This window comes from Diceros bicornis, chromosome 19 (assembly GCF_020826845.1).
Source record: "Diceros bicornis minor isolate mBicDic1 chromosome 19, mDicBic1.mat.cur, whole genome shotgun sequence".
In the NCBI taxonomy this organism is placed as follows: domain Eukaryota; kingdom Metazoa; phylum Chordata; class Mammalia; order Perissodactyla; family Rhinocerotidae; genus Diceros; species Diceros bicornis.
The window spans coordinates 805,720-915,749 of NC_080758.1; the positions used below are offsets into that span (position 1 = coordinate 805,720).

Genomic DNA, 110,030 nt, shown 5'->3' on the forward strand with positions numbered 1-110,030 from the left:
CTCCCGTCCTCTTAAGGCCAGGGGGGTCTCCACTCTCTGGTTCATTCATCTTTCCTTCCAACGGCCCCACCCACTCTGTCCAGCACACGGCCCCCAGAACAAGGGGGCGGACCTGGACAGCCGTGAACAGCTAGGGGTGCTGGAACCCCATCTTAGAGTTCAAGTGGAGGAGTCAGGAGCCACGACCTGGCAATGTGTCAGAGTCCTGCGGTGACCACAGCGCCAAACTGCCCCTGGGCTCCACACCTGGAGCCCCTCCCCCTGGGGTGCCGCAAACACCCCCATGACCCCCTGCGCCTGGCGCTGCGGGGCCGCTGCTCTCCCAACTCTGCGGGGCTGGGGATCGGCCAGGGCAGGGTCTCCCGCCAGCAGCCTGGGATGTATCCTCGGGGCTCCGCGGCCGTTATCCGGGTCTGCAGTTGCCTTTTTCCAGGGAGGAAGCCCAGTGGGTCGTGGGAAAAGCTAACTTCCTCCTCAACTTGAAACTGACTTCTGCCTCAGTGGTGTCCAATCTGAGCCAAATCAGTGCTGAGGAAGGAGAGGACAGGGCGTCCTGGGGTCTCAGTGGAGAGCCGGCCTCCCCCCATGGGGCGCTTTCCAGGTCAGCCCTCCTCTTGTGGATCCCCCTCCACACTCTCCTGCGCCAGGGAAGCCCCATCCAAGTTTCTGGTGCCCATTGCCCCCAGGCCCTGGGCTGACCCTTTGCCGACATTTGCTCCCCTGCACCTCTCAGCCTCTGCCACGCCCCAGGTGCTTCCCCAGTAGACGCGGGGTACTGACGGTTTTGCAGTGAGAGAGGATCTCCAGCCAGGCAGGAACTCAGCTGCTCCAGAGATGTCACGGCACGGGGACCGCCCAGCTGGAGGTGAGAAGCTGTCCCCTCTCCCATTTGTGGTCAGCCTTCCCCAGGCTCAGAGCAGCGGGAGGGAGCAGATAACACACCTGCTTCCCTGCCTTGAGACCAGGGGACCTCTGGGGGAGAGGGGCTGGGCAAGTGACCACCCAGTGCCCCCACTGGAGGTTGAGCAGCTGGCTTTCATCTCCCAGGGACCGGTCCCGAAGGGACGCTTCGCATTGGCGACTCCTCTCCTGTGGGGTGTCCTAGAAGGGGGCGTGGTTGTCACTAATGGGAAGATTCCTCGCTCTGGGCCACTGTTTCCCCATCTTCCAGACGTACTCCGGAATGAACGAGATCATGGACTCGAAGCACGGGCTTACAGCAGGCACAGCTCTGCCCCTGCGCTCACCCTCCTTGCCCCGCGGGAGGCTGGGCTTGGTGTCAGCGAGCACCCCTCCTCCCCTCTCTCCTGAGCGATCCAGGTCAGGGGCAGCCTTCAAAGGGCTCACATCTCTTGGATGTGACCGACAGTGCACCCCAGGCAGGTTGCTATGGAAACACGCACAGGCTGTGGGCTGTGGGCTGGGCCCCGAGGGTCTCGGGTGAGGTGTTGAAAGATGAATGAGTTTCCCAGCAGAGCAGGGCGGGGAGGCGGGGTGGAGAAGGTGTCCTTCTGGGCCAGTGTGAGCTTCTGGGACACCGTGGATTAACCCAGCCGGTCACACTGGGCCTCAGGCAACTGCTCATTTAAAAACCTCTCAGCAAAACCAAGGGCAGGGCTCAGATCACTCTGCTCTATCCCCGGTGTGTGGGTGTGCACGGGCAGAGCCGTGGGCGATTATTTGAATCTATAAACATATTTCTCCCCCGACAGGTAGCTCTAAGGGGACACCCGGGCAAAGACCCTTGCCAGCTCATCCCAGATCATGGGAGATCAGTGTGGTGGGCTCCTTCCCGGGCACAGCTCCGTGGTATGTCCTGAAGCGTCCTGGTCCAGCGTGGCCCTTGGCAAGATGCCCGGGGAGCAGGTGGCCATCCTGTGTGGGCTGTGGCACCAATATAGCCTGTCCTTTGGCACAAGGAGACCCCGGAGAAGAGGATTCTCAGAAGGCCTCAGCCCACAGGATCACAAGCAGGAAACTCGCCTCCCCAGGACCAGCCTGGACTAGTCTGGCAGGATTGCAGGGGGTAAATGGGAGTGGAGCTGGTTTACATGGCCCCACCTGCCACCACCCCGGCCGCCCCAGCCCGTCCCCACCTGCCCTCGGCCCATCCTGTTTCAATGGCAGCGTCCTTTGCTCTCCTCGGCTGTGAGGGGGTAGCCTCCCGCAAACACCTGTTCCGGGGGATCCTGACTTCAGGGATGTCGTGGTCTGAGGGGAGAAGCAGGGAGAGGCCCCTTTGAGCTCGGGCAGAGGGTTTGTAAGCTCTGTGGGCTGAGACCCCACGAAGACACCCCGGCTAAGCTGACGGGGCACAGTGCAGGGCCAGACGCCCTCTCGGCCAGAACCCCAGCTTTCTCTGCCTTCCCTTCCCTGGAAGCCCCTCTCCCATGCGCCTCCAGCCACTTGGGGTCCCTGACCTGACGTCTGTCCAGCCCAGGACCGCCCTGTCTCCTCTGCCTGGCGGGATTTACTCGCCCTTCACCAAGACTGAATGTTTGTGATTCTGCGCTCCCGCCAGTGCTGCCGCTCACCCTCATGAGTTCTTTCTCCGCCCTGTGTTGTTGTCTTCTAAATTGTAACCAGTGTGTGTGCAGGCGAGGTCACCCAGGGTAGCCATTCACCGCCAGGCTCAGGGGAGGTCAGGGCCCCGGTGGTAGAAGCCAGGCTGAGATGGGGCCTGGCTGGGACCCCCGTCTGCACTGCATCCTTGGCCCGCTGCCAGCTCCTGGCTCTCACCTGCCCTTTGCGACACCCGGACACACGGGGAAGCTGGTCGAGGTAACACAGTCTTCCTACTCACACTTGGGGTGGCTTTTAAGGGGAGAAAGGAGGACACGGGGAGGGGTGTCTGAGAGGGCAGTACAGGGGCCTCACCTCCGCCAGGACGGTGGTCGGGGCCGTGGACCCCAGAGGAGTCTAGGGCCTCTGGCCTCCAGGACTCCTGAGCCTACAGCACATTTCCTGGGTCCCGGAACAGAGCCAGACCCCACTGCCCGTCACCACCCCGGAGTCCAGCCTTTCCCAAGGGGTGTTCCGCGGAACCCCAGTGCCCTGAGAGGCTTCCAGAGAGCTCTGCGTTCCAGTCAGCGTGGGCGGTGAGGGCCCTGGCCGGGAACCACAGGAACGCCAGCACCCTGGGCCCCTGAGACGTCCAGCCACACAAAAGGGCTGATTCCTTCTGCTTCACCAAGATCCACTCATGTATCTGACTGCAGGTCACTTGTCCAGTGTGGTCCCCACTAACTGCCCACGTGTCCCTGGCTCACAGTGTCTTGCACTGCGCTGGTCCTGTTGCTGTCCCATCACGGGTGACACTGAGTGACAGTGAGGGGCCTCATCTCTGAGAAAGTGCAGACGGTGGGACCCTGCACCGGGCACCAGGCTGCAGGCACCAGACACGTGCAGTCTGCATGGTGACTCCAGAGGGGAGCACGACTTTCAGCCCTAGCTGATGAGGAGACGGAGGCTCAGGCTGGGTCGCCGTCCACTGAGGACTGTACTTGAACCCAGGCCCCTGGGACAGCAGTCTCCCCTGTGGTACTGGCGTTTCTCCCTTAGCGATGGCCTGGGCGACTCCTATAAATCCGGATCTCTGGGCCTCTGCCTCTGGCCTGTGAATGGTCTGCAGGGTGAGGCCCAGGGGGCGGCCTTCCCCCCTGAGGCTGGGAGCACAGGAGCCTGCAGGGGCCACCGCTGTCTCTCCGAGCCTGGCCAGGGGCACGGGGGCCCAGAGGAAAGGCAGGCGGGAGAGAGGCAGGCTGTGCCAGGTCAATGGACTCCCGAGAAGCTGAGAAGGAGGAGGCTGCAGCTGGGGTGGCCTGGAGTGGACACCAGGTTTGTCTAGGCCCCGTGAGGAGCACGCCCTGCCTAGCCTCTGGATGTGTCCCGGGGCAGGGTCAGCTGTGACCTCATGCCCTTGTCATGCGTTGCTGAGGATTCAGCTCTGATGAGACCGTGGGCCAGCAGGAAGGGGGGGTGGCAGGGAGGGGGGCGAGGCCTTGCCCTGGGGATGCCCCCCCACCCCTGCCGCCTCCCTACAGGCCACATCCAGCAAGGGTGGCCGTGGGCACAGAAACCCCACGAGAGTCACTCGTCTCTGAGTTAGCAGTCTCTCCCAGGGAACCCCACATCACATTGCTGGGAGCAGAGTGCCCCCCATATCCGAAGGCAGAGATAAAGGACCCACACAGTCTAACTCGCGAGGCTGGGCCTCCCGGGATCTCTGGAGGAGACAGAAGAGCTCACCACGGGCAGAGGGGATGTGGTAGCTAATCAGCCGGAAGGTCAGGAGCGGGATCCTCCACCATCTGTGCGCCATGGGCCTTCTGGAGTTTTGCGGAGGCGCTTCATTGGCGGGAGTTTGATTGGGAGTCAGGAGACGAGGGGGCAGCCATGGGCACACACCTCGAGGGGAGAGGCGGTGTGAGCCACCCGGCTCAGAGACCCCCACAGCCCTCCCCCGCCCCCTAACCCCCTGGCCCGCCGGCTCTGAGACAGTTCACTTCCCTTCAGGCGTGCAGCCCACGGATTTAACGACCCTAATTCCAAGGAACGCAGGAGAATGGATGCTTGGAGGACCCCTCCCTCAGGACCTAGATTTAAAAGGCTTCTGACTTTAACAGGCAAGACTCTGGATTTGCCCAATACTCGGGGTTCTAAACTTGGGGTTTTCTAGAACCTGGAGAGCCCTTCCCCTGCTGTGGTCACCACACAATGACCAGCCTGAGCTAAAGCCCTCGCTGGGAGCTAAAAGTATCTAGGCCAAGGCTACCGCAAGGCCCTGGGCCTCGGGGGGACAGACGCCCTTGAGCACTAGCGCCTCTTGCACCGCGAGCAGCAGGTTTGCTGCAGAAAGACGCTGCTGAGGGGGCCTGTGCACTGGGGGTCCGGAACCTGTGCCGAATCTGAGAAGACAGAGCTCACTGGGAGCCTGGAGGAGGGCCGTGGCCAGCACGTGGCCGTGGCCTGCTCGTCTGTGTCCTGCAAGGCAGATGCACCCCCTCAGCCCCAGCAGGGTCTGCTGAAATGGGGTGCGGGAGACAGTGAGGCAGCAGAGAGGAGGAAGGAGGGGTGTGGGGACTGCTGGCGGAGAGGCCGTCTGCCCAGTGGGTCAGAGCGCTCCCAGCTCACCGTGAGTTCTGCACTCCTGGCCACTTTGTGAAGCTGGCCATCGAGAAAGATAACAAACATATTAGATGGAGAAAGTGAAGGGTTGCCGGGTGAGGCCCCTTGATTCTGGGGCCAAGCTGGTGGAGGCAGACCCCGGTTCCTGTTTGACAACTGTGTCTGACCAGCCCTGCTGGGAAGGAAGAGCTCAGCACGGAGGTGAGAGGCCGTGACCCTGGCTCGAGGGGCTCATGCCTTGCAGCCCACGGCACAGGCCACCCCCTGGCCTGAACCACAGAGCAACCGCCCACCAAGGCACTGCTGCATCTCCGGCCCCTCCATCCATGTGCCCCACCTGGAGCCCTCTAAAATGGGCATCAGGCGGGACCCAGAGGTTGGCTGCCTTGCCTTGGGCCACCTGGGCTCGCTGGTCAGCTGCCAGGCTCACCCCTGGGATTCCCCGCCTCCCGCCTCCCCCGCTGACTGGGCCCATCTGCAGTTTTACCCTAAACCTCACTTTCTTGGAAGCCTTCTCGGAGCTCGCCGTCCGGGGCAGCCCCCTCTCACCTGCTCCTGTCATTCCCTCTAGTTCTTCCCAGGATTTTGTGAATTTTGCGCGTCTGATCATTTAACTAACCGTTTCCAACAGAATTGAAACCCCTGTTTCCCCACTTTGATGGCCGCTGGGGCCTCAGCGCCAGTCCCATGTACTCAGAAGGGGCTTGAAGACCCGCGGCCCGGGGGTGAGCGAGGGCCCAGGGAGGGGCACGGAAGGGGCGCCAAGACGGGGTTCCTCACTGGAGGTTCCGACCGTGGTGCCCCATCCTGATGCCCACTGGGCCCTTCTGAGGGGCTTTGCTGCAAAGGGCCTGTTTCTACTTGAGCTCCAGGCACATGGGAAAGGGATTAACCACCATGTGGGAGAAACAGCCCCCACTCCACAGACCGGCCAGCCAGGGGCCAGAAGGTGACCCACAGCCTGGGGCCTTTGGCCTTGGCTCAGCTGGGCGGAGCTGAGAGGCAGGGTAGACTGAGACCCAGGAGCAAGCTTGGCGTTAGTGGGGGACCTCTCAGAGCCACTTAATTCTTGGAGAAGATTGGGGTCAGGCCCGAGCGGACAGGTGGGCGCTGGCCTCCCCTGGGGTGTCAGCACTGATTTCTTGGCACAGGATTGTCGATGCAAACAGTCAATCCTGTGCCCTTCATGTAAACCTTCTCAACCAAAGCTGAGTTCTTCCATGGGGCCTGCGGGCAGCTCACTGTTCCCTGATCTGCACCCTGTAAACCGTACCAGAGCCCCCCGAGCAGAAACACTTCACCGCCCTCATCCTCGTCCCCATCCACCTGCCCTCAACCACGTACCAGCCCTGTCCTGGCCAGTGGGTCAGGGCTGACTGAGGTGGACACAGGCCCTGTCCTGGGCAGTGGGTTGGCAATGACCCAGATGGATGCAGGTCCTGTCCTGGGCGGTGAGTCAGGGCTGACCAAGGTGGACACAGGCCCTGTCCTGGGCGGTGGGTCAGGGCTGACCAAGGTGGACACAGGCCCTGTCCTGGGCGGTGGGTTGGCAATGACCCAGATGGATGCAGGTCCTGTCCTGGGTGGCGGGTCAGGGCTGACCAAGGTGGACACAGGCCCTGTCCTGGGCAGTGGGTTGGCAATGACCCAGATGGATGCAGGTCCTGTCCTGGGCGGTGGGTCAGGGTTGACCAAGGTGGACACAGCCCTGTCCTGGGCGGTGGGTCAGGGCTGACCCAGATGGATGCAGGCCCTGTCCTGGGTGGTGGGTTGGCAGTGACGGAGGTGGACACAGGCCCTGCCCTGGGTGGTGGGTCAGGGCTGACCCAGATGGATGCAGGCCCTGTCCTGGAGCTGCTCACATCTCACCAGGGTCAAGAACAGCAGGGACACTGTCCTCTGAGAGGGACGCTGGCAGGCCTATTTGGGGAGGTGGCTTTTCATCCAAGACCTGAATGATGAGAAGGAGCTGGGCAGTGGGTGGGGGCCAGCCTGCAAGGGCCCAGCGAGAACCTTCTAGAACCTCGCACTGTAGCATGCAGAGGCAAGAGGAAGGTGGGGTGGATCACTCGGGTCCTCTTGGCTCGGGATGGGGTTGAACTGTACCCAGGAGCCCCTCCCTCCGCTGTCAAGGTCATCCTGGATTTAAGCTCTGGAGTGTGGGGTGGGGGACTGACCTCGTCTCAGGTTTCCTGGGCTGGACCCATGCCAGGAGACGTCTGCTGGGCCGAATCAGGTGTTTGCAGGGCAATGGTCCCACCTTGGCTCCTGCCGGCAGCAGCCGGCTCTGAGGGTGCTGCAGATCTGTCACGTGGCTAGGTCCTGGCCTGGTTTGCTCACCGCAGCACAGGGGTCTCTGAACTCCTGCTGCTCCAGCGTCTGGAGTTCTGCTCTCACAGAAAGCAGTGCCCTGCTCCGGGAGCCGCTGCTGGTCTCACCGTCCCCACTGTGCCCCCGTGGTCAGGCCTCTGCCCTCTTCTTGGCTCAGAGCTGCTCTGAGTGAGACCCTCAAAGATGGCGGCTTCCGAACCTGCCTACCGTCCTACAGCGCCACCTACGGTGCGGAGCGTCAGGGCTGCGATGGAGCCTGGCCTATCCACCTGGCCTCCTGTCTGCGTGGTCCAGCGCCCCATGCCCCGCAGCAGGGCAGCCAGCCCCAGGCTCCGGGGGCAAGTGCAAAGACAGCCCCCTTCTCGGGCCAGCACAGGGCACGCGGGGACGTCCAGTCCTGGGCGGGGGCGACGTTCCCCAATCAGCAGGTTCTGGGAATGAGGTGCCGCCACACGTGGTGACCACACGGAGCTCCATGCTGGTTGCTTGATGAGAAGGAGCCACCAGGCCCCTCGAAGGTGGAAACGGCCGTCTCCGATGGGGCTGCCAGAGGAGGGACACGTGCTGCCCCCCAGCTCGCCACAGCCCACTCTGTGTTTCCAACACTGTGGAAACGCATTTAAATGCTGCGAACGGACGTCGGGGTAATTATCTCCACTCAGGACTGGGACAAGGTCCAGGGCCTCCCTGAGAACAGGCCAGGGATATGTCAAGCGCTTCGGAGAGAGAGAATGAACTGGAAGGGGTGCTGGCACGGGGACAGCCCAGACAGACACAGCCCGCCCCGGCAGAGATGGGGGTCAAGGTCACCCCACCACCTGCCCAGCTGGGAGGAAGAAAGACAGGAGGGGAGCTGGAGGCTGAGGGATTGGAGCCTGCCCTGTTGGGGAAGCTTGGTTGGCTTAACTCGCGATAATTAGGAAGACACCCTGAGTATTCAGGAGGCTGCAGCCTTGCCCAGGTAACCGAGGCCGCGCTGGCACGCGCTTTTTGGCCCCCGTCTCCTGGTTGTCGGAGCCGTGATGAGCTATTTGCAGACGTGTCTTTGTCAACAGGAAGCAGAGCTGAGTTCACCGAGCTCTCCTGAGCGGACAGCTCTGGGCACCGCTGGGGAGCACGGAGGCGGTGAGGGCAGCACGAGGCTCAGCTGACCCCGACGTCGGGGGCCTCTGGTCTAAATCGGAGGCTTCGAGGGGCCGGCCCCCTGGCTTAGCAGTTAAGTGCACGCTCCGCTGCTGGCGGCCCAGGTTCGGATCCCGGGCGCGCACCAACGCACCTCTTCTCCGGCCATGCTGAGGCCGGGTCCCACGTACAGCAACTAGAAGGATGTGCAGCTGTGACATACAACTATCTATCGGGGCTTTGGGGAGAAAAAGGGGAAAAAAAGGAGGAGGATTGGCAATAGATGTTAGCTTAGGGGCGGTCTTCCTCAGCAAAAAGAGGAGGATTAGCATGGATGTGAGGTCAGGGCTGATCTTCCTCACAAAAAAAAATAAAAAAATAAATAAATAAAAATTAAAAATAAAAAATAAATCGGAGGCGTCGAGGAGCTGTGCTGCTGGAGGTGGGGCGAGAACCTGGACAGGCTTTCCCCTGTGACCTCGGCTTTGTCATCATGGGAGTAACAGAATAATACTGCTGCCCCAGGTGCTTGTGACCGTCCATCTGGTGTGACAAACAGTCGACATGTCAGAAATCGAAGAGTGGTCCACGTTGCAAATGAGTACCCTCCCTTCTCCCCTCTCCCCTCCCTAAGACGAGGCCAAGGATGGGCTCGGAAACCCAAAGGCAGGTACTTAGGGCCCCTCGCCTCCTGGAGGACGGCATTTCCACGCTAGCTACAGGCACCATGCTGGGTTCAGGGATGTGTCCAGCTGGGTCTGAATCAACATGCTAATCACCAGGACCTAGTCAACAAGCTGCTCCTCCTCACCCGGTCCTGGCTCCCGGCTCCCTGTACAGAGGCTGAATGCCCAGCATCTCCTTCCAGGAAGGGACTGAGGCCAAGATCCTGAGGGCCCAGCTGGACTTCACTGTGTCCATGAACCTAGGACAGAATGAGCAGCAGTGACAAGGGGAACAGATGGTGATGGGGTTCCATGGGAAGGGGTGTGGCCCTTGGGGGTCCAGCGGAGCCCTTGGGACCTGGTTTGGGGGCATCTCAACCACTCAGAGCCCTCTTCTTGCTCCCTGGGGCTCCCCTATCTCCTCTTCCTCTCAGCCCCTGCTCCCCGGGGCCTCTGGTCCCAGGCCGCCCTCAGCACCCCTGCCCAGCTGGGCCTGAACCCGGGAGCCTAGGGGTCGGCTTCCTCACCAAAGTACCTGGGTACCCAGAGGTGCCACGTGCAGCTTCGTCCCACCTGTCCCTGCAGCAGGACCCCTGTGAGAGGTGCGTCTGCCCAGGGTGACGCCACTGTGGGGCGCCAAGTGGCCTCAGGAACCTCGGGCACTGGGTGATTGTTGGAGCACACCTGAGGACGAGAGCCCTGCCCCCGTGCCCCCCCCTTCCAGTGGAAAGTGCTGATCTGAAAATCCAGTTGCCTGGCGAAGGGAGCCTGTGCTCTCTGGAATCAGCCGCTGGGCCTGGGGCCCTGAGCTCCCACCATCGCAGGCTGGAAATGGCAGTGGTGGGGGTGCCCCCACAGGCTGTGGATATTGGGGGCCTGCCTTCCCTGTGGGGGCCCCTCCTGGGCAGGAGCTGGGTATGGAAGTGAGCAGGGTAGGCCGGGCTGCAGGAACGAGGCCCCCGTCCGGGCACACGGGCACGTGGCTTTCACACGCGCTCCTGTGCAAACTCACGCAGGAAGTGGCCTCTGGGCCTGCAGCTGAGCCTCTGGCTCTGGAGGGAGACGCAGCGGCCTCCTCTCCTGCCTCCTCTGCTGGGCCTCAGCCAGCTCAAGCCCCAGAGAGACCACCCCCCCATAGGAGCCACGCGGCCATCCCAGGTCCCTCTGTCGACAGTGTTTGCCGATATTGCAGGGGGCGAGGGCCCCACACCGCCGCTGCGTCTAGCCTGTGTTTGTGGGAACTTGGGCCGCCAGGAAACTGGCCCAGAAGGTTCTGCAGGAAGGGTCCAGCCCGGCCTGAGTGGCCTCAACTGTGCTGCTCCCCAAGCAGCCTGAGATGGCCACAGAGTGCAGGTGGTCTCTGCAGCGGGAGGGAAGCCCGCCTCAGGGCCACCATCCCAGGGCAGCCACGCTGACACCACTGCAGGAGCTTCCCACGTCTGCAGTTGGGAACTTGGTTGGGAACATTCCTGCTCTCAAGGCCTGGGAAGTGAGAGGCAGCACCCCCATTTTAGGGGTGGGCATGCAGAGCTGAGGGGGGCTGGACTGGCCCAAGGTCCTGTGGCCCAGGTCTCCTGATTCAGGGTCCTGTGGCTCACACAGGCCTCCGAGAAAGTGGAGGTCCCAGGACACGCCCCAAGGGTGGAAGTGACAAGCTGGAGAGGGGCCTCAGCTCTGCCCCAGGTCTGCAGGGAACAGAGCCCTCCTTGCACAGCCGCCTGGTGGGGCTCAGGGGTTAGCAGGGGTGAACTTGCCCACTCCCCCTCCTCTGGGCTGGTGAGGCCAGTTTCTGAGGATAGAGTCCTGATTTCCAGCCCTAGGAGGGGCTCCTCCCTCCCTTGGAGGTCCCCGGTGGGGCTTTGCGGGCAGCAGCCAGGTCTGGTCTGGGCAGGACGTGCCTGTGGCCTGCCCAGTGCCTCCTCCAGGATGTCCTGGCAGCCGCCTGCCTCAAGGGGCTCAGGGTCTGGTGGGTGAGTTGGACACTCACAACCAGCGATTCTGGGCCCCTCCTGGGTCGGCAGAGTCGGGCAGCCCCAGAACACGCACACTCCCATGCTCATGGAAGGAAGTCCCGCGGGTGGCCCGGGGATGCCAGGGTGTGGGGTCAAAGGACAGATGAGCTGTGTCCACTGGCCCAGCAGGGGCTCGTGGCCCCGGGCCGAGCTCCATCGGGAACTTCAGGGGTCTCTTCTCTACCTGGTGCCAGGTTTGGGGGCCCGAGAGGGGGCAAAGTGACCGGAGGTGAATGAGAAAGAGAATTTGGCAGGACGGTTTCGCATTCTCCTTGGGGAGTCACTAAATCCCCTTCTGGGTCTGCCCTCGGCCACAGAGGCTGTCTCTGCTCCGCTCAGATGCTTTCCGTCCACACACAGAGCAATTCAGACCATGGCCCTCCCTCCTCTCCCTCCCTGGCCCCCTCCCTCCCTGGCACCCTCCTCCAAGGGAAGCTGTGACCCTCGGCCCTCCCAGGCAAGGGCTGTGTCCACCGATCCTCCTGGATGTCTGTGGGGCTCAGGCTGGGAAGCGTTAGCAGGGGGCCAGGTGGCTGGACAAAGGGCTTTTCTGAGCCGGATGCCTGTCAGGAGGTGATTCTTCACAAGGAGCCGGACTTACTCCCTCTTCTAACATCTGCCTCAGGGGCGGCTGCCCGAGGGCTCAGCTGTGTCTGTTGGCTTGAGGGACGGGCAGGCCTTCGGAGACCTGCTGTTCCGGTCCTGGGTTAGGCCGTGAGGGACGGAGCTTCGTGGGGGGGTCCTCTGCCCCTAACTTGGGCATGACGTGGCTGGAATGCTCTGCAGCCCCCGGGGCAGGTGGCGAGGCGCAGTCCCTGTGTCTGTGCCACACGTGGCCTGGCCTGTGGCCTCCATGCTGGGATTCTGAAGGCACCTGAGTTTGACCCTGCACTCAGCCCCTCAGCCGTTGGCGCAAGACCTGCCCCCGAGACAGCAGAAGAGTAACTGCCAGGAGGCTCCTGTTTAATGGTAATTTCAGCAGCAGCAGCAGCGGCACCGCCGATTCAGCGACTGCCAGACGCTGAGCCAGGTCCCAAGCACCTGCTGGCCCGGCCTCCCTATATCCTCACATCGGCCCCTGAGCTGGGCACTGTCACTGCCCCCAGGTGACAGCTGAGGAAACCGAGGCTCAGAGGGGTGTCCAGCTGCCGGGTCTCAGCGCCTGCTGTGCTCTGAGCCAACAGTAAGACTTGGAGTCGGAGCAAGTGCATCACACTTGCCCCTTACGATGGAGTCTTCACGCAGCAGTGAGTTTCCCTTGGAGGCCAGAACCCCTCTGGCTGTGTTTATAGACAGTTAACCACTCAGCAGAAAGGCAGGCAGGGGTGTGGAGGCCGAGACGCTTAGAGCTGTGAACCTGGAGCCCGGCCAGTGGCAGATCAATACCTGCCTACAAGATCCTGCAGGGTTCGGAGGACAAGATCCAGCTCCCAGGAGACTGTGGCAGGGGTACTCTTGAAGGTTGGGGAGCAGGGCTGAGCCCCGCTCACATGGGCTCAGGGGGACAAGGGGGTCTGCGGGAACCTCAGCTGTGGACCAGAGCCCTGGGAGGACGGGCACCTGCAGCAGCTGCTGGCTCTGGGCGGTGCATTCCTCCAGGCCGGGACTGTGGGACATCAAGGATGCCGGTGCCAGGAGGAAATTTGCTGGGGCAGCAGGCCCTGATCTCAGCACAGCACAGTTCTCTTTCATGGCTTAAATCCAGAACCTGGGGGATAAATTGCCGGTGTCCCAGGGAGAGGCCGGGTCTCTGCTTCCTCTGTGCTGCTGTCCACTCCTCCGTTGCAAGGACATTTGGTGTTTTTTAAACTGCGATGCTTAGAAGGAGTCGGGCCGCTCAGCCGCCCTCTCCCATCTCTCCCACCCATCATCCCAGCATCTGTGTGCTCTCCAGCAGAGCAGCAAAGGTATCTTTGTAAGGGGTCTGGTTGAAGCATCTGCAATTGGGGGCAGAGGAGGGCATTGCCTCTAGGTGATATCGACCCCAATTCTCATATTTCTCTTGCACTTTATGGCTTTCAGAACTTTTGTTGAAAGAAATGGGCAAAGACAGGGGCTCATAGCTCTCCTTTCTCCCATCAGCCCCAGGGGTCACTGACAGGAGGGGCTGGAGCAGGGCGGTGGGAGGAGCTGTCCATGGTGCTGAGAGCAGTGAGGCTGAAGGGGCCTGGGAGACGCCCGGTCTCCTCTGCCCAGGGGGATACTTAATTCTACATAGTGGTCAGGGTGGCCTGGAAGCTGGACACAGCATCGTTCCCTCAAGGCCTCACTGGTAGTGTGTGCTGGACCAGGGCTCCTGCTGAGAGATTTGACCAAGGTCAGGCCAAGGTCCTCCTAATAGCCCCAGAGAGAATGCAGCCAGCACCAGCTGGTGCTCTGGGGGGGCCGCATCCACTGTGCATCGGGGGAGGGTCCCATGGAGAGGGCTGGCTGAGAGGAGTGCTTCAGGGGCAGCCAGGCGGTGGGTATGACCCCCGACTGGAGAGAGGGCAGGATGGCCTTCTCAGGCCCAGTGAGGTGAGAAGCATTCAAGTCACTCCTGATCCATTCTCGACAGATGACAGGGAAATCGATGAGGTGGAAATGGACAGCTCTGAACCCTCCCCAGTTCCCAGCATCCCTGCTCCCACTTGACCCAACATGGTCATTATTCCTCCCTCCTGGGGTATTGCTTGCCCGTAAGCCCAGGACCAGCCCCAAATACCTGGATCCTCTCAGCCTGAATGTGTGGGGTCCAGGCCCGGGTAGGGGGTTGATGTGTAGCACAATAGGGGCCCACTCTGGACCCGGCCTCCCTTACGCTCTCTTAGCAGGCATCCATTCCCCCACTCATCCATCCATCCATCCATCAATCCATCCATCCATCCACTCATCCATCCATCCATCCATCCACTCAGCCATCCATCCATCCATCCACAATCCACTCATCCATCCATTCATCCATCCATCCACTCATCCATCCATCCACCCACCCACCATCCATCCTTCCATCCATCCGTCCATCCATCCACCAATCCATCCATCCACCAATCCATCCATGCATTCACTCCTCCATCCATCCATCCATTCATCCATCCATCTATGCATTCAACATGTTTACCCAGCCCCTACTAAGGGTCAGGCATTGTGTCTAAAGCATGGAGCCTCCCCTCATGAACTTACATTATTGGCAGGGGTGGGGGTGGAGGAGAGACCAACAGACAACATGCAATATTACATTTGGTGGTGAAGAGTACAGGAAGAGAAACAGAGCATGTTATGGGGCAGAAGTGGGGGTGGTGAGAGAAAACACATCTGGAAAGTTCATTTACAAGAGAGCACAGCGCTTTTCACGTGTCCCCTCTCTCAGGGGTATTTGGGTTGTAAAGGGCCTGCTGCGGCTGACCTTAGGAAGAAATGGAGGGACATCAGGTGCAGTGTCACCTGGGTGGGAGGGAGGTTAGGGCAGGGCAGGGATGGACATCCCCCTCCCCTACGGGTGAGGCCTGGCTGAAAAGGTGGAGGAGGAAGTCCCCCAGGGGTTGGGAGTACAGGCAGGACTCCTGTGTCCCCGCTGAGCTCACCAGCACTGCCCATGGCTCCCGCGGGTCACTAAAGCCCCACTGGGTCCTGGTGCTGATGGGCCCCCTCCTGTTCCCTCCGTGGCCGGTCCCTGCTGCCTGCCTCCCTTGGCCCCCACGTGGAGTCCTTGCTCCTGGTGTAGTTCAGACTTGGCACTCAGCTGAAGCTCCCACCTTTAATTCAAATCACTGTTTATCCAACAACTGGTTACCATGGAAATGTCCTTGGGACAGGATGGAGGGTGGAGGGCAAGCACAGGAGGGAGAGGGAGGGGCCCCTCCCGCAGAGGTGACTTTCCACGGCAGCCAGTGACCAGCTTTGGAATTGGCGTGACATTGGCTGGGGGGGTGCGTGTGGGGAGGGTCTTCGAGGACCCTGCTCCACATCCTTCCCTGCCTCGGCCCCCACCCTCAGAGGACACGGCTCCTGCCACAAAGGCCCCCGTGCCCCAAAGCGGGACTCGTTTGTGGATTGGAGGTTCTCCTTTCCTCTGAAAGAGCAGTTTCAGGCGCAGCCGGAGGGAGGGGCCCAGAGGCCTGGAGTAAGAATCTAATTCAGTGGCTGTCATGATTACTAGGTTGCCGTGACAAGTGCTTTCCAGCCAGCGCACGTGGGGAGGGAGGGCTGTGCAAATTAATGCGTTAGACACGATTAATCTTGCAAAGCCGCGGGGGAAGCCAGGCGAGGTTGCACAGATGTGTGTGAGGGTGTGCACACTGGCCTCAGGGCGGTGTCTGCCAGAGCCCCCAGGATCTGCACTAACCCCAGCCCAGCCTCAGGAGCCAGGAGACACAGGCCTGCCGGACTTGGCTGGGATCTCTGCCTGCATTCACTTGTGGGGATGGCCATCGAGAGCCACCATCTCGAAGGCTTGAGCCCCAGTGAAGGGAAACGGGACAGAGTGCTGACTCAGCCTGTCAGCTGCTGTGGCTCCTGCTGAGAGCCCAGGGCCTCTCCCCATGCAGATGTGGCCCCAGGGAAAGCCCAGCACCCAGCCAGGGGTCATGGGTGGGGGCCAGCCTGATCCTCTGCAGGGGTCCTTGGGCCAAATCAGCTCTGAGTCTGAAGCCTCCTCATCAGAGTTGCCTGGAGATGGCCAGATGGGGCTGAATAGTCGTCTCTGAGGGTAGGATGCCAGAATCTGGAGCTTACGCAAACTCCCTAGGTGATTCCCTGTGCACGGCACTGGGTGGACGTCCACAGTCCCCGGGGCTACCTTCTCGTGTGCCCCTTCCTCCAGGAAGCCTTCACAGATTGGCCTAGCTCACCATACACCCCCCTCTCCTCTGGCTCCAGCCTAACATTTGCAGGAGTGCTCAACTTTAACAAGTCCCGAGGGATGAGCCTAAAAGCAGAGGCCTGTGGGAGCATCTTCATTTCCAACAGGCATCAGTGTGCCCCAGGATGACGGGCAGATATCACTTCATCAGCCAGCAGCAAACCCCCACCTTCCTAGATTGCCAAGCGAGTGTAACGGTGCCCTCTCTTCCTAGGGATGCTGAGATCATGGGAAGAGGCTTCCAGAAGGGACCTGGAGCACAGCTGGCCTCTATTACTCATAAAAGAGCGTGGAATCAGCTCTGCAAGGCACTCTCCCGATTGTGCTGGGTTGGCGTGGAAGAGGGACTTTCCCATGCAGACAGGACGTGAACACGAGGAGGCTGCGAGCACACTCCCACCTGGAGACACGGGCGCTTGTCACCCTCCCTGGGTCCCCTTCCTGAGAGGGAGGCTCCGGGTGACTCGAGGAGGTCGGCCGGGTTTGCCCTCCTCCCTCCCTGCACCCAGGTAGCAGCAGGCAGGGCCTGTCCTCCAGCTCCTGGTTCAGGCCGACTCTCCAACCAGCTTGGAGAACCTTCTGGTTCCTAGCACTGGGCTGGCTTGTGGAAGGGTCATAATAGATGCTGAGGAACCCAGGGTCTGACACTGTGGGGGCGGGGGGGGTCTTGGCTGAGAAGGAGGAACGGGGACAGGGGTCCTGCCTGGAGAGACTTTGGCCTGCCTGCGGAAATAGGACACAAGCCAGACCAGGCTCCAGGCCTGTGGGGTGGCCTGAGGCAGGGCGATGCACTGGGGCTGGCAGTCCAGGAGGTTTCCTAGAGGACAAGCTTCCCTTGGCTCCAGGAAAGGACAGACCATGGGGTCCATGGGGGAGATCCTCTGAGTAGGGGCACAGGCCAGCCCTGGGACATGCTATGCCTGAGGCCAGGAGGAAGCCAGGGTGCAGATCCTGAAGCCAGGTGGCCTGGGTTGGAATCCCACTACTGGCTGCGTGATGTGGGCATGTGGCTTAACCTTGCTGTGCCTCCATTCCTCATCGGGACACAAGAACCCACCTCATAGGGGTGTTGTGGGAGCTCAAGGAGTCCACGTGTCTCAACAGCTTGGGCCAGCGTCTGGGAAGCCCACAGACTGGGAACGAACATCACTGCTGGGACTGGCTGTTTCTCAGGGCCCAGCATTTTGAAAGCTGTGTGCTTGGGAGCCGAGAGCCCTTGTGAGAAGAGCCCCTGGAGGCCTCAGAGCAGGTGTGAGAGCCAGAGTGCTGCGGGCTGGGGGCAGGGGACATGGGGGGAAAGGGGAAGATGGAGAAGAGGGGATAGGGGAGGGAAAATGAGGAGGGGGCGGGGGAGATGGGGACGGCGGAGATGAGGAGGCGGCAGGAGGAGATGAGAGGGCAGGGGAGATGGGGGAGGGGAGATCGGGAGGTGGCAGAGGGAGATGAGGAGGAGGGGGCAGGAGAGGAGATGAGTAGAGTGCAGGGGGAGATGGGGGAGGGGAGATGGGAAGTGGGTAGGGGGAGACGAGGAGGGGCAGGGGCCATCGCTGGCGGAAGCTGCCGCCTTGACCCACGCCTCTTACTCTCATAGCGTAGCCTGTGTCGGGTCCCGGAGACCGAGGGGGCTCGTGACCGGCATTCTGCTCCCTCAGGGGCGGGGTGCGGACGCCAGGGGAGCGCAGAGACAGCTCCAGCCCCTCCTCCTCCGCCCGCAGCCGGGACCCCAATTCTCCGTTTGGGGCGCGGGGGGTCGCGGCGCGCAGGGGTGGCCGCGGGTCCCGGTTTCTGCCGAGCGGCGCCCTCTCCTCGCCGTAGCTCAAGTTCCACAGTGCGGAGCGGCCCCTCCCGTCCCCTCCTCCGAGCACCTGCTGCTCGGCGGCGGCCACCTCGGCCCACCTGAGGCGGAGCCCCCGCCAGGGCCCCCGGCGCAGATGCTGTTCAAGACCAGTCCCGGGCGCTGCGGTCTGTTCTCCTAGCACCCGGACCCAGACCCTCCGCGGCCGCCTCCCAGCCTCTGCCCACGGCGAGTGGGATGGGGGGCGGCCCTCACGCCCGCGCAGTCCCCCGGCTCGCAGGGCTGCGGACCCCGGCCCCAGGCCGGACCTGGAGGCGGCTTCGCCCGGGGAGGGGGCGTCAGGGTCCTTCCCTCTCCCCAGAGAGGCGGGCCGCGGGGCCTGGGCTCCCAGTGGACGCTTCCCGGTTCGCCGGGGACAGGCTGATGCGGGGTGGGCTCTTTCCTGAACGCCTCGCCGGGGAAGACGACCAGGGACTTGTGATTTCCAACGGCAAAGCGGCGCGGGGGTGATGGAGTTAACCAGACGTGTGCGGGGTCCCCTGCTCGCACCGGGAGACCTGGGTGCGCGCCCCGCCTCCAGGGTGGAGGTCAGTGTCTCGTGGTCCGCAAACCAGACCGGTGCCGGGATCCCTCAGTCCCATGCAGTGACCACGGGGCTCCCACCCGTGACGTCCCCAGCCCCGAGAGGACGAGGGAAACTTCGCCCCCACGCCGGCCGAGCACAGCCCCCTCCAGCCGCGTGGTCTGCCTCCCCTTCCTCCTCCACTAGAGTCCTCGCCCTCCCTCCTGCTTCCTCCTCTTTCCCCCCTCCCCCTCCTCCTCGCCGGCTGGAGGCGGGCAGGTCCGGGCGGGGCCGCGCCGCTGAGCCCACAGCCCCGTGCTCCGGGCCCGGTCTCCACCGCCGCGTCCCGCGGGAGGAGCGGCCGAGCCAGGCCCGGCGGACGGAGCAGCCCGAGCGGCGCGGGGGGGCATGAAGTTGGGTGCGCGCGGGCCTCGGAGCGGGGGCGAGGCGGAGCCGGGAGCTGCCCGCGTCTAGAGCCCGCTCGGTGCGCCATGGAGCTCGGCGGCTCGGGGGCGTCAACGCCGCTGCTGCTGCCGCCGCCGCTGCTGCTGCTTCTGGGGGTCAGCCTCCTGCCTGGTAAGTTTCGAGGCGCTGGACGGGCCCTCTTTCGCTCAGTTCAGGCGGCCCCGGACCTCCGGAGCCAGAGGAGGAGAGGCTCCTGGCTGAGGTGCCAAGCCGCGGGTGCGCGCAATGGGACAGCCGCGGAGGCTCCTCCACCCCCGAGACGCAAAGGCTGTCATGCGGTGCGGGCTGAGCCCGGTACGGAAGGAGTTAACCCGCCCGCGAATGGGAGGAGAGGGTTTGGGTGGGGTGGGGGCTGCTGTTTCAGGAGCTGGACCCAGACGCTCCAACTTGGGTGGAGAGAGGCGGGGCCCATCTCCCCCCAACCCCCCTCATCCAGCCGGCCAAATTTCCCTACAGACATCCCGGTGCCTGCTCCTGGTTTGAGGGATCAGAGGGGTGGCCTCTGCCCTTAGTGGCACCTCATAGGCACCTTTTCTACTCCCCCCCCATCGGTTCCCTGGGACAGGGGAAGTTCCAGCCCCCTCCACCCCCCTCCCCTCCCACCCCCTGGGCAGCCCTGAGGATCTAGGACTGACCCCAGGGGAGCTTGTGAACCCCTCCTAAGGTCATGTTTGTGGCTCGAAGATGAGCAGGACCTCGCTGAGAGGAGGAGGGAGCAGGGGTCTCCTGTCCCCTCGCCAACCGCCTCAGGATGCCATGGCACCAGTGCAGTACCCGGGAGAGGCAGGGAGGCCTCAGACCACAGACTGGCCGATGGGGCTGGGCCCAATGAGAGGGCCTCTCCCCAGGCAGCAGAGTGGGGGCTCACCCCAGACTCATTCATGGAGGGCAGTCTGTGTGTCCATCCAAGACCAGATAGGCACTTAAATGCCCCTTAAGCGTCAGGGGATTTCTTCTGGGGAGTGAGTCGAGTTGCTGCAGCAGCCACAGGAAGCAGGCTCTCAGCCACCAGCCCTCATTCCCCTTTCTCCGTCCCCACCGGGGCCTGCCCCCAATGCCCTCTGCCCCCTGGCATCCTGTCCTGCCGTTACCCCTGCCAGTGCTTGGAGGCAAGGTTCTCAGGACTCCGTCAGTAGCTGGAGATACAGCCTCTCCCCGTGAAGAGGAGAGACTGAGGCCAGGAGTCAGGCAGCACGTGCAAAGGTCCTGAGGTGGGAGGAATGTGCAGTGAGGTACCGGAAGGAAGCCAGGGTGGCTGAGCATGGTCTGGCATGAGGCTGGAGGGGGCAGCCTGGAGGCCACCGTTCCCCACCCCTGAGCTGCATGCCTGCCTGCCCCCACAGTGAGCAGCCATGTGGAGACCCGGGCCCACGCGGAGGAACGGCTGCTGAAGAAACTCTTCTCTGGCTACAACAAGTGGTCCCGGCCCGTGGCCAACATCTCAGATGTGGTCCTTGTCCACTTCGGCCTGTCCATCGCCCAGCTCATTGACGTGGTAGGTGCCAGGGGTGGGGAGCGGGGAGCTCTGGGCCTTGGCTGTCACATGTGGCCTAGAGGGTCACTCTGAAGGGAGCACCCTGTCTGCGAGGAGGCTGGTCCTGGAGGAGGCCCCGGGGTCGGGGGAGGCTGGGTGAGCTGGGAGGACCGCCATCGGCGCTCCACGTGGCTGTGTGTGTCGCGCCCGACCCCCACAGATACGCCCTTGTCGGGAGTCCGGGAGTAACGTGGTTCTGTGCGACTGTGCCCCAGGCCCTGTGTGTCCCCCCCAGACAGAAACCCCAAAGGCCAGGGTTCAGCAGCGGGTCGGGGCTGTCACCTTCAGAAGCAGAGAGCAGCAAATGCCTCTGTGGGGTAGGGGCAGGCTCTGCAGTGCCCGGGCAGCACCTGACCCCACCTGGTCCGGGAGACCCCATTGCCCAGCGGCCTGCAATGCAGGGTTCCGGCGAGTCTCGGACAGGTGTGGGGTGTCTACCTTCCTGGTTAGGGACTGAGGAGCTGCTGGGAAGACATTGGGGGTCCAGCCTCCAAGTGGCCACAGCTCTGGAGGGGCGGGGGCCCATCCTCGGGTGTGATCTGACTGGGTGGTGGGTGCACGGCCAGGAGCCTTGCAGTGTGGGCTCCGGCCTGGTGGGGAGGGGCCTCTGGAAGCCTGGTTCGCTGTCTGTAAGGAGGCCCAGGGCCCACTGAGTTTCCACACTAAGATCCAGCCGGCTCTGGTTCCAGGGAGGGAGCTGGAATGCGTCCAGCTGCACGGAGCCGTAGATGTCCCCAAATGCCCACCCCACTCCCCTGCCAGGACCCCAACCTTGAGTCGGCTTGGTGAGGGGAGGAACCACTCAGTTTTGGGGTCTGGAGGCCCTGGCTCCAGGCTGGTGCCATGCACGTAGGGTGACCTTGGCTGCTCCATCTTCTCCCCTGTGAGATGGGATGGGCACAGCTGCAGTGTCTCAGGCTGGGCAACCACATCTGAGGGGCTTCGGGAGGTAGGAGGGCCTGTGGCCACGTTCAGATGGACAGAAAGAGCTGAGCCTGGGCCCGGTTAGCAGGGAGACCCGGTCAGTCTGTCCTGTCCTCAGTCGTGTCCAGGCTTGTGCCCTCAGGCATCCTGGAACTGATCCTTGAAGGCTTCCTGTAAAGTGCCCCCAGCTGGGGTGTAGCCAGAAGGCAACGCGAGATACGCAGAGTTCACGAACCCGCTGAGGTTTGCAAACACGGTCCAGGGTGGTGGCTGGCAGAGGCGGCCCTTGGCTGCCGCTCACGGTTCCAGGTCGGCTGCATCACGACCGGCCTCCTACCTGAGCTCCCTGGGGCTCGCTCATCGCTCCCCACACCACCACCTCTCCCCAGTCTGCCCAGGAGAGACTGAGGCCTGGAGCACACCAAGCCTGTGAGGAACCTGCCCGAGGCCCCAGGCAGCACCAGGCAGGCTCTGCTGTCGGCACCAGACCTGGCTGAGGCCATGCCCGCACACGCGTGTGTGCTGGTGAGCTGTCCTCGCCTGAGCCCTGGTTGCTGGCTCGAGGCCTGTGGCCACGTTTGTGGAAGGGGCTGCCCCGTGTCTGGGCCACTCTCCGCCCGTCCCCTTGCGGGGCTCCTGTATCTGCTGCAGGCCTGTGTCTGGGCAGGGACTGCTTGGGTGTGTGAGTTCACGCCTGCAGAGGAGCCTGAGAAATCCCTGGGCGCCTTCCGGACCCTGGGCTGATGCTGCGTGCTGTGAATATACCTCACGCGGGCCCTGGGGGGACAGCACGTGGGCTGGGAGGGCACCCGGGGAGGAGGTGAGGCCCTGCCACCTTGAGCTCGCTGTGAGCCTGGGGCAGAGCAGGGGCAGGCCGTCCCCCAGGGCAGGGCAGGACTGCGGCCGGCTGGGCAGGGCGTGGGGGTGCGAGGCTCCCTGCTGAGGTCCTGCACGTTGCATCCAGGCGCCAGGCTCTGGGCCCTGCTCAGGCCGCACTTACTCCTCAGCGTCCTTGCAGGGGGGTCCTGCTCAGGCAGCTGGGTGGCCTATCCCAGGTGGCCCCTCAAGAGAGCAGGACCAGGGGTGGTGCCTGGAGCTGGCAGGGGACAAGGTCCCCTCTCCCAGAACTGGAGGACAGGGGCGTGTCCCCTGGGGGAAGCAGGAGGGGGAGGCGGTCAGGCCTGTGCCTTAGGGACACAAGGCTCACCCTGACCCTGGTCTAGGCACTGGGGTGCTGTTCTTTGGTGGCTTCAGCAGTCTTTCCTGATGGCCTCGTGTGTCCCTGGGCCGTGTGGATGAGGAAAAAGGTGGATGAGGAAAAGCCATCAGAGGGTGGGAAGAACCTTGCTCAGGCCCTGCCCCCAACACCCTGCGCCCCGGGTCCTGCCCCCTTTCCCCAGGGGAAGAGCCCTCACCCCTCAGGTCCCCATGGGCATCGTGCTCTCTGAGGGGATCCTCCCATTGGCTGCTGAGGACCCCACCCCAAACCTTGGGCAAGGAGCCAGCCGTGCAGCCCAGTTCCCCTCCAGAGTGGGTCCCAAGTGGGCTGGGGTGTGGCCGTGGCTCCCAGAGGTCGGCATTCAGCACCCAGAGTGGGGTGTGAGGACCCTGGGGGTTCCTGTCCCCAAAGACCCCTGCGTCCCTGCAGGAGCCCGGCGTTCTTCTCCAGAAGTCTCTGGCCTGTGCTGGGATCTGACTGGGCAGAGGACAGGTCTCACCTGTCGCCCCTCAGCAGGAATGCGTCTGACGCCTGTCCCCCGTGAACCAGTAGGGAATAAAGGGGGTGGAGGCCGCAGGGAGGGGGGCAGTATGGTCCAGCCCGTCTCACCTGGACAGGTGGCCGCCCAGTGACCTGGAGATGGAACCAGTCGGGTCCGTCTCACCGGATCCAGTGCCTCACCTGTCCACCTCCAGGGCCTGAGGCTTGGGTCCCAGAGGGGCAGTTGGCTAGGGGCCAGCCTGGCCAGCGAGTGGGGCCCCGTGTGTACCCGGGTGGCTTTGGTGGCGGCAGGAGGGGGCAGGTGCCTGCTCACCTGGGGCCCATCTGCTGAGGGGCTGCCCGACCAGCTGGGAGGGAGCAAAGCAGGTGGGCTGGGGCCGGCAGGGTTGTCCAGGAGGCCGGCTGCTCTTCCCGCAGCCTAGGAGCCCTGGGAGCTGCCTCCCGTCCTGAGCTGGGGAGGGCAGGGCCCGGCTGCATGTGAAGTTGGCCAGACCTGTCCCCACTTTCCTTCTGGAAAGTTTCAGAGGGCCTTGTCCCCACATCCCCCAGCCCCTCGGGACTGCCATCCTGGGCTTGGTTGCCTCCAGGGATGAGGTGCTCATTCCCTCCTAAGGTTGCCCACTCCCCGTGTTCAGCCTTGGCTTGTCTTTGTGGGTAAGGACACTCAGGGCCAGGGAGAGACGTGTCCTGTCACCGAGGGGATCTTGACCTCCCTTCCCCTCCTTTGTGTCCTAGGACGAGAAGAACCAGATGATGACGACAAATGTGTGGGTGAAGCAAGTGAGTGGGAGAGGATCCCCCTGCTGCCCTCCCCTGTCCCTGCCCCCTCCCCCACCCCCTCACCCCCTCCCCATCCCTGCCTTTCCCTGTCCCTGTCCCCTTTCCCATCCCTGCCCCCCTCCCACTCTCCTCACCCCCCTCCCCCCCCACCACGCCCCCTCCCCATCTCTGCCCATCCCCAATCCCTGCCCCTCCCCCATCTCCCTCACCCCTCCCCCATCCCAGCCCCCTCTCCCACCCTGCCCCTCCCCCATCCCAGCCCCCTCTCCTGCCCCCCTCACCCCTCCCCCATTCCTGCCTCTCCCCTGTCCCTGCCCCTTCCCCATCTCTGCCCCTCCTCCATCCTTTCCCTTCTCCCACCCTCTCACCCCTCCACCTTTCCTGTCCCTCTCCCACCCTGCCCCTCCCCATCCCTGCCCCCTCTCCCACTCCCTCACCCCTCGCCCATCCCTGCCCCTGCCTCACCCTGTCCCTCCCCCATCCCTGCCCCCTCTCCCACCCCTTCACCCCTCTCCCACCCCCTTGCCCCTCCCCCACGCCACCCCTCCCGCTCACTGCCTGTGGCCTCCTCCTGTCCCCTGCCCAGGAGTGGCATGACTATAAGCTGCGCTGGGACCCCGCGGACTATGAGAATGTGACCTCCATCCGCATCCCCTCTGAGCTCATCTGGCGGCCGGACATCGTCCTCTACAACAAGTGAGCCCCAGGGGGCTTAGCGGGCAGGGGTGGCAGGTGACTGCATCGAGCCGTGCCCCAGCCAGGCGGTCCTGCCAAGGCCGTGTGAGCAAGAGGCGCGTGGTGTGTCTGGGCCCCACCCTCGCGAGCCGGCCCGTGGAGCCAGAAAGGGGACGAGGGAGCAAAGGAGGGCGTTGGGAGTCTCGGGGGCAAGCCACCGGTGAGCAAAGTGTGGAGGAGACAGAGGGGCGAGTGCGGCGTGGCACCTGGGGGCTCCATCCCTGCCAGACCAGCCCTGGGCCTCGGGGGCAGGGGAAGGGGGTCAGAGCCCCCCATGACTGCAGACCCCAGAGCTGCTCCCCTCGGGCTGGAGTCACTGTCAGAATCAGTCCCTGGCCGGGGCAGGTGTCCCCTGCCAGGCCCTCACTTCATTTCTGGAAGCACAGTCTAGAGGCGCGTGGTGCTCTCGAAAGGGGCGAGGAAGCTCCCAGAACTGGCTGCCCTGGTTCAGCCCGCTGCCCCCACTCCTTCCCCTGCCTTTCATCGGTGCTCTCACACCCTCCCCTGCACAGACGTCACCGCAAGTCCCCAAACCCCGGCTGCCTTGTCACATTCCTGAGCAAACAAAGCCCGTGGCTGAACCAGTCCCAGCTCCCGGAGGCTGAGCTGAAATCTGATCATGGAGATAGTTATTCTGTGCCGGGAGCCAGGCTCTGCAGGCGGACGGTGGGCTCAGACTTGTCCTTTCCCAGGACCCTCGCTGGGTGTCCCTGAGCCAGGGGCAGCCCGACATCCTCCCGTGTCCCCATGTCACTGCTGTGTCATCCCTGGGCCAGCTGCTCTGAGCTGAATCCGGGTGGGATTCCCTGGTCTCAGGCTCAGGCCTGGGTGGCAGCGGCTCCCACAACACGTACAAATAAAGCAAATGGAAGCACTTAGTCCCAGCCAGCTGTCCAGGCCTCCTGCCCTCCCCACCGCCAGACCCCAGGGGGCTCCAGCACAAAGCCCCTTCAAGGGCCCTGGGCGTCGGGCCTGACCTACAAACGTGGCTATTTGATTAAGGATCATTGGGCTTCTCTTCCAACTTAATTGACTCCAGTAACGGCAGCGGGAAGGGCGGCCGCTCGTGAAGGAGCTCGGAGACGGTTTTCGGGGGATGCATTAAGAGGGGGTTGGCTCCGGGAGTGGAGGGGCACAGTGCTGCTCCCCCCGCAGGGCAAGTTCTCTGCTCTCCGCAAGCCGCCCGGTCTTAACCATGAGCCCTGGAGTCCCCCAGCCACCCCAGCCTTCCTGGGGCCCCCGCTGAGCGCCCTGCCTGGTGCAGGGAGACGGTGGTTGGTGCGCTGTGGAGCGGGGCACCTCCAAGGCCCAAGGGGGTGGGTGTGAAAGGAAGCAGAGGGTGGGAATGAGCAGAGGGTCCGGGCAGCTTCTCCGACTCAGCCGCTGTGCGCGAGGAACATGTGGTGGCCGTGCCACCCTCCGTGGTGCTGAGACCAGCGCGCCGTCAGTGGGGCTTCCGTGGGGCCGTGGAGAGGTTCCCCCTCAGCATCTCAGAGCTGAAGCGGCAGGGCCTGCCCCAAGGGGTTTGGGGATGGCTGCTGCCTCTGCCTGTCTGTGGTCTCTACCCACAGTCAGGCGACCCAGGCCTTGTGGGGAAACTGAGGCCAAGAGAATGGCCCACCATGGCCCAGGTTACACGCCGGGACCAGACTCGGGAGCAGGCACTTACCACTGTGGAGGGGCGGGCATCAGAGCTGAGTGCAGCTGACTGCAGGAGCAGACCAGGGCTCACGGGGGGCTGCTTGCAGGTGTCCCTGAGTTCCCAGGAGCCGGCTGGCTCACCGCACAATGTGCCTGTGTGGCACGCCCCACCTGTGGGCATCCTCTTGGAGAAAGAGGCAGACGTCTCTGTCTGAGAAGCCCAGGGCTGCAAGCTGGGCACTTTGCCCTCAGGAGAGGGGTCAGGGACGGCAGCCCCTCGCTGTGTCCCCCACCCTGGGCTGTGGACGTGGCACCAACACCCCCGAGGCCGAGGGAAAGGCAGGAGGGCCGACAACCAGGGGCTGGGCTTCACGTCCCACTTGGGCGGCCAGGGCCCGTCTTTGCCTCCATGGGCCGTGGTCCTCCCTGTGCAGGGAGGGCGTCCTTCCTGCGTCTGAGTCAGGGGGGTTGCAAGGGGAGACAGCCCCGAGAGTGGTCCGTGTCGCCGGCATGCGCGGTCCGGAGCACGTGAAGGCGGCCTGACGGGTCTCACCCAGGGTACGGCCCAGCCCCCGGGGGTGACCAGCGGGGGACGAGGCGTCAGTCTGGGAGGCCTTGCGAGGTTCTGCAGTCTGCGGTGTGGTGCCCAGGGGCCACTTTTGCCTCTGGGGCCCTCGATGTGGCAAGGACGGCCAGGTGGGCGGAGGGGCCCCAGTCCCTGCCCCAGCCCCTAAACAGTCACCGTCATTGTCACCAGCAAGCTTGTGTGTCAGGCACATGAGGCCGCTTAGATGGTTTCCATCCATGTGCGCCCCCAGTGTAGGGTGGCCACGCTGAGGCAGGTGGGCGAGTGAGGTGCCACGGCTGCCGGCCCAGCCCCGCCTGACCCTGTCCTCTCTTCACTCACCCGTGAGGCAGGAGTATGTGTGTGGCGGGCGAATGGGGGCCTGAGAGCCGGGCGCTGGGGCTGCGGGTGTCCGTGGCCTCACCCCTTCTCTCTTGCTGCCCAGCGCGGACGGGGACTTTGCAGTCACCCACCTGACCAAGGCCCACCTCTTCCACGACGGGCGAGTGCAGTGGACGCCCCCCGCCATCTACAAGAGCTCCTGCAGCATCGACGTCACCTTCTTCCCCTTCGACCAGCAGAACTGCACCATGAAGTTTGGTTCCTGGACCTACGACAAGGCCAAGATCGATCTGGTGAGCATGCATGGCCGCGTGGACCAGTTGGACTTCTGGGAGAGCGGCGAGTGGGTCATTGTGGACGCCGTGGGCACCTACAACACCAGGAAGTACGAGTGCTGCGCCGAGGTCTACCCGGACATCACCTACTCCTTCGTCATCCGGCGCCTGCCCCTCTTCTACACCATCAACCTCATCATCCCCTGCCTGCTCATCTCCTGCCTCACCGTGCTCGTCTTCTACCTGCCCTCCGAGTGCGGCGAGAAGATCACGCTCTGCATCTCCGTGCTGCTCTCGCTCACCGTCTTCCTGCTGCTCATCACCGAGATCATCCCGTCCACCTCACTGGTCATCCCGCTCATCGGGGAGTACCTGCTCTTCACCATGATCTTCGTCACGCTCTCCATCATCATCACCGTCTTCGTGCTCAACGTCCACCACCGCTCCCCGCGCACGCACACCATGCCTGCCTGGGTCCGCCGGGTCTTCCTGGACGTCGTGCCGCGCCTGCTCTTCATGAAGCGGCCGTCCGTAGTCAAGGACAACTGCAGGCGGCTCATTGAGTCCATGCACAAGATGGCCAGTGCCCCGCGCTTCTGGCCCGAGCCCGAGCGGGAGCCCAACTTTGTGAACGAAGTCTGGAGCCAGGGTCCCTCGCCCACTCCGTCCTTCTGCGGCCCCCTGGACCAGACGGTCAAGCCACAGCCTGCCTGCAAGTCGCCCTCAGAGCAGGTCCCTGCTCTGCAGCCCTCAGAGGCCGAGAAAGCCAGCCCTTGCTCCTCGCTGGGCCCCTGCCGCCCACCCACCAGCACCCGGGCCCCAGGGCTTGCCAAAGCCAGGTCCCTGAGTGTCCAGCACATGTCCAGCCCCGGGGAAGCGGGAGGCAGTGTCCGGTGCCGGTCGCGGAGCATCCAGTACAGCGTTCCCCGGGACAACACTGCCTCCCAGGCCGAGGGCCCGGCGGCCAGCTCCCCTACCCTTCTGAAGGCCACCTCTGCCGAGCTCCCCGTCCCAGACCAGGCCTCTCCGTGCAAATGCAAGTGCAAGAAGGAGCCACCCGCGGAGTCCCCAAACGCCATGCTCAAAGCCCGCGGCACCAGAGCGCCACCCCGGCACCTGCCACTGTCGCCAGCCCTGATGCGGGCGGTCGAGGGCGTCCAGTACATCGCAGACCACCTGAAGGCGGAAGACACAGACTTCTCGGTGAGTCCTGCCCGTGGGTGCATCCAGAGGTGCCCCACCCCAGGCCCCAAGGGGATGAGCAGGTGCTCTGCCTCCCTCTCCACTCTGCAGGAGGGCGTGGCTGGTGAAAAGTCCAGAAACCAGGGCCCAGACCCCGCTGCTGAGCACTGGGGCCCACGGCAGCCCGAGCCCCACCCTGTCCCTTTCCCCTTTCCCCACCTCCAGTACCGGCCTGGTGTCCCTGAGGCGGAGCTGGGGCAGGTGGACCAGAGTGGCTAGCGGGGAGGGGATCATGGGAGCGTCCCTTTTGGGCTTCAGGACACAGGGAGCCTGCAGGCGGCAGGGAGGGGTCCGCTAGCACCACCCTTGCCTGGTGAGCTCCTTCCTCTGACCCAGGCCTCAGCGTGCTCCCCTCCCTGTGGGACGCTGGGGAGGCGCTGGGTAGCCCTGGAGGACTGGGGGAGTCTGGGCCCTGGGTTGGGGCGAGGGGCTAAAAGGAGATGGGCGAGAGGAGAGGAGGACACTGCCCTGCCCCTTGGGCCAAGCTGGGGAGAGGGAGCACAGAGTTGTGTGGGGGTAATGCTGGCCCAGCCGCTAGGCTGTGCAGGAACCGGGGACCCCAGAGAGCCGGTCTTCGAGAGCAAGTATGTCTGGGAACACTGGGGGAGGGGCACCACATTCACCAGCGTGGATGGAGGGAGGTCTAAGGACGTCCCGAGTCCCTCTGCCAGGTGTCAGCCCCGAGACGGGATGGTCCCACGCCCACGGTAGCCAGTTCATGTACAAGAGGTTACGTGACGTGCCCAGGCCCCCAGCCGGTGGGCAGCGGCCAGTCCTGGGCCAACTCTGCCCGAACCCCCACCACCAGGGAAAGTTCCTCTTTCCTTCTGCGGGCATTTGCTTGTCTGTCACGTGTGGGGTCACAGGGACCGGGGGGCCCGGCTCAGATGTGGGAGACCCCGTGGAGCTGGGAGGGCGGTGAGGCTGCTCCCTGAGTCCCAGGCTCTGCCGGCCACGTCTCAGGGCGCCTGTGAGCATGGGTCCAGGCTGACGGTGGAGCCCCCAGTTCAGAGCATGGGCAGAGGGAGGGCGGGCCCAGAACACAGGTGGGCAGGGGGAGGGCGCTGCCCACCGCGGTCGTTCTGCTCGTCCGTTAGTTGCTGCTCAACGTGGGGCCCAGCATCGGGGGTGCTGCATCCACCTTGCCCTGTGTCAGCTTCGTCCTGTGCCGGCTGGTGCCTGCCGCTGCCCAGGACAGAGACCCCAGGGTGGGTGTTATGCAGCTGTTCCCTCTCCCCGACCCTCGTCTCATCGCCAGCTCCTCGCTCCCTCTGCCTGCTCTGAAGGGTCGCTGCCTCTTTGAGTCCTGGCCTGAGATGGTTTATCAGACACGTGCGATCTCTGGGGACCGTCTGTCCCCATAGCTGAGCGAGCCCTGGAAAGGAAGTAGGGCCTCGGGCCCATGTACTACACTCCCGAGAAGCGAGTGAGTCAGTTTCCCACAGTCACCCCACTGAATCCCAAGAGGCTATGAAGCCATTCTGGAGGTTTCCAGAAAGTTTGGCTTGGGAGAAGCCGGCTCTGGGAGTGCGTTTTGCTGCCAGCTCTTGAGACGAGACAGCTCCCCACCGTGAGGACGTGATGACGTGATGTGTGGGTCTGAGTGGCTGGTGCCTTCAGAAGTGGAATGGGAAATGTAATGGAATCCGGTGGTCAGGTGGCGCAGTCAGCCAGGGCCGGGCTCCTCTGCCCCACGCCCTCCATCTGCAGCGCGTTCCGGCTGCGGCGACCTGGTTCTGGTTTCCGAGCGCCCGGCTCTGGGGAGCGAGGCACTTCACAAGAAGGGACCTGGGACGAGGATCAGGGCGGCTTTGGTCTGTGAAGGCGTTTCATCCTTGGTCCGAGCACAGAGCGGAGAGATGAAAGACAGAGCAGGATGAGGCGCGGGCGGCACCGAGGGGCCGGCCAACTCTTTATTCATAAGTGACCCTGTTTGCTCTCAGGTTTCCTGTTAATAAACATGGATTTTCAGCTGGTTTAAAACCATCAGGACGTCTCTGATTACTTAAAGAATCAGACCAGACAACCGCAATGAAGAACCCTCTTCCCTCGATGCCCCCGAAGTAGGCCACTGAGTGCTGCCCCCTCCCCAGGCCTCTCGGACCGTTAGTGCCCAGCTGGCCTGGGCCCTGGGGCTGCATCCTTTCCAATCACTCAAGCGCCAACAGGCTGCCCACTCAGGACCCACTGAGGCCTGGCCGGGGCGCTGCATCCGCCTCCCTGTACCCTTGCTCCTGGGGTCACCAGGGCAGGGGCCACTCCTGCTCAGCCCCAGGTTGAGGCTGTGGCGTGGGGTCAGGAGCCGGGACTGTGGAGCGGCCTGGCGGGGGTCTGCCCCACTCAGAGATGTGGAACCGTGGCCTGTCCTTAGCTGCCTGTGCCTCAGTGTCCCCACCTGTAGACGGGACAGTACCTCCCTCATCAGGTCCAAGTGAGCAGGTGATGTGGTCAGACTGCTTCGTGATTGGCCCTCACTGCCCGTCCCCGGCCTTGGCGTCCGGGATCGCACCTCAAGCCTGCAGTCCCCCACCTCAGCCCTCCGTGGAGCCCTGTGCCCTGGCAGCTCCACCCCGCTTGGAGCCTGCTCGCAGCACCCGGGGCTACTCCCACCTCTGCATGTGCCCCTCACCCTCGAGAGACTTTAGGGACATAGCTGAGAGAGCCTGCTGACCCATGAGGGGCCTTGGGCCATGTGGGCAGCTGGCCCATGAGCACTTGCCCATGGGGCAGGGGGTGCAGGAGTGGAGGGCAGTCGGGCCTCAGCCGTTGCTCTTGGGGCATTGTCCACCCCACCCTGGGGGTTCTTATTAGAGGTCAGGCCCCCGTTACCCAGATGCTCCTGGCCCTTGCCCTGCACGACCAGGGGTGTGGGCAACCCCTCTCTGGGCCCCACTTGCCCATCTACAAAAGGGGAGATGCTCTTGATGGTTTCCACGGTGCCCCTTCAGCTTTGGCAAGCTGAGAGCAGATTTCCCGTGAAATGGCCTGGACCCTGCTTCCTCCAAGACCCTCACTGTCCCCACCTCCTTGGAGCTCAGGCCCCCTGCCAGGCAGGTGAGGTCAGCTGGTGCCACAGCGCCAAACCCGTCTCCCTCAGCGGCAGGGATGTTGGCCCCTAATAGATCGTTGACCCGTCTGCAGCCCATCGTGTTTCCAGCCCCACATGTCAGCGGGACAGGTCATTTCTCTGTGTACCCCCACTTGTCACCTCGTACAGGTGTGTGCTTATGACCCTGGTTACCTCGGGGCAAGGATAGGAAATGGAGAACCTGCCACGTGAAGCACCAGGTTCTGGGAGGTCCCTGCTGCATGTGAGGCCTGAGGGTGATGAGATGGGAGTGACCTCGTCTGTGTTCGCAGGTGAAGGAGGACTGGAAGTACGTGGCCATGGTCATCGATCGCATCTTCCTCTGGGTGTTCATCATCGTCTGCCTGCTGGGCACCGCGGGTCTCTTCCTGCCTCCCTGGCTGGCCGGCATGATCTAGGAGGACGGAGGCCGGGCGTGGCCCAGGCACCTGTAGGACACGGGCAGCGTCTGCAGGGGTCTGTGCCTGGCTCTCCACACTGCGGGGTCACGCCATTGGCTGCATTGTCCCCCGTCTTCCGTCTGCTGTGAGACGGCCTCAGACAGAGCCGCTGCCCCCTGGGGGAGTCGATGCTGGCTCGGCCCTGCTGGGACCTGCCCCAGAGACGCCGGGCTGGAGGGGCAGCTGGTAGAGGCCTGTTCTCGTCTGTAGGGCGGTGTCACTGCCTGAGTCTCATTAAAGTTTACCTGGAGCATGGCGACACGTGGCTTCCTGTCCAGATGCGCACCTGCCTGCTCTCTCAGCAGTCGTCCCAGCAGCCCCACTGTCCCAGGGCCACAACCTCCAGCCCCGCTCAGCCCCAAATGCCCTTCATCCCTGTGGTGTCCCGGAGGCCTAGGCCTGAGCCGGGGCCTGGCCAGCTCCCACTCCGGGGGTGGGGTCCCCAGGCCTGCTCCCTCAGACCCCGCATAGGCGAGTCAGCAAACCCTTGGATCTCATTGGCTGGGGGGGTCCAGGCAGGGACTTTCTTTTGTTCTGGGTAAATCAGTGAAAACCCAGGATTTGTGCCCTAGGGACACTGGGGACTGGAGGTGATAAACCTGGTCCCGCTGGGAGGAGAATCAGGCAGCAGGTCCCCCACGGGCAAGGACCCTTGGCCCCAGGGAGTCCAGGCGTCTGCCTTCCAGAGGTCCTGGGGGGTCGTGGGCAAGCACTTTGCAGGGGCCTAGTGATGCCCCAGGACCCCATGGGCGCTGGTGGTTTGTGAGGGACCCAGAGCAGTGTCCAGGGCTCTGGGCTCCCCCCAACACCTCCCCATGGGTTCTCCTTCTGCTCACAGCCCAGGAGGCCCCTTCTGGGGCCCAGACACCGGGAAGGACTTCCCTGACACGGTGGCCATGGTGAGGCCAGGGGTCCCCAAGGAACATCATGGGGGTGGAGGGGACCCTCACTGGCCTCCCGCCATTGGACTTGTCCTCACATGGCTCACCGCAATGCGGGGCGCCCTGCCCAGAGGTGGTTGGGGCGGCCCGAGGGTGACGGTCTTGGGGGCCCATGTCATCCTCCCCCCAAGGCAGAGCGCCCACCAACAGTGTCCCCGTGCCCCTGGGAAAACGTGCCCCTGGGGGTGGGCGGGCTGCCCCCGGATTTCCCTGATTCTTCCGAACCCTTGGGCTCCAAGTGACGGGGGGTCGAGGACAATGGGGGCCCTCCCCTGGGAGAAGGAAGGGGGAAGGAGGCCAGAGGCTGACGGAATCGCTCCTCCTGTGATGGTCGAAATCCTGCCTCTCCGGATGGTCTGGCGCCGCGTGGCAGGCTGAGCAGATCTCAGACGTGAGCACCTCATCCTCCTCACGTAAGCGCCAGAGCGCGACAGCTGCAAGGAGGGCTGGTGCCAGGCCCAGCTGGGTTGTTTTCTTCTGGGTCGGGAGAGACCACGAGCGGCTGCCATGAAGACGCCTTTCCCTTTCTTGGGGTTTTTTTTTTTTGTGAGGAAGATTTTCCTTGAGCTAACACCTGTGCCCATCTTCCTCATTTTGTATGTGGGATGCCCCCACGGCACGGCGGATGAGTGGTGCGTAGGTCTGCGTCCGGGATGCGAACCCCGGGCCGCCGAAGCAGAGTGCGCGAACTTAACCACTACACCACCCGGCCGGCCCCCCATTCTTGTTTTTGGCTTGTTTTTTTTTTAGAGACTCAAAAGAAAAATCAGAAAATCCCCACACAAATAAAGTGCCCATGTTCCCACCATGCTGCGTTAACCGCGACCACTGTTCTGGCGTTATTTGCTTCCAGTGTGTTTTTCAATTGAGATGAAGTTTACGACAGAATGCGTGTTCTCAAGCCCTCAGATCCGTGGGTTTTACTGAATCAGACACCCAGGCCCCAGGACCCTGTTTCATACCCAAGACACGCTGTCCCCAGAAAGGCGCCCCCGCCTCCAGTCCGTGCCCCCAAAGCTCTGACCCTTCACCAGAGACAGTCTTGCCTGTTCTTGAACTTGGGGTAAGTGGGTCCCCCAGTGCGTGGGCTTTCTGTCCGGCCTCTGTCACTGCATGTGGCGAGGTTGAGATTCGTCCATGGTCTCATCTCTGCCAGCAAACAGCCTTGTTACCAGTTGCCGAGTAGCATTCTGTCTGAATAAACCCAAACCCGGTTTGTTTCCCCGTCACCTGTCAACAGGCTTAGTTTCTGGTTTTCCATCTTGCTGTGAACACGCGTGTCCTGGTCTTCGTGTGGGCTATGTTCCCATTTTTCTTTGTATTAGCTATGTTTTTTTTTGTCTGTCTTGTGATGTCTTGACATCTTGGGGACCTTACAGACCCAGGCAGAGACTGCCCCTCCAGGGCTGGCTCGTCCCGGGGGTGGACGGCCTGCCCGGAGCACAGCTCTCAGGTGCAGAGGCCCATCCGGGGCCCTGCCCCACCTCCCTCCTGTCCAGCCCTCACCCACCATGCCATACTTCCCCTGTCCCACGTCACCTGGGGCCAAGCACCCAACTCAGGACAGCCCCTGTGCCCCGAGGCCCACGAGGATTATTCAGACTGGCCAGTCCTGGGCTGTCCGCCCTGCCCGGCCTGACCTCGGAAACCCCAGGAGAGGCTCCGGCCTGGGCTTCCCCTCACTCCCTCTGCCTCCTGACCAGGGCGTCTCCCTGTGGCCCTGCAGGGCATGGCATGCTCTCTCTCTCGGGAGATGAAGTAACAGGTTCTTCTTTCAAAGGCACTGGCCTCTCTGTGGCGTCCCTTGGTCACCTTTATGAGTTACAACCAGGCACAGGGCACTCTCGGAGGCAGGCCTGTTGTGGGGTTGCTAGTCATGGGGTGCGGGCACGTTCAGTTTTCCAAAGTGGCCGAACACTCTGCTTTCCCACTGGAAACGTCTGCCAGCCAACCCTTGACCTCCCTGGCAGGCCATGACGAGTCAAGTTCTCTGGGCACACAGCCACTCCGCCGTTCCTTATGTGTCGTCAAGGGCAGGCCTGCATGGTTACGACAGAGACCCGGTGGCCGCAATGCTGAAACTTTGCTGCCTGGCCCTTTACGAGAATGTTTGTGATCACAGTTACCTTGACGACAGGTTGGGTACTATTTTTTATTCTAGTCGCTTCCATTTCAATCTGTATAAACATGCTGGTTGCAACCCCGAAGTGATTTCTTGACCCTCAGTTTGAAGCGCACCACTCAGGACAAAGACCAAGGAGTGCGCGGGGGCCCTGGGGTTCGCATTCGGCAGGAGCAGCTGGTGCCAAATGCTTTCATGGGGCTCCACCACTGTACCCCTGCTGCCGGGCCATGGGCACCCCCACTCGCATCCTGGCTGAGGCGTCTGGGTACGCGCCTGGCTCATGGGTGAGAGGGCATCATCGAGGGCACAGCCCCACGACCAGGCCACGGCCTCCACGCCCCAGAGGTAAGCTTACACCCTCCTCTGGCTGTGCCTGCTCTTGGATTTCGGTAGAGGTTACACAGCACATGCTCTTGTGTCGGCTTCCTTCTCGACCTGAAGTCGGAGCTTTATCCCTTTGCTACACGCACCACATCTGTGTGTTCCCGCTCTTCTGCAGGATCCCGTGTGAGGCTGTGCCACAATGTGGTCAACCGCTCTCCTGCTGGTGGGTGCTGGGTCGTTTCCCATTTGGGCTGTTATGAGTAATTCTGCTGTGAACTCCCGGGAACACGCTTGGGGGCATGTTTCTATGGGGCGTGACCACAGGAGCGTGTGCAGTTGGCTGTGTCAGCTGCCACCAGGTGGTTCCTAGCAGCCATGTGGACTCGCCGCCATCGGGGCTCCTCACCTGCGATCGCTGGGACGTGGCTGTCTCATGGGCTCAGCTGCGTGTCTCCGCTAGTGCTGAGGCCGGGTGTCTCATCAGGTGTTCATCGATATTCATGTTGTCCCATAACACTCCCCTTCTTGTCTTTTGTCAGTTTTTCTAATTTAGTTCCATTGTAGACAGAGAATATTCTGTTTGATTTCAGTTCTTTTAAATTTGTGACCCTTGTTTTGGGCCCAGAGTGTGGTCTCTCAGTCAGTGTTCCACACACACTTGAAAAGGAGTCGCTTGCTGTGGTTCGGGGAATGTTCTAGAAATGCCAGCAGGTCAGGCCAGCCGAGTGTGCTCCGGCCTCCCGAGTCCTGGCTGACTCCGTCTTCTCTTGACTCCCCAGGGAGGAACACTGAGTCACCGGGACGGTTGTGGTCTGTCCCGTCCTCCTCCTGGCTCTCGCTTGTGCGTCCTGCATTTGAAGCTCCAGTGGCCACACTGGGGACGGCTGTGCCCTCTCGGCGGATCGCCCCTCTTATCGCGTGTGGTGTCCCCCTTTGTTCTGTGATATTCTGTGTTTCCAGTCTACTTTTCCTGGCAGTAATGCAGCCACTCAGCTCCCTCTCAACGGGCTTCACTGCTGCGCCTCTTACACCCCCCATCACGCCGCTGCACATAAGGGGGTTTGCAGACGACGGGGAACTAGCCCCCCGTCAGGGGATAGAACGTCCCCGTAGCCCGGGAGGTTCCCTCCTCCCCTCGCAGCCAACCCCTCCGCCCCGAATGGAGCCACTCGCTTGACGTCTGCTGTGGACTCTTCTCACGTGCTCCAGAACCTCACGTAAGGGGACACTCTCCGTGGCGTCTGGACTCTGGTTCAGCACAACGTTTTGGCTGTTTGTCTGCCTTGCTGTGTACATGGGATTCATCCGTGTTCATGGCTCGCCTAGCGTGTGTTTGCTCACCAATGGACACTCGGGTTGGTTCCGGTTGGCTGTAGGGCTCCGTCATTCTGTCAACAGTGAACTTCACTACCCTGGGATTTCTGCTCTCTTGGCTCTAATTTCTGATTGTTTTCCGTCTCTGCGGACTACACTCCCCTAACCGTGTCTCAAAGAGGACCTTGTGTTACAGCCTCTGAGACTGTGGGTCTCAGAATGTGCTTTTGCCCCATCATTCAGTGATGATTCCACTGGGTATGAAGTTCGAGTGTTTTCTCTGTAGCACTTTGAGGTCGTTATCCTCGCATCTTCTGAAGTGGAGCCGACTCTTATTCTTCTGTAGAAAGATTTTTAAAGAAGGTTTCCACTGTCTTCAGTAGGTTCTGCATTAATGAATCCAAGGATACATTTTAAAAATCGATCCTGTTTGGCACTCTGAGCCTTTCAATCTGAGATCTCAAATCTCTCTCTAATTCTCCCTTCTTTAAAAACTACGTGTTTCAGCATCCCCACCCTCACATACTGACTGTCCCTCCTCCTGGGCCGGCCCCTGGAGGCCGCACTCGCCTTCTCTCCTCCACCCTCCCGGCCCTCACAGCTCACTGTCTGTGCCCCGACTACCCGGCCTTGTGCTCCTCTGCCTACTTCTCCATGGATGTTTTCTGCACCGTATTTCCAAGGGGCTTTTCCTTATACCTGTTAATTTTGGCTTCACGTTACTAGTATCCATCCTTCTCGCTTTGAGGATGCAATGACTTTTGTAATTAATAGACTGTAGAGCACGTGCATTCTTCTTCATCTGGTAGGTCCTGCTCAGCGCTGTTGCTCCCAGATGTCTCATTTTCCCCGTGTTAACTCACCTCCCAAACCCGGGGAACAGTGCTGTGTGTGCGTGAATGTGTGTGTGTGTGTGCGCGCGCGCGCACACGTATGGGGATACACGTGTGTGTGTTTGCGAGTGCATTGTGTGTGCAGGAATGTGTGTGCACTATGGGGATATGGCTATGTGTGTGTGCGTTAATGTGTCTGTGTTGTGCACATATGGGTATACACGTGTGTACATGTATGTGTGTGGACATATGGGGGTATACATGTATGTACACGTGTGTGGATGCGTGTGTGCGTCCACGTATGGGGATATACGTGTGTGTGGATGTGTGTGCATGCACGTATGAGGATACGTGTGTGTCCATGTGTGTATGTGAATGTGTGTGCCTGCACACATATGGGGATATACGTGTGTGCACGTGTGTGGATGTGTGTGCGCGCGCACGTATGGGGATATACATGTGTGCACATGTGTGTATGTGTGTGCACGTATGGGGATATACGTGTGCATACGTGTGTGGATGCATGTGTGAGTGCACATATGGGGATATACGTGTGTGTACATGGATGCGTGTGTGCACGTACACACACGCATCCATGCTTGTGTGTACATGTGTGTATATGGATGTGTGTGCGTGTACACGTATGGGGATATACGTTGTGTACATGTGTGTGGATGTGTGTGTGAATGCACGTATGGGGATATACATGTGTGTACGTGGATGCGTGTGTGCTTGTGCATGTATGGGATATACGTGTGTGTACCTGTGTACATGTGGATGTGTCTGCATGTGCACGTATGGGGAAATACGTGTGTGTGTACATTGTGTGTATGCGGATGCATGTGTGCGTGTGTGGAGAGACCCTGGGAGGGACGGCTTCTTGTCCTGTGGTGACTTCATGTGGACGACTGCAATCAGCCATGACGGGTCAGTGCGAAGGGCCGGCAGCTGGGTGGTTCTTTCTCCAGCCAGCTGAGCCGGGGCCAGAGGTGAGTCGGCCCCCGCAGGCTGGGATGTGGCTGGATGGGCAGGCGGGGTGGCGGGCAGCCAGCTCCTGCCGTTTCTCGGCTCCCACAGTGGCAGCTGCTAAAGAGGTGTCGCCGTCCCCACCCCTGCTCCTGGACCAGAGACTCCGTGGCTTCAGTGCCTCCTGTCTTCCTCTCGGGCGGGGCCCTGACGGGGGTCCTGCACCCACACTCTGCTGCTGCCCATGGCTCTCCCCTCCCGGCCTCTGATGACGGCGCCTGGGACTCCATCCTGGGAACTCAGGGAAGCCAGCCCGTGGCTGCCACTCACCCCTGAGATGGTGGTACCCACACTTCTGCCCCCATGAACCCACCAGGCCCTGCCCTTCTCCCCGGCTACTGCAGGCACCAGGACCTGCTTGCCGGGTCTCCCCACCCACCCAGGGGCTCAGCCTCACGCCCGCCCTCCCCTTCCAGGCCATCTGCCCATCCGAACCCGCCTCCCCACAGTCCAGCCACCTCTACTCAGTGGACCAGGGAGGAGTTCCCGCCCCGCTGGGCTCCCTGAGGTCTCACCTACAGGTCGTCTAAAGCAGACCCAGGGCACGTCAGTTCCCTGCTCGGAACCCCCAGCAGCTTCCAGTTGCTCTTAGGACACAACCCAGACCCCCCAGCGCCCGCCCCGCTGACCCCTCTCCTGGCCCTGCACCTTCCTGCCTGTCTGGTGGTGCCGCCGGGTCCAGCCTCCAGCCTCTCACATGTATACCCCTGACTGGAATGTCTGACCATCTCCCACTCCCTGCTTTGTTCCTGTCTCGGCTCAGAGGTCACCTCGGAAGACTTCATTGGCCCCCAGATGTAAAGGAGCCCCCACCCCAAGTTCTTCCTGGGTTTAGAAAACTACTTGGCCTTGAATTGGCCACGGCAGGTGCCGCTGAGGGGCCCACAGCTGGCAAGGTCTCCAGGTGAGTAAGTGTGGCCGGCCGGCCAAGGGGAGCCTCCAGGCTGGTGGGAGGGAGGGGGAAGGGGCGCTGGGCAGTGACCAGGCATGGGGCCAGCAGGTGAGTGGATGTTACGTTAGAAGACGGGCCATTACCAGGGAGGTGGGAGCCCCCCGAGGGCACCCAGACGCTGACGCCCAGGCTGGCCCAGGACGGTCACATCAGCGTCTGAGGACCACCCCCACCAGGGGCTCCAAGGCTGAGAACCACTGGCCTGGGCGGGGCTGCTCTGGAGGGGCTTGGGTTGCACCGCTGGGGGCGGGGGCTACAGCGGCCTCTCGGGACGGAGGGGTGAGCTGCAAGGTAACAGGGAGTCCGTGGGGTGGGGGTCTTTGCGGCAGCTTCTCTTGCAGAGACGGGGGTGTGGAATCTCGGACTCCAGTTGACAGGGACAGACTGGGGCCCGGGACACCCCCGTCCCCCATAATGAGCCACCTCCCTTGACAAGCACTCGGTGGTTTATCTGAAGGTGGACAAGGCACAGAGGGAAGCCTCCAGGTCCATCCTCTCGGCCTCCCTCTCCTCCACGCCCAGGCCCTGCCCAGGACTCGCTCCCCAGGCTTTCTGGCCGGCCGCTCCTGGTGTCCAGAGAATCCGGGGGCAGCGCAGGCTCACTGGGGGCAGCACGGGGAACGTCCTGGCAGGAGAGAAGGGCAGGCAGGTCTGGGAGGTGGACAGCTGGCGCCCAGTCAGGACACAGTGGCCCAGCCCACCGGTACCATGTGCCCAGGCCCCCAGTGTCCCGGTGTGTCCAGCTGGGCCATGGGCTGAGCAGTGATCCGTGAGCCCTCTGCATGAGCCTGCTCTTCGGGGCACTGCTCCTGTGCCCCCTGCCCTGATCCCAGCACCCACCTGGGCTAGGTGTGTGCTGTGGTGCACACCTGCTCCACACACCCACTCCACACACCTGCTTCACACGCCTGCCCCACACACCCGCTCCACACACCTGCTCCATACACCTACTGTGCTGACCCTCATCAAGGGCCCCCTGGGTTCCCATGGGGCCAGCTCAGGTCCTGGCACCTCTCCCGGCTCCCCACACCCACCTGCAGTCCTGCTGGGCTCCCTCAAGGCCCATGAGCCCCCACACACCCCTGCTGCCCCAACCCCGGGTCCACTAGTCTGTCCTTGCTGTGTTCCCCACCCCGGACGCCCCTTGGGAGCTGCTCCTCCCCACAGGCAGGGGTCCCCATTCCTCCCAGAGGTCCTGGAGGCTCGTTCCCCTTCGGCCCAGGGCTGCCAGTCTGGCTGAGGGCTCCAGGCTCACCAGAGAGGAAGGGGGTATGTGCTGGACCGAGGGGAAGGTGGGTGCCTGAGCCCCTCCTCGGGCCTGGGGGCAGTAGGTCCAGGCCTCAGGTCGAGGCTGAAAGCTCAGGGATGGGGGTCTGTGAGCCCGAAACAGGTCCCTATCATGGCTTAGTGGCTCATGGCTCATAACGGTGCCTGCCAACCTTGTGTAGATGGCGGGAGGAAAGACAGGGTGTTTATCCCAAAGGCAAGTGTGGGGCACTGTGACAGGCATGTGGGCCCCCAGGGGGCTCCCACAGGCGGGACCCTCTCTCCCCAGATGCACAGCTGCAGGGCCGAGGCGGCACCCCCTCCCCTCCACTCTCCCCACCCTCACCCCCGGCCCACGGTGCAGAACTGTCCTCCCTGCCAGGCCACAGTCCCACCCTGCAGTCTCCTCTCTCCCACTGAGGCCCACGAGCCGTCTCTCCTCATCAGCGTCCCCATCCATCTCAGCACCGGAGCTGTGACTGCAGCCCAGTCAGAAGGACAGACTCATGACAAGGTCACTGGACCAAGCCTCCCGCTGCACCTGAGACGAGGAGGCGAGGGAAGGAGCGTGTGTGCAGGAAAGAGGACCAGAGGGAGGGACAGAGGGAGGAGTGGTGGCCCCAGCTCAGACTTCCTGGGAGATTGGGGAAGGGGCCACTTTGAGGACCCTAGAAAGGAGGCAGCCTCCAGTTCTGCGGGACCAACCTCTGTGGGCCCGGGGGTTGGTGCTGGGGCTGGGGCTGCCGTGGGCCACACAGTGCAACCAGCCCCAGCACTGGGGGAAGAGCCCAGTCTCGCCAGAACCCTCCCCTAGGCGATTGGTACCTCTGTCCTCAGGGCGGTGGCCGCCACGTCCCACTTCTCCAGGAAGCTGGGCCTCACTGTGTGTGCCGGGGGGCCCAGGGACCTCTAAGATGGGCATGGGGGGCCTGGCGCTCTCGTGGAGGAAGGAGTCGAACTTCAGCACGTGTGCTGAGGGGATGGGGGGTGGAGGCAAGGAGGGGGCCGTCAGCAGGACAGCAGGGCGCAGGGAAGACCCTTGCTTGCTTTCCCCTTGCTCCGTGGCGCATGGCCGGGGAGAATGACCGCCAGGCTGGCTGTGCGAGTGTTGGGGCCCTGGGGCTTCCCTCTAGCCTGGCGGAGGTGAGGACAGAGATGGCATGGGGACATGGGGGGCTCTGGGGTCCTCACCAGGAGGCTGGGCCACTCACTCTGGATGGCGGACTCGCAGGCCTGGCTCACGAGCTGGTAGATGGTGGCCAGGGACTGGGGCTCGCCCTGCGAGGGAAGACAGGCCATGTGGCTGAGCGCCGTGACCAGCTGGCCGGCGTAGGCTGGTGCCTCCTCGGTCACCCCTCAGGAAGTGCCTGGACCCCAGACACTGGCCACACTCACCTTCTCTCCTCGCTCCCCCTTGGGCCCCGGCAGCCCCTGAAGCAGGGGGAGATGGAGAAAAGCAGGTCAGCAGAGAGAGACGACCCAAGGGACTCTGGACGCCCTCCTACCCCCTCGCAAGCCCCCAGAGGCTCCCCTCTGGGCGATGGAGGCCTCTAGCAGCCTGGGTCAGCTTCTCCTGACTTTAGGCAGCCGTGACTGCCACTCGCAGCATGGGGGTCCCATCCATATGGGGGGAGGGAGACCAGGCATTCAAGACCCATGGGGCGGGCAGAGCCGAAGCCCCATCCCAAATCCCTGATCTAGGAGGGCTGGCGGCAGGGAGCCCTCAGGGGCAAAGGACCCACTTCTCGCTGACGCCAGCCGGTCCCCAGCAGCTGGGAGGCCGCTGCCCACAGGAGAACAGACCCTCTGAACCCCCCACAGCCAGACACCCAGGCCCAGAACCCAGCCAGACCACACAGTGTGCTTTCCTGCCCCCTGGCCCTGCCCTCCTCCACCTCCTGGAACCTTCTGGAGCCCCCATCTGATTTGTAGGCCTACGTCTGCCCCCACCGCACCCCCACCCCCCGGAGCCCATAGCCCCACTACCTGCCCCTGCCTGGTCTGTCCTGGGCCTGCAGGGGCGCCCTGATTCTCTGTTCCCCGTAAGCCCCAAACCCAAGCCCTACGCAGACCTCGCTGTACAAGTGCGCTGGCCGCAGGAAGTCCCTGAGTGATCAGCGAGGCCTGAGCGATCAGTGAGGATAAGTTTGCATGCCTTCATCTCCCCTCCCGCCTTTGCTGTGGGGAGGGGACTTACCGTGGGCCCTACGGCCCCCTGGGGTCCTCGCTCCCCGCTGATCCCCCTGGCACCTGCTATGCCCTGGAAGCCCTATGAAGATGCAGAGGCCGGGGCTCAACTGCGGCCCCCAGCGAGTCTGCCTCTCCTTCCTCCAGCCCTGGCTCCTCGTCCTCCGGGTCCCCACTGCCCTGGACCAAGACCAGACCCCCCGCCTGTTCCCAGCCTCCCTTCAGGCTGTACCCCATCACCCTGTCCAGGCCCTGCTGTCCTCACCCTGCGCCCAGGACAGAACCCCACTCGCCCCACCCGTCGGCGCTGACTCCGCACTAAATGTCCCCTGGCTGTGTACAGTTGTCCCCAGTGTGACCACAGGTCGGGCCCCAGGGGGATCCTGGCAAGGTCTCAGCTGCCTGCCCCGGACCCCCCGCGGAGCAGGTCCCAGGCACTGAGCTCAGCAAGGAACCCTGGGACCTGCTGGGCTTGGGAGTGACAGGGGTGGCCTCGGGCTGGGTGAAGGGGGCCCAGGCCATGTCCCCACAGCCAGCCTCACCCGTTTGCCCTCCCCAGGCCCAGCCTGGGAGCCCAGGCACCTCCCTGCCATGTGGAATCGGGGTGGAGGTGTGACTGAGGGGCTGAATTTCCATACCAACCTGCCCAGTGCAGGCGAGAGACACCCTCGCCAGAGTGGCTGCTGCCACACCCTGGGCACAGGACACTCGCATGCCTAGCAGGGCCCTTGAAGGTTCCGCCCAGGAGAGAGAGGCCTCCCCAGGTTCCCTCCTGGGGGTGACCCAGCTTTCAGTTCAGCCCCAAGGAACCCTGGGGGGAGTGGTGTGGGTGGGGGCAGGGGTGGGGGGCTCACGGAGGAGGCGGTGCCTACCCTGGGGCCGGGGGGTCCGGGGAGGCCAGCAGTCCCCTCCAGGCCTCTCATTCCCTGAGGGCAAAGGAAGGGGTGAGCTGGGGCTGGGGCTGGTACCCCACACGCCCTCCCACAGTGACCCACATGGCCCCCACGAGCAGCACCCAGACACCCTGTGACCCACACCTGCGAGGGCAGGGTACACGCCTGCACCTTGCTCTGAGAGCAGATGAGGCTGGCCAAGGGGGCCTGCCCCCAGCCCCGGGCAGTGGCCACACCTGTATCCCCGTGGACCAACACTCCCCTCCCCCCGGCCAGGCCACTGGTGGGGGCACGATGGGGTGGGAATGGGGTGGGGGGCGAGGAGAAAGCTCCCCTCCACAGCCTCCATCTCAAGACCCTCCCTGGGTGGGCTTCTCTCACCTTTGGTCCCTGGAGGCCGACATTTCCGGGGGTGCCCTGGTGGCCCGGGTGGCCCTGGAAGAGAACAGAGATGGCTGGCCAGGCTGGGGCCGAGGTCTGACGCAGTGGAGGGGGCCCTGTCTGGGAAACCCTCCTCTGAGCACATGGGGCACCACCCTCCCCCACCACGCCCAGAGTGTGGTCTGAGCCCACTACCTGCAAGCCTGGGAGTCCATGGTCCCCCTTCTCTCCTTTGACCCCTGGTGGACCCTGGAGGAGAAGATGGACTGGGCACCAAGGCAGAGGGGAGAGAGGGGCCAGGGTGGGGGCAGAGCAAGCAGGAGGGGGAGAGGAGGCAACACCTACCACGGGTCCCTGTACTGTTCGACCCTGGGTCCCTGGCGACCCCTGCTGACCTCCAGGACCCTCGGGTCCCATCTGTCCAGGCGGCCCCGGCTCTCCCTGGAGACACAGGTGGGGAGGGGCTCAGACGGCATGGGGCCCCTCCGGCAGCCCCCGCCCTGATCCCGCCCTCTCCGGCCCTCCCAGCCCTCCAGCCGGCCGTGGTATCCAGCTCCGGGCCCACATGGAGGCGTCTGCACCCACACTGCCCACCCTGGGAGGGGTCCTCCTACGGCCCTGCCCAAAGCCAGGAACTAGGCCTGGCGTCACTTCTCCAGTCACAGAGCTGGTGAACAGGGGTCAGGGTAGATAATGGATGCAAGAGTAGTTCAGTATTGAGGGATATACTGAAATTATTCACCAAACTAATAGCTCCAAGGAGAAAAATTATTTGATTTTGTCCACAGCAGCTGAAGAAGCACTAAATCTTATTTAACATCCAGTCTTGATTTTTAAAATCTCATAATAAAATAAGAGTACAACCACATGTCGCTTAATGATGGGGATACGTTCTGAGAAATGTGTCGTTAGGCGATCTCCTCGTTGTGTGAACATCACAGAGTAACTTATACAAACCTAGATGGTAGAGCCCCCGACACACGTGTGCTCTATGGTGCTAATCCTATGGGACCACCATCTCTGTGCAGTCTGTCGCTGACTGAAACGTCGTGATGCGGCACCTGACCGTAAATGGACTTGACTATCCCAGGAAGAATGTTTCTGTCCCAGCTCCCAGGCCAGCACCATGCTCAGTGGATTTCCACTAAGTGGAGATGAGGGGGTCTGCTGTCACTGCTGTTCTGTGACAGAACTCTGCAGTATTCACCAACGCCATTACCCAAGAAAAATAATGAGAGTAATAAAAATCGAAAAGGAGAAAATGAAGGAATGTTTTGCAGGTGATGTAAATGTAAGCCAGGAAATTCTGCAAACCATCTGAAAATAAAAAATTATTGCAAATGAGATAGTTGAGTAAGAAAGGAGAGCACAAATTAACACGCAGAGAACCGAGGTTCGGGCAAGAGGACGGCGGAGCCGGAAGCGCCAGGAATTGATCTCCACCTGGCCAGCAGCCACGGGCAGGCTGTCCGCAGTCACCGCTGGGAACTCGAGTCTGTGGAAAGCTTGGGATCAAGAGCGTGTTTAAATCAGGGAGGGGCTGGCGGTCGGTCACGGTACAGCGAGGCCTGGGCCGTGGTCTCACCTTAAGCAAGACAAATTCAGAGGAATCGGCATTTGAATGTGTAAAAGGTTCTAGAAGGAACATCGAGGAAGTGCACTCTGCACTCTGACTAAGAAAGACCTTCTGAGATGGGCTGCGAGAGTCAGAACCCACAGCAGACAGACCGACAAGGTCAGTCAGATAAAGGTCATCTTAAAAAATTTACACCGACACGCACACCACAAACAAGGTCACGCAAGACAACGAAACCATATAGACCTCGTCAGGACTCAGCCCCAGGTGGGCGGCTGGTTAGTCTCCATAACATACAGAGCACTCCGGAACGGACGAGAAACAGGGCCCCAGTGGAGAAGGGGCCAAAGGACCAAGTCCAAAAGAAAAGCCCGCAACTGTCAAAGGGCGTCAAGCTGCTTGTAAGAGAGACGCAAATTCAAACATCGTGGCCACGCATTTTCACCTATCACTGCGATTCTCGATTCTTGGGCTGGGGGATGGGGAGCGGGCCCCTCTCCAGGGAGGGGGAGGGCACCTGCTCCTGGCTGGAGAGCACCCCCCACTGCCCGCCTGGGGCTGGGTCACGTGCAGTTCACTCCTGTGCCCTCGTGAACCTGCTGGGGGCTCCTCTCCTGGGAGGTGGGACCCAGGGCCCCCACCCCCAGGACTCCCCACGACTTACCCTGGGCCCTGGGAAGCCCTGCTCTCCTGGGGCTCCGTTCCTCCCGGGGAGGCCCTGCAGGGGTGCAAGCAGGGCTGAGCCCCAGCACTGCCCCCCCGAGGCCGCTGCACCTTGGGGCCCACAGCACTGCCCTGGACGCCAGCCTCGCCTTTAGGGGAAGGGGCTTCCGGGACAAGGGCATCCTGGACCGCCCTTCCCTGCCACAGCTGCTGGTCAGGCGCCGACTCAGGTTCAGGTGGGTCTGAGCTCAAACCCTGGCCCCTCCCTGTGAGGTCTGTGGACCACCTAGCATGAAGTGAGCACGCCTTGACTGACCTCCTCACCCAGTGCCCTGGAGCCTCGGGCTGGCAGAGGGGCTGGACCTGCCGCATGCGGGGCCCAGGGCCTGGAGAGCTGCTTCCCTGGGGGCCTGGGTGGAAAGGCCCCCCTCCCCAGGGATGCTGCACAGCCTAGAGCGCCCAGGACAGAGACCGCTTATGTGGCTGTGACTCACGGCCAGGCCATGTCACACTGGCCTGCCACCACCAGCACAGTGCTACAGACTGGCTGGGCCTCGGTCCCCACCCCTACAGGGGAATTTGGGATATGCTGCATCCCACACCAGAGAGGGGTCAGCTTGGCAGAGGGAGGCCAGTGGGAAAGAAAGGGCTTGCCAGGAGTGGTCTCATGGGCCGGGGATAGACGAGGCAGTGAGGAGACTCATGAAGTGGGTCCCATCTGTGCTGCAGGCCTGGGGCCGGCTGCTGGGGCCAGGATCCCATCTAGGGGGCGTGGGCGGGGGGCACCCTTGTCTGCTATGGCAGTGAGATATTGCTGGGAGCCCCTGGTCACCCCCAGGGGAGGGGCTGTTGGACTCACCGGAGGTCCTTGTGGCCCCGGGGGCCCAGGGGTCTGTGACGAACAGGTGCAGGCAGAAGGGAAGGCCGGGCAGGTCTCTCCATCCTTCTGGAAGAAAGAAGACCCTGCTCATTACATGGACCCTCTTCCGGGCTCTCGTCTGACCCCAGAGCTCAGGGCAGCCACGGACACCTGGTCCAGGGCATCTCCAAACCCACGCCTGGGAGGCTGGGCTGAGGGGCAGGACCTGGTCCTGGGTGCCCATCCCCGAGGCTGCCCAGCGCAAGCCCCGGGCAGGACTCTCTCTCTCCCTCCCTCACGGGCCCCCAGCAAGCCCAGAGTGGGTACACGGGGAGTCAGCGATGACCCCTGCTCACACCTGCACCCACAGAAAGGGGAAAGGGCCCTCGAGTACAGCAGCAGCCACCCCTGCGGCTGAGGGCTTCCCAGCCCTCTCCAGCCTGCCCTGCCCCCAGGACCTCCAGGACCCTCCCATCCAGCCACCCTGGGCTCCGGCTCTGGCCCTAGAGGCCACCTCCTCCAGGGAACCTGCCCTAATCTCTCCCAGCACCACATGACCTGGACGGCTCATCTACCCCAGGCTCCACAGCCCTGGAGGGCACTGCCCACCTACCGAGGCAGGGAGCTCACAGCACCTGTCCTCCTCTGCCCAGGAGTCACTGCACAGGATCTGCAGCACCTGGAGCTGGAACTACGAGGCAGGCAGGGAGCAGGGTCAGCCTGAGGCAGCTCGGGGCGGAGATCCACTGGCCCCTGCCTGGCCTGACCCGGCAGGATGAGGCCCAGGCTCACCGCTGCTGAGCTGCTCCGGAGGCCCTGGGCCTTGGCCAGCCTCCCCAGAGTGACAAAGCCAGCGGTAGGCGGGCTGCCGGCCTCCCCGATGGGCCTCTCGGCCACCTTCTGGCAGTCCACATAAAGCCGGACCTTGGAGCGGCCCACGGCCACGTGCACCTGTGAGACACCATGGAGGAGCCCCTGCAGCCCCAGCCAGCGTGGGCACCTGTTCCTGCCCACAAGGCCAGGGCCAGACTGGGAGGTGGTAAGTGCCCATCACCTGGGGCCTGGGGTCAGGATCCAAGCTACACTCCAACTCTCATGGGACTCCCCATCACTGGGCCTCAGTTTCCCCTCTGCAAAATGGACCAAATGAGACCCACCACAGGCCCCTCCCAGGAATCTGTGGGACCCAGAAAGAAGAGCTGGGATGCTCTTCAGCCCAAATGGAGACAGGGATGTCGGGGCAGAGGGGACCACAGGGCAGAGACCCCAGATGGGCCAGTATGACCCTCTAGGAAAGTTCTAGCACCCTGGGGGACCATGGCCACTGGGGCAGCCCACGGCTGGGAGGTGGGCACGTCCTGCAGAGCCCTGTGGAGGGGTCTGTTCCAGACCCTGGGGGGCTGGGGAGGGTCACAGGCAGGGGGAGGCGGCTGTGATCCTTCCAGGACAGTCCAGGACCTTGTGGAAGCTCCCAAAGAATATCCTCCTCACTTCGGGCAGATCGAAGGTGACCTCTTGCAAGGTTGCCCTGAGGTCGTGGCTAAAGTAGGTCAGCGACTTTCTGCCGGCTGCGGAGGTGGGGAGAGGAGCACGTGAGTCCTCTCGGAGTGAAACACGGGGAGGACCCCCCACGCCCACCCAGAGTGGAACGGGGGCAGCCCCCACGGAGGCAAGCAGAGCCCCCTGTGCCCCAAACCCCCGAGGCCCGGGCTGCAGAAAGTGGCCCCCGTGGACGCCTGCCTCCTGCTGAGGGTGGGCACCGGCGCCCTCTGCCTGGGGCAGCCTCGTCCTGGCCCGGAGGCGGATTTGCTCAGGACCCACAGCCTGTGGGGCTTCAAGGGGCGACCTGGGCCCACTCCCCTCCCTCTCGCCTGACCGTCCAGCAGGACCCCCAGGACGGGCTGGAAGTCCTCGGCCGTCATCTGCCACAGTGCGAAGACCTCGCGGGGCGTCTCCGGGAGCAGGCGCAGGAGGAAGACGAGCGTGTGCTCTGGAGGGAGGGCAGCTGGGTGGATGTCACTGTGGGGGCAGAGGTGGGGGCGACCGCAGGCCTGAGAGGAGGCCAGGGGACAGCAGAGCAGGGGTCCACAGTGCTAGGCTGGGGCCTCTCCTGCCTCGGTTCCCCCATGAGTGACATGGGGTATGTGAGGGACAGACCTCCCCCATGGGGCTGTCGGGGAGTCAGCAAGAGGTGCTCCCAGGCACGGCACACACTCTGTCGCCTGAGGCTGGCCGGGACCGAAGACCATCTCACCACAGCCAGCGTCCACCACGGTCCCTGGCAGGGCTTGCCAAGACCCCATTTCTCAAGGTCTCTGTGTGGTGGAGAGGGTGCAGGTCAAGAAGGCCCACAGGAGGGTCTCTGCGCCTGCCTCCTGGGGGTCAGGAGCCCACAAGCCCAGAGGCAGCTCTGCTGTCAGAGGCCTCAGACCAGGCGGGCAGTGGGGGCTCTTTGCTGGGGCCAGTGGCTACCCAGGGGACTGAAGGGTGGGGGTGGCAGGGAACAGGGCCTTGGGTCACCCAGGAAAACTGTTCCTAATGGTGTACCCTTCCTATTTGCCTTCATTTGCTCTCAAGATGACCAAGAGCCCACATGACCCAGCCAGCCACATTTCTGTTGGAATTGGCCTGGGGCCTTGGCACGTGCTGCTCCTTCTTCCTGGGTGCCCTTTCTCTCCCCCATTCTCTCCCTAGTGGCTCTACTCATCTGCTACCTCCTCAGGGAGTCTTCCTGACCCCATTACAGGGAAGGATCCCTTCTACTCTTAGCGGCCCTGGAGTTCCATTCATGGCAGCTATCATGGTGGGGGGGCCACACCTGCGCTGGGGGCCACACCTGTGCTGAGGGGCCACACCTGTGCTGGGGCCACACCTGTGCTGGAAGTCACACCTTTGCTGGGGCCACACCTGTTCTGGGAGTCACATCTGTGCTGGGGCCACACCTGTGCTGGGGCCACACCTGTGCTGCAGAGCCACACCTGCATGACCACCTGCCCTACATCTTGGGCTGTGAGCTCCAGAAGGGCATACAGGAAAACATGAAGCACCCGTCACACTGTGAGTGCCCCGAGAGAAGTCCATCATTAGCAGAAAAGGGACAGTTATGGGAGAGCCACCGCAGCACTTTATCGCTGGGGCCGCCTTGCCCGTGCAGCGTTTGCTGCGAGAGTCGGAGCTGGGGGACCAGGAGCAGAGACTAGACTAAAGCTTGGACAGCAGGAGAGGCCACCGAGGAAGAGACAGGTGCCAGCTCCCTGCACAAAAAGTGCAAATTGCACCCCACCCTAAAAATAAATGAAAACAGGGACAGATGGCAGGGGGATGTTCACAGCAAAGATTGGGCGTGAGGCAGAAGATGATGAAGGGAGCCGCGGGCAGGCATTTAGTTCAGCCACGAAATGCAACGTGTGACGCGGCCAGCACAAAGACCTGCCGTGGCCACGCCTGCCACACTGGTGCTGTCTGGGGAGAAACAGGCCTGAATCTTAGCAGCGTTCACTGGGTGGGTTTTGTAAAATTATATATCTTGTAGTTTTTAAATTTCTATTACAGAGCTTGTAACATACATTTGTAGTTTAAAACATCTTAACTTAAAAAAATTGTGCTGTGTATATTGAAGTCGATCTATAATTAAAGATATCTCCGTAACAGGAGGGTGGTCACTGGACAGGGGATCAGCGCGAGCCTTCGTCATGGGCAGTCTCAGGGCAGCCGCTTCTGACAAGCTAGGGTGTCCGCAGACTCGCCTCATCAAATCAAATCACCCACAGGAAGCAAGAGTTCTCAAGGGGACAAGTTTGGCGGCTCCTGTGTAGATGTCCGCAGGTGGATCAATCCTCGGGCCACACGGGGAAAAGGACCCACACGTAGCCTCCTTCCACTGGCGTGAGATTTACTGAGGTAAACCTCAGCCTTCTGGAGCCCACACGCCAAGGTGAGTGCTGTTTGCTGACGCAGCCTCCAGGGGCCCGGTTGGCTCTGGGGGGCAGAGCCACTGGGGCCTGGGCACTTGCACCTCCTGCGACCTCCCCTGGAGAGTCAGGTGGGGACGTGGTGGGTGCCCCCACTGCGGCTGCCACCCCTCAGGTCATAGCCCATCCCCGCCCTCCCACCTGGCCCGGCGTGTCAGTTGAGCGTCCTTGAAGAGTGTGAAGGTCCTGGTCGGGCCAAACGCCGAGGGCTCCATGGCCACGCCGCGGACAGAGGCGTACTCCTTCTCCACCAGGCCAAAGGCCACCATCAGGTCAAAGCCTGGGAGGGACATGGGGACGACCGGCGGACAGTCAGAGACAGGAGGGAAGGAGGGAGGGGCAGGAGGCGAGAGAGGATAACCAGGGGTCAGGGTGACACAGACAGCAGGAGGGGAGAGAGGGAGCCCAAGACCAGAGCTATGGGCAGAAGTGGGGAGACGGGGACGCAGACGGGGATGGATGAACATGAAGATGTCCAGAGGGGAACACAGGGCCCTCAGGCAGGTGGGAGATGGGAGCTCAGGGCCTGGGTGGTGGGCGGGGGTCCGCCCAGGCGCCCAGAGCCCCCCCTGGCACCACCGCCCCAGCTGCCCCTCTCCTCACCTCCATCCTGACTGGGGAGAAGGACACACAGGCAGCACTGCCCACCCCTTATATGCTCAAACCCTCAGCCTCCCCACCACCCTGCGTCTCACCCACCCAGCGAGCCCAGCGGCGGTCCACCACCCACCCACCAGGCCAGCCCAAAGCGCCTGTGACTTCCCTGACGTTGACGGTACAAAGTGAACGTAGATCTCGTTCACTGGTGCTCAGGGCGGCCACAGGGCAGGAGCAGGCAGCTTGCCTGTTCCCACCACTGCCCAGAGCAGGCCCTGCCCTGCAGTGGGGTCTGAGCAGCTGCAGCCCCATAGCTCACCAGAGACCCCAAGGGAGACTCAGCCCTCAACGTGGCCACCATCCCTGCACCCTGTCCCCACTGCTCCACTCGGGGCAGACCACGGCCGGCGCCCACACGTCAGCCCTCTCTGGGGAGGGTCTCAGGCCCACAAAGCACTAAAGACACTGTGTGACCCCTCGGGCCTGCTCTGCCACATCCTAGCCCTGACCTTGGACAAACGACCTTGGACAAGCCTCAGTGACCTCGACTGTGAGTGGAAATAAAGGCACCAGCCAGCCTCGCGGAGACGACCCTGGAAAGGTTTGCGCCCTGCTGGAAAGCCCTCTAGGCTCTGGGCCACCCTTCCCCACGAGGACCCAGAGCAGCAGCAGTGGGTGTGGGGCTGGACCTACCTCGGAGGGAGCCGTCTGGGTGGAGGGCCGGGCAGGCTGCTGAGAGGCAACAGGGGCAGGGTCAGTGGTCTCCACGCCTCAGGGACGGGAAAGGACAGGAGGTCCTGCTACCTCAGGGGTCTCACTTCCACCCCCTCGGGGAAGATGGTGCCGGCTGGGGGGCTCCCACTGGGGGCCTCACCCCTAGAGGGTACCAGCCACCCTGACGTGCCCCAGACGGCAGGGCCAGGGAGATGTCTTGGTGTGCAGACATGCCGACCGGGGGCATGTGCCGCCCTGGGGCCTGGCTGTGCAGGCCTGCTCCACTGCCAAGCGCAGAGTAGGTGCTCGGAAGCGTGCCCCGGCGAGTGAAGGCAGGAACCGGGACCCACAGGGCGAGAAGCAGTTCTCTCCTCGAATGTGAAGGGTGCTGAGCCTCGGCAGCTGCCCACTGGGTAGTGAGGCCCCCGTCCCTAGAGGTGTTCGAGCCAAAACTAGATCTCACGGAGGGGACACAGAGGGAAGCTGGGGTGGTCAGTCTGACCAGCCTCTGAGGGCCTTCTGCTCCAAGCATCTGCGATGGTCCAAGAGAATCAGCATAAACCACAAAACAAAAGCCACAAGTTCCTCCCAGCTGGGTCCTGGCCTGCGAGTGGCAGGACCCAGAGACGACAGATGCCGTCTCTGCGTGCTGGGAGCATCGAGGTGGGGCCAGCCCAGGGCCCCTGGGCTCCAGCTGCAGCCACCCAAGGACATTGCCCGCCCTGTGATCTGCACGCGGCTTGCCCGCTCCTGCAGGCTGGACGTCTGCCCTGCACCTCCTGGACACAGACACAGGAGGAGCACAGGCCTGTTCCCCAGCCTTGGGCATCTGCAGGTGAGGTCACGGCTGGAACCCCGCTGCATCAGCCTGCAGAGTTCGGTTGGATGGGGGTGCTGTTAACCCCGGGGTTAGCGAGTGACGTTCTCGACGTGGAAGGTTTCACATGAAAACCCTGAGTTCCCTCTGCTAAGCTCTGCAGTGCTGGGCCGCGTGTGGGAGTGACAGGGAAAACAGTCCTGGTGAGGAGCCCCTCCAAGCAGGTTCTGGACTTCTCGGGCTGGCCAGAGTCAGGGCCCGGCTGAGGTCTGGGGCCTGGCTGGGGTTTGGGGTCTGGGGCCTGGCTGGGTCTGAGGGTCTGTGGCCTGGCTGGCTCTGGGGTCTGGGGTCTGGCCGGGTCTGAGGGTCAGGGGCCTGGCTGGCTCTGGGGTCTGGGGCCTGGCTGGGTCTGAGGGTCTGGGGCCTGGCTGGGTCTGGGGACCTGGCAGGAGTCTGAGGGTCTGGGGCCTGGCTGGGTCTGGCATCTGGGGTCTGGCTGAGTCTGGGGATCTGGCAGGGGTCTGAGGGTCTGGGATCTGGCTGGGTCTGAGAGTCTGGGGTCTGGCTGAGTCTGAGGGTCAGGGTCCTGGCTGGGTCTGAGGGTCTGGGGCCTGGCTGGGTCTGAGGGTCTGAGGCCTGGCTGGCTCTGGGGTCTGGGGTCTGGCTAGGTCTGAGGGTCTGGGGTCTGGCTGGGTCTGAGGGTCAGAGCCCTGGCTAGGGGTAGGATTCTGGCTGAGATCTCGTAGCCTGGCTGGGGTCTGGGGGTTTGGCTGGGGTCTGGGGGCCTGGCTGGAGTGGGGGAGTCTGGCTGAGATCTGAGGGCCTGACTGGGTCTGAGGGTTTGGGGCCTGGCTGGGTCTGAGGGTCTAGGGTCCTGGCTGGGTCTGGCTTCCGAGGTCTGGCTGAGTCTGGGGACCTGGCATGGGTCTGGGGATCTTGGGCCTGGCAGGGGTCTGGGGTCTTGGGTTTGGCTGGGTCTGAGGGTCTGGGCTCTGGCTGGGTCTGAGGGTCTGGGGCCTGGCTGGGTCTGAGGATCAGGGGCCTGGCTGGGTCTGGGGTCTGGGGTCTGGGGTCTGGGGTCTGGGGTCTGAGGTCTGGCTGGGTCTGAAGGTCTGGGGCCTGGCTGGGTCTGAGGATCTGGGGCCTGGCTGGGTCTGAGGATCTGGGGCCTGGCTGGATCTGAGGGTCTGGGGTCTGGCTAGGGTGTAGGATTCTGACTGGGATCTGGGGCCTGGCTGGGTCTGAGGGTCTGGGGTCTGGCTAGGGTGTAGGATTCTGACTGGGGTCTGGTAGCCTGGCTGGGGTCTGGGGCCTGGCTTGAGTCTGGAGCCTTGGGGCCCAGGTGGGGCCTGGGGGCCTGGATAGAGTCTGGGGGCCTGGCTGGGATGTGGGAGTCTGGCTGAGGTCTGGGGGCCTGACTGGGTCTGAAGGTCTGGGGCCTGGCTGGGTCTGGTGTCTGGGGTCTGGCCGGGGTCTGGGTCTTGGCGCCCACTCACCCGTCCTGCCCGTGGCTGACACTGCCATACTCTCCCCTGCTCCATAGACTGCAGAGACCAGAACCCTGTACTTGGTGGCTGCTAGCAGATCTGGGAGTATCACGTGGCTCCTGGGTCCTGGAACGAAGATCTGGGGGGGACAGGTTCCCCTGAGATGCCCCTCCCAAGCGTCTTTGCTCGTCTAGGCATTTTCACTCCCTTCTGTCTGCGTGTCCTGCCCCGGAAGGGCTGCCACTCTCAACAGACAGGGTGGCTGTGTCTGCCCCATTGCCCCAGGACCCAGGGACCCACGAGGGGCGTCAGCTTCCCAGCTCCACCAAGACCCACCGATTTCTCGGGTCCCGAGCCTGAGGCCAGCGTGTAGGTGAGCCGGTAGTGGAGGACGTGGTCGCTCGGGGGTGTCCAGCTGACCCGCAGGCTGTTGGGTGACTCAGAGGCCAGGGTCAGGTTGGAGGGCGGGCTCCGGCTGACTGTGAGGAGAGCACAGGGGGTGGGGGGCCCACTGAGCTCTGTACCACACCCACCGCCCCCACTGCCCCCGCCACGCCTGCTGCCTGGTGGCCTCAGCACAGACAGGGCCACCAGGTCAGCTCTGGGACCGTCTTGAGCACTGTGTCACACGTGGTGACTTAGACCCTCAGCCACCCCAGGAACACCTGCCTGGAGGGCTCAGGGAGGCCCTGGGGACCAAGCAGGCAGGCTGGAGGGTCAGGGACTTGGGGAACTGCCTGTCAGCAGTTCTGGGAGTTTGGGGTCCTGGGCCATGGAACTGGGGGGTCTGGGGTCCCACTGGGCTGTTCCTGCCCAGCACGCAGCTGAGGGGCAGAGCAGGGGTCACCTACGGGGGGTATAGTGGAGGGACACGGGGTCGCTGTGGGCCCCGTCCCTGTAGTAGGCCAGGATGGTGATTTCGTACTCCGAGTGCCTCCCCAGGCCGGGCAGGATGGCCGTGCCCAGGTTCCCTGGGACAGAGATCTGCAGAGAGGAAGGACTAGGTGTCCACCCTGTGGAGTGGTGTCCTCACAGGCCACGGGCAGGAAGCTGTCCCTGAGATGCACCACTGGGGTCTGAGCGTCCCCTGGAGCTGGGGTGTGGCAAACGGGTCCTCTCTCCCCACCCCACACCTCATGGGCCTTCCCGTCTCCCAGGGGCATCCACTTGATCTGGTAGACGAGCACACCGGATGCCACTGGCGCTGCCCACTCCAGCCGAACCTTGTCCCCAGAGAGCTCTGTCACCGACAGCTGGCTCGGGCTGGGGACTTTCCCTGGAGGATGGAAGAGGGAGACAGAGGCTGGGTAGCAGGGCCCAGAGCAGGACAACTGCCTGGAGAGGAGGCCCCCCACCCCCCTGAGGCTCAGAGGATGCTCCCTCATCCCCGGCTCAGGTGCCCGTAGGAGGCTTTACTGGCACAGGGCCACACTTGGAGAGAAGGCTCTTGGGGGCAGAGGGGACCCCCAGGCCCCACACAGCAGCTGTGCACACTTCCCCCTTTCCCAGGACTGGGCTGCAGGCTGGGCACAGGCCCTGCTTCCTGGAGGTGCCCCAGCCCCCCGTCTCTGCTCAGCCCCTGGGACCCTGTGTCCTGCTGAGGGCCCTGCACACCACCATCACACCTGTCCACCCATCTCCACCTGGCTCAGCACTGCACAGAGCAGATGCCTAAGCATATGTGTTGATTTGAACTGTCTGTGGGGGCAGAAGGATGCAGCCCGGCCCTGGGATCCCCACCCCAACCTCTGCCCACGTACGTGTGGTCAGGCGGCCGGTCAGCGTAGAGGAGCTGCCCCCAGGGTAGAGGCAGGTGACTCGGACAGTGTACGTGGTGGAGGAGGAGAGGGGGCCCAGGGTGGCCGACGTGGCATTCCCGGGAGCCTCTGTCTGCAAGGCGGGGGAGGGGGGGAGGTGGGACACCGGCAGGGCCTGGAGCCGAATCCCCAGGCCAGGGAGGGGGTAGCCCCTGCCAGGATGGAGACCTAGGCCTGGGACCGGCTAGCCAGGACTGCCCCATGGCCACCCCAGAGTGGGGAAACTGGCATGGACGGGGGACGGGTTGTGGGACCTGCCACACTGGGGCCTTGGGGCCTCGTTCACCTGCCCCCGCAAGACAGCCTCTCACCACACCACGTGCCCCCGCACACCTCACGCTGTCTTCTACGTGGATCTGTCTGATGTCTGCTCCATGTCTGTCTCCTCCCCGCCCCCACCAGCCTGGGGCCCCCAAGGGCCGGGACACGGCTCTGAGCTTTCTGTGCCCCAGGCCGAGGCTGGTGCCTGGGAGACGCAGCCAACACCCGGTGACAGCAAATGCAGGGGTGCACCGGGGGCGGGGGGCTGGGGGGCACTGAGGGCGCTGGGCCCCCCGTGGACACTTCATGCCCCCTGGATGCCAGGTGCCCCAGTGGCCCCGCAGGACACTGGGCCCCAGACAGGGCCTGCCCTCACCTGCCCTGAGTGTCTGCCCTCGCTGGAGACGTAGCTGACCCTGAAGAGGCGCACAGGCCTCGGAGTGCCCTCCCAGGACACGCGGGCCGAGTCGTGGCTCACATCTGAGAAGCCCAGTCTGGTGGGGGCCAGGGCGGCTGCGGAGCACACCAATGCCTCAGGGACCTGCTGCCACCCCCTCCCCACGTGTATGGGGGAAGGGTGGGTGTTGGTCAGGGCTGGTGGGGCCACCAGGTAGGATCTGGGATCCTCTACCCCGTGGAAGGCTCAGGGGACCGGAGTGGGGCCTCTGCACTCACGGGTCCTGGCGTGCACACCCCTGGCCTCACTGGCCTCTGCCCCTCGCAGGCTCTGCACCCAGATGTCATAGTCCCTGCCCGGCTCCAGGCCGTCCAGCAGCACCTCTGGCCGCCCCACCCGCACCTGCAGGGGCACGGCACACACGGTGACCCCTGCCGGCTGCGCCCCCTTCTCACCCCCGCTTTCACAGGCTGAGGCCACACACCTCTCTCCCCTCCTCCTCGCCCTTGGGGGAGGCAGGTGAGCATCGCACCAGGTACTGGGTGGCCGCGGCTGAGGGCTGCCAGGCCAGGTGGATGGTTCTGGGTGTCACTGCAGCCAGGGCCAGTGCCTGGGGTGGAGGTAGAGGCACTGGGGGGGGGCACTTTCGGAACTGGGCACAGGCAGGAATCCCACCCAGGATCTTGGAAGTGTGCCGTGCGTGTGTCTCCATGAGACCCAGAGGCGGAGGAACAGCCCTGGGGCAGGAGGCCCGCAGACAGTTCTGCGTCCCTGTCCCCAGACTCCACCCTGGGCCAAGTCTTCGGCTCACAGCTCTGGGGAAACACGGCCACCCCGTGGGTTTCTGTTTAAGGCCACTTACCATCAGGTGGGAGGGCTGTGGCCTCTGGGGGTTAAAAGGGCTCCATGAAGAAGCCAGACAGGAAAGGCCACGTACTGTGCGGTCCCATTTGTACGAAAGGTCCAGAAATGGCAAATCCCAGAGACAGAAAGCAGATTCGGGGTGACGGGCGCACCACTGTGAATGCACTAGCAACCACTGAACTGCACACTTCAAGTGGGGAGTTGTAGGGTACAGCTCAGTGAAGCTGTTGAAGGGGCTCATGGCATCCCTGGGGGCCTGCAGGCCAGGCAGGGCAGGAGCTCCATAAACCCACCTGAGCAGTGACAGGAACGGGCCCTAGTTGTGACTATGGTGATGACACAATGATGCTGCTTGTGTTCAGAAAAGGACACTGAGGGTCAGAAAGGCCCAGTGACTCGGCCTTGGTCACACAGCAAGTTGGGGAAGGTGCCCCACCCAGGTTAAGACCCAGGACTGCCCACTGCCCCACCCTTGCTGGTGCCAGGCTCCAAAGGGATGCTGTGGGTAGGGGTAAGCCGCCCCCACCAGAAGCCTGGGCCCACCTCCATCCTGCCCACCTGTGGTCACCAGGCCCCGCAGGCCCTCGCCGACCCCGGTCTCGTAGATGGGGAACACAGACACCAGGTACTCCGTGCTGGAAGTCAGGTTGTGCAGCTCCAGGGACGCGGTGGGCCCCTCCAGCTCCACCTGGAAGAGGAGTGGCAGTGGCGGGCAGGGTGGGCGCAGGGGGCACCGGGAAACAGCTCGAGGGAGGGCTGGGGTCGGGGCTCGCTTCCTGCTCGGCGGCGTCCCTGGCTTCGGGAGCAGAGCAGCTCCTGGCCACCCACCCGTCACCAGAAGCGTCACCCCGCCCCTGGCAGTCGGAGGACATTCAGGACTCTGGCTTTGTGGCGGCTGCAGGCTTGGGAGGGCGCCCCACTCCGCTCCCCCCACTCCGCTTCCCCCCACTCCGCTCCCCACCCCCCCCGCGCCCCCCCCGCGCCCCCCCACTCCGCTCCCCCCATTCTGCTCCCCACCCCACCTGTGCCCCACTCTCTCCACGTCAACTCGGTCACCCGTGGGCCCTGAGGTTGCAGGGGCAGGCAGGGGCCAGCTCTCACCTCCCTGGGGGCACCACCCCTGGAAGGCCGCCACACGATCAGATACTTGAGGGGTGTCTTCGAGGTTGGAGTCCAGGACAGGTGGACGCTGGACGAGGTCACCTGGGTCAGGACCAGGCTGGTAGGAGCTGAGAGGGGGTCCAGGGCCACAGCGTCAGCTACCTGCGTCACTGTGGGCGGGGAGGGGGATGGTCAACAGCCCCAGTGGGCGACTGGCATTAGCAGCTCCATCTGCTCCCCCTGGTGGCCACTTCCAGGAGGGACAGTGTTCCCCAGGTGGGACTGCAGACCCCGTCAGGGCCATGAGAACTGGGGTGGAAGTGGGCTCAGTGCACTCCTTACCGGAGCCACAGGCCCTGTCCCTCTGCCCAAAGTGGCCGGCGTGGGTGACCGTGCCCTGGCGTCACCACCCACCTGCTCACCTGGCCCCCGACGCGGGCTCCTGGCCTGGACCTTCTGGCAGATGAGGCGGCTGAGCAGGCCAGCCAGCGTGCCGAGCTGGGGGAAGTCCTGCACGTTGTGGACGGTGACATCCAGCGGCTGGGATGCCAGGAGCCGCAGCTCTGCCTCGTCAGCATTCTTCACGCCTGCCCACAGGGTGCAGAGGGTAAGGACGTGCCCACTCATCTTACAGCTGGGACTGCTGGGCCCCCAGCCTGAGCCACCCAGCGGGTGGGGGGGCCTTCCCAAGCCACGTACCCAAGACCCCATGGGCCCCAGAGAGGGGTCACCTGGTGGGTGCCCATGAGAGATGGCCTGGGGGCTGGTGCAAAGGTGGGGCGAGGCCCTAGATGGCCCCTTGCAGGCAGTACTGTGCCTGCCGCGGTCTCGCAGCATCTGGGGCGAGGAGAGAGGCCAGTGTGCCTTCCTTGGGGTCCTGAGCACGCCCTGCTGATCTAACCGAACACCCAGGGAGCTGGGGTGGAGTATGCAGGAGAGGATTTGGGGGAGCAAGAAGGGTCTCTGCTCCCAGAATCTGCCTCCAAATCTGGAGTTTCCTTCTCAAAGGACAGAGTTAGTAATTGGCCAGTTAAGCAAGTCGAGCGAGGCCCTGACGGGAGCTGGGCTATGGTGCAGCGAGCAGGGCACCATGCAGAGGGCAAGCTGGGCTGGGAGGTGTCCACAGACGAAGCTGCAAACTGGCCGATTCGCCAGGACAGGGGGCAGGCACACCCGCGGCGCTCAGCTCCTCGCTTATGCACATCGTCATCCAGCTCCTTGGAGCCAAGACTTGTCCTCCCCGTTTCAAAGAGGCGGGGCTGAGTCTCAGAGAGGCCACGAGACCTCCAGCCCAGGGTGAAGCCGGGGTGCCAACTCCCACTGCAGCCAGGGGCCGAGCCAGCTGTGAGAACTCCAGTGAGAGCCCGGGGGCTGCTCACCCACAGCAAAGACGTCCACACCCAGGTCCTTGAGGACGTGGCCAGCAGTGCGGGCGTCGTCCTGGGACTTGCCGTCCGTCACTAGGATCACCACCTTCGCTGCCTCTGGACGGGGACCCGCTGCAGGCTTCAGGTTCTGCCCCAGCACATGGGTCAGGGCCAGGCCTTAGGTGCAGTGAGAAAGAAGCACATGCAGCCCCACACCCCTCCTGGAGTCCTCCCTGCCCAAGACCGCTCCACCAGCCTCTGGCCCCAGCGCTCTGCCCGCCGTGTCAGTCCTGGCCCCATCCAGCGGGAGGTGCCTGCAGAGCAGGGACACCACCTCTCCTTCCCTCAACGGCACCTCGAGACCCGAGGGCCAGTGCCCCACACCCTGCCCCTCGACCAGCTGGCATCAGCACTGGGAGCATCGAGGCCCCAGGATGCGGGAACAGGGAGGGGTCTGCCCGTGGGGGGCACCCCAAGGGGGCTGCTTCCACCAAGGCCACGCCCAAGCCCACTGGTGGGCCCCTCCCTGAAGCTTCTATCAGTCTCAGCAAGACTGCCCGACAGAAACTCACGTTTTTCCAGACTAACAGGGCTGACGTGCCCTTTACAGGGACATGAGTGGCACTCAGGGTCCACACAACCCTTGGGCCTGATTCATTATACATTCAGCTCTGGGAGCGGGTAAGAGGAGGCTGACCCGCAGGATGGAGCGAGGGGCAACAGGACAGACCTGAGCAGACCCCCGAGGGTGGGGGCACGGGGCCCAGGCAGACCTGTGAACGTGTTTCCCCCTTTGTAGCAGAGACCGCGGACGGCTGCCAGCACCTCCTCCTTGGTGCCAAAGGCGTTCAGGTCCCACTCGGTCTGGGGCTCTCCACTGTACTGAGTCAGGCCTGGAGGGGAGGGGCCACGCATGGCCGGCTGCAGTGCCGAGGGGGCAAGACGCACGTCCCCAGTGCCTGCTCTGCATGCAGCCTTACCCGGGGTCACCAGAGAGGGTGCACGCTGGCAAAGCCCCACTTCCCACCCAGAGGAGTCACAGAACTGCCCCAAAGGGCAGGCCGTTCCTCCAGCCCAGGGCCCACCCCCCGTCCTGGCCAGTGGGGCAGTCGGCCCGTGGGCTGCAGAGAGCTCTCCTCTGGTTTCCCCAGGAGGCTGCCGAGTCTCCCTCCATGGCCAGCTTCCTGGGACGGGTCTGGCCTGGGCTGGGGCTGGGTACCCACCTACTTGGACTTTATCCGGACCGATTTCAAAGGGCTCGATGACGCTGGCCACGAAGTCTTTGACCTCCTGGAAGTGCCCGTGGCCGATACTCCAGGACCCATCCACCAGGAAGATCATGTCCACGGGTGTGAGGGGTGTACAGCGGAACTGGGGGCCGGCTGGGCAGGCGAGGAGGAGGTGAGGTGCCAGGTGAGGCCCAAGGCCACTACAGGACCCCGAGCTGCTCTGAGCCGGGCTCCAGCCCCCAGATTCTCCTGCCCTGGGGCTGGTGGAGGGTGAGGGGCCACGGGGCTCTGGCCCCCAGTGAGGCAGTTAGATCTCACCACTTAGAAAACCCCACATGAACCTGGGTCCAAGCCCCACAAAACGGTCAATGAGACACCAGGTGTTCCAGCGGCCTTGGCAGGGCTGGTCACTATGCGTGGTGTCCATGCAGGGGGCTGCTATGTGGGTCCGCCTTCCCTGCCCGGTGGACACCCAAGCAGAGGGCAGTGGCTGGGGTGGGTGAGGGGTCAGCACCGCGGACAGCTACAGGCAGGGCTGGGAGCCGCCCATTCGCCCAGCTCTGGGCTGAGGCTCCACTGTCTGGGGTGGGAGGTCCTGAGGATCCAGGGTCTCTTTGAAGACAAAACCACACCCCCGGGTCTAGGGCTCCCTGAGAGTTTTACACAGACAGCACCTCCAGGTGGAGCCCCAGAACCAGGGCCAGACCCCACGCGGAGCCTCCTGGGCAGGGTAAGTGTGGTGAGACCCCCGTCAAATGGGGAGGCACAGCCCTGCTCTCAAGGCCCTGCATGGTGGGGAGACCACCCTGGCGGACCCCAAGTCCACTTGGAGACAGCAGGGGCCCCGGACCCCAGACCCCACGTGAGAGGGGATATGGCCTTCTGAGGAGGGAAACACCTCCTTCCCTTCCAAGTCTGATGGGGCGACAAAGTCAGGAACATCCAGGTCTGATGAGGGAGGCACAGCCCTGCCCGCAGAGCCTCGTGGGCCGGCAGAAAATGCCAGGCCTGTCTTCCCTGCCCCGGGTCCCACAGTGGCCCCTGCCCCGCAGGCCGGCAGAGGCTGGTGCCCTGCCGTTCTACCTGGTTTCTCTCTCCCTCCAGCAGACGCCCTGGTGCAGCTCTGCCTCTCTAGGTCTGGGGTGGGCTGAGCAGGCGCCTTCCCCCCGGGGCCCCTCAGTGGGTGCTGCTCCTCGCCGGGCACTCCTGGGGGAGGTCACAGCTGTGTCACCTCTCACTTGCCACACTCAGGCTGGGGGCACCGGGCACTGGGGCCCCGTGTATACTCCCAGCAGATGACCTGCCCTCAGAGGTCAGAGGGAACCCAGGAGGGTGGCAGGCAAGCTTCAGGTAAAGCTAGAGAGTGTGAGGTCAGATGTGAGGAGGAACTTCCCAGCCACATAGAGAGAAACATGAGATGCTGAGGATTACTTCCTCCCCCCAGAGACTTACCCTCACCCCACTTTGACCCACCAAGAGGGGGCGGGTCCTGGTTTGGGACCAAGGCAACTCGGGGCTCAGGGCCTGGGCTCCCCCCGTGGGAGGGGGTGGGCTCCAGGGCTTTCCCCAGTGGCCTCTGGCTGCTCCTGCCCTCGGAGTTACTCTTCAAATCCTCAACTGCAGAGAGATCCGAGGGGCTGTCAGGACCCCACCGCCCAGGGTGGGAGCAGAGGCCTGGGGGTCATGGGGGGCCTGCACACACAACCCTCCCCACAAGGGCACATTGCAGGCTCTGTGGGTCCCCCGGCCCCCTGGGAGGCAAGCAGGGGTGTCAGGAGCTGTAAGCAAGGTTCCTGGGCGGCTGCATGGGGAGCCAGCACTCGAACCCAGGCCTGGGGCTCCCAGCCCAGAGTTCAGCTCTGGCCTCCTTCCCACACACACTCACCCCCAGAGGCTGGAATTCCGTGTGGGGACAGCAGACTTACTCACAAACTCCCTCCGAGCCAACAGGACATTCCCAGAGCTGGTGAGCTCGAAGATCTGCACGCTGTACCCCTTGGAGGGGCTCAGGCCGCCCACTGTGGCCTTGGGAGTCTTGGTGGTCAGCATCACCTCCTGCTCTGGGTCCCCTGGCGTGGGGGTGGGGAGAGCTGTCGAGGCCGCCAAGGTGGGCGGGTGCATGTATTCGTGTGTGTAAGTGCACGTGTGTATGTGCACATGTGTGTGTGTACACGGGTTGTGTGCCCTCTTGGGTACTGTGTGTGCATGCGTGCATGCAGGTGTGCACGCATGTGTGTCAGGGAGAGGTCAAATCCTCCAGGCTCCTCCTCTTCCCCGCCCCTGGCTCCTCCCCTCAGGGCAGAGTGGGGGGTCTCTGCCCCTCTCCGCAGCATCTGATGGGAGGGCCTGTGCTCCTGGGTAATAAATTGAGAGAGAACGTACCTCCAGCAAAACAATAACAACAAAACAATAACACGTCCTTTACAAAGCCTCCCCACAGGGGTTTATCCATGAGGAGAACCCATAAACCCCCCAAGTGCTCCGCACAACAGCCTCGGGACACGATGCAGGTGTGAAGGTGGAGAGAGAGGATGACCGGAGGGACCTGGGCCCCCCGCCCTGTGCACAGGGCTGAAGAGCATGACGCCAGCGAGCGTCTAACTTCGTGAGTCCAAGCTCGGGGGCTGGGTTTCAAGCAGTAAAGACAAACAGATGATTCCAAAGGGGACATGGTCATACTCTCAGAGGACGTGGCCCAGGAACAGAGCCGGAGAGACCGCGCTCAGACATCAGGAAGCACTCGGCGACTCTTGGGTCCCAGACGCTACAAAGGGGAATGAGGAGGAAGGACCTGGCTCCTGCACCTGGAGAGGAAGCCGACCTTGCCCGTCCTGTTGACAGATGGCCCCCAGACCCGGGTCCCGCCCCGCGCTGTGGAGGTGGGACAGGTGCCGGGGGGTGGGGGGGGGAGTCATAGGAGTCACTAGACAGGCGTTTCGTGGTCATTGTGATTAATGGCTAACTTCTACTGAGCATTCACTGTGTGCCTGGCAGCCACCCGGGCACTTCACATGCATCGAGCTGCGAGATCTTCGCAAACCCATTACCCCACTTTGTAGATGGGAAAACTGAGGCTCCAAAGACCAAGTCACACAGTCACTCAGTGGTGGAATCAGGATTTAAACCAGGTCTGTCAGATTCCTGAGCCCGCCTCCACAGATGTGAGATTAACAAGCGACAGATGACAGGAGTCACATCCGTGTCTGCCCACACACACACACGTGCTCACACATGCACACATGCACACGCACACACACGTGTGCACACACTCACGCACGTGCACACACACACACACATGCGCTCACACACATACGCTCACATGTGCTCACACACACTGCCCCGCTCCGTGCCCACCCATGTCACTGGCCTCGGGGACTAGGGACCCCTGACTCCTTAGCATCAGCTTTGCTCACAATTGCCGTACCAAAGGCCTGTCGTTTCTTTCTTCTGACCCCTCTCCGGTCCCCCCACAGCCCTTCCTGTCCCCACACTTGTCCCTCGCCTGCCCCCTACCTGCTGTGTGCCGGTGGCTGGCTTCACGCAGTCAGAGCTCCGCACACAAGAACAAAGTCCTAATCCCATATGCCCCCACACTCTTACAGGCTTGTTATTTTTAACAGAAGCTAAGCATTTTTTAAAGACAGAACATTAAATAGATCACAAGTGAGCAGCTTTAATGCGTTAGCTCAACAAGCACTGACCGAGGCTGCCTTTGCTCATGCCTGACGATCTCGGCAAACACCGGTTCTACGGGGCGTCTGCCCATCCATCCACACCAGTGCAGAGACAACATGCAATGGCAGCGGCCAGGCTTCTACTCTGGGGCTGGTGGACTAGGTGCGTCAGACAACTCTCCTGCTGAGAGTTAGGAAAACTGGATAGAATTCTTTTTAAGAATCTGTTTGAATGCCAAGAGCTAACAAGGCAGAAGAATTGCAAGGCCATGATGCAAAACCCAGAGAAGTCAGCCCAGCCACTGTTGCACTTACACCAGGAGTGTGTTATAGACTGAATGCTTGCATCCTCCAAATTCACTTGTTGACATCCTAGGCCCTGCAGTGATGGTGTTAGGGGGTGGGGCCTTTGGGAGGTGATTAGGTCATGAGGGTAGAGCCCCCAGGATGGGACTAGTGCCCTTCTGAAGAGGCCCCCTCCACCATGTGAGGACACAGCGAGAAGACGGCCCTCACCAAGAACATGACTGTGCTGGCACCCTGACCTCGGGCTTCCAGCCTCCCAAACTGTGAGAAATAAATGTTCTTTAAGCCACCCAGTCTGTAGTAATTTGTTAGAGCAGCCCAAATGGACTAAGACAGGCTGGCTGCAAGAGAGGCCGAGTGGGCTTGAGGGGCTTGAGGGACACGAACAGGAGTCCAGGGCCCTCTGAGGAAGCGAATCCTTGGCACATTCCCCCAATTCTTTGGGTTGAGACCCTGAGGAGCTACCCCTAGGAGCAAGCGTTAACAGGGAGAGACTGGAGCTTGAAGGGACTGAAGCCCAAAGTCAAATAATCCTCACTTGTAAAACTGAATGAAGATGACCCAAAACTGCTAGTTCACATTTGTCAGAAGCAAACACAAATTGTATCTGAAGGAAAACAACATCACACAAGGCCATGAATTATTTCTGAAAGTTTTCACAATGTCTGGCCCTCAGGGAAAAGTAACCAGGCATACAAAGGAGCAAGTCCAGATGACTGAAAGTTAAGAGAAACAACAGACAACACAAAGAGACTCATGGGTTTGCCAGATAATGGAGTTGTGACTTTAAAATAACCATGCTAACCAGTTTGAGGATTTAAAAGACAAGCCTATGAATTGGGTATCAGAAACAATAAAAAAGAAATTCTGGAATGGAAAAACCAGATGGAAATTTCCAAATGGAAATTGTAGAATGGAAAAACACAAAAACTGAAGTTAGGAATTCAAAGGATGACTTAGCTTCTAATACACAAATGAAGAGATAAATAGTGGAAGCTAGGTCAGAATAAAAGGCACAGAATTTGGCTGGCCCTGTGGCTTGGCGGTTGAGTGTGCGTGCTCCGCTGCTGGCAGCCTGGGTTCGGATCCCGGGCACGCACCGACTCACCACTTCTCTGGCCATGCTGAGGCCGCGTCCCACATACAGCAACTAGAAGGATGTGCAACTATGACATACAACTATCTACTGGGGCTTTGGGGGAAAAAAAGGAGGAAGATTGGCAATGGATGTTAGCTCAGAGCTGGTCTTCCTCAGCAAAAAGAGGAGGATTAGCATGGATGTTAGCTCAGGGCTGATCTTCCTCTCACACACACACAAAAAAAGGCACAGAATTAAGAATAAAGAGAATGAAAATACAGAAGAAAGAATAAGAGGCTGCATACACTGAGAGGATCTACATGTGTGTAATTAGAGCCCCACCAAGAGAAGAGAGAGAAAATGGGACACAAGCAATATTTGAAGACATATGGCTAAAGAATTTTCCAAAACTGTAAAAGATTAAGACACAGATTCAAGAAGTCCTATGAATCTGAAGCAAGATAAAGAGATCCACGCCTATGAACATCAGATTAAATGTGCTGAAAACTAAAACAGAAAAAAAAATCTTAAAAGCAATCAGGAAAAAAAGAAAGTGAGACATTACATCCAATGGAGCAATGATTGGATTGACAACTCAGTTCTCAAAAAAACAAAAACAGAAACCAAAAGACAATAAAAAGTTTCTTCATGGTGCTGAAAGAAAGTGCCGATTCTAAATTTTACACCCAGAAAAAACATCCTTCAAGGATGAAGGTGGAATAAAGATATTTTCAGACAAAAAACAAAACAAAAAAACCCCTCAAAACAGAGGATTTGCAACCAGCATACCTATACGAGAGGAAACACCACAAAGTATTTTCAGGCAGAAGAAAAACAATCCCAGATCAGGAGACTCCGGAAGGAACAGAAAACAATGAAAGGGTAAACACGTGAGTTGGTCTATATTAATACAGAGTAGACACAACTACAAGAATGAAAATGTGTTTTGAGATTTGATGTCGATGTAGAATTGACACGCACGAGAGGGGGACGAACACAGCTGTGACGTTCTAGGTCTCGGCACCACCTGGGGGGGAGACGTAGCTGTCATGTGTATCATGTGTTGATCAGTTAACGTGCGTGCTGCGGTCTCGGGGGTCACTGCAGCAGCAAAGGAACACGCGACCCTCGAGCAGACTGGGGACATGGAATAAGAAACAGTGCTCAGTCATCTCACACCTGCTGATCAACCTTAACCTCACACAAAAAGATTCACCAGCCATCGTGCACCTCCAGTTGTGGCATAATAGGAATGACACAGAACCACTGAAAAAGAATTATTTTTAACAAAATATAAGCAAACCTGACTCTGACCAAACTTCTGGGACCTAACTGTCAATCTACAGGACATGCCAGGAGAGAGGAGCAATCCCAGTGGCACCACAGGGACACCATCAGCAAAATGCAGAACGTGGGAAATTCCACAGACAGACCATCCTCCTCCTCGACAAACAAAGTCAAGGAGAAGGGGGAGAGGGGAAACTGTTTCAGATGAAACAGTTTCAATTAAAAATGTTTCAATTAAAAGGCAAAGATGGTCACATTGGATAAAAACAATACCAAGACAAGAGAACCAGACGGTGTGCTGACTCTGTTGGGATCCTCATTCAAAGAAGTCAATTGTAAAGGCTATTTATCAGACAAGCTGGAAGGTTTGAAATACTTTCATTTCTTAGGCATAATAGTGGTACTGGAGCTATTGTTGAGTCCTTCCTTTTAAAGAAGCACACTGAAATATTTACAGACAGAAGTATATGATGTCTGAGATTTGCTCAAAGCTAATTCAATATATGGAAAAGGTTAGAGAGACAGGAAACAATATCGGCCATATGTTGATACTGTTGAAGCTAAATCCTGGGAACCCAAGGTTTCATTATACTCTGCTCTCTTCCTTTGCATGTGTTTAAATTTTTACATAAAAATTCAGTTCCAAATAAGACAACAAAGGAGAAGAAAAAATTATAACAGGTGTAACAAAAAGAAAAAAGATAGGAAGATGGCAGATTTAAACCCAAATATAATTAGTAATTTCATTCAGTGTAAATGGAAAAAATGTTTCAATTAAAAGGCAAAGATGGTCACACTGGATAAAAACAATACCAATTATGTGCTCCTTGGAAGATGCATCTTCCAAGGAAAACGAAAGGCTAGAGAAAGGCCGAGTCAGTGAATGGGAAAGACATTTAGTGCAAACACAAGCTGGGGAGCAATACTGATCCACACAAAGTAGGATATGAGGAGACCTGACTAGGGGAGTAACGAGGAACACTCCACGAGGAAAACGCTCAGTCCACCAGGATGATATGATAATTCTAAATCTGTACGCACCTAATAACAGAGCCTCGACACATAAAACGAAGACTGGCAAGGCACCCAGAGAAAGACATACCTACAGAATCATAGTGGGGGATTTAAAATATTTCTCTGAGTAACTAATAAGTAGACAAAAAAATTAATAAAAATACAAAATATTTGAAAAATAAGGTAGATAAATTTGGCTTCATTAAAATACTAGAAAACTGCACCCAAGGCGAGAAGGGGGTTATCTTGGGCGCAGAGAGCGGCGGAGGCCGGAAAGGGCCTGAGGGGCTGGGATGTGCTTCTTTACACGCTGGGAGGTGAGCCCGGGTTTGCACTCGCAGGGTGCTGGCTCCTGTGTTTACACACTCGTGTTTGTGGGCTTTTATGTAGGTTTGTAATCTGGCAGCCGTGGTCAGTCTGCAGGGCTCTGTGGTTGGGCCTGTGCTCATCCTGCTCAAGCCCCTCGGCCTCCCTCCTGCAAACCGCGGGGTGAATATTGTGCATCAGACGCCCGATCAGTGGTCGCCGGCACACAGAATCCCGGAAGGGCTCTTAGCTCCAGGAGGGATTCACTGTGCCTTCAGAAGACGTCGATTGGTCGCCTTCTGCATGTGCTCGATGGGGGGACTCAGGAGTGGGAATTTTAAGGGCCTCCATCCCCATGTTAGTGGGGCAGACGGACAGGAGGGAAAGCAGAATCACAGGGGCATGTGGGAGCTGAGACACAGGAGCCAGCACAGGGACCGCTCTGCCGACCACTGTCACTGGCGGCCCTCACGGGGGTCGGGGGGGGGAGGCCCCTTACCTGCCACGGGCTTCACCTGCACCAGGTAGCCAAGGCTGCTCCCCTCTGATGCCCTCCACTTCATCTGCAGCTGGTCCTCAGGCAGCACGGCCAGCCTCAGGCGGCCACTCACTGCAGAGACAGGACGGGGTGGTCAGGACTGACCCCAGTGACCACCCCAACCAGCTCTGGGGCAGGGGGACCCGCCCTGAGAGGTGTGAGGGGGCTCGGCCCCATCTGGGTTCTGAGGAGGTTGTGGCCCCACTGGGGGGACTTGAGAAGAGGTGGCCCTGCCCTGGGCTGGAGGAGCACTTGGACCTCCTTAGGGGTCTGAGGCGCCAGGGCCGCCTGATAGCTCCAGTGAGGAGACCACCCCACCCAGGGAGGCCCCTGCCAGGCTCTCCTAGGGGTGTCGCCTGCCCCTGCCCAGTAAGGCTCAGGCCGGCATCTGAGGCTGCCCGGTCGGCAACCACAGGCACTGAATCAATGCAGCAGCTGCCAGCCTGCCCGGGGTCTGGAGCCGCCCTGGGGTCCCATCCCAGCAGCCGGAGACGCAGCTGTGCAGCTACAGACCCCCAGCTGCCAAGGTCACAGCCAGGTTCACACCTTCTGGGGTGGGGTGCCCCGTGGGGTGGGGTGCTGGCCGTCCTGGGAGGAGGGGCAATGGAGGCCTGAGCTTGAGGTCGGGCACAGCCTGACCTCCTGGGGAAGCTTCCGGGATCCCCGTGGTGGGGGTGGCTATTTTTGGAAAATGAAGACAGAGATGGGCTTCTTGTGGCTGCCCCACTGACTGCTGGGGCTGGGGCGGGGGCTGGGGGCGCCCAGGGCAGACACAATGACCGCTTCAGAGCAGGAAGCAGCTGAGCTGGGTCTCCGGATGGGACCGCTGCTCCCGGAAGCACCCAGTTGAAAGGCAGCAATGTCTTGGGGGTGGGGGCTTTGAAAAGCCACTTGTGAGCAGGGGCCCGGCTCCTGCTCATGAAGAGCCCTCTGTGTCTCACGGTGCCTCTGTCACGCTGGGGGAGGCATCCGGGCTGCCTTCGGGGGTCTGCACGTCAGGGGCCTCGGCAGGGTGTAGGACAGCCAGCCAGTGGGAAGCACCCCCCTCCCCAGGACCATTCTCGGGGAGGTCAGCCCACACATTGGGGCACCCGCCTACTCCAGTCCTCAGGGACGTGAGACAGGGGGTCTGCCCAGAGCGGGCAAGGACCTCGTAGGAGCTGCGTCCTGAACTCGAGTTGTCTGTGTGATCGCTTAGGGACTTAGCCCCATCTGGTGATCCTGTCAGACCCCCAGGGACTGAGGGACCCGCCCAGGCGGCAGTCACCAAAGGCATGCAAAACCAAAACCAAGAAGACGTGCCACAAAGTAAGAGAGCAGCCAGCAGACCTGCGGCTCCACACTGGGTCTGGCCACGCGGTGTGCCCCCAGCGCTCTGCACACGGCACGGGGCGAGAAGAGGCTTTTTTTTTTTTTTTTTAATTTTATTTATTTATTTATTTTTCCCCCAAAGCCCCAGAAGATAGTTGTATGTCATAGTTGCACATCCTTCTAGTTGCTGTATGTGGGATGCGGCCTCAGCATAGCCAGAGAAGCGGTGCGTCGGTGCGCGCCCGGGATCCGAACCCGGGCCGCCAGCAGCAGAGCCCGCGCACTTAACCACTAAGCCATGGGGCCAGCCCCAGAAGAGGCGTTTTTAACAGAAACCGTGAGTCAGCCACAGAGAAGTCAGACCTCGGCAGTGACCCAAAAGCACAGCTTAAAACAGCGATGAGGTGCCTTCTCCCACCCTCATAGGACTCAGCAGGAGCAGGACCCGAGTGCTGGCCGTGTGGGCGGAGCCTCAGAGCGTCCCCCTAGGCCGCAGATGCCCGCCTTCCCAGGATCGTCCAGGCCAGCGCCCTTCAGGAGAGAAGCTTGGCAAAGACGCCCACCAGCGTCGCTGGCAGTGTCTCTTCTGACGTATTACCGACGACACGGAGATGAACGTGACCCGAAAGGAAAACGCCGTAAATGCCCACCGGGGAGCAAGCAGACTACCAAGAGGCGTGGCCTGGAGCGTGACACCACGTGTGAGGCAGCATGCGAGTGCCATGCGAGGAGAAAAGCTGTTTAAGAGCGCATGCTCTGCACGCCTCAAACAAGCTGGAAAGTGCTAGAAGCCAAGAGCCCACATTCGCGGTGCTTTCCTCTGGGGAGGGGACTAGGGGAAGGGGATTTTCACTTTTTACTCCAGATTTGTGCTGTTTGAAAATTTTACATCGAAAAGGCATCCATGGAATAATTCAAAACACAACGTTAACATGACAGAATTAAACACACAGTGTGTTAATAATGTAAAAAAACCGACCAGAAAACACACGAAAGCGTTCCCAAGCAAGGGGAGAGACCATGAGGCCGAAGGTCAAAGTGCAGGCTGAGCATGAGGCTTCGGGCAGAAGGACACAGACGACCTCTCGGGTCGTCCAGTCTTCACTCGTTGAGCACATTTTCTATAGGGAACAGCAACCCCTGGGGAGGGTCGGGAGCAGGGACGGGAGGCTCGCCTGCAATAGGGCCTCTGCCCTGGGCAGGTATGGCCGCAGTGGGCGGCTGTGGGGGCAGCGGGGGCCACAGTCCCCAGGAAGCCCCCGACTCCATGTCCTCACCTTTTCCCTGGCCGAGTCCCAGGGTGATACTCAGCCACAGGCAGAGGCAGACCCTGAGGTAGGGGCGCCCCCGGGCGCTCATGGTGCTCAGCCTGCAGAAGGAGGAGAGGCCACTCAGCCATCTGTCCATCAGTCCATCCCCTCCTGACTGCAAAGCCACAGCTTCTCCGTCCATGCCCTTGTGTGCCGAGCTGAGCCCACGCCGGGCACCCACACACACATGTGCGGAGACCCCGAGGCCCAAAGTGCTCACCTAGGCAACACTGCACCCCACAGCCGCCCCTGCCCGCCTGTCCCCAGCAGGCAGGCATCCTGCAGGACCTGACCACGAGCTTCCCAGAGCAAGAGGTCAGCTGCCCGTCCCTTGATACGTCTTGCCCAGTCACAGCCTCTGGTCCTGCATCCCACCCTTGGGACATGCCCACCCTCCATAGGCCAGCATGGGGCCTTGACCACTGCTCTGGTCACTCACTCGCCATTAGACCAGACTGCGACGGCCGCTGTGAGGGCTGAGGAGCTTGGGGAGGAAACTGAGGCCGGGTAGGGGTGGGGCGGGCCCTGCCTGCAGCCCGGAGCAGCTCAGAGCTGGGAACTAGGACCCCAGTTTGAGCAGAACCCCTCGGGGGCGGCACAGCTGCCCCTCTGCCGGCCCCCGGAGGGGGTGTCCTGGCTGAGGACTGGCCCCAGAGCTGGCCCCTCAGGGGGAGGGGGAGGTCCATGGAGATGGGGTTGGGGTCCCGGGGGAACCCTCTGAGGGCACCCCTCCCACCTCGAGCTGCACACAGCCGGGGGGCGGGGGCGGCCTCTGGGCCTCTGCTGACAGTGCAGAGGGGACACGAGCGCAGGTTCGCAGGTCCCCGGCCACCCTCAACCCAGCACACCCGGGGCAGGCAGTGGCCGGGGACAGGCCTGTTGCCTGACTGCTGAGCTTGTGGGGGTCCTGGGGCTGTGGAGGGGCTAAAGGGCGATGGATGGGTAACCTGGGCACCGCACGTCCCTGGACCCTCCTGACCCGCATTCTGAAGCCAGACCCCCTCCCCTCCCCAGAAACCTGGCCTGACTCAGTGGGACCCTACCAGGGCACAGAAGACGTGGCTGTCAACAGGAACTCTCTGTACGGCATCTGCCCAGACCTGGGTGCATCCCCTGCTGGCCTCTCCATGTCCACCCAGCCCCCCGGAGAGTCACTCACCTGCTCCTGTCCAAGGACAGCGTCCCTCGCTCCCCACCAGCTCCGGTTCACTCTGGTCCTGCTGCAGCCACAGGGAGGCCCGGCTTGTGAAGGCCCCTTTCCTCAACGTCACTGCCCCAGCCCCCACCTCCATCCCTCAGCCTCCTCCCCTCCCCTGGCTCTCCACCCTTCCCATCTGCTGCCCAGAAGCCAGGGGCACAGAGACCCCAGCGTGAAGGACTCCATCACACTGTGTGGCAGGGATCCCACCAGGGATCGGGGCTAGGGGTGGCGGTACGGCACCAACCAAACCCTTTCATCCCTCACCCACAGGGTCTGTCCCCAAGATGGGCTCAGGGGGATGGCACTTCAGGGACAAAGGCCACCACGTGTGGCCCTGGGCACCAAGCTGTGGGTGATGGGTACTGGGGTCCCTGGCAGCCTGAGGGGGTAGCCTGGAGCAGCACCTGGACCCTGGGGCCGCACCAGCCTCCACCACCCCACTCCCCCAGCTTCGTCCCCAGGACCCAGGACTCCAAACCGGAGCCATCCGTGCCTCTCCAGCAGTCTCCAGAGCCCAGGCCAACGCCCTCACCAGCCCCCACCCAGAAGTCTCCTCTGTAGCGGTCACTTCTCTACAATCCTCTCCAGTCTGTGAAGGTCAGTGAAGTGTGGCCCCTCCCCGTGCCCTCTCAGCCCACCCTGATGGCTCTGTGGCCTGGTCGACTAGGCTCCCACAGGCTGGCCCCAGGAACTGGTGCTTGGGCAGGGGCACCCACCGCAACCAGACCCCAGGACCTGCCCAACCTCAACTGGAACCTGCCCCTATGCTGGGACCTGCCCCCTGGGACCAGTTGACTCCGCCCCCACCAAACCCCCAGGACCCGCCCCTGCCCAGGCAGTGAAGGGGTGGGCGGAGCTGACCCCCAGGTGCTCCGGAGGCTGCTGGGGGCCCTCTGACCCTGCTCTGGGTCAGCTTCCCCAGGCAGACACACTCTTTGGGGGAAGTGGGCACAGCATGGGGCCTCGGGCTGCCAGCTGGAAGAGGAGACCGTAGTGGGCTGAGACTCAATATTCGCTGGAGGCTGGGAGGGGTGGGTGGGCCAGAGCAGCGGGAAGAGGCTTCCCTGACTCCCACAAGGGCTCTTGTCCCCCCCAACCCCCAGCCACAGGGCAGCGCTGCAGGACCCAGCCAGCTCCACCACTTCGTCCCTCCGGCCGGTCCACCACCTCGAAGGCTGCAAACGCTGCTGGGGGGGCCCAGGTCTCAGGCCTGGGCACGGAAACCAAGGTCAGCAAGGCAGCCTTGCCCCAAGCCCCTCAGAGTGCCTCCCCTGTCCTGCCTGCGTCTGTGCCCAGCCCCTCGCCCTGGCGGGTGGAGCTCCTGCGGCTGGAAAGGGCCTCAGACCTTCTGCCCCAAGAGAACCCCGAGGCACAACAAGCTCCCCGACTTGCCGTGTCCTGGGAGCTGCCCAACCTAAGGACCAGAGCCTGCAAGCCAGGACGCTGCAGGGCTGATGGATGCTGGGCGCTGGGAGAGTCCTGGGACCCGAGGCCCCAGTGGAGCCCGCAGACCCTGCAGACCCAAGCCGCGCCCAGCAGAGGGGGCCTGACCTGGCAGACGCAGACACTCACACTGGGCACACACGTCCGTCTGGGCTCACAGCCACTATGGACACGTGTGTGCACTCACACGCGTGCCACTGAGGCGCTGCCCTCCACGCATGCAAGCCAGTCAAGCCCTCAGCACTCCTAGCTGGACCCCGTGCGGACCCTTACCCAGGGGCCCACCCAGGGGCCCCTGCACCCAACTGGCACTCAGCGTCCGCGATGCCCCCACAGCCTCCAAGACCACCTAGCAGTGTGGGGGCTCGAGCTGCCCAGGGTCACAGCTGAGAAAGAACAGGACAGAGGCTGGCACTGGCCCCTGCTGAACAAGAGCCCTGTGTCCCTTCCAGAAGCGGCCCAGCAGCTGTGCCCCGGCTGGCTCCCGCCACCCCGTTCCAGAAAGGGGTGTGCACCCAGGCAGGGGTCCGGCCTTGACGTGTGTCTACTGGTCAGTGCCGGTGCCTCGGCCAGGGGGTCCGGGGCACACATGGCAGAGGCTGGCCAGGAGGCCCGAACTGGTGGACGTGCCGTTCGTGGATTAGCCTGGCCTCCTGGAGCTAGAGCCGGGGTGGCCTGCACAAAGGAGGCCAGGGAGTCGAGGGCAGCTTCACGGCACATGGTCCACTCTTGTACCCAGCTGGCCCGAGAGGCAGAGGCCCGCTGGCCAGCGGAGGTGGGTGGGGCCAATGGAGATTGGGCCAACAATAAATTCCAGGGCCGCCCCATCAGGACCCAGACCTGCCTCCCCACCTGGGACCCACTGCCTTCACCTGCCCAGGCTCGGCTCACCCGCCCCAAAGCGCTGCCCAGGGCAGGACAACCCACGGGGACGGCAGGAAGCACCTCCACCCAGCCACGTTTCACAGGACGCAGGCTCAGATGGAGAGCGCAGAGGCCAGGCTGCCCCACACACGGGGGCTTGGGGCGTCTCTACCTGGGGCCAGGCAAACCGCTCCGCTGGCCCACCGTTTACAGGAGCTGCCGTCCAGCGCAGGGTTCCTGGCATACACCCACTGAGACCTTTCTGCCCACCCACACTTACGCTGGAAACGGTCCCTCCGGGGCTCACCAGACCACTTGTGTTCCTATGAGCTTTACTGTGACACCAGTGTCCCCATACAGGAGGGGGAACTGGACACTCAGGCCCTTACACCTGATAAAGCCCAGAGAAGAGATCCCCGCACCTGTCCTGGGCCCCACCTCAGACAGCACCAGCAGAACAGCAAGGGCGTCTGTCCTCCGCCCGTGAGGGGTCTACCACATCCCAGCGTTCCAGAGGCAGGTATGGAGAGCAGACCTCCCTGTGGGCACATCCAAGAACTCAGAACACGGTCCTCGTGATCACTGCACTTGGCATGGAAGGGGGCTCCCGGGCAGACAGGGCGACTTCCTCCCAACTTCACGTGGCCTCCTGGACCAGAAAGGAGAAAACAGCCCGAGCGCCACTGAAGCCTCCAGCACTGAGAGCAGAAGACCCGTGTGAGCCTCCACCCCAACAGGCAGGGCCCCGGTGCGGAACCACGGCACCGCACACCCTCATCCAGGCCCTCGTCCTGCCAGGCGCTGACCCCTGGAGGGCAGCCTGCAGCGGCTGCACTCAAGAGTCCCTGTTCCAAGGAGAACACGTCGGCCCGGCGAGCACCCTTGCCTCAGGCTCAGCTCTCCTGAGCACCATCACTCTGCGATCCCTAGTCCCCAGCTGGCAGACCAACCATGGGTTTGGCTCTTGCTCTGAGCCGGGGTTTTTCATCCCTCAAACCTGATCTCTGGCCTCTGACCCAAGTGCAGCAGGTGTTGGTCCAGTGACTGAGACCCTTATACAGCTGCCAAAGGCACAAGTGCTCTGCGTGGGGTGTCCCCTCCCCACTGTAGGCATCTTCCTCAAGGGACAGCTGCAGCACGGGGCCGTCCCACGCTAGCCTGCCCGTTACTTCTGGCCCAGGGTCGTGCTGCGGACCACACACACTGTGATCTGGCTGCTCCCAGGGCTACATGGTCATCTGAAGCGGGGCACCCGTGTGGGGAGAGGGGCCTGTCCCATGGGACAGTGGCTGCCAGGCACGTCCCACACAAATAAATCATACAGGAGGCCCCAGGTACACAGTGTTGTCAAAACTTGGCTGATAGTGACACGAGGGTCAGCGTAAGTGGGTGCAGGGACAGAGGACTGATCACAGACTCTTGGTACCACCTGACCAGGGGGCAAGTTGGTGACAGCAGCGGCTCATAGCCGAGTGGGCTCTGGGAGACAGCTCCCCACGACAGCATGAGAGGACATGCGAGGAGGACCAGTGCAGGAAGGACTGCACTGTGGGGCGGCTAAACACTAGCCTGATGCAAACTCACCCCACACTCCCGCTGCCACAAAAGCACACGTCAGAAGCACCACTGGTTTACCGGCACACACCTCAACGCACCAACAGGCAGACACACCAGGGCGTGGCAGAGCCCCCTGCCCGGGTGAAGGTCCTGCAACACAGCTCCTCAATGAGTCTGCCCTGACCCGGTGGGAGACTGACTTGGACTCGGAGGGCCACTGGGCCTGCCTTCCTTCCTAACCATGCTGACTTATTTCCACGTTTCTGAGCTGTCCGGGCATCCTGGGCTGGTGCCGCCATCGGCTCCAACGGGCATAGCCGAGTGCAGGCACCGACAACAGGTTCAGGTGTCCAGGGTGCGACACAGCCCACAGGGTTGTGTGTGCGGCCACTCATGGAAGGCTGGACAGGCGGACAAGGGAGAGGCCCTGGGCAAGCCATGGCCACTTCCCCAGCATGCAGTGGGCACAGGCCGGTAGGGCGGGGTGGATGGCAGAGGACGGCAGGATGAGCTCTGGTGCTGCTCTATCCCCACCTCTAATACTCATCTGTGAGTTTTCCTCAAAAACAAAGAGAACTAGAGCGAACCTGGAATCAAACACCCTTCCAGAACGCACATGGTCACTGGTGCCACGCAGCTGCAGGATTTATTAGTGAGCACGTACGGATGATGGGGCACAGCCGGCCTCCTGCAGCAGCAGGGACCCGCCCTCAGTGGTGCCCGGCCCCAGGGCTGCCCCAGAATCCCAGGAGAGCAGGGACACAGACAGCCTCTGCCCTGTGATCTGAGCACCCCACTGGGGCAGGCAGCACCGGCCCAGGGTCCTGCCCAAGGTGCTGCCTTCACGCACGGCTGGTGTTTCTTGGGTCAAACGGAAGGAGGCTCAAAGAGGACAAGGCTCGAGGAGGGCAAAGTGCAGACACGGCAGTGGCCCCGGGGCTGGGGGCGCGCGGGGCCTACCAGTCCTGGTTGTCCCAGCCCTCATCAACCAGCGTGGTTGGCGGCCGTGCCACCTTCTTGGCGGTCTTGGCTTTGCTCTCCCCGCCACCCCCCCAGGCCTCCCCACTGCTATTGCTGTTCTTGTTGGACGTGGAGCCCGAGCCCCACATGTCCCAGCTATCCGAGCTCCTCTTCTCGGCCGAGGCGTCAGCGCACGTCCAGCTGTCGTTGCTCGGGGACCTGTGAGCCCTGGAGGGGTCAGCACTCCCGAAGGTCTCCCAGAAGCTCTGGTGGATGTGGCTGTTCTGGCAGTTGTCCCCACCGCTGTTCTGGTAGCTCCGGCCCTCCGGGGGTCTTGGGAAGAGAGAGGGGGACTCTGAAGAGCTGCCGCACAAAACCCGCAAGCCGAGGTGGTGGCACCCCGAGCCGCTGGCCTTCCCTTGTCATCAGCACTTCCCAAGAGCCGGGCTCCGTGCCTGAGGACCAGAACCTCACGCCCACACCAGAGCACTCTCTCGGCCGGTACCTCTCAGGATCTGGGAGATGTTTCTCTCGCTCTAGGGCAGAGGAACCGACCTCAGTGCGGCTTCCACCATGAAGCCAAGGGCACGGAACCTGCTGGAAGGAGTCAGATAGGCCTCCTGCCACCACAGCCCACGCTCAATCGGTCTCACCCAAAATGGAGGATGTTTGAAGGAAAACGTAAAATGCTGGTTTTCTGGAATGATTAAGGAGGAAAAACAAACCAGGGCTCTTAGACCTTGTCCACACTGCTGAGAGGATCAGCTCAGGACACAGGCTTCCCCTCAAGGAGCCCCTGAGCTGAGCTGCTGCCCACCCGAGTCACACCATTCACAACACCAAACAGCACACAGGAAGAGAGCAGTGTGGCACTCTGCCACAAGGAAGGAAACCTGTCCCAACACCCGCCATGGCCAGCCTCTCGGCGGCCACTGCTCCAGACCCAGCCCATGGCCATCTCCCCATCAGATCTCCAGGGTCCCACCCACAGGGTCAGAGAAGAGAAAGCCAGCCAAACTGGGCTTCCAGCAGAATGGGCCGGTGCGAGCCCTGAGCGCAGATGGTGAGCGCCAGAAGCCGCCCCACTTGCCCAGGCTCCTGAGATGGCGGCTCAGAGTGCTGCCACCCCTCCCCAGCCCTGGGCAGTGGGAGATCCCGCCAGGATCCAAGGGGAAGAGGCCAGGAAGCCAACTGTCCCCTCCACACCTCTAGGGGCCTGGGGGCTTCTGCACTATGACCCCAAACGCCTGGGGGATGACACACCTGCCCCCAGCGGGGGTGCCAACTGCCTCCCGGAGACCCCTGAGAGGAACCCCAGGGAAGGGAAGCCTACGTCAGGACAGGGGGGCCCAGCATACCTGTCTGAGTGGTCCTCTGCTCTCCCAGAAAAAAAAGTGGTAACATCCCGCCATCCCCTGCTGCCAACCCCCTGGACCTGGAAGAAGACAGGAGCAGGCCGTTCAGTCCGCCCCGACACCAAGCAGGCCCACGGCATCCGGGTGAGACCTCGTCAAGCTCAGAAACACATCGACACAGCAGGGCTCAGGCTCCCTGCCTTCAGCAGCATCTGCTGTGGCAGGCAGGGCACCCGTGTGGACAGTGACAGGCCGTAGCCCTCAGGAGCTCAACCTGAACTAGCTGAGCTGTGAGCGAAGCTCCCTGGCAGGCGCCGGGGGGGTCTCCGCAGGCTTCCTCCCACCCGGAGAGCCTTGTGCTGGGAAGCAGGGTGACAGGCCACCCCAGCCCCGGCTTTAAAGCAGAGATGGCAGGCTGTCCCCGAGCATGTTGAGACAGTCGGCACTCACCAGGGAGATATCAGCGGCAGCAAGACAAGGACAGAAGGAAAAAAAGCGACAGGTTAGCGGCTGTGAGAGGCCCTCGTCAAGCTGTTTCCATATTCCTCCAGCTATCGGCACCGGAGCATCTACCTGACCCTCCTCACGCCTCAGGGGACGCTCGGGCCACAGAGGTGATCAGGGCACGAGATGCCTGGGGCACGAGGCACCCGGGCTGTGCCCGCTCTCGGTTCCGGGCGCCCTGGAATATGGAGACTGGCTTCCAGCTGCGCCCGCACGTCCGGTGGGGCGTGCCCTACCTTGGACGCCAACTGAGAGACACCACTGGACACATCATCAAAAAGCCTTCCCTCCTTCACCTGCGAGGATTAGAACGGTGTTGTTAGCTGAGGGGCAGAAGCCCCACGGTGGCCCAGTACGAGGACAACACAGGCTGCGAAGAGCTGCGGCAGCCGTGTCACAGGAACCCGTCTCCCCAGAAGCGAACGGGAAGAGTTGGGGCTGCCAACACCCTATGCCCAGGCTGGTCTAACGCGGCATCCTCTCCCGGGGGTCTCTGAGTCTCCCACAACCTTCTGAAGACAGGCCAGTACTGACTCCGAAGGCCCCAGCCCCCTGACAGCCTCTCCTGCCCAGTCCGAGGCCCCTCTGTGCACCGTGGTGGTCACACTGCAGGCGGGCCAGGGCGCACACCCAGCCCTGTGGGAGAAGAGGACCACCCCCCACCCCACCAAGGAGCAGAGTGCAAGGCCAGGCCTCACTGAGCCTGGGACGGGAGCCGCAGGAACACAGGGCGCCTCCAGGAGTCGGAGCCTCTGAACAAAGCCCCCCGAGTACAGCTGCACCCAGAAACGAGGGCCAAGTGGGGAGACACAAGGAGAACCCAGCTGAGCACGCAGGGCAGGCTGTCGCCGCCTCACCTTCTCCTGGGCGGGTCTGAGGACACTCTCGTTCAGACTGTGGCCCAGCTCAGAAGCCTGTTTGAAGGAAGACACAACGAGAGAGGTGTCATGAGTTCCCACGTGGCGTGTTCCCCCAGCACACGCACTGGCACCGCGGCTGCGAGCTCTGCTGACAGAGGGAAAGCAGCTGACAGTGAGCAACCAACCAGCAGACAGGATGCCCATGCTCTCGCAGTGGCTGCACGTGAGTGGCCCCCCAGCCACCCCGGCTGCACAGAGGCCGGAGACCGCTGCCCCCGCCTATGCGCTCACAAGAAGGGGCCCAGGGACGGCAACAAGCCCTCGAGAGCCTGCCCATCCGGTGGCCACCTCCAGGATCTTCCTGTCAGACCCCAGGTGATCCCGTGAGGACAGCCGGTTGCTGACGGCAGGTCACACACCCCGCAGGATGCAGATGGGGGCATCCTCAGTCCCTGGGTGGTTCAGGCCCCACCTGCCCTCCAGCAGCCACTGCGGGGAGCTAGCTTGGAGGGACCGGGATGGAGCTGGCGGATGAGCCAAGGCAGACAGCGTGCTCAGGTGGGGGAGGGGCGTGGGGATGGGGTGGGGTAACCCCATAGGTGTCGGGACCACGTCACTGGGATAAAACTCCTTCGGATGGTTTGGCTCGAGATAATTAAACCACAAAGTGGACATCTTGCTGAGGAGCTCAGGCGCCCCCAGGCCTATCAGCTCCCCTGGAGGAGCGGCACCCTTGGGCTCTTAATCCCACCGCTCCCGCCCATGACTCGCATCCCCGAGCACTGTGGACGGGAGCCCGTCAGGCCAGAGAGACACACGGAGTGTGAGCACACGGAAGCGCCGACACGAGATAGGCCACGGCAGGCGGGACGGCTCAGAGCCAAGCAGGCGCTGAGCAGAGGCGAGGGGAGGGCATACCCGAGAACAGAGGCAGGCCTTACCAGCTCTGGCTGCTGCTTGGAACCCCAAAGCTTTACCCAGACGGCACAGGGAGACGGGTTAGGGAGCAAAGAGAGAGAGAGAGAGAGAGAGGCGGTAGGAGCAGCATTTGGCAACAACCAGGAAGCATTTTGACACATCAGTTAGCGTCATGTGTCTCACAGTGTCACCCCGACAGGGGTCCCCAAGAATCACCCTGGAGCCCATTCACGCCACTGAACCTGACCTCTTCACTCCCAACTGACTGGTTTCCAGGACCGCGTGAGGGAGCGTGACTCAGGAGCCCAAAAAGGGGCTCACAGACACAAGCAGAGATGGGGTCCCTGGGCGGGGCCGGGCGAGAATCACCCCAGGCAGGCGATGCTCCGGGCCTGCAGGGAACCCCTTCCCTCCTGTGGGGTATGGGGGCGGCTCGAGCAGCCCTGAGACAGCCTCTGCGTGAGGCACTGACCCTCCGCTCCGAGGGGACGGGCCGGCCCAGGCCCCTGGCACCACACAGGGACTGCTGGGCAACCAAGATTTGAAGAATCAACAAACGCCAAGGCCTGAGCCCACCACCTCCAAGAAAAGCACTGACCAGGACAGGGGGCTCTGAGCCGGGCGCACACAGCACAGAGCCCTTCCTCCTGCCCACGGTGCGGGCACCTGCTCCCTCCCAGGCTGTGATGGATGGGGGCATGACTTCAGCCCACAGGCCCTAAGCAGGTACAGCCTCTCACTCACCGGTTAAACCCACAGGACCCTGAAGGGACACCTGCTGATGTGTGAGCTTGGGGCACAAATCCACGCACACGGGCCTGTCCCTGTCCAGGCTACACATGGCAACGTCCCCTCCCAAGCACACGGCCCGAGGACAGCAGACCAGGCAGGGTCCAGACATCGAAAGGACCTCATGCTAGGAGTTAACAGACCATGGGATGCAGAAGTTTCATTACCTTTTGACTTGCTTGGGATCCAAATTTCGTGGCCTGAAAGGAAAAACAAAGACAGGGCCTTTTGATCAGCTGTCCTGACTCTGGCCACCAGGCTGCACTTCCCCGGGGCTCCAACAGACGCTCAGGCCTGGGCCCGTGTCCTGATGGCCACGAGGCACCAGTGCTCACCTCACAGCAGGTCTAAGGGGCCTGACAGACCTGAGGGGCCCAGCAAAGCTGCCACGATAGGAGCTCCTGGCCGGAGGGAGGCCATGGGACGAGGGGCAGCACCCAGGGCCGGGGGAGCAGGGGCAACTCCGTCCTCCTCGCCCTTGGATGGGGCTCTCCACAAGCCCACCAGTGCAGGGGGGGCCACCCCGACCCTGTCTTCGCTGGCCTTTCTCACAAGCCGGCCCACGCTGCCTCCCGCTCAGGGCTCAGCACAGTCCAGTCACCCCGCTCGTCTCTGCCCGGCACCTCAGGCACTTCTACAGCAAGTGAAGAAGAGAAAGGCCTGACGGTGATATTCCAGCGGGAAGGTGTCTGGACCCCCAGCCACAACCCTCCATCAGAGACCAGGCCTGGGGAGAACCAGCAGAAGCCACACGGTGAAACAGGGGTGCCAAGGGGGCCGGAGCCCTGGACACCAGGCTCCTCCCAGGGCTGGCGCTCTTTTCGCCCACACAGGCCCGACGGGGCGGATGCAGGCACAGCGACCCATGGTGAGGCCCCAAGAAGCGCTCCCCGAGACTTGACTCCAGCCCGGAGAGCCAACCCTGTGGTTCCCACTGGTCGGTGAGGCGGCTGCGGGGACCCGGCTGGCCCACGACCACCTGGCTCCAGCCCTCAGAAGGCTCTTGTCCTGACTTCTGGGCCTGTCTACTCTGGGTCACTCGCCGGGCAGTCTCTTGTCCCCGCTCTGGGCACCCCCTCCTCTCTTCACCTTCCTCTCTCCACCACGGCCACACCGCCGGCTCACGGTTTCCCCTCTAGGCTGACATCCTCGTACAGCTTCTGGCTTGTTCCTTTCCGCCCAGCACTTGTCCAGGCTGCTGCCAGAAGCCGGAGCACGTTCCCACTCCCCACCCATCTGTCCTGACAAATCCTCCCCCAAATCCTCCCCTGGCCTCAGGCCAAGGAGCAGGCAAGGGTGAGGGAGAAAAGTCCAACTGTCAAACTGCTCTGGAGACCGAGGGGAAACGTGAAGGCTGCCACTGCCTTCACTGGGCCTCGGCCAGGGCCTGGTCAACGCTGCGGGGGAGGGGCAAATCCAGGTCCTGCTCTGCCCCGGCAACACGGCGCGTCTTTCTTCTAGAGCCTGCTAAGCCTTTGACATGAAGACAATCGCCCACCATCAAAGCAGAGAACCTCTCTGTGGCCTTGAGGATCTGCCTCGACCCTGGGAACTCCGGCTGAGGGCAGCAAGAAGGGCCAGCAGAACAAGGGTCCCTCAGGGCAGGTGGATGTGCGGCCCTGAGCATGGGAGGGAAGCCTCATGGCCTCTGAACAGCCACCACCCCTCGGTCAGCGCCCCTTCAGGACCCTTCTCCAGCTCCCAGACCCCAGACCAGTGCAGCCTGGTGGGCCCGCAGGGCCTGGTGACACTTTGGGACCAGCTACTCACGCCCTCCTTAGCTGCTGAGGCAAACTTGCTCGCTCCGGTGGTGAAACTGCTCCAGCCCTGAGGGGAAGAACAGAGAGGGCCACATCGAGGCTCCACATGCTGCTGCCCGGGAAGGGTTCTCTGACCCGCTGCACCATCACCTCGCAAAGGGGGGTCTAACTGCTTCCGCACCCACATCCAGAAGGAAGGACACCTGCAGAGGGCCCCTGAGAAAGCTCACAGCTCCACTCGCCACAAAGAGCTAGCATTCCTGCAATGGGCACACCTGGACACCACGCTCCCGGCCCTGCTCCACCGCACCAGTCGGGACAGTACCGGTGTCTCTTCCGGCCCTCACCGTCCGTCCCTGGCCCCCGACAGGAGGGACTCGGAAGAGCCAGGCCTGGACCACAGGATGGGACCACCGGCCCCGCCCCAGAGCCTCCACCCCCAGCCTGGCCTGCTCCTCCCGCTGCTCTCGGTCCTCCCACCTCCCCTCTGAGTGGCCAGGAATCCAGTGCCCGGTCTGGACACACAGACCGTGGTGGCGGCTGGGGGCCACTGGACCCTGTTCTAAGTTCAAGGTTGTGCTCTCCTAAGCCTCCAAGATAAACTAAAGCTATCTAGAAACACAAACGTCTCATTTAAAGCTAATGTCGCCTCTTCCTCCTAAGGAAACGCGGAGAGACCCTCACGCTGGGAGACGACCACATTCAGCTTCTTCACTAAGAATTCAAGTTCCACACGAGGGGCACGTGGAGACGTGAAAACACTACATTTGGAGGAGCGGGGGGCTGCCTCTTTTAAAATAAACTCCTACACAGAAGGCTTCAGACTAAAGATTTGCCTTTCTTCCCTGGAGACAATTTGGCAACGACCGTGAGGGAAGAGACCTCGGGTTCCAGGGCTCTAGCCGGCTTGTTCCAGGCCGCCCATGACCCGCAGCTCCACAGGGCCAGCCGTGGGCGCCTCAGGGTGAAAGAACTTTTAAACAACTTTTGAGTGACAACTTCATTCATTTTTGGAACAATACATACATGGTTCAAAGAGGACCTCCCACCATGCCGGAGTTAAGACCCAAGTCCACGGCCTGGAGACATGACCGCTTCCTCCTAGTCTCCTCCCCGCACACGCAGCATGGGTGGTCCCAGTGTCACCTCTACACGCACGCCCCCACTCTGCACCTCCTTGCTCACTCGGCGCACTGGAGACCCATCGTACTCGTGCATGTCTACACCCACAGCACCCAGACGCCGACACACCAGCTGTCGGCTCACCCACCCTCCCAGGCTCCTCAGGTGGTTTGCCCTTCTTGGTATCACAGACTATGCTGTGATGAATAAAAATCGTTCTAAACAAACAGAAAGTTTCCTTGGAAAATGCCAGTTTGCCTGGAGCGGCTGAGGCAGGTGGGGACGCACACACATGGCCGAGGGCGCCATCCTCGAAGGGCGCCAGAGCCCATACAGTTTCCGTGTATTTCGCCTCTGCCACGAAAATCTCGTCCTCATGGGGCTGCCCGATAGACGACGCCAAGAATCAGCCCGGGAGGTAAGGCAGGGTCAGCTGCCAGCTGTGCCCAGTGCTCTCCCAGGAGAGAGGACGGCCAGGCAAGTCCATACAGAACTTAGCACTTTGGAGGAAACGCACCTTGATAAATTTGAAATACGCACTTGTAACCAAAGCAAGTAAATGACTGAATACATCTAGGATCGGAATAACATGAGCCACGTACAATTTCAGTAAAGGAGAGGGGCCTCAACCAGAACAGGCAGCACGCTCTCCCAGGGCAGCCCAGCACTGCCCATGGGGCCCAGCCCGTCCACCCAAGACTCTGGGAGGCCCCTCGAGGTTGGCACAGGACACACACACATCCCAGGACCTGTGTGCCCTCACCGAGTACAAGGACGACATGGCGCTGTTGAGGAAGTCGTCTTCTCTCTTCGGAGGTGGCACCGTGTTCCCAAACCCCACGTAGCGATTCTCTGGGGCCCTGATGGAAACAAGCAGCAAGCCACTGCTCCTGAAAGCCGCAGGTGTGGGAGATGCCCAGAGCCCTGGACAGAGGCGTGGATGGCCCAGCCACCCTGAGGTGCCCTCTGAAGGATGTCCCCCCACACAGGATACGCCTGTGCATCCTGTGGTCTGGCAGCACGCGGGAGGCAGGCTCTCCTCTGCTCTTTAAGAAAACCCTCCTGCTGCGTCCAGCTACAGAAGCCCCAGCAAGACACCAAGTCAACAACCAGGGTAACGGCAAGAAGCACCAAAAGTTTAATCTGATGGCTCCAGGGACAAAAACTCATTTACAGGCCAGGCAGATTCCAGGAAAGAAAACGTATTCTTTCTTTCTTCTAAACGTTAGTTTTTCTCTTGACTCAAGAACCTCTTCAAAGCTGGGCTGGCCTGGGGCTGAAGCAGGCAGGACTCCCAAGCGTGCTGACCCTGCACCCCCTACACACAGGAAGCAGCAGGCCCCAGCCACCCTGCAGGGGCATCCTGCCCCGAGGGACCACACCTTCCATGGCCGGGTCTGCCCAGGGCACACCCCCCACGTCCTCCCGAGCCCCACACTGGATCTCGAGGCCTCACCCTTGATAGGAGCCGAGGTCATCACTCAGCCAGTCTTCAAAAGCCTTGTCCGAAGAGGCGGTCAAGCTCTGCGGCTGGCCAGAGGCTCTGAAACGGGAGAGTTAAAGGTCAGTGAGGCCAAAAGACGGCAGGGAGACATCTGGGGACCGCACGGCTCTCTGGGAGGTGCTGTCTCATCCACCTGGTCACCCCTGGGCTCCTCTAAGACAAAGCACCAGAGGCCAGGCCAGCCTCCAGCTCCGCCTGGCAGGTGGCTCAGGCTCGGCAGCTGAAGACACAAGAAGCACATGGAGACACCGCAGCCTCACCGACAGGGCCTCAACAGGGGCTCCTCGCCTGCCTGTGCTGGCAGGGAGGCCGCAGAGAGGCCAGAGACTGAGGCCAAAACAAGCACACAGGCCGTGGTGTGGAGACTTTCCAACAAGGAGACTTTGACATAAACCGCGTGAGAGAAGGTGGGGATACGAGGGGAGGGCCGCTGGGCACCCCTGTGGTAAACGGAGAGCCTTCTCTGAGAGCAGTCACCCCAGAACACCAGCCTCTAACGTGCCAGGACAAAGGACACCCGCTGTGGGGATCAGCTCGCCTGCAGCGTGCCTACGCTCTGGGGAGGCGGGCAACCCCGGCTGCGCCACATCCCCCAGAGCCGCACACGTCACGGTGCGTGTCTGGAAGGACCTGCGCTGGGCTGCACCTGAGGAGTGGGGAGATAGTACGCTGTGTTTCAGATGTCTCTTTACTGGTTGAATTTTTACTAAAAATCTGTATTGCTTCAGCAATCTAAAAAGTTGCTTTTCTCGCTGGCTTTTAGGAACACCTCACAACTGGAGCTGTTATGGCAACAGCATGGGGATCCCGAGCTACGGCTAAGATCAGGGCCAGGCGAGAACAGTGCAGGGCCCGACGAGCAGGCCAGAGTAGCTACCGGTGGGTGGTGGATGGCAGCGTCTTGGGCTGGGGTGGAGTCCAGTTCTGGGCAGGTGATGACTCCAGAGACCATTCTCTACCTTCGGCCAGAGCGGCCACCTGCCAGGGGGACACAGGGGTTAGAAAGCCCGGAACTGTGAGGGGCAGCCGCGGATGCCGTCCACTCTAGTGCACTCTCGTGCACCCCGCATGTAGCCCCTCCAGCCTCGGGCATGGGCTGGGGTCTCTGCCACGCGTGACCACTGAGACTGGGTCTCACTCTGACTCTGCTGAACAGCAGGGCCACTGAGTTCTTGGTCAGTGGCTCCAACCCCAAATGAGGACCCACCTCTCTGTCCCCCAAATGATGGCCCCCAGTGGGCACTGTGTTCTCAGGAGTTCTACCCAGGATGTGGAAAGGCCTCTGGATATGACACTGTCCTGGACATTCGGGAGGAAGGCCCGTCCTCCACCCCTGCCAATGACAGGCAGCTGCTTCCCCTTGGCTGGGACAAGACGGGGCCACACATCCTGTCTGCACACAGACTGCTCGTGGCCTCTGTGGGTGTGTCAGAGCCCACAGAAGAATCCCAACTCCTGGCTCCGATGGGCAGAGCAGCCTGGACACGGCTGGTCCTCACCTTATCCCTGAAGAGGGCGGCGGCTCTGCTGTTGTACTTCTCCTGCAGGGACCAGCAGGGGTCGTAGTCCTCCTGAGACTCCAGGAACTCTCGGAATTTAGCATTCCCACCAGCTTTCATCTTCTCAAGCTCAGTGTCCTTCCACTTGTCCATAGTAACGGAGCGCACGAAGCTGGGAACCAGAGCACCAATCCAACTATCGAGTACGGGGTATCCGAGAGCCCCCACCCCAACCAGGTCATGAATCAGACGCATGTGCCTCCTGTGACAGGAGCGCCTGGCCGTGACACCTGAGGGCACGGGGAACTGGCATGTGAGGTGGCCTGAGATTTCCCACCCCCCGGCTCCTGACAGCAGGCCCGACAGCACCTTAGGATGCCCACGGAGCCCAAGGGGCAGGAACGCATCCGCTGCCCTGAGCAGAGGGCACTGACCTGAGGTGCACACCAAGCCCGCGGTGTCTGCCCGAGCACTCCAGACAGATCCAGATGCCGTAGGTCACACTCACCCACTGAGGGTTGAACGCACCACACTCAAAACACACCTGCAAAGAGGGCCACGTGTGGCTCACCCAGCGGCTCAGGGCAGGGCCCAGGGACCCCAAAGACCCAATGCCTGGCCCCAAGAGGGAGCAGAGGAGAGGCTGGCAGTGAGATCAACAGCAACAGGGAGGGAGGGCTCTGAGGCTGCAGGCAACTTCCAAGAGGCTTGCTAACCCTGACCAGGGGATCAAAGAAAAGCAGCTCACGTTGTTTTCATCTTGCACTCTGACTTCTTTAAGAACTTTCCTGGTTCTTGGGCTGGCCATGATGCTACAAAGCAGAAAAACAAACTGTTACAACTTACAAATAGGTTACGTCATGAGAAAATCAATTAATGCAAAACACTACAAAACACAGCTTCAGAGAAATTCTGCTTTGAAGCTGTAGGCTAAAACCGCTACTCACTGCAGGCAGCGTCAGGGAGCCACCTGCAGAAGTAATCTGTTCCCCACACTCCAGAATCCAGAGCAGCTTGGATGCTCCCGGCCAATAGCAACACAATTATTAGGAATAACGTAATTACTCGTGTCCACTTTGGTTATATATAATCTATAAAAAGTCCTGTTTTTTAAATGAAGTTCATAGCAAGGGGTGGTCACTATAAAACACGCAGAGACTGGTTGCTACGTCTCATTTCCCACCTAAAACAGTGACACACCAGACTGGGCCTCGTATTCTCTGCACTCCACGCCTGCCCTCCACCTCCCCAGCATGGTGCAGCAGCCCTGAATGACATGTGAAGTCAGCGGGAGGGTCTGTAGGTAGGTCCTCCACGGGGCCATTGTGAGAGACGGAGGTGACAGATGGCATGGCCACGGCACGGCAAGGACTGTGGCTGATGGACCAGCAGACCTGCCCCCTTGCCTCACAGGGACACTGCTGGGGAACAGCAGCCACAGGTTCAGGCTGAAGGGAAAAAGCATTTACGTCTTTACAGATCTCCTAGCCTTGGCCAAGTTCAACTTCAACTGGTGATCTGCTGAATTCATGACCAGGAAAATTGACATAGACAACTCAAGCTGGAGGAAGGGGGTGGGTGCCAAGCAGTGTTGGACATAAATTACCTCCACTGGTCCTGCACACACTGCCTCTGATCGGACCTGGGTTCTGGGCCACCTCTACCGCCACCAGCCCACAACTGAGGGGGCAGCCTCTCTGCAGCTCGCCTATTCTCACTTGTGAACGGAACCTGCGAGCTGTTCCCTCTAACTCACAGGGCAACACACATCCTCTGAGAACACTCAGGGAGGCTACGTGGCAGACTGCCGCTGGATGTTTCCACGCTGCCATCTCTCTACTCTCTCCCCGCTGTACGTAAGACGACTGTTCAGAACAGCTTTTCTATTAATGGTGTAGTTGGACGTTTACGTTGAAATGCGTTTTTCTGGGTTTAAAAAAAACCCAGAAAAATCTCGTGCTATATTTCAGCTTTAAGCTTAGGTATGCAGAAATAAGTTATCCACCGAAGGGAACCCTGACTCTCCACCAACAAACCTCCTCAATCTGGAAGTTCATGACTCCTAATGTTCATCAGGGCCCACTTTTAAGCTAGTTGAAGTTAGGAAATAAACGTTTGTTTTCTGTAATTCACGGAAACAAAACCCGGAGTTCACCCTAGGGTCCTTTGCGCTCTGTAGTTCTCTGTGCTTCAAGACGTCCTACTGAAACCATCAGATCTCCAAGGCAAACACCTGAGTGCATAATCCCGCCCAGAACGCGGCCCCTGGTAGGACTCCTTCAGGTGGAATACTGTCATCAAACTGAGCAGTCTACTCATCCACAGCTCGAAAGGCAGAAACAGGGAACAGACCCTTGGAGAGCCGTCCTGGTGGGTTTGAGTTTACAAAGCTTTTGCACACGTTCGTCTCATGGCAGCCCCAGGAGCGCCCCATGTGGGCTGCTGCGCCGAGCTGACGCACACCTGCCGGATACAGGTCTCCACACCAGGCCCTGCACACTCTCCACAGAGCTGTGCTGGCCCTCAGAGGCTCACGTTCTGACCAACAGCACACAGGCAAACAAAGTCAGAACTGGGGTTAGCCTGCTGTGAATTTCTAATTGTGTAAAGTGAGGCAGAAGACTTGTCTGCAGAACTACTGGAGAAGATAAACAAAAAATAAATGACCTGGCTTGGATTTATAAGGAACTTCCTTCAGTGACCAGTTTTGGACGTGAGAATCCTCAAGTTCTCGGAAATCCTAAGTTTAACACACAAAAACAAATACCTCTAACTTTCAAAACCACAAATACGGTTTATCTGGAAAATTAATCCAAGAACTCCTGTTTTAATGCTTGAAACCAAGATGGTAGAGTGCAGCTCGTTCTGCACTCGGACGTAACCTCAGTAAAGGTTGAGCCAAATGAGGACACTTTTTCTTAGGTCCCTAAGTAGCCACTTGTCAGACTGCATCACGTGTGGTCCTCACGTTGGGACCTTCCCCACACGTGAGATGAAAAGGGATGACTAAAGGACACTGCGACGCCCCCAGGGCCGTCACACAGCAGACAGGCAGAAACATAACCCTCTTTCTCAGAAACCGCCTGAGGGCCGCCCCAGCAGCTGCGTCTCAGCACAGCAGTTTCTCATTCTGACAGATTATTCCTGAATCTCGCAGGGCACTGTCTGGAAAGGGCGCCCAAGCACACCTAAGAGCTAACAACCCCCGGCCACCGCTCGGCCGCCTTCGCTCTCATAGACAGAGCCACAGGAAGACTAGACCTGCACTGAACCAGCAATTATCTCCCAAAATTGGTGGTGTGCGATGAAGCTGTTTACCAGTTAGGACAAGCATAGTTCTTCCACCCAAATCCACGTCAACTCAAAAAAAATGTTCAAGCCCCTTCCTGGTCTCTTCACGCACCCCCCGCCCCCGACGATGCCGGCAAAGGGTGGGGAGGACAGGAGACGCGAGCTGGCCGAGGCCGCGTCTGCGAGCGGGCGGAGCCCCACCTCGCAGGGCGGAAGCCCCTTCAGACCGGCCGACTGGACGCTGTGTCCAGGTCCTGGGTCCGAGGGAGGGGCCAGGGCAGGGCCGGCTCCCCCCCGGAGGATGGGGGTGGGTAGCGCCGGGACCCGCGGAGTGTCCAGAACCCGAGGTAGGAGGAGGCGGCTTCAGAGGAGAGAGGGGGGTCCGGGGGCGGGCCGCCCGGGAGGGGCCTGTGGACGGCCCGGGCAGCGGGGAGAGCAGGGCGGGCGCTTCCAGGGCGGGGCGTCTCGGGCGGCGCGCTTACCGGCGGGCTCGATCCTGCGCGCCGGGGCCAGGCGAGCGTCCGGGCGGGGTCAGCGGAGGTCCGGGCGGGGTCCGGAAGGGTCCGCGACGGGGTCGGGCCGAGCCGGGCGGCAGCTGCACGGAGGACGCGCCGGCCGCCCACCCCGCCGCCACCAGCTTCCGGCTACGTTGCGCCGCGCAAGGCATTACGGGAAGCCGGAGCGGGACTTCCGCTTCTGCCCCCAGTCGGAAGCCCGGCCCCGCCCCTGTCGTCATGGGGACGCGTCCCGGCGGCCGCCCGGGAGCCGACCCGGCCCGGCCCGCGCGGACAGCCCTGGAGCCGCGTCCTCGGTCGGGGCCTGCAGACCCGGCGCCGCTGTCCCGGGCAGGGCGGGAGGGTCAGCGACGCGTGTGGGAGCGGATCGTCAAGGGACCGCGTTGCCATCGTTGACGGCGACACGAAAACGCGTCCGGTGCACCGCCGGGATCTGAACGGGGACTGACGGCCTCAAGGAGGATGCTGAAGGTCGGCTTATTTACGAGGGGGCTGATTCGGAAGGTGTGGGCGAGCTTAGTGAAACCGCAGAATTTCTGCCAGAACCGGGGCTGGAGCCGCAGAGCTGTGACGTCAATAGGCTCCGAGGAAAAGGGGGAGGTTCCTGGACTCCGGAAGGACAGAGTCCTTAGGGCCGCTGCCCCAGAAGAACTGTCACCTTTGGTTGAGGGCATCGCCAGCCCAAGGTGACCCAGCAGGGAAGCCACAGGAGTAAACGCCCTGGCCTCTCAGGCCTCTCGCCCTCTGATCTCCCAATTTTGCCTCCGATCGTCCGAGCCCGTTGGTGCAGAAGAAGAAGGTGGAGAGGGGTGGCGAGTGGGTATGGAGCGGCAGCGGGGGAGATGGAGCAAGCACCTCACGTAATGCAGACGTTGCAGGCAGGCTGCAAAGCAGTGTGAATAGCAGGATCCCAAATATGTGAAAATACGACTGTAGAAAGGGAACTATCAAAGTGATTATCTCGGCTATAATTGCAGGTGATTTCTGGCTTTACTTTGTGTTTTCCTGTGTATTCCACGTATTCTTCATGGGTCTGTGTGACTTTCGAATGATCAAGTATAAACATTGTTATTGAGGTATAATTTACATTCAATAAAACGTACAGTTCAATGAGTTTTGACAAATATGCCCCAGTGTAACCACCACAATCAATTCCAGAGCATTTCCATCAGAGGCAACCACTGTGCTGATTTGGTCGCCATATCTTAGTTTTGCCTGTTCTAGACCTTCGTATAAATAGGATCATGCAACATGTACTCTTTTGAAAGCCTTCTTTCACTTAATGTGTTTTTAAGATCTATCCGTGTTGTTGTGTGTATCTCTTCTAGGTATTTCACATAAATGGAATCATACAGTATGTGACCTTTTGTGTCTGGCTTGTTTCACTGAGCATCATGTTTTCAGATCCATCCATGTTGTACCGTGTGTCAGCACTTCATTCCTTTTTATGGCTGAATAGTATTCCATTAAACGAATATACCACTTTGTTTATCCATTCACATATTGGACACTGGGGTCATTTTTAAGTTTTGACTATTGTGAATAAAGCTGCCTTGACGTTCATATACAAGTCTTCTTGTGGGCATATTTTTTACTTTTCTTATTTAATTACTTAGAAGTACAATCGCTGGGAGATGAGGTAGGTGTGTGTTGAACTTATGTGAAATTGCCAGACAGTCTTCCACAATGGTTGTGCCACTTTGTACTTCTACCAGCAGTGTGAGAGTTCCAGGTGCTCACATCTTTGTCAACACTTGGTCTTGTCAGTCTTTTTATTGCAGCCAGTCTGGTGGGTACAGAGTGGTATCTCAGTGCACTTTGATGTGCCTTTCCCTCCATTGTTGGCTTAAAGCTGCCCTGGGTGCTTATTTTAACTTCCTGGCACTTCCAGCCTGTTCTGTGCCCAGCTGAGCATGAGCACTCTCCTCCAGCCAGGGGAAGTCCTCAGGAAGGAGTCACTAGCTCTCACAGTAAGAAACGACTGGCATTCACAGATATGACGAGGACTGAGGTGATGTGAATGGGGCACCAATGGGGTCTACACAAGTGGCAATAGGAGACCATGTAGATTTCAGCACGCCATCCTGTAGTTGGGACTGTGTAGGCCCCACAAGTTCTAAGAGTGAGAGCCATGTGCTGCATTAGTTACAGTGGGCTTCCTGGAGGAGGCAGGCTGTGAAGGATGAGATGTTGAAAAGGAGGTGAGGAAAAGGAAAGGCGTTCCTGGAAAGGGCACAGCTGGACCCAACATGTGGCACTGAGTAGAGCAAACAACGAGTGGAGGCTCGATTTTCAGTTTTCTGATCATGAAGCAGAAACGTCCACCCCTACTCCACCTCCAGCCCTGGGAGGTCTGGGGCTATATTCACCCCCAGAGTGAGGCCCACATCCCCAGAGCCAAGACCAGGGGGGTGGCTCTTCCAAGGACAGGGCAAGCCTGCCGCCCCACAGCGTCTGTGGCCTCCTCTGCCTCTCTCTGCAGTCTCAGGGCTCGTCCAGTGACCACGTAACAGGGAGGATAAAACGCTCATTGACAATGGCAGAAGCTGGGCAATAAAGTGGTGAATGGTGCAGAACATGCAGCTGCAAATTGAAAACGTTTTATTACTCCATATAAAATATTTAGATAATTTGTCTTCCTTTTAGAACTGGCAGCAGTCCATTAATTTTCAGTTATAGTAACGTGATCATCTTTGTGGTGTCCTCCCCGGGGCTCTTGAAGTGCTTGATGTGAACAAAACTGAAGGGAACACGAGGCGGTGAAATGAAAGCCTCAGAGTAAACGGCTCTGCAGCACTGGAGGGCTCTTGGTGCCAGCCCAGGCCACAAGGTGAGCAAGCCAGACAGGAGGGCCGGTCATCTGTGAAGCTGCCGTGGGACCTGGGGCAAATCACTACTTTTTCCTGGACTCAGTTTCCCCGTTGGTGAAAAGATGTCTCCAATTCCCCTTTCAGGCCAGGGGCCCACACTTCCTGAGCGCTTGACAGAAGTTGGGCCCCGGGCTTTATAAAGATCTCGTTTTAACCACACAACCACGCACACTCTTTCTGCTATGAACCCATTGTTCAATGGAGAAACTGAGGCACAGAACAGATAAGTAATTTGCCCACGGTCGAAAAGGCAGTAAGCAGTGGAGCTAAGGTTTGCACCAGCTTCTGCAACGTTCTCCTCAGAGTAGAAGAAGGAGGGTGTGTGGAGCTTGGTGTTCACTTGGAGTGGGGGGGGTGTATGTCCTCTGATCAGGAAACCCAGCACCAGACTGAGGTCAGAACCACAGCAAGTTCATTCCAAACACGTGCCAGTAACAGAGAAGTCGGGCGGCCGTGAACACTGGTCACCAGTGGCCCTCTCTGGGCCCCACGGTGTGGTTAGCCGGGTCGAGGGGGTCTGGCCAGCTGCCAGCAGTGGTGGCAGAGCCTGAAGAAACAGCTGGGGCTACTCAGGGCTGGCGAGGGCTGTGTGTGCATGTAAGTGTACACGTCTGAGCGTGTTTGGGTTTGCATGTGTGTGCAGTGTGCACATGTGTGCTTGTGTGTAGGTGCACGTGTGTATGCATGTGCATGTATGCATTCAAGTATGTGCTGTGCGTGTACACACATGGATGTGTATGCTTGTGCATGTGTGTATTTGTGTGCATTTGGTGTCCGTGTGTGCATGTGAGTGGTGCATATGTGTGCAAGGATATTGCGTGTATGGGCCCATGCCTGACAGCTTGTTAGGCTCAGGTTTGACGTACTGGGTCCCCTATCTGCACAGAGACAACATGCATGGTTTTGGAGTGTGTCCCAGGATGGGTGCTACCAAGGGCTTCCCAGAGAGGCAGGTCCTGCCCTGTCTGCTTTGCACAGCTGCGGAGGCTTGCAGCTCAGGGAGGCTGAGAGATGGCCTTAGCTGGTGGCAGCAGCGCAAGGATGCGGTCCCAGGCTGTTCCGACATAAGAGGCCCCGGGATCAGCCTCGCTGGAATGTCCCCTGGCCTGACACGCAGGCGCATCCCAGCAGCAGCTTGCCCGAGTTCCTGTGTGCGGCTGTGCCCACCCTGCCCTCGCTCCGAGTGCTGCTCCGCCGGCGCTCCCAGCACGGCCAGGCCAGAGGGCTGCGTCCCGGAACACCGCCCGGCCGCCAGGGGCAATGAGGGGCCTCGTGCTTCCGCCGCACCCCCACTCCCGCCCCCCGCCGCACGCCCCCCACTGCCTGCTCTTGGATAGCGCGCCTGCCCCGCTCGGGGAACTCGGTGGCTCACTGCCTGTATTTGAAGGTTCAGCCAGCCTGCAGCCTGACAGGAGCCTCGGCTGTGGCAGGACCAACCGGGCATCTTGAAATGACTTTCTAATTGCGTCAACTGGCCAGGGCTCCAGGGCCACCAGGAGAGGTAGGGCCTGGCCTTGAGTGTCACCAGAGCCCTCTGGACTCTTAGCTTATCTTGAAAACCTCTCCCATGTTGGGCTCAGCTCAGGCACCCTGGGCTGATCTCAGCTCACCATCCAGATGTGTCTCCCACAGATGTTTAGGGAGCATCTGGGTCATGCAGGCCGTCGCTGGCCTCCAGGGAGCTTCAACCCACCTTGAAGCTGACAGGGCAGTCAGTTCATCTTTCTATCTCCCGAGAATTGCTTCAAGGAAGATACAGCCGGCAGACGAGAAAGGAGGGCTCTCGGTCAGAATTGTCCGTCCCTAACACGGAGTGAGCCTGCTGTTTCTGGGCGCTGGTGGCAGGAGGACCAGATGGACGCGGGGCCTGTGCCCCACCTCACGGGCACTGGGGCGACAGTGACGATGAGCTGTGATAAAGGAAGTGCTGGGTTGTGGGGGCAACACAACAGGGCCCGGCATGGTCTGGGGATCCAGATGCTTCATGTTGGACGTTTGAGCCGGATCCAAGGGAGGAATTAAGCCCCTCCCAGGTGCCCGGCCTCATGACGGGAGGCCCACAGAAATAAAGGGACGCACAATCCTTACTTCCCACCACCCATTTCTGTTATTTGTTCCCCGCAGCACCTGAGCATCATAGCAACATGCACCATTGGGCACTCTGCTCCTCCTGATGTCGAAGTTCAGGGAGACGGGGCAGGACCTCCTGCAGGTCAGTGTTGGCCCCGTGCAGCGTTCCAGAGCACAGTGGGCACTATGGTGCCCACCAGATCCCCCACGGTGCACCCACCTCAGGTGTGGGCCTGTGAGACGCATGGCTCACAGCCGCCCCCTTCTCCAGAGTGGTCCTCCTCCAGGCGTGCCCCACCCACCAGGCTGCAGACAATGATTGACGGGTGGCGAGGAGGGGACACAGGCAACCCGCCCCTTGTCAGTGGGTGGGACGGACCACTTCCTGCTCCGGAGCCCTCACTCCCAGGGAGCTGGCTGAGGCCTGTCTCCAGCAGAGACCACCTCCTTGCTCAGCTTCCCCTGCCCCATCCTGCATCCCACCGGCCCTTCTCCGGAGACCCCGCCCAGTGGGTCACTGCACAGGCGTCCCCGCTCAGGCCCTGCTGCCGGGGAACTGACCCAAGACCGGCCCAGCCCTCCCAGCTGGCATTTTGGTTGCCATTTGCTGTGACAGATGCCACAGCTCTTAGTGGAGGTGGTGGGGGGAGGGGTGGGTAGATACAGCGAAGGGCAGTTTCTCCGGAACCATCTCCTTCATCACCCCTCAGTCACCAACTTCAACCCGCTCACTCTGAGCCACAGCCAGATAGAGCCCAACCACACTGGGTCACTCCTGGGTGCAACAGCTGGTGTCACATGTGCTATTAGTCTGTGCAGGCCTGGGTTGCTTCCCTGTGGTTCTCCATTCCAGCCCCGGGAGTGGGAGCCACTAAGGGGAGAAGGCACAGGCTCAGAGAGGTACAGTGTCTCACACAATGTCACACAGCCGGTGTGCGGTGCTGTGGCGACTAGACCCAGGTTTATGGGACATAGAACCGCAGTGTCCTCTAGCCCCTGGGTTTGCCTTCCCGTGTCAGTACATAATCTACTCAAGGTTTCCTATCCAGGAGTTCTTCCTTCCTGCTCAGACCCCTGCTCAGCATCCTCAGAGTAAAGTCCAATCCCCTGAACTTAGCATTGCAGGCCCCCCAAGAACTTGGTCTGGTCTCTGCCTTGCCCCTCCGGTCCTGGCACTTGGGCCCTCCTGCCCCTGCGTGTTCTTCCACACCCTCCTCCCCCGCTCTATGTGTGGGAATCCTGCTCATCCCTCTGCTTCCTCCTCCCTGCGGCCTGCCCGGCTCTCCCCGTGGTCTGGGAGTTGCTGGAGGGCCAGTCCATGCCCTCGACCTCTCCCTGTCACTCAGTGTGCCCCACAGGGTCTCATGCAGAGGCGGCTCCTGGTAAATTCCTTCTGCCTGACTGCTGGGTCCTGCTTGGCCGCCAAGATCACAGCGGGTTCAAGCCACGATGGGTGGGAACAGGCTGAGGCCTGGGGAGCCCACTAGCCCATGTGGACGGGCATCCCCAGTAGGGGCCTCACAGGGCAGGGAGAGCGCATCCTGCTGCCCAGGGCGCCTGTGGGGCCCCTCAGTCTGGGTGCAGGCCCTCCAGAGGTGGCCGGGACCAGCAGTTTGGGGCGGCCCTCCGAGACTGGTTTTCTCGAGTAAACATACACACTGCCTCATCCTCTCACTGGCACTCAGCACCTGGCCCCGTCAGCACCTTTCCCTCATCCGTCTCCACATCGGAACCTCGTTCCTCCTAACTGCGGATACAAACGGTAGTTCTCTAACCGCCCCCTAGTGGAGACCAGGGTTCCATGACCATCATTACTGTCGTCATTGTCTTGACTCTGCCTCACCGTCTTGGTTGTGCTGGACCTCTGTGTACACTGGTCTCTCTGCGTTCATGTGAGTGCTTCTACAGCGTCCACCTCTAGAAGTGGAAGCCCTGGGTAAATGCTGGCACATTCTACCCAATTTCTCCCCAAACCTTGGTACTAAAGGCCCTAATGTGAGCATGCCCATTCCTCACGACCCCGCCTGGCGGGGTGTCATCAGGAGGCTTGCCTTTGCTGTACTATAAGCACCTGCGTTGTCATTGCTGTTTGAGTTTTCATCTCCTTAGTGGTGGGGGGGGCAACTGCATGTGACTGGACAGTGTGTCCCCCCCCGAGGCCCTGTGACTGTTCTCTCCTCCTTTTTGTCTTCTACTGATCAGCTTCCTCCACCAGGTCCTTCCTGAAACAGCTTTGTCCTGCGTCTGGAGAGAAGAGCGCAGGGGTGGCTCAGGTCTGCCCAGGCTGGGGCTGCCACGCTCCTGGCCTCTGGCCTCTGGCCTGCTGGGTGGTGGGACTCGGCCCCAAGTGGAGAAGGGCCTGGCTGGCCCCAGACCCATCAGAACCTCTGCCACTGCCTCTGAGTGATGCACAGGAAGAATTGGGGCCCAGGACAGAAGGAAATGGAAGGGATGTCAGGACATGTGGCCCTGCTAATTTGGGAGGCTGTGCATCGCTCCAGAAGTGCAACTGTTCCTGAAAATCCTGAGCCTTCATTACATCCTAGAACACCAAGGAACTTGCCGCTGTGCTGAATGACACGTGGTCACACCGGCTAAGGAGTCACGGCTAAGAATGTGTTGAGACTGGGCCAGCTTCTCAGATTGCAAGCCTGATGGCTCAGATCCCGGGCTATGATCGTAAGGACCCACACACCCAAGACTCAGCCCCTCCCACACTGATCTTAGTCTTTCTAGATTCTAGTTGCTAGACACAGAAAATCCAACCTCAAATGGCTTAAACAACAAAGGGAAATTATTGACTCATGTGATGAAAAGTCCAGCAGTAAGTTGGCTTTCAGGCAAGACTTGATCCAGCAGCTCAACAATATTGCTGAGAACCTGGTTTCTCTCCGTGTCTTTGCTCTGCAGTTCTATCTTCATCCTAAGGTCCCAAGATGCAGCTCCTAAGGCTGCAAGCCCAGCCAAAAGCCTGATTCGCTCTGGTTGGACTAGTATGGGTCACGTGTCTACTTCTAAGCCAATCACAGGCCAGAAGCTAACCTGTGGCTTCTAGGCCCTAGCTCCAGCCCTGGAGCCCCAGGGGGAGGTGGGTTCCCCAGGACGACAAGGACCCCCAAAGAGAAGTCTGAGGTGTTGGGGAGCCAGAGGGCAAGACACTGGAGAGCAAGGAGTCCACAAACCTACGCTCCCAGGGACCAGATGAGCTTTCCCTGTGGCAGAGGTTGAGGTGGGGTTTTTGTGGCTCCCCTCTGTGTCCCCAGGGCTCAGCACAGAGCCAGGCTGCAGACAGCCAGCGTTGTACAGATGCTGGTGATGGATGGGCGGGTCTCTGCCCTCTCTTCTGTTCTCTCAGGGCTGTGCGCTGCTGGAAAGGAAGGAGGAACAGGTGCGGGTGGACAGGTGGACAATCTGAGAGGCGGGAGCTTGGCCTGGAGTCGGGGAGGGAGAAGGGATGTGGGCAGAGGATCGAGGAAGAGAAGTGGGCGGGGACGTGTGGGACTGTGAGCCCAGGTGTGGGGCACCCAGGGAGGCCTGAGGGGCCAGCGTGCAGAGGGGGGACAGGGCCAGGAGACCCATGAGGGAGCTGACACACAGGCTGTGTGACACCCTGGGAGGGACAAAGAGCTCTGGGGATTCAGGTGGACACAGGAGCTGGGGCCTAAGGGGAGGTTAAGAAGGGACGGTCACAGTTTGGGGGAGAACTGGGGACAGCAGCTACCTGACTTGCACTGACCCCAAGGCCCATTTGACCAGTAGGGTGGAAATCAGGCCTAGGAGGACCGCAAAACACAGCGCAATCAAGTCTGGGGCTGAGAGCGCTCCTGGTCAGCCGGGGGCCTGAGAGCTGGTAGCCCAGGTGGGGCATGCTGCGCTTACTATCCTGTGTTCCTGCCTCCTGGGCACGTGCCAGCTGCGAAGTCACGTCACACAGGGAGCCTGCGGGGCAGCCGCCGGCTGTGCTGACTGTCCCGAGATCCACCTCCTGGGCGCCCGGGACTGTTCCTCCCAGGCGGGGCGAGAGGCGACTCCCAAGCCCCGGGCCCCTGAGCCCCTTCCCTGGAGGCAGGAGACCTGGCGTCACATCCCGCCTCTGCCATTCCTGAGCTGCAGGACAGCCACTTAACATGTCTGCGCTTCAGCGTCTGCGTCTGTAAAATGGGAGCATCGATGGTCCCTCCCTCCAAGGTTCTTGTCAAATTCATCGAGATGACAGGAGGAGGATGGGGGACGGAACGAGGCCACTGCCACAGCTCCTTGTTAGTGCAGGGAGGGGCCCCCAGGCCTCCCTGTCACTGACCACCCCCGCACAGAGACAGAGAAGCAGAGTCTTCTGGACGGGGCATTGCCGTTTCTTCCTCAAGCAAAATAAAACTAACCATGGAAGAACATGTCAGCTGCCAGATGTTTCCTGTGCTTCCAAAGCCGAGGGTGCAGTCAGAGGGGTCATTTCTGAGTCCTTCCTGGTGCTGCCCGAACAGCAGCTTGATGTGATGTCCATGTGCCAGCTGGGGATCATAACGCCACACTGAGGCCCCCGTCGAGAGAGACAGAGACAGAGAGAGAGAGAGACAGAGACAGAGATAGTGAGGGAGAGAGACAGAGAGAGAGAGACAGAGAGAGGGACAGAGAGAGAGGGAGAGAACCAGCAGAGGACCCAGCAGAGGGAGGGCAGCGCCCGGGCCTGCAGACCCGCTTCCCTCGCCCTCTGGTTTTTGCAGTGTGTTTAATGCACCAAGTGCTTAAGAAAGAAGCCGCATGGGGCCGGCCCGGTGGCGCAGCAGTTAGGTGTGTGCACTCCACTGCGGCGGCCCAGGGTTCGCAGGTTCGGATCCTGGGCACACCCTGACGCCCGCTTGTCAAGCTATGCTGTGGTGGCGTCCCATATAAAGTGGAGGAAGATGGGCACGGATGTTAGCCCAGGGCCAGTCTTCCTCGGCAAAAAGAGAAGGGTTGGCATCGGATGTTAGCTCAGGGCGGATCTTCCTCACAAAAAAGAAAGAAGCTGCAGCCCCATCTCCGCTTGGCTTTCCTCTTTGGTCCCTGAGTTGCTGAGAGTAATGATGAGGTCGCTAAAGAGACCTGCCGACTGTCCCCTGGATGGCTGCCCGCCCCTGCGCTCCCCTTGAGAGGGTCTCGGAGCTCCAGGCCGAGCCTGGACTACTGGAGCTCTGCATCTGGATCAGGGCAGTGGGCCGTCTCCTCCCTCTGAGTGCCTCACATGGGGGTCACGGGTTCTCTAGGGCCTGCAGTGGGGCCTCCTGGGGCTTAATGCCTCGTTCCTCCCTCTGAGTGCCTCACATGGGGGTCACGGGCTCTCTAGGGCCTGCAGTGGGGGCTCCTGGGGCTTAATGTCTCGTTCCTCCCTCTGAGTGCCTCACATGGGGGTCACGGGCTCTCTAGGGCCTGCGGTGGGGGCTCCTGGGGCTTAATGCCTCGTCTGTCACCCGTCCTGCTGACCGGCACCCTTGTGAGGCACTAAAGTGTCTGTCACTTGACTGAGAGAATAGAGGAACCAGTTTGGTGTCTGTTTCCATCCATGACGCTGGCCAGCGCTGACCGGTGGTCTCCACTCCCTGTGCTGTGCAGCCTGTGGCACTGAGTTTGCTCCTGGAAGGGAACCCCAGGGGGGTCTGAGGCCTGCTGCTCAGTCCTTTGCAAATTGCATGACTCTAGTGATGGCAGACGGCTGCCTGAAGGTGCAGCTGAAGATGTAGGGACTTGTTCCGGGCTATCATCCTCTCCCAGCTATGGGACCTCGGCTGCTGGTCCCCCCTGAGGCTGAGCCTCCTCCTGGAACGAGGGTCACGTCGCCTCCCTGGCCTGGGCTGTAGGAAAGCAATAGACAGAGCAGAGAGCCAGTGTGCTAGCCCCTTACTGGGGCGCTAGACTTGGGGGTCCACATTAGCCCAGCTGTTAATAACCGTGGGCATTGTTACCCCTCGTAATGATGGCCTGTGATGATGTGACAACGGCGCCCGGGCCAGGGAAGGCTGGGATGGGACGTGCAGGGCTGGGGCCATGCTGTGGGGCAGACGAGAGGAGCCGAGCAGGCCCCGGGCTCTGAGCTTCCCCTGTTCTTTCAGTGCCCAGGGGGTCTGAACCCCAGATCGGTAGGTGTGGCCCAGAGCCCACCCTGCACCGGGCCGAGGGAGGAGACCACAGGGCCTTGCCGTCCCTGGGCCACTGCATGTCTCAGCAAAGCCCTCTGTTCACGTTTGTGCCCCTCTTGGCTGCAGCTCCCCTCTGCCCAAAGGCTGAACGCCAGAGAGCAGGGCGGCTCGGGGCTGTGTGGGATCACCAGAGACGGAGGGCGTCTTGGCTTTCTGCTGTCCCTCAGTACAGCTGTGAGGGACACAGGTGGGGGCGCCCGCCAGCCTGAGGCCCGGAGAGCAGGCTCAGAGAGCAGACAGCTCGGCGAGGACGGGGGCAACGCTCCCCTCTGCATCCTGGTGCCACAGACTCGGGCTGGAGAGGGGAAGGAGGCGGGTTCCACAGCGTGAGACAGCTGTCAGCGCACGGGCTCCCCTCGGAGACTGTGGCGGATGGAGAAGGAAGTCAGCAGAGGCCTGAGGGGGAGGGGTGGCCGTGTGCCAGCGGCTGCAGGGGCTTCCCAAATTCACAGCCACTTAGCACTTTTGGGGAGAGAGGACCCACGTGTGCGTGCAAACCGCTGTGATCTTGTTAGTCGAGGTCCCGTGGAAGCCACACGAGGAGAGGTGTGGATCTGCTGGAGGGGTGCGGGACAAGCTGCTCTGAGACAGGGAGGGCAGACCCATGGAAAGGAAGAACCGAGAGCCCCGCTCAGGGGCTCTGCGGTTGCCAGCAACAGGAACCCGCTTGGCCACCTGAAGCTCAGAGGGAATTCATGGAGAGGACAAGGGAGCATGGAGAACAGGCTGGGGAGACAGACCAGCCGGCTACTGGGCTCCCGCACTAGAGCTGCTGGCTGCTGGGACCATGGGGTCATCTCAAGACCCACAGTGCCAGGCGAGCGCCCAACTGGCCTCACTTTGCCCAGCGCAGCCCCTTGTCTGGACCAGCCCAGAGAGAGTGGTCTGTACTGCCAGCCCCAGGGGCACCATCGATGTCTCGTTCTCCTTGAGGTTGTGTGTGCAGCCCGTGTGGCCTCATGGAAGGCCTGTCTCTACGACCCATATGAGGAGCGGTGATTCTCCAAAAGGAAATCAGGGTGCTGTTGGGAAAGAAGGCCCCAAAACTGAAGTGTGTCTGCCTCAGGGAACAGATGGCTGTGGCGGGAACAGGGATTTTGGGCTAAAGAACCATCAGAAGTGGTGAGGGGGACACGGTGTGTGCTGTGGGGTCAGGAGTGGGGCCAGGCTGGATGGGGGTGGTTGGGTCTGGTGGGTCCAGAATTCCAAGGGTCCTGCGTCTACTCTGAGGCTCCAGGGAACAGGAAGCCGGCCCCAGCGAGTCTGGGATGCAGCCCACCTGGGCGCCCTGAGGTTCAGGGGCACAAGCCCTTCCATGTGAGAAACATGTTCGAGTGCTGCTGTTGGGGGTGGGAACTGTCCCTCAGGATGGGATGGTGGGCTGACCCAGGCCAGAAAGGGGCTCCTCCTCTTCGCTTTTCTGCAGTAACTGGAAACCGGCCAGCGCTATTTTCTTTCAAAGGAAGAATAGAATCGAAGGTGCCGCTGGCAGGCGCCTTTCATCTGGTCGGGATGAAGGGGTCAGGCTGTGCTCTCCGCGCAGTTCTGGGGATTGGCCTCTGTTTTTCTGGGAGTGTTTGTTGATCATTAGAGATTTCTCCCAATTTCATCTGAAAATATTTGTGCACAGGGATGTTTCTGTTGCTCTTGGCACGCAGGGACCTTGAGGCGTTTTGATAGTGGAGAGGCTGTGAGCTGACCCCACACAGGCCCTGTGGACACAGTGCCCTGGCTGACAAGGGGGCTTTTCCTGTTGTTTCTGCTGTGAGGGGCCGGGATCTGCAGCAGAGCACCCCAGAACCTCAATCCTGCCTCTGCAAGTGCAGTGGTTGATGGTGGCCCCCAAAAGATACATTCCTAATGGCTGGAACCTGTGAATATCACCTTATCTGGAAAAAGCGTCTTTGTAGATGTGACTGAGTTAAGGATCTCCGCATGAGATGATCCTGGATGATCCTGGTGGACCCTAAATGCTGTCACAAGTGTCCTTGTAAGAGATATGCAGGGGAGAGACAGACGGAGAGGAGGAGCCCTGTGAAGATGGAGGCAGAGACCGGAGTGATGCGGCCATAAGCCCAGGGATGCCTGGAGCCATGAGAGCTGAAGTTGAGAATGGATCCTTCCCAGGAGCCTGCAGATGGAGCAGGACCCTGCCAACACCTTGATTTTGGACTTCTGGCCTCCAGAATTGAGAAGACAAACCTGTTGTTTAAGCCACCCAGTTTGTAGTAAATTGTTACAGCTGCCACAGCAAATTAATACATGAGGTTTATTAAGGAAGAAAAAAGAAAGAACACAAAAGTCTGGCCTGAAGGAGCTCTGGTGTCCTGTGGCCCTCCCCCTGGGGCGTTCTCCAAGCAGATTGCTCCCCCAGGAAGAAATGGCCCCACATGCCTCCACGGGAGCGTCCACTTTCACCCTCTGGAAATCAGGGGCATTGTCCAGTTGTCCCCGCTCTGCCCCGCAGACCCCAGGGCAGGGCTCCTCCTGATCTGTGTCCGTGTAAGCCTGTGGCCGTGTGCACATTCCCAGCCTCATTTTGAGGACTGAAGCAGCCTTGTCCAGGGGTCAGGCTCCTGCCCATTCCCCCAGCCCCTGGACTGTCTGTCTGGGGCCTGGAGACAGCCCACCTCTGCTCTCTGGTTGTGCCTCACGACACTGCGATCTCCTGCTGCCCCGGAGCCGGCTCGGGTGAGGGCGAAGCAGCTCTGACTGGTGTCTCGCCTTGTGAGAGTTGATACAAAAGGGAGATGTGGCACCATTCAGCTTTCAGGAACCGTAATGCTCAGCCAGAAGGAATGCGAAAGGAGGTGTTAGGTAAAATCTCACCGCCTAGAGGCGGCCGGGTCCCAACACTGCTCTGTGTTTCCCACCATGTGACCTGGGGCGAGTCACAGCCTTGTCACCTGTAAAATGGGCACTCTGCGTGCACCCCAGGGGTCCCACCGCCTGGCCACAGCTGTGAGCACGCCCCAGGACAGGTGGGGTGTGGGAGTATGGGTGCTCTCGACCCTGTGCAGAGCCCCGCATATACGAGGTCAACGTCCGAGCTGCTCTGGTTGACCCCTGACCCCTCCATTCCTGGAACAGGTGATGTCCAGGCTGGCAGCCAACTCTGATCCTCCGTGGTGCAGCAAGGGGAGGCTAACCTGGTCCATGCTCACCTGGCATTTGCTTTCAAGAGCAAGAGCAGACAGCCTCCAATGACATATTTCACTTAGTGTGATGTTTTCAGTGTTCATCCATGGTGTAGTATCCATCAGTGCTTGGTTTTATAGCTGGTTTTTATAGCTGCATAATATTCCATTGCGTGGATACACCATATTTTAAACAATCTATTCATCCACTCAGGGACACTTGGGTTGTTTCCACTTTGGGCTGTGATAAATAATGCTGCTACAAACATTCATGCACAAGTTTTCATGTGGGCGTTTTCATTTTGGGGGGTCTATACCAGGAGTAGAATTGCTGGGTCCTATGGTGACTTTATACTCAACCTCCTGAGGATCTGCCAGGCAGCTTCCACAGCAGTGGCACCATTTCACACCCAGCAGCCATGTGTGAGGGTTCTGGTTTCTCCACGTCTGTGCCGACACCTGCTCCTGTCTGTCTCTTGGATCCCCGCCGCCCTGGGGTGTGAAGTGGTGTCTCACATGGTTTTGATTTACACCTCCCTTTCCAGGTGCTGGTTGGGAACCATAGCAACTCAGTCTGTCTCCCATGAGGGCATTGGACCGTCCGTCTTCTGTCTGCAGACAGTGCAGTGACAGCCATCGCCCATGCACCCCAGCACAGGGGGCGAATGTACCTGGGGGGACATTCCCGGAGTGACGCCGAGGAACCCAAGGGCTTTCACACTGCTGATTGGTGGCCGGAGCTGCCGTCCCACCCCCTGACCCGTGCCACCCAGGAGTCTACACGGCACTTCCCTTTTGATAAAATTGAGACCAAACTGTACAGTGCAAGGGGCTGTCCCAGGGGACATGTGTCCATGTCTGGAAGCATTTTTGATTGTCGTGACTGTTGGGGGTGCCACTGGCATTTAGTGGGAAGAGCCCAGAGCTCTTCAACCCCCTCAACACACAAGAACCCCCCAGCAGAGAGTCACTGGCCCCACATCTATGTGATGCTGCTGTTGAGAGACCTCATGGCACATAATATTTTGTCACCTGTTCTTTTCACTGAATAATTTTTCATGAACATCTTCCTGTGAAGTTCCACCATCTTCACTCAGCCTGTTCTGAAGGTCAAGACCTTGGGCGGTGAGTCCAAGCTTCCCGTGTGAGGTCCTGTCTCTGGAGCCCCACACCCCCACCCCCAGGCCTGCCGAGTCACCTGTCAAGAACGGCACCTCACACTCAGGGGCTTCAGAGGCCCCTCTGCTCCCCTGGCACAGCCCCCCAAGGCTGTCCTGAGTGGTCTACAGGGCCCTCCCTGGGCCCCACCCCACATGCTCCCGCCCTCACTCCCATCAGCAAACAGCCTGAGGACCCCCCACTCACCAAACCTTTCCGATTTGCTGGGTCTGGGAGTTGCGCCCCTGACAGAGTCTGGGTTGGGGTCTGGGGCAGCTTCCTCCCCAATTCGCAGAAGACCTCATGAGAACTTGACCTTGTTCTTCGCTAAATGGACTGATAACCTTTGCCCCGCCCACTCTGAGGGACTGTGGGACAGTCAAACAACATCCCGCAGGCAAAAACTCTTGGTGGTTTGTAAATTCTTGTGAGTGGGGTCAGGAACGCGGCTGTGGGGGAAGTTGACCTCAGCTCACCCCTCTGTGAAGGGAGCTGGTGATGACACGGCGGCCAGAGCTCCAAGTAGTGGATGTTCGGAGAGCGCTCTGCAGGCGCCCCCGCCTCGTGGTGCTGCTCAGCCACGGAAGGGCACTCCTGTCACCGGTCACTGCCGTCACAGCAGGGTGGGACCCTCTGGCCCTGGACTGCTGGAGCCAAGAGCAGCGGCCCCGGGTGGAAGTGCCACGGGCTGGGATGCCCCGGAAGCAGAAGTGCTTCCTGTGTCCTCACCTGGTGTGGACCTTCCTCCCCCCACCCCCACGTGCCCCTCTATTGGGGCCCTGCCCCTCTCGGGGGCCTGACCAGGACCACCTCCTGTTCCCAGCACAAGATCCACTTCCTGATCAAGGGCAGGTCTGACCATGCTCACTCTGATCTAGAACCCCAGCGGCTCCCGGTGACCCACGGGATGAAGTCCAACCCAGGCTGTGTGCAAAGCCTCTGGACCTGACCTCACCTGCCTCCCCTGTGCCATCGGCCCCACACCTTGCTCAGTCCCACCGCCACACCTTTGCACAGCGGAGTCCTCCCCCAGGCTCCCTCCACCACACACACAAGCCATGTCTCCAGGCTGCCTGCAACCCCAGGGTCTCCCCAGGATCCCTCCCCCTCACGCCTGACCCTGCCCTGGCCCAGTCATAGTCAGAGCAGACCTGTCCTCTAGGTCCCCCACATTCCCTGGGCAGGTGAGCTCCTAGTAGGCCAGCCAGCCCCTCCTCCTACTCTGCGGACCTCATTCATCCCCAGAAGGGGGACCTCTGAGCTCTTGACCTAGGTCCAAAACACCCGGGAACAGGGTGCTCCCCAGGCCCACTAAGAAAGGGGTTGATGGGGGGGAGGGTCACACCTAGGGCCAGGGGCATGCACAGTGCTGCCTCGGCAGGAGGTTATCCTGGGGGGACGGAGCTGTGGCTGGTTAACCTGGACTGTGTGGGATGGTCTATCTGGGGGCCACTGGTGTGGCCCCTCGCTACTCTACGCCGCCTGAGAA

The 110,030-nt window shown here is 61.1% G+C and overlaps 3 protein-coding genes across 8 annotated transcripts; 1 reads left to right on the forward strand and 2 right to left on the reverse strand.

Moving 5' to 3' along the window:
• Positions 1 to 17,712: 17,712 nt before the first annotated feature.
• Positions 17,713 to 34,199, forward strand: CHRNA4 (cholinergic receptor nicotinic alpha 4 subunit). Its single transcript, XM_058562308.1, has 6 exons — positions 17,713 to 19,030; positions 20,263 to 20,414; positions 23,833 to 23,877; positions 24,464 to 24,573; positions 27,264 to 28,638; positions 32,038 to 34,199. The coding sequence occupies exons 1-6, from the start codon at positions 18,946 to 18,948 to the stop codon at positions 32,161 to 32,163; spliced, it is 1,893 nt and encodes a 630-aa protein (XP_058418291.1). The 5' UTR covers positions 17,713 to 18,945; the 3' UTR covers positions 32,164 to 34,199.
• A 5,968-nt stretch (positions 34,200 to 40,167) lies between these two features.
• COL20A1 (collagen type XX alpha 1 chain) lies at positions 40,168 to 74,283 on the reverse strand. Its single transcript, XM_058563401.1, has 36 exons — positions 74,151 to 74,283; positions 71,312 to 71,591; positions 70,753 to 70,958; positions 70,332 to 70,442; positions 64,093 to 64,236; positions 63,641 to 63,784; positions 62,162 to 62,320; positions 61,712 to 61,831; positions 60,951 to 61,115; positions 59,994 to 60,158; positions 59,572 to 59,729; positions 59,029 to 59,158; positions 58,091 to 58,236; positions 57,885 to 58,008; positions 57,586 to 57,722; positions 56,892 to 57,021; positions 56,265 to 56,407; positions 55,982 to 56,115; positions 55,468 to 55,615; positions 55,141 to 55,270; positions 52,807 to 52,842; positions 51,658 to 51,796; positions 49,422 to 49,564; positions 49,004 to 49,113; positions 48,338 to 48,496; positions 48,159 to 48,236; positions 47,546 to 47,632; positions 46,688 to 46,741; positions 44,643 to 44,696; positions 44,448 to 44,501; positions 44,046 to 44,099; positions 43,184 to 43,255; positions 42,382 to 42,417; positions 42,216 to 42,264; positions 41,692 to 41,958; positions 40,168 to 40,322 (listed from the first exon to the last, which is right to left on the reverse strand). Exons 1-36 carry the CDS (start codon positions 74,281 to 74,283, stop codon positions 40,168 to 40,170), a joined length of 4,554 nt encoding a protein of 1,517 aa, XP_058419384.1.
• Positions 74,284 to 78,676: 4,393 nt separating this feature from the next.
• ARFGAP1 (ADP ribosylation factor GTPase activating protein 1) lies at positions 78,677 to 93,225 on the reverse strand. Of its 6 annotated transcripts, none has more exons than XM_058562320.1 (13): positions 93,101 to 93,224; positions 90,076 to 90,139; positions 89,762 to 89,871; positions 89,328 to 89,499; positions 88,706 to 88,806; positions 87,781 to 87,867; positions 87,088 to 87,184; positions 85,213 to 85,269; positions 83,610 to 83,642; positions 81,733 to 81,789; positions 81,112 to 81,171; positions 80,375 to 80,445; positions 78,677 to 79,349 (listed from the first exon to the last, which is right to left on the reverse strand). In XM_058562320.1, exons 2-13 carry the CDS (start codon positions 90,133 to 90,135, stop codon positions 79,013 to 79,015), a joined length of 1,242 nt encoding a protein of 413 aa, XP_058418303.1. In that variant the 5' UTR covers positions 90,136 to 90,139; positions 93,101 to 93,224; the 3' UTR covers positions 78,677 to 79,012. The 6 variants fall into 6 exon arrangements, with proteins under 6 accessions (XP_058418303.1, XP_058418301.1, XP_058418304.1 ...); XM_058562318.1 differs by having other exon boundaries at positions 80,375 to 80,451; XM_058562321.1 differs by lacking the exon at positions 85,213 to 85,269 and having other exon boundaries at positions 80,375 to 80,451; positions 93,101 to 93,225.
• Positions 93,226 to 110,030: the final 16,805 nt, after the last annotated feature.

Coding starts and splice junctions, on each gene's coding strand:
- CHRNA4 (XM_058562308.1), top strand. CDS start 18,946: ATGGAGCTCGGCGGCTCGGGGGCGTCAACGCCGCTGCTGCTGCCGCCG. Junction 19,031..20,262: donor GGGGGTCAGCCTCCTGCCTG/GTAAGTTTCGAG, acceptor CTGCCCCCACAG/TGAGCAGCCATGTGGAGACC. Junction 23,878..24,463: donor CAAATGTGTGGGTGAAGCAA/GTGAGTGGGAGA, acceptor TCCCCTGCCCAG/GAGTGGCATGACTATAAGCT.
- ARFGAP1 (XM_058562318.1), bottom strand. CDS start 90,135: ATGGCCAGCCCAAGAACCAGGAAAGTTCTTAAAGAAGTCAGAGTGCAA. Junction 89,500..89,761: donor GGGCTTGGTGTGCACCTCAG/GTCAGTGCCCTC, acceptor TCTGGTTCCCAG/CTTCGTGCGCTCCGTTACTA. Junction 87,868..88,705: donor CTGCCATCCACCACCCACCG/GTAGCTACTCTG, acceptor CTCCCGTTTCAG/AGCCTCTGGCCAGCCGCAGA.
- COL20A1 (XM_058563401.1), bottom strand. CDS start 74,283: ATGGAGGTGGGGGCTGGGGCAGTGACGTTGAGGAAAGGGGCCTTCACA. Junction 55,271..55,467: donor GCTCGGGACCCGAGAAATCG/GTGGGTCTTGGT, acceptor TGTCCCCCCCAG/ATCTTCGTTCCAGGACCCAG. Junction 52,843..55,140: donor GTCAGCCACGGGCAGGACGG/GTGAGTGGGCGC, acceptor GCCTCTCAGCAG/CCTGCCCGGCCCTCCACCCA.